This window comes from Amborella trichopoda, chromosome 12 (genome assembly GCF_054954075.1).
Source record: "Amborella trichopoda isolate Santa Cruz 75 chromosome 12, AtrichopodaSantaCruz75HAP2 v2.0, whole genome shotgun sequence".
NCBI classification, from domain to species: Eukaryota; Viridiplantae; Streptophyta; class Magnoliopsida; order Amborellales; family Amborellaceae; genus Amborella; species Amborella trichopoda.
Genome location: NC_142347.1, coordinates 47,105,941 through 47,223,498, shown reverse-complemented (window position 1 = coordinate 47,223,498; position 117,558 = coordinate 47,105,941). Strand labels below are relative to the sequence as shown.

General features: G+C 34.7%; 5 protein-coding genes across 11 annotated transcripts; 3 read left to right on the top strand and 2 right to left on the bottom strand.

Moving 5' to 3' along the window:
• Positions 1-4,559: 4,559 nt before the first annotated feature.
• On the top strand, positions 4,560-9,918 carry LOC18425501 (E3 ubiquitin-protein ligase, putative (DUF1644)). 2 transcript variants are annotated; one of them, XM_088852961.1, is made up of 3 exons: positions 4,560-4,825; positions 6,996-7,914; positions 9,530-9,918. In XM_088852961.1, exons 2-3 carry the CDS (start codon positions 7,064-7,066, stop codon positions 9,564-9,566), a joined length of 888 nt encoding a protein of 295 aa, XP_088709087.1. In that variant the 5' UTR covers positions 4,560-4,825; positions 6,996-7,063; the 3' UTR covers positions 9,567-9,918. The 2 variants fall into 2 exon arrangements, with proteins under 2 accessions (XP_088709087.1, XP_088709086.1); XM_088852960.1 differs by having other exon boundaries at positions 4,592-4,905.
• Positions 9,919-16,421: 6,503 nt separating this feature from the next.
• On the top strand, positions 16,422-31,823 carry LOC18425502 (Protein kinase superfamily protein). Of its 4 annotated transcripts, none has more exons than XM_088852959.1 (10): positions 16,422-16,568; positions 23,604-23,715; positions 27,932-28,058; positions 28,432-28,712; positions 28,881-29,135; positions 29,374-29,531; positions 29,643-29,722; positions 29,820-29,955; positions 30,137-30,286; positions 31,447-31,823. In XM_088852959.1, exons 4-10 carry the CDS (start codon positions 28,481-28,483, stop codon positions 31,588-31,590), a joined length of 1,155 nt encoding a protein of 384 aa, XP_088709085.1. In that variant the 5' UTR covers positions 16,422-16,568; positions 23,604-23,715; positions 27,932-28,058; positions 28,432-28,480; the 3' UTR covers positions 31,591-31,823. The 4 variants fall into 4 exon arrangements, with proteins under 4 accessions (XP_088709085.1, XP_020517710.1, XP_011629345.1 ...); XM_020662051.2 differs by having other exon boundaries at positions 23,463-23,715; XM_011631043.3 differs by lacking the exons at positions 16,422-16,568; positions 23,604-23,715 and having other exon boundaries at positions 27,640-28,058.
• Positions 31,824-42,168: 10,345 nt separating this feature from the next.
• LOC148779629 (U4/U6.U5 small nuclear ribonucleoprotein) lies at positions 42,169-53,297 on the top strand. Its single transcript, XM_088852958.1, has 2 exons — positions 42,169-42,984; positions 52,987-53,297. The coding sequence occupies exon 1, from the start codon at positions 42,348-42,350 to the stop codon at positions 42,975-42,977; it is 630 nt and encodes a 209-aa protein (XP_088709084.1). The 5' UTR covers positions 42,169-42,347; the 3' UTR covers positions 42,978-42,984; positions 52,987-53,297.
• Positions 53,298-55,760: 2,463 nt separating this feature from the next.
• Positions 55,761-67,377, bottom strand: LOC18435544 (VIN3-like protein 2). 2 transcript variants are annotated; one of them, XM_011625538.3, is made up of 5 exons: positions 67,238-67,377; positions 65,512-66,193; positions 57,814-58,136; positions 55,938-57,337; positions 55,761-55,820 (listed from the first exon to the last, which is right to left on the bottom strand). In XM_011625538.3, exons 1-4 carry the CDS (start codon positions 67,290-67,292, stop codon positions 55,968-55,970), a joined length of 2,430 nt encoding a protein of 809 aa, XP_011623840.1. In that variant the 5' UTR covers positions 67,293-67,377; the 3' UTR covers positions 55,761-55,820; positions 55,938-55,967. The 2 variants fall into 2 exon arrangements, with proteins under 2 accessions (XP_011623840.1, XP_006845650.2); XM_006845587.4 differs by having other exon boundaries at positions 55,761-57,337.
• A 42,028-nt stretch (positions 67,378-109,405) lies between these two features.
• On the bottom strand, positions 109,406-113,769 carry AIL5 (AINTEGUMENTA-like 5). 2 transcript variants are annotated; one of them, XM_020667865.2, is made up of 8 exons: positions 113,071-113,769; positions 112,648-112,972; positions 112,379-112,461; positions 111,897-111,985; positions 111,003-111,076; positions 110,825-110,875; positions 110,431-110,507; positions 109,406-110,204 (listed from the first exon to the last, which is right to left on the bottom strand). In XM_020667865.2, exons 1-8 carry the CDS (start codon positions 113,180-113,182, stop codon positions 109,546-109,548), a joined length of 1,470 nt encoding a protein of 489 aa, XP_020523524.1. In that variant the 5' UTR covers positions 113,183-113,769; the 3' UTR covers positions 109,406-109,545. The 2 variants fall into 2 exon arrangements, with proteins under 2 accessions (XP_020523524.1, XP_088709083.1); XM_088852957.1 differs by having other exon boundaries at positions 112,103-112,461; positions 113,071-113,550.
• Between the last annotated feature and the right edge of the window lie 3,789 nt (positions 113,770-117,558).

The following is a 117,558-nucleotide window of genomic DNA, read 5'->3' as shown; positions in this document are numbered from 1 at the left end:
CAAATTTCAAATAGCCCCATTAAATGACACGTGAAAATGGGTTTGGCAATTTATCAAAACATATTTAAGGTAAAATATTAAATAGTTCCCATGTTAGGAGGATTTGGATAAATGACCCATTTTTTTATAAATTTCCACCAAAAACAGTACGACTTTATAATGCCAAAAAGACTCTTAATTTTGGACCAGATGAGACAAGGATGAGAGAGGTACACCCAAGTCACAAAAGAAGGGCTCTTTAGTCTAAAGGGAATCCCCACCCCGACTTATGCAGGAAATTTTTTTGAAACTATATTTAAAATTTGGACTATTTAATATCTTATTCATATTTTTGTATCTGATTTCAAATCGCGTATCATACTTTCGATAGTCAAATACATTGTGTCATTCTTCGAATTGAAATTCAAATAGCCCGTCAAATGACACATCAAAATGAGTTTTGAAATTTTGTTACGCTTGAGATAAACTGTTGAGGGGAAATGATTTTATTACACTTTGAGATGAAGTGTTAAGGGGAAATGATTTCATGCAATCGTTGTATAGTAATATGATGCAATGATCTTAAAAAATCATCTTATGGCCATTTGTTTGATCCAAATTTTGAAATATACACTCTTTTTATTCTAATGAACAATCACAAAAAAAGAAAAAATTGAAAACACAACATAGAAAGTATTTTTTAAGCCCAATTAGCATAGGCTGTTCATTTTGGTGAGATGCTTAGTTCTAGGCCTTAGAAAGAGCTTTTCATTTCCAATTTTTTTATATGGCTTTATTGTCTTTAGATGAACAATGTTAAAAAAAGAAAAAATGATTTTGAGTTCATAAAGGTTAAGATCTTGATATTCACAAAATGAATAGTCTAGATTCGTTTTTGGAGGGGATTCATTTTGACCATATCTAAGGTTCAAATTGAACTTTTTTCTTTTTTTGGACTGATTATTGAGATGAAGAGTGTGTGTGTGTAAAATTTGGGATCATACAAATACCACAAACATGGTTTTTTAGATGTGTATTCCCATTATATTATAATACAACCGTTGCATTGGATCATTGCTCAGTGTTAAGTAGGTAAACTGTTTAAGGATATTAGGATAAATTTCCCTGGACTTAATGGTTCCTCTTGTATTTAGAAAAAGAATTAATCTTTCCTCTCTCTTTTAATGATTGTGATTGTCGAGTTTTACATTCAATGATTAGAAGTGATTGTAATCTCCTTGTACCAAAAATAAATAGTTTTACAATATACAATCCTAAACAATAATTTATACCAAAGATTTCAATTACGTTTAAGCGAATATACTTCTACAACATATATTACCAGAGAGGAACTTAATTCAGAGAGCGAAGGGGGGGTAGCGGTGGTAACCATAGTTAGCAATTCGGCAACTAATCACTGAATTTTTCAAAAAATCGGTGAATTTTTTGAAAACGTTTTAAATGCCGTTTTTTTTTTCAAAGTTCGTCAAAATTTTTTTTTTTTTCATAATACATTAAAAATGCTTTTTTTATGAGGAACGAAAAAAACAGGACCAAAACAAATGTTTTTTTTTTTTTTTACTTGTAATTTTTTTTAGAAAGAGAAACAATTTTTTTCCTAATCTGTGTAATTTCTAAAATAACATATTATTTCCACACAAAATCCGAAAATAGAAAATTTTATTCCCAATAGATTCATGTAGTGTTAAGATTTCAGGTTTATTATCTTAAGGTTTATGCTATGTTCTTCTTCTTCTTGACAGCCACATTTTCAACTTGAAGGTATGAATTTTTTTTTTCTTTTTTCGACTTCGGCATGATGCATATTTCAGTAGTGTTATTGTGCAAAGAAAGTACTGTTTACATGCAAATCATTTGTATAAAGAAAATTATTGTGTAAAGAAAATCATATAGATATAGAGTAAAGAAAGTCATATAAAATCAGATTTTTGTGAGCAGATGTTCTTGTGGGAGCCATTGGATAACTAGGTTGCCTCATTTGAGATGCATAAGTAACTGGAGCCTCTAAATTTTGTTGTTGAGTGTTCTTATTTACAGGTGAGCATTTCTTCTGCCCTTTCAAATTTTGTTGTTAAGTGTTTCTTTTGCCTTGCAAAAACCTTTGTGCAGCATGATTTCAATGCTTTTACTGCCTCATCCTCAACAGCCGTCATTGTATGAATTGAGTGGAGAGAAAGTGAGAGCGAGAATATCTACTCAATGAAAACTATAAGCAGTAAATGGAAGGGTTGGAACCACATTGAATATGCTTTTGCCTTTGTTTGAATTTGTGTAGCACATGTAGGAGAGAGAAAGAGAGAAAGGAGATTCAGCAATGAACAAATAGGGCATTTACAAATACATAAAACAGGTTTAGAGAAGAGTTGGGAATGATGGAAAATCGACTTTTATAGTTAAATTGGCTCAAAATTATAGACATTTTATGGAGAAATGGAGCAGAACTAGGGTTTTAGCCGACTTTTCATATGAACCCAAATCAACTCCAGAAAACTAGAAAGAGAGAGAGAGAGCAGCGTCTAGCAGTGAAATAAAATAGAGTGAAAGGGGAGAGAGAAATAGAAGGTTATTGTAGTTGGTTTGGTGGAACACAAAACCTCGTATATAAACCCTCTCCCGAAATTTTTCTTCACTTTCTTTGGACTTAATCTCTTTTTTGACCATGCAATAGTTATTTCTGATATGTATTCAAGTAGGTTTGATATTTGTAGAAGTATTTAATGTGAAAATTTATATGGATTAGTTATTGATTGCTTTGACATAATTTTTATTTTTTAGAATTTAAAAATTTCTAACATTTTAACTTATCTGATTTTTTTACTCCAATTTTTTGAGCCTAGTCCGATATGCTGGTGATATTTTTACATGAAGTATTTTTGCCGATCCGTATTTTTTATTCGATTTTTTCATTCGAATTTTTAAAATAAAAACGATTTTTTCTCGATTTTAAGGTAAGCCGATTTATTGAAAGTTCCCGACTTGCTAACTATGGTGGTAACAACTTGAGCCTGGTCGAGCCTGGGAAAAGATGGGACTAGCCCACAAGCTCATATGAACATATGAGCCCAATCTGGGCCGATCTGACTATCATGGATGTATGGAAGTGCTTGAATTTTATTTATTTTTCTACAAATCCAAATTACTTGAAATTTTAGGCGTGTAGTTTTCTCATCAAGGTGCACCTAATAAAAATGTAAAAAAATTTCTTTTGCAAAAAATAAAATTACCAAAATACACTCCGAAATATTTCGGGGGTATTTTGATCAATTTTTTTCATGTAAAATATTTTTTTGATATTTTTCCCCTATTTTTTATGAACACACGCCTAAAATTTCAAATGATTTGGATTTGCAGACAAAAAACTAAAATTCAAACACTATCTGACATCCATGATCGTCAGATCGGTCCAGATTCAATCTAGGACGTTGGGCTCATATGTTCATATGAGTTAGTGGGCAAGTCACATCTTTTCCCTATATATATATATATATATATATATTCTCAAAAATAAAGAATTTGATTTGTAATACATTTTTAAATATTCTTTACATTATGGTAAAGATTAAAAATTGTTTGGTCATTAATACTCACTATTATATTTTCCTATATTTTTCAAAAAATTTTAAAAGTAGCCCTAGGAAAATATAAAATAGGTTAAAATCTATTTTTTTCAGTAATTTTCAACTTCATTTGAATATGTTTTGTTTTAATCATTATTTATATGTTTTTTATATTTTAATAGATTTTTTTTTTGTATCTTTTTTAGTTTTTTCAACACTTTTTTGACCGCCCAAGACTTGCCTCGATTAGAGCAGTTGAATCGGTTGGTTTACCGGCTAGGCCGATTAAACTGCTTCCAGGCTCATGTCCGGTTAAACATTTCGGTTCGATTTTGTGAACACTGGCTCTGGCCCAACATCTTAAGTTCGATCTAGACTAGGGCAACGGGATCCTGGCCGATAGGGTTGGCAACTTGCCAGGCGTAAGCTAGCCAGACATGGCCCTAGGCCACTATAGTGCCTATAGGCTTGCTCAAGCCCTGGCCCTGGTCTTTAACAGGGTCAGGGGCCAGCCCTATCACAGTCCTGACCCAAGCCCAGCTTCACCTGGGGTTAGGCCATGGTGGCCTAGCCCTCCGGCCATAATTTATGGCCAAGGTTTTTCTGGGACGACTGGCCAGCCCATTGTCAGCTCTGGTACCTAGGTTCGGGTAGGGTTGGACTTAGTGGATTCCTTAAAATAAAAGGAAAGGGGAAATACTGGGATTGAGCCCATCCGCCCACAGCCGGCCCGCGGGTCTAGGTGCTGCGCCCAACCGTGAGGCCCTAGTTTTTCAAGGCAATCAAATTGGATTCAAGGTCATTTTGTCGCACATTTTGAATGCTCTCTTCGACAGCCATTGAATTATTCGAAGGACGGTGATGAGGTGACAAGGGACCCACCGCATCTTTCCTCATCGTCGTCCATCAATTAATTTCTACGGTGATAACACCTGTTATTTGTCAGTATTTTCTATACTTTCCTCTTTTGACAAAAGATGATACACGTCGAACTTTTTACACGTATTTCGTTGACAAATATATCTAAAAAATTTATCCATTTTTTCACCTACCCATAAGCAACGAATATTACGTCCCCAACGCCTCGATATTCTCCCTTTCTCTCTAAAAAAGTCCGGTCCTTTTGCTCATCAGTTCAGTACTTGAAAGAAGATAACGCTCCTTAAATACAGTGAAAATCTTGTATTTTTGAGCTGGTTTTGCCTTCAAAATTGGCTGGAACTGGGGTTTGTCACGCTGGTTTTCCAGGGAGAAACTGCAAAGGAAAGGTTTGGGCTTTTGATCCTGGGTTTTTCGCGCCCTAGTTTTGCGTAAATGGTTGGAATTAGGGCTAGCTGGGATCAAAATGGTATTTTTTTCTCATTTTCTGGAGTTGTATGAGAAATTCTTTTTTGGTCTTCGTTCATTGTTTGATTTGTTTATTGCTGCTATTTTTTAAACTTTTTCTTGAATATCTGTTCATTGATTCTTATCTATTGTTCTTCTTTCTGTGTTATGCTTATATACAACTCTTGATGGATCATATGGGTTCTTAATATGGGTAAATGCGCATCTTTTCTTCTTTTGAATGCTTCATTTGATCTTATATTGGGGACCATGAAAATCTCTTGATTATGATGTTTTCTGTTAGATTTAGGGTTTCATTTCAATGTTTCCTATTGATATAGCGCTGATTTACGGGGGAATTTTACTTGGGTTTCTTCTCTTATATGCAATGGATTTTGGTGCACAATGAACTAAGTTATTTTAAGTGATGATTCTGATATGTTTGGTTTTTTTTTTTAAGGTTGTATGCCATTTATTTATTGTGTATTGCATGATTATGGTGTTTCTGTTAGGGTTTCATTTCAATGTTTTTTATTGATATAGAGCTGATATATGGTGGAATTTTACTTGGGTTTCTTCTCAAATATGCAATGGATGGATTTTGGTGCACAGTGAACTAAGTTATTTTAAGCGATAATTCTGACATGTTTGGGGTTTTTTTTTAAGGTTGTATTCCATTTATTTGTTGTGTATGTTGTGTGATTATGTCGTTAGGAAGTTTATGGGGAGATATATGACTCTTTGCAAAAGTTTTGCCTTTTATTGATAGAATGCCTTGGTTAGGTACAGATAAAGGAGATGATTTTTCATATTGAAATTGCCTTTGAATACCATTGCAGTATTAGTATTGTGATTAGAAAACCAACCCAGGTACGCGGTTCCTTCATCTGATGCTAAAATTGGAAGTCATAAAGTCGTACACAAAAAAAGGGTTGGATGGGTTTACATATAAAATGTTTACCTTAGTAATAATATTTAATGGGTGAGGTTTGTATAAGGTGTCAACCTTAAAACAATCATGGTAAGGTGCATCTCAAAATCTCATTAAAAGATGTATTTTTGGTGCCAAACTCTTATCATGGCCTAAAGTCTATTTTTCACCACTATGATGAAATTGAAAGTTCCGAAAGTGGTGAAAATCTTGCAGATCTATGAGCACTCAGAAATCTTGAAAATGGACGGTCTAGATAATGTGTTATAAGATGGACTAATTTTAGGACTTGAAATTGATTTTTTCCTTCATATTCATATATATTGAGATCAAGATGATCAATTGGAGAATTTTCTAGTGATTAAACAACCTTTTTCAATGGGTTTTCGAGGTGCACCTTACTTCTACAGTATGAGGTTGACACCTTATATAAACTTTTTCCATATTTAATAGGTGTTCAGAATTTTGGTATTTAAGTGGAACTTTCACTGGTTTGAGAGGACATATTTATTCCATTCATTCAAATTTTCAAGAAAATGCAAAAAGTTATGTGTTCCTTCTTGTATTGGACAAAGTTTATTATTTCTTAGATTGTGTATATTTTGAGGATTGAATTTGTATCTTAGATTTTATATTTGATGACGAATACATGTTCTTTTTCTCAAAAAATTTTAGCAATTGCAAGCAATCGCTTTGAGATTGTGCTCTTCTCAATGAAAGAGAAGCAATTATTTTGTTTATTTAATGCGGTTTGGCATGAAGGGGTGTATATAACATGATCCTTGGATTATATTTGGGGTGTTTCCTTTTCATTCTGAAGTGCTTCTGATTTCATCTTGAATCTCCTTATTTGCAGGTTCATGAATTTATCTTGTGAATGCATTTACCTTGTTATGTTACGTAGATTGATGTAGGTGTAGTTATGCTTTCTTCAGTTTGGTTTACCCAACAAGTTTTTAACAAATTTTCTATTGAATTTTGTTCAAAACAAGAAACTGTTACCAAGTCTATAATTGAGCTTTGCATGGTAACCTCCAAATATAAAAAATAAAAATAAAAATAAAAAGCACTTTGCATGAGTGTTTGTAGCTTCTGCTTAGACACCTATAGACATATTCATCAGCAACTTGACAAGTTGCCATTATTTACTGTTGCTTATTCGAAATGATTCTTGTTGGCAGCTATGTTCCAGCATTGATGCCCTCTTCCATTTCTCTCCTATGAAAAACACAATTTAGAGATAAACCCTATGGCCTCTTCCTTGCATGAAGTGGCCCCTCACCCCAACTTCTCCCACATTTTATCAAACACCAATTGGGAAGAAGTGACCTGTCCCATCTGCCTTGATTTCCCTCACAATGGAGTACTCTTTCAATGCTCCTCCTACGAAAAGGGGTGCCGCCCCTTTGTTTGCGACACCAATTATACACACTCAAACTGTTTCAACCGATTCATGAATGCATACCAGGTATCCTCAAACCCCACTCAATCTGAAAACGTTAGTGGGACCCTCAACTTGATATCTCCAGGTTCTGAGGAACACCCAGTTTGCCCACTATGTAGAGGACAAGTTTCAGGTTGGGTTGTTATTGATTCAGCTCGGGCTGAGCTTAATGCTAGAAAAAGGCGTTGTGAAGAGGAGAAATGCTTGTTTCTTGGGAATTATACTGAACTTTCGGAGCATATGAAGCTTGAGCACCCTCATGCTCGACCATTAGAGATAGACCCTGCTCGCCGTCTCGATTGGGAAAATTTGCAACAAAGTTCAGAGATCATTGATGTATTGAACACCATACACTCAGAGGTTCCACATGGGGTGGTTCTCGGAGACTATGTTATCGAATATGCAAGTGTTGAGGCTGGTGATGATTATGATGATTATCATGGAGAAGAGGGGCATTGGTGGATATCTTGCATTTTTGACCCAATTTTGAATTTAAGGGCGACGAGAAATAGGAGGAGGGGGCGCAGGCATTCAGACCCTGGTGATGCTTCAAGTGTTGCAGGGGGTTCTAGTGACATTGGTGGGTATGGATTGGATGAAACAGATGATGAATACATGGCTTCTTTTAGTTCTAGGAGGTATAACAGTTCTCGAAGGTCAGTTGCCAGACTCCTTTTCCTTTGTTTCTTCTTCTTTTGTATTTTTTTGGAGCACAATTCTATATTATTGGGAAGTAAACTATGGTCTAGTAGACTGTGGAAACCATGGTCCATTGGATCATGAGTATTTGACGGCATGGGTGGCAATGGAGAAAGTGGAACCGACTGGAATTGTACAACCCCGTTAGTGGGTCCCACTTTCTCTCCATCACCACCATTATTTCACTTGAGAGTGATGATGGTTTTCTATACTATTCTGGAATATGGTATAATTTTTTATTTCTGTGTTAATTTCTTTGTTTCTTCTTCTTTTGTATCTTTTCGGTAGAACACAATTCTATATTATTGGGAAGGATACTATGGTCTAGTAGACTGTGGAAACCATGGTCCATTGGATCATGACTATTTGAAGGCATGGGCTGCAATGGAGAAAGTGGAACCAACTGGAATTGTACAACCCCATTAGTGGGTGCCACTTTCTCTCCATCAACACCATTATTTCACTTGACAATGATGATGGTTTTCTATGCTCCACTTGAATTTGGTATACTTTTTTATGTGAGTCACACCCCACGTTATGCCACTCGATGCTGGCAAGACAAGCTCTCCTTGCCAACTGTGCAAGCAAGCAATGAAGCTATAGCGAACCGAGCCTATACTATCAACATGCCGTCGAGAAATCCCTGGACTCGGGCAAATACCCTGAGTTTAGAAACCGTATGGACAAAGAATCGTACTAGTTGGCCCTTTCAATCTTCAACTGAAAAAGCTGTCATTTACGCCTTCGGAACGTCGATTTTAACATGTTTGCATTGGTTATACATCAGAATGTTTTGTTTTCCTTCCTTTTTTAAGGTGAATTTGAGAACCTTGTTTGGATGCTAAAAAGTGTAGACGCAAAGGCTTTTGAGATATTTCATGTTATTATAACCAGTGAAACATACCAAACCATTAGGAAGAGGCTTATAGTTTTTAACTTTTTGAGATCCAACTGCTTGATCACTCCATTGTATTTAAAGATTCGGCTCCCATTCTAACATATCTCCCACTGTTTTCTCCTTTGAACTCTCAGCTTTACGCTTTTGAAGCTTCTAATGCTTTGAGAAATCCATCCTGTCTCCCTCGTAGAGATCTTTACCTCTGACAACTCCTCCAGTGCAACCTCTCTTTGGATCACCATTTTTCTTCTATATCAGCTCTCTTAATTTCCTTATAACTTAAAAGTCAATCCAATGTATATTCTTCTGTCAGTAATATTTATTTCCTTTCTCCACTAGAATGTGGAAAATAAATGATAATTATAATGCTTTGATGGCAGAGACATCGTTACCGTATTTTATTTTTTCCTATTCTCTTCTTCTTTTCTCATGCTATCAAAGTCATTCCTCATTATATTCATACACTAGTTTTATTGGTGACTGCAGCTTATAGTTTGATTCACAAGGTACTTGAGCCAAAAAAATGTTTTAATTTCGAAGTCCCCCACCTTTTCCACCCAACAACCCCCCCCCCCCCCCGGGACCTCTCTCTCTCATATATATTTTGCACTCTCTCATATTTATTTATGCAAAATCTCAATTTTAGTGCATGCTGATTTTGCCTTGTTATCCAGCACTGGAAGGCGGCGTTCTCGCTTTTACGACCACTAGCATATCCCATGCATGTCATGTACAGGAGTTCTAAATGACGCATCACACTGGCGACATGATGGGTGCTGGAATTTGCATGCATATTGAGCTCATTTTAGTTTTGGATGGACTTATATTGAGGATGCACATTTGCTTCCATCGTAGGTAAACCATCCACTAGGAAACTTGTCTGTTTGTTTCTGATGATTCTACGTATATCTTTATTTCTTGGAAATGTAAATCCCCTCTTTCATTTTTTCCCTTGTCATTTCATTTACTCCTTTCATTTGATATGTGCTTTTTCTTCTTTGCTTGACTATAATTGTAATGGTTAATCTATTATTGCATTATTGCTATCAATATGTTCTTTGTATATATCTTCTTGGGTCATATACAAAGGAGACCACAACTATAATGTGGATATTCTTCAATAGTGAAATCTCTCTTGGTTATGAGCAGATTGGTGTTGTTTCTGCTTTAAGCTTTAACAGATTAACCAACCAGTTAAGTATTTTAAATTGTCATTATAAATTATGTATCTCTAGCATGCCCTAATAAGATGAGCCAATTCTGGTAGGGTATATAATACCATTTAAGGTTGTCAATAAAAAAATGATTTCTTTATTGGAAATGGCATAATTCTTATGCTTCCTAGACCTGTTTGGAAGGCTCCGCAGGGATAATTGGCTTTAGTTGACAATTGTTGATAAATGAAGTGGGGGTTCCCCCTTTCTGCAACTAGTCACATATAGTTTACATGTGGGTAGTGCCGTGTAGAAAATGTTTCTGATTCTTAAATTGGCGAGATTGTTTACCTTTCGTACGAAAAGGAACGGCATCGCCCTTAGCTGTTAGATGATATTTGGTAGTTGGGAAGGCAAGAACTCTTGTTTAAAGGATAATTTTCTCGATGATTGTTTATGAATGAGATGCGGTTTCTCTTTTTTACCACAATCGGTCACATGTTTTATACGTGGGTGTCGCTATAGAGAGTGGTTTTTATTTTTGAAATGGGGCAACTCTTTACATTTTGTGACAAAAGAATCACTCGTTAAAGTAAAATTTCTTCAATTGATACACTTTAGCCATCAATTTTATGTTTTACAGCTTCGGGTATTTGTGACCTTTGTCTCTTAAAGGCACTCATCTTCTGGAATACAATCCCCTGAAAATACTCCAAGAGAGCAAATAGACAGCGTACTCCTGTATCTTAAGATACTGAAAAAACATCCAATAAATTGAACAAAACTCAGTGATGAATGGACCATGACCATGGCACATTTTATATTTCTTAAGATACTGAAAAAACATCCAATAATTTGAACAAAACTCAGTGATGAATGGACCATGACCATGGCACATTTTATATTTTTTAAGATACTGAAAAAACATCCAATAAATTGAACGAAACTCAGTGATGAATGGACCATGACCATGGCACAATTGATATCGGCCTGGTTTTTATCTATAGATCTCTTTTGAACCTTCCCTAGGATTAATCAATGTTTAAGTACTCCAATCGAGATAGAACGACTTCGAGTTGGTTTTTACCTGACCCTTTGCCACGAGTTGTCAATGGCCTTTGAGAAAATGAAATCACAAAATGATGCAAGCAAATTCAGGTAGAGCAAATGGTCTTCATCTCTGGTTAGAGAGGAAAAATATATTTTTCAGAGCCAACACGTCTCAGCACTCTTGCTATTATCGCTTGCCCAATCCTCGAAAACATTTTCGGACTTCAATGTTGCATATTCTCAAATGATTTTCAAAGTAACTTCATAGAGGTTGTAAATATGTCCTCATTGAACAATATCAGGCATCATAGATGGAGTTTTGAAACTTAAACTTTGATAGTAGTTTAAAAAGAAACTTATCCAATGGAGTAGTTGCAGAGATCCATGTCCTGAGCAGGTAGAAATCTGGGATTTTCTTTTCAACGTGGATATGCAAATCATTTACTCTTTGCGGCTCATTTGAATCCTTGTGAGTTAATTTCCAGGATACTTTTCCATCCCCAATGATTTCCAACAATTGACCCCCAAATTGGGGTGAGTCCTTGTGAGTTAATTTCCAGGCATCCCCAATGATTTCCAGCAATTCAGCACCAAGTTGGGGTGACATCTTTCTATCATCCTCTTTTGTACCTCATTTTTTTTGTGAGAAAGATCTTAGATAGAAAATTTATTCTCTAAAAATGAGTATGTTTTAACCCTAGTCATTTCTCTCCTCCTAAGGATCATGCTTCTTTCCCCTGGGAAATCCTCTATTAAATCTCTCTTTGGACTTTTTAAGATTTTTTTTTTTCAAAATGGTCCCTGTAAACATGAACATGGAGGAAACCCTGAAGGTGTTTTCATTTTTTTTGGGTAATTCAGTGGAGATGACGAATCCCTACCCCTTTTTTTTTTTTCTTTAAATCGTTAACAGTTTTTTAATGCTATGGGTAAGAATAGAAGACTAGACCTTGGCTAAGACACAAATGGTACTATCTCCACAACCCCAACCCCATTCTCAAAAGTGGTAAGTTAATGGAGATTTGATCCCCTACCTTTTGTTGAGAATGGAGTCCGAGACCTCACCATGAGGATATTTGAGCATAAAAACCACCTCTTCTAGTGAAATTTTTGAGGGGCACTTTAATTTAATTGTTTAGAGCTTTACACTTATATAAACTTTTTCCAAAAATATAAAATTGAATACCCTTTTTTAGGAAAATAATAAAGGTGAAAATCAACATTCACGAAAAAAGATAAACAAAAATGGTCGTTTTTAATGGATACATAGCATGCATAAGATGGTTTTTCCATCATGAGATCTGGTCATAGTTTAAATAAATAGAACAGTACTTAAAAAGCAAAATACCATAAAGTCAATAACAATGTGTGTGATGATGATGTTTTTTAATTAAAAGATCTCCTTTTAAACAGTGTGAGAAAACTGAATGTTCTATATTATTTCTATTTATTTTCCCACTTTTCTTTTTATTAAATCCATTTTTGGTTCTTGGGAGGTAATACACGAATTTTTGTGTTTTTATAGCCGTTACCGTTATAATCGTTCTATTATACTCGTTTTTGGACCCGTGTTATTGTAGTACTCTGCAGAGGCTACAACACTATGAAACTTATCTTTCTTACAAGGAGGTCACAATGTCAATAACTAATAGATGTCAAATTGGATGGCTTGGGCTGTATCACAAAGTTTGATAATTTTTTTTTAACTTTGAAACTAGTCAACATCACACTCACAACCACCCAATTGAAATCTAGCAGACAAAAGTGATCATAACCTACTTATATTAAAAATAAATTTTCTATATATATACTTTCTTTGTTCAAATATGAGAAATTTATCAAAACACAACTAAAATACAAACTATTTAATGGTTCACATATTTATCAAAAGCCATCTATAATGTCAACTATTCTAACTCATTGTGAGTCCCTTGACAAGCTTTTTGAAATTAACTCAAATAAATGAGTGAAATGTTTCTCTTGGGGACGTTTTTGATAAATTTTCTTTCAAATGTTTGTAGAGATGATGGGCAGAATCCAAAATTCAAGTCATTATCATATTTACTTCTCTTCTAAATAAGTATGATATGAGTCTCTTTTCCATTTTTACAAGGAAAAAATTTACATATGGTTTGAAGAAAGGTGCACCTCAAAAATTTACCCAAAAAAAAAAGGTGTACCTCAAAAATCCCTTTGAAGAGATAATTGACATTGAACAACCCTCCAATTGATCTTCTCAACCTCGAGATGTGTTGATACGAGGGAAACAAATAATTTCAAGTCTTAAGACACTACATCTCGTAACAAATTATCTGGACTGTCTATTTTCAAGATTTTCAAATGTTTATAGATTTACTTGATTTATACCATTTTTAAAATTTTAAATTTTAAAACTAAGGATAAAAATAAATTTTCAAGCCATCATAAGATTTTTGACACCAGAAGGGCACCTAATACAAATCTCCCCTGATTGTTGCCTATGTACATGAAAATCACAAGCGTCAAATATAAAATTCAATAATTAGGGTAGGTCATTTTTTACAGATAATCTGAATAAAATTTTCTCAACTTAGAGAATGGTACATCCAACTTCACATGTGATAGCTAAAAGACAGTACAATTGAACAAAATTTTACACTTGCTCAACTCTCGATAAACAGTGGGTTCTAAATATATTTTTTTTGTACATCCACAGTTTGGGTAAGAATCATTTATTGATTCAATAAGGGATTCTATTACAACTACCCGTTACAAAAATAAACAGATTACAATCAAATAATTTGGGAATCCTTTTTTATTGAAAGTAAACAATATTATTATGTGCTTTCCTTTTTATAGAATGATAAAATATGTTATTTTTTGTATATAACTTTTGTCTACATTCATAGTTGGGGTAAAAATCCTTGATTGATTCAATTAATAATTTTATTTATAACTCTCCTTTACTAAAATAGATAGATTACAGTCAAATAATTTTAGAATCTTTTTGTATTGAAAGTAAACAATCTTATTGTGTACTTTCTTTTTTATAAAATGATCAAATACATTATTTCTTAAAAGTATAGTATACGGGCACTTTTGTCCAATATTCATAGTCCATAAATTCAGTTAAGTAATAATTCCATTTGAAAAAGTTAGAGGCTTTGTGGGATTGTATATTAGAAGACCATCTATTTTTGGTACAAGTACTTCAAATTCACGTTTAACTATTGAATGTGAAGTCTGATACATGGAAATGCATCATAACATTTGCTAAATTTTATTTTGGATTTTGTGTCTAAATAATAACACATCTTCAACCATTTGATTTAAAATCTAACGGTTAAATATAAATTTCCTGCTATAAAAAGTGGGATTCAATTATTATCTTCTGGACAAACATAAATGATGGATATTGGGTCTAAGTACCCAATATATATATGCACCAAATATGTAAATAATTTCCCTTTTATAAATCAAAGGGAAAATACAGTGGGATCTCAATTTCTTAACAAACTCAAGATACAAATCTCATTAAAAAAAATCCAATTATGGCATCAGAAAAATACAGTTCCGGGTCGTTTATTTCGAATTTTCTCCAATCCGTCAAATTGACACAAATTTTTAAGGTTCATTTTTTACACTCAGAGAAAAAATTATTTTTACAGACCATATTCTCACATCGAAACTGGATTTTCTGGTGAGCTTTAGAGTACAAGTGGGTTAGGGATGGGTCGACCCCAACCTGGACCGACCTAATTAGGTCTAACTTGGATCCAAAACCGATCGAGTCCCAGGTCGATCTATGTCATTTGGAACTGGTTTTGGACCTTTGGGGTCAGGGGTCAAGAAATAAAAATAAAAGATTAATTATTTTATATATAAAATATATAGTAAATAATATTTAAGGGGTGCAGTTTCTATAAGATTGCAACCTTAAACAATCTAATTACGGCACACCTTCAAATTTTGTCGTAACATATAATTTTGGTGTAAAACATTATTAGGATTGTCTAAAAATCTATTTCCATATCTAATTATAAAATTTTAAACTCCAAAAATAGTTAAAATCAAGTAGATCTATAAAAATAAGAAAATCTTGGAAATGGACGGTCTAGATAATGTGTTGCAAGATGCACTATATTTAGGACTCAAAATCTTTTTTATATATATATTCATACATCTTGATGTCGAGAAGATCAATTAGAAGGTCTTTCAACATTGAAACAACTTTTTTAGATGGATTTTTGAGGTGCATCTATGATTCTACATTTTAAAGTTGCAACCTTATATAAACTTTTCCCATATTTTTAAATTGTATAATCATATATTTTATACTTATATGTACCAGATCAGGCTAACCCCAACCCAGACCTAAACCCAGACCCTACTCGACCCGATAAGGTCCAAGCCAGATCAGGACCTGGTCCTATCTCGAATAAGGTTCAAATCATTTGAACCCAGGCCCAACCCACCAAGTCCAACACCCATACACAATCTTAGTGGGTGGGTCAGCCCGACTCAATTGCCACCCCTAGTTTAGAGTTGCGACTTGACCAAGTGCAATAAAGTTGCAGCCCCACATAGGCTACACATCCATCATCCAATTTCAGTGGTTCGTGCATAGGAAATAATATTAATAATAATAAAATAAATATTCTAAAAAGAAACAATTTATATAAGGGTGAGGTCCTAAACGATCAAATTAACGTGCGCATCAAATATTCACTAGAATTTGTTTGATGCTGAAAAGCCTTCAATTTGATCATCTCATCCCCAAAATCTATGGATCTGAGAAAATATATATTTCAAGTAATGAAAATAATGCATCTTGTAATGTTAATTTTCAAAAAAATTAATCTTTAATTTTTAAAATTTTCAAGTACTCATACATCTATTTGATGTGCACTATTTTTTAATCTTTAAATTTAATAATTAGAGATGAAAATAAATATTTATGCCATCACAAATATTTTTTTTTACTGAAATTACATGTTTGGATACCTTTTAAAAGTTAGGGCATCGGCCTTATACAAACCACACCCCTAAAAACAACCAAGGAAAAAAAAGAGAGGAGAGAGAGTGTACCCTAGAGAACGATACATCACTTGTGTACAGTATCTCACCGACGCAGCCGCTGGCCCGTCTATTCGACGCGTTCGGTGCGAGTCTCCGATCTGCAAATGGGTTTTTGTTTATTAATATGTGTTAATTTCGTCGTGATTTGTGCTTTTGTTTATTATTTTCCCTTAATTTGTCTTAAATTTTTATCATTTTTGCATCCGCCTCTTCAGGGCACGAAACCATATGACTGGTAACAAAGAAACTATATAAGAACATGAGAATGTCAGAAATTTTAGTAAACCGAAATGATTTCCTGCTCCCGCGGGAGCAGGAAAAGCCTGTACTTTCGGTCACTTGTATAAAAAGCCTATTTCCCCGCCATCCAAAGTCTAAAAAGCAAAGTAGGAATTTTATGACACTATTCGAGGTGTGCCTGCTCGTCCTTTTTTTGGGGTCGACAAAAGTGGTGAGTAATAACTCAACCTTAAAAGTAAAATTTATTTCATTTGTGGCCCACTTTGTCCTTCGATGCCCCTCAATAAATTTTTTTTTTTTTTGGGGCGTTAAGAATATTTTTATTGAAAATATGAAAAAGATACAAATACGGATATATCTTATTGTTGTCGTGTGAAATTGTTTTCAGCTAACTTTATGCATGTTTTATGTTTATCTTGTTGTAATTATGTATAAATTTGTTTTCAATTTACTCCAATTGTTGGAATAAGATCCGATAGTTTGTTATCTCTAAATACATGCAAATTGTATATTTGTAGAGGCAAAAAAACTCATCCTTAACAGGAGAAATCTTTAAGTGTCTCGATGTACATTAGCCTATGTTTGGAGATTCGCGATCGTTTGATTCTAAATGGAGAATTGATAACCCGAAAAAAAATGCCGTAAGTTGACACCAATTGTGTTTGGTAAGTTGTAAACAGTGTGCAATATTATTGTCAACTCACTCTCAAACTGTTCGATTAATAGATTGTTTAATATTTCTTAACACTCGAGGAAGCTCACCCTACCGCTTCCCTTCTTTGTGATACAATACAAATTATTTCAATTTCTTCACATCGCATCACATATTCTTCTTGGGGTTTTGGTTACCTCCTGAGCATACACCTAGTTCAAAGTTACAAAATCTAGTTACGTGTGTATACTGTTTGAATCAATCTTACCTCAAATTCGACTTTGGTTAACTCAGCTAAATCCGGATGGATTTGGGCAACTAGTGAATGGGCCCTAATAGGCCCTAAGAATAAAATCTTTTGTTAAAAAAATGTAAGGGATTGTATACAATGAGACTATTTACCTTTTGTACAGAGAGATCACAATTACTTACAATCATCCCAATATGAAATGTAGTAGCTTAGGTGTATCACAAAGTTTGAAAAAATTTCTTTTGGACTTTGAACTTGATCAATGAAATAAATGCAGCCACTCTGTCAAGATTAATTGTGATCACTTTGTATCAAAGGTAAATGGTCTCATTATATATTTTTCCAAAATAGAAAAATAATATCAAAGACAAGATTTACAGTTGAAGACTTTATTTGAAACAAAATTTAAAAAGAAGAAGATATAAAAAAAGGCACAAAGGAAAATTCACAAGCCGTAAAATCTAAATTGTGGCATAATTTTTATATATTGATTTCATATTTTTACTTAATTCTTATGAGATTTCATTTAAATGGCTTGAGTTGCAGCCTTGTACTCAGCTTGGCAAGGAGCCAAGTTCGGGTGGATGCAGCTGAGTTTTCAATCACTAATTTGAACTGGACACCCACTAGTTCACAACTACATTGGAAATGCTGTAACAGGCTAACCATTCTTTCGAGGTTTTTGGGGCCTTTTTATAAAAAAGCGATGATCTAATGCAACAGTTGTATCATAGTATAATGCAACGACACTTCTAGAAAATCATGTTTGTGGTATTTGTATGACCTCAAATTTTACACACACACTCTCTTCATCTCAAGAATCAATCCCTCTAAAAAAAACAATTCAATTTGTAGCCTAGATATGGTCAAAATGAGTTTCCTCCAAAAATAAATATAAACCATTCATTTTGTGTTTTTCAAGATCTTAGCCTTTATAACCTCAAATTAAATTTTTTTCATTTTTAACATTGTTCATCTAATGATAATAAAGCCATCCAAAAAAATTGAAAATGAAAAAATCCTTCTAAGGCCTAGATCTAAGCATCTTACTAAAATGAACGACCTATGTTAATTGGGCTAAAAAAATACATTCAAGATTGCATTTTCAATTTTTTATTTTTTGTGATTGTTCATTAGAATGAAAAGAGTGTATATTTCAAAATTTGGATCAAACAAATGGCTATAAGATGGTTTTTAAGGTTGTTGCATCATATTACTATACAACGGTTGCATGAAATCACTGCTCTTATTAAAATAATAAATCCTTGAAAATAGTGAGAGTCTGGCAAAACCAAGGTGTCCTAGGCCCGGACCTCTAACGTATCAGTTCGGAGTCGGCCACATGACTTTTAAGACACTTAGTAAGTAAATAAATACCTACTCCGCCTTTGCCGCTCGCATGCCCAAATGAAAAAGAGAAGAGTTGTGTTAAGTTGGGAGTCAAAATAAACTTTTGTCATATCTCTATCATGAATTATGATCCAATTTTATATGACGGAACATGATTCATATAACCAAGCCAAATAATTGAGATAAATGATAATGATGATGATTCAAAAACTAAATACTACAATAACATCTTCCTAAAAAGATAAATTCCATTATAAGATGTTCGGTTGAAGTACTTTCCCTTTTAGTTGAACCCAAGCGTGGGAACTCAAGCTCAATTAATATTAGTAACCTCATGTAGGGCTGGGAATTTATACGGACCCAACTCGAGACCCGACTATTCATCGGGTTCGGGTCAAGATATTCTAGACCCAGTCGGGTTTGGGTTTGGGTTTGGGTTTGGGTCCGGGTCCGGGTCCGGGTCCGGGTCCACATTCCCACCCCCTACCTCACGTAGGGGTATCATACGAATAATAGCATAAGCAACCTTTAATAAGCTGGCGTGCTTTCTCATCTTCTTCATGTCCTTTTCCTCGAGTCAATGAACCATGCAGTAACGTGATGGATCACGAAACATTTATTTAATAAATACTTGTAGTCCCAATAAACTCATTTGGTGTTGCAAAAGGTAGAATCAATCGTTTCCCTTTAACAGTGTGTACTATATATGGTTATGGGGTGTTTGATAGAGCACATCCCCATAAACTCATTTGGTGTTGCAAAAAGTAGAATCAATCGTTTCTCTTTAACAGCAACAGTGTGTACTATATATGGTTATGGGGCGTTTGATAGAGCACACCCCATAAAAAAATAAAATTCGTGCTTAACTTTCCAAAAAAAATAAACTAACATGTATTGTATGACGTACGGTCCGCTGTGCACATCTACAACACAGTCTTGACCATATATGGTGCATATTGACCATGCTCATCTAGATTCAGTTTCTTTCAACTGTTTGTGTCGAGATTTGTTTTACTGCTATCATTTAGGTAATATACATGTGAGCACTTCCTTTTCTCACTGATTTTATATGTCTATAATTTATTGGGAAAATATAATTTAAGGGGTCAAAACTTCTTACAAAATTATTGAGGGGCAAAATATCCCAATCCGTATCAGTAGGTTTATCTTTTAACTTTTATTTTATTCAAGTACCTCTTTAAAAAATATATCTGAAAATAAATCAATGGATCAATGCATGAGTCTCGTGGTGAACATTTTCTCAAAGGAAGAGTACACTATTTTCTTAAGACCTACATTTGAATAAATCAAGATCGACAGCAATAGTGATCATGGATTATTAATAGTCCCAAGAGTCATAGTCCTACTGCCCTTTTCGAGAATCGTTTCTCCTAGTCTTGGTTAAATGAACTCCAAAATAAACCTAGCCCTATTACATTTTGTCAAATAGTTTTAAAATTAGGCAACAGATGGCCCACAAACCACTTTTGAGTGTTCTAAAAGTAATAATAATAAATAAATAAAACTAAGTGTCAGCAATGCCATCTTTGACAACATAGAAAATTTACATTCAGAACCAAAATTTATTGGTTCGGTCCTTCAAAAGACAAGTAGTCAGATTTCATCACATAAATCATAATAATTTTGTAGGTCAAATGCGATTAGATTGATACTAAATTGAGTTAAATCTCTGGGGAGAACAAGGCAAAAAAAATTGAAGACTATGGAAGATGTTAGGGGCTTACTTTTTTAATGCTATTTCAATGCAATTCATTGAGAAAATGATTGCGTGGTCCCCATGGATCACATGTTTGTTGTAGGGCAAGCACCTAATCAGGGGGATTTGATGGACACTAGAACTCCCTAATTGTGTTCATGACACAATCATCGATTGAGAATAATGGACTTGGATATCAAAAAGTGCCCCATATCAAAATTTGCTCGAAGACTGATTCTAGACCATCCATTAAAATACAGGGAAAAGGATCCCGAAATCTTTTTTCTCTTTTTTGTGGTTTGATCTTGAGATGCTTCAAATGTATTTTCGAAAATTGTTTCAGTCCCCCCTAACTAGGTGTTTTGGCAGCAGGATTTTGCCCCACTTAACCAACATAAACACCCAAAACTTAGAGCTTAATTTTTAATGGACAATATATATGTCAGATTTGCACCATTGAGGAGCTCCAAATCTACTATGAAGGGGTGAAATTGGATTTTGTACCTTTTAGGAGCTTCAAATCTGGTTTTTTTTTTTTAGGGCTAATAGGTTTTGTAGGTGCTTTGGAGAGGCATGAGTTCTTAATCCCTCAAAAATGTGTTATATGTATTATTTTTAGGACTTGGGACTTTCTTCTTTTTCATACCTATATATCTTGTACCTATATACCTATATATCTTGTACCTATATATCTCGAGGTTGAGACGATCAATTAGAGGATTTTTCAGCATCAAAATCATATTTCACATTGGGTTTTTAAGATGCCTTTTACTTTTATAGTATAAGGTTGATGCCCTATATAAAATTTTTCCTTAGAAGTAATTGTACTTCTTTTTTTATATTTTCTTTTAAAAATTAATAGCCTGCATATCTAGACATAAAAATTCTATCTCTCGGACAAATCTTTGAAAGGGGTGGGAGCTATATTGTACACTTACACCCTCAGGTGGAACACTTACTTGGGAAGATTTATTTGATCCAAAATTTTGGAAACCCCTTAAAATTCACATAATGATTATGTTTAGAATAAAAAAATGAATTTTGAGTTTTTTAACACTTAAATAGCGCACTTCAAAAAATGGATTTTCTATTCAATCTTAAATAATTATTTTATTCAAGCTCATAGAGAATGTGATTTGGAAATTTTTTGATATTGAGTGCATCATACGGGTTGAGAACATCCCCAAAGTTTGGGCTCCAAATCATACTCTAAAGTTCTGTTTTTCCCGAGGGAGTAAATCGACAGTCTCCCTTGAGAGTGCGAGATCTTTTGGCTCTTTGAAATATGGGAACCGGAAAAAAAAAACACATTAACAATTTAAGAGATGAGCATTAAATCAGTATATTACACTCTAAAATTAAAATAAAATACAACAAAGAGCAAAAAAACCTAGACCTTACAGACATATAGCATGGTTATTGGGACTAGATTGGACCAATTGGTCTAACCAATTAGATAGCTGATTTGCTCCTTAGCCAATTTGGTCCAACGTAAAAAAATGGGTTTAATCTAAAACTAACCAAAACTAACCAAAACTAATGTTTAATCAATCCTGGCTTGTCCGATCAACTGAGAGGGCTCATTATATTGAATAAATAAAGTTGGGCAAATTTTCATAATCATTATCATCGAGTCTTTTCTCAATTATTAAAGGTCGGCTGCATGAATCCTATTTTATTATTCTACCATGTCAAAGGTCATATCATAACCCTCAATCAGACCATATGTCACCATATCTTTTATCACTACTTCTATTCATGTTTTTTTTAACATTCTCATTGTTTTTTTAGAACCTTTCACTTAAACCAATTCGTCTCTCCTAACCATTATTGTATTTGGTCTGCATTACATATGGCTAGCCTACTTAAGTTCCCTCTTATGTATTCATTTTGAATTCGGTCCTTTATTGTCTTGCCACTCATGCATATTAACATATTGATCTTAATCACACTCAACCTATAGATATGTTGTTTCGTAACTGTCCAACATTTCGTCTATAAAGTATGGCCAGTATTGCAGTCGTCTCGTAAAACTTTCCTTTTAATTTTATTGGTATATGCAACATTCACATAAAACTTCGGATGCACATCTCCACTTTGTCCACCTAGCTCACCCAGCTCTAATTCTATGTACAATATCATCTTCAATCTCTCCATTATCTTAGATTATTATTGTAAGATATTGAAAATAATATCTTTCAAGTAATTTTTTTTTTATCAATCTTAACTAACTCGTTTTACGGTTATTATTGAAATTACATTCCATATATTCTTAATCCCGCTTATTTTAAAATCTTTATCCTTCCGATGTTCTAACTTTATGTTGACATGGACTCTAGTCTCATCAATCAAAACCATATTATCTGTGAATAACATGCAACGTCGTACCTCATCATGTTTTATAATATATTCAATATTTTTAAACTATCACTCACCTTCTGAACCAACTATTTCAATCGAATAGCTAAACCAATTTTTATTAGACCAATCGACTCACTGGTTAGGTGGTTGTTCCGATCTTGATACCACTAATTTGGAGAGCCATACATATGAGTTGATTCTTGACATCAAAAAACTCGGACACGCTCAATCGAGTCTTCCTTTTGGGCCGTTGATTATGACTCGGAAAATCCTCCATCTAGTCGATTCCACATTATGTCCATCTCGTTATGCCTTTTGGAGAAATGACAGTTACACCTGATTCTTTTCCCCAAATGACATATTCCACTCTCCTTTTTATGAAATGACACCAATTGCCTTTATTGTCACCCATGTAAAAAGTTCCTCGATATAAAATGCCAATTGGAGCAGTTTAACAGTAACAACAGGCCTTAAAGTGGTTTTAGTGGGGCCCACCCCTCTATCACTATTTATTTTCCTTTTTTTTAATTATTAATTTTCATTGCTGTGTATTTTTCTCTGCTATGATGAAAAAAACCTTATCTTAGGTTTTAATGGAGCAGTTGCTTGAGAAATGGCGTTTTTATCAATAAAACAAGCTTTTAAAAAAAGCGAGGGTGCCCACTTTCCTAGCTTAAAGCTGCTACATCTGAGCTCCATTTCTTGCCCTACCTATGAACTTTCATGAAAATCTCTGTGACTCAAGGTCTATTTTGCATGTGATTTTGATTTCTAGGAGTTTTTACCAATCTGGGTTTATTGGGTTTGAGCCATCAAACCTTTTATTCTTCTTTGAAGAGATGGAGTGAAGGCATCTGGGTCTGTGGAATTGGACAAGGGGATTGCAGGGTTTTTAATGGATGGTTTTGAGTTGCAGATGCATTGCAACAGAGAAGAGTTACGTTTGAACAGTGGTGTGGACAAATAAGTTAAAAAATTTGCAGAGATACAGAGGAGGCAGGCCTAGAAGAAGGCTTATTTACAGAAAGGTATGAAAATTCAGTTTCAATTTTTATGTCAATTTCGCTGTCTCATTTCTAGAAAAGGAAAGGAAACTGTGAGTGCTTTAATGGAGTTTGGTTTGGGAGGGGGGATGGTTTTTACTCTCTTTAATGACTAGAGTACCCAAGATCTTAGGAAATAAAATTACCAAAATGCCCAAATTTTTGCAATGGGTTTTCTACTTTATTTGAAAAGTAGGGTGGAGAATAGTTATCCTAGACATGAAGGATATTTTTGATAATTTTTAATTTTTAATATTTTTTATTTTTAAAAAGTGTGTAGGGCCATTTGGTAATTTTTGCGGTGAAAAATGAAATTGAAGGCTATCTTTTATGAAAGAACCGATACATCCAATTTTTTTATTTTTTTATTTTGTTTTGGAGGGCAACTAATTTTATCTATATTTATAATATTTTATCTAAAATTAATTTATTTTAGAGTGATATTATTTTGTTAATTGTTTGATTCAAACTTTGTATTATGTATGATATTGTTTAACCATTTAATTTTTGAAAAATTGTTTCATGAGTCAACGGCGCAAGAACCCCCTGACTTACAAATGTCCTTCCTAAAGATGGACTTTATCTAAATTGTATTGTCAATAAATAAGATATGGACGATGCATAAAAAATATTAAAAAATGATATTTTTAATTTTAAAAGTTTATTTTTTATTTCATATTTATGATCATCTCGGCCAAGATGATGAAAAGAAAATTAGAAAAAAAATCATCTAAAATAAATTTTAGTGGGGGCTGCATATGTACATATGAGTCGGCAACTCATAGAAACCCGTCCTTAAATTTTTGGTGATTTCCAACAATTTTTCACTGTTTCTTTTTAAAAACATGTGATTTTGGCAAATTACTAACTTTTGAAATATGTAAACATCTATGTAAAATTGCTTGTAATTCATATGAAATAAGTTATGATGAACTGCCAAACTACATCAGAATTAAGTTCATCTAAACTGTGAATTATTACTGTGATAACGAGGACACCCAAACAAACGCTTAAAATACATCCAAAACTTGTTAATTATGTAGCTAGAGGATGAATACATATTTTACTGTAACAAAAATGACTTTTATAAGTGTCTACCACCATCCAAGCAATTGATGGACTGTAATGGAGAGAGTGGTGGAGCCACCATTCATTTGAAGGTCATGTGGATCGTTATATTGGACCATCTATACAAAACTGTAGTGAAACATGCCTTGGTACTGTAAGCAGTCGTTTAGAAATTACTGAGCCGCATTAGAATCGCCCAAGTGAGTTTGGATATGGTAGCCTACTAGAGGGATCTATCCTTTGGGCAAGACTTTCGAGCTTAGGATTCTTACTGTAATTTTCCTGAAAGAAATTAGTGGAGGCGGGCCTCAGACTCACTATCTGACTCGGCCATTTCTCTTGTTCACTTGGGCTCAAAATTCTTGAGAGTCGAATCCCCAATCTGCATTTTCAAACACTGGTTGTGGACTATGAAACGTATTTGGTATGTCACTTATGCTCCAATTTGAGCAATATTTTAAAAGTAAGGAGTATGCTTAGAAGTTAGAATCTCCTAATCTGATTAGTAAGCGAGCCATGGTAGTAAGCGAGCCAAGAATGTAGGCCCATGTAAACCCTTTGTCTACGACACTAGGAACCCCAGATATTAGGATCTTATTCGATATCGTTTACATAGTTGAGTAAATATATAATAAATGAATACAATCATAAATCAATGCAAGAAAAAAAAAATTAAAAGCACATTACATTAGTGATAAGATTTTACATGGTTCACCCCGTAGGGTTATGTCTACAGTCTCAACAAGTCGCAATTTATTATTTTAGTAAAGATTATAGCTTTGGGTTACAAGAGGTATACTTTTATCTAAACATTGGTAAAAACTTCATTGATTTTATCTTCTAGATCCGCTCTCCCTACCGAGCAACATCATCCATCAACCTCATATTTCCCAACGCTTGACACTATTGGAGGGAGAACCTTGTGAGCAACAGGACACTTTCACTCGAGTAGTTGAAACTATCAACCCAAAACTTCATGGGAAGTAGGCTATATCTCTCTCTTTTAGATTCCTTGTCATGAACCCAAAAGGTAGCCCAAAGGTGGTGCGTAATATCATATCCTTGACATCCTTATATGGAGACCACTAGGGTCTTTTCGTCCAGCCCGTTAACTCTCTTTTTTTTTTTTGTATGAAAGAAATACAAAAAAAAACTCCAAGACTATACTTTCTATACAACTTATTCCAACCTATCATTGTTTTCCCCAAAATATACTTTCTATACAAATACCCCCCAACCTAAAAATAATAATAATAAAAGACCTAAACTACCCTCTTCCTCCTTTATTTTTACCTTACTCACGCCTCTCTCTCATCTATCCCACCACAATAGGGCTATGGCGCTATGTAAGTATGGTCCGGCAGTAGAATGCTCTGGAGTCACAAGGCTCCGACATTGTGAAAGTGCGGTCCTACAGTAGAACACTCTGGAGTCACAGGGCTTTGGCACTATGTAATTGCGGCCTGGCAGAAAAACTTCTGGAGTCATAAGGCTCCGCCAATTGTAAAGGGCGATCTGGCATTAGATATTTCTGGAGTTACATGGCTCCGACACTATGTAAGTGCAGTCCGACATTAGATATTTTTGGAGTTACAGGGCTCTAACACTATGTAAGTGCAGTCCAATAGTAAAAATTCTGGAGTTACAGCAATTCGGCAGTTACAAAGGGTGGTCCGGCAGTAGATGTTACTGGATTGTAGGGTCTCTAACACTATGTAAAGGTGGTCCAGCAGTACTCAGTTTCGGTCCTGTAGTTGTCTTTGGGCATCAGCACTTAAGTTTATGGAATAATAGGTCTCGGAATTCAATGGTGTGCTCGGACAATGTGCTACTAGGTCCAAAAGTCAATCTGGCCAAAATGAATTTTGTGTATGGGAAACATTTCGGCCTAAAAAAATGAACTTTTTTTCCTTGGGGGGTTATTTGCATAGAAAGTTTGTTTTTGGAAAAAAAAGTAAAAGAAAAAAGTTAGGTTAGGGGTAAGTTCCATAGAAAGTATGGTCTTGGGGTTTTGTTTTGTTTATTTTTTTTTTTTTTTTTTTTTGCTAAAATTTTTTATAATTTTTTCAGTAGAAAATTTCATAAATTTTCTACAATTTTTTTTATAATTAGGTATTCTAAAACATAAATTCATGGAGTGAAGGGAAATTGCACATGAATAAAATATACATTAAAAAATAACCCAAAGACTTATGCCACCTGCTCTTCACATCTCTTGCTAAGCAAACTTGCATTTGCCTTCCAATAATAAATGGGTTTGTATTTTTAGAGGTGGGTTAGTCAATGAGAAGGTTTTTCAGGGTTATGTAAGGTTGCAATTTTATATAGGAACTTTTGTACAAGTGATTACAATTAATCTTGGTCATCAGATGTGAAATTGGGTGGTAGCATTTATTTCATTAATCACGTTCAAAGTTTTTTTTTTTTTTTCGAACTTTATGACACACCCAAGCTATCAGATTGTACATCGGATGGTTGTAAATAATTGTGACATCTATATATTAAAGATAAATGGTCTCATTGTATATAATTCTATTTTATATTATAGTCGTAAGATTAAGCTAAAAAATATACTAGAAAAAAGTGTTATAAAGTTAGAAAATTTTTAATTAATTATCTCAGCCTCAAGATGTATAGATATTTTTTTAGAAAAAAGTTGAATCTTAAAGATATTGCATCTTAAAATTTTCAAGTATTTATAGATCTGCCGATTTGAGATCTTTTATGAACAGTATAAGGAAACAAAAGGTACGATTCTAGAGCTACTTCTTCCGAAATATAGGGACACGCCTTGTTTATACAGTATAAGTAGGCACCTTATTGAAACCTCCCCTTTGGGAAATTAATATTAATGGCATTATGGCAAATATGAAATAGTAGAGGTCTTCTTCATGGAATTATAAAAAGCATGTGGATGCATTTGTCATTTGAAGAAAGAGTGAGGCTGGCACGTTATCACTTTCTCTTTCCTCATTTGTGTGCTTACGCGGTGGTTGCTTCTATCTCTAGATTTATGAGGAATCACTTTCTCTCTCCTCTATTTGGGTTACACATATCTGGTTGTTGCTTCTCTCTCTAAGATTATGATTCGGGTTAACGGGGCCTCATTTAATGTGAACGCGCGGGTGAACAGAGACGAGAGACCACAAACGTCTTCGAGTTCAATTAGGCATTTGCCGGCAGGATATCGGAAAACTCAAAATCAACAACCCATCATCTTGTTTCCATCGAAATCTCTGTCTCCAGTTTCTCTCTCTAAGGTGTGCTACTTTTTTTTCCAAATCTCATGCACCACCTGAACATTTTGTCCTTTTTCTCTCCTACCTTCTCTCCTACCTTCTTTATCAACACGCCAACACGTAAAACTTGAATGAATGCGCCTCTCTCTCTCTCTCTTTTGCTTTCCATTGCCTAAGTAATTGGAGCTCTCTCTATTGCTTTCCATTGCTTAAGTAATTGGAGCTCTCTCTCTCTCTCTCTCTCTCTCTCTCACATTGCTTAAGTAACTGGATCTCTCTCTCTCCATTAGTTTCCATAACTTTAATGTCTTATCTCCCCTTCTCTAACCAGTGAATAGAGGCCTCTCTTCTCTAAACCAGTGAATAAAGGCCCCTCTCTCTCTGTGGCTAACAGAATCAGGTCGTAAGGGAGGAATGCAAGTGAAGCAAAACAAAGAAGCCCCATGAAAATGAGACACCTTTATCTGAGGAAAAATAGCTTTAAGCGCCTCTTCTCTGTTTCTATAGGCCGTAAAAGCACAGAGGAAGAAAACCCAACTGAAAATGGCTACTCCCCTGAAGCTGAGCAACCCAAATCCTTGGCCATTTCTTCCGTCACAGAGACTCCTAGTAAACCCACATGGAGATGCTTCTCTTATGAAGAAATTTCTGAAGCCAGCAATTTTTTTCATCCTGGTTAGTTCATGAATCCACATTTCATTAGGTTTGAATCTTTTGGGATTTAAGCTCTGTGGGTTATTTGGTTGAAGCCTTACTTTGCTTTTATTGGTGAAAATGTAGTCTATCTCTCTCTCTCTCTCTCTGATTGTTGATTCAAGCTCAATGTGGGTTTTGGATTATCAGATAACTTGGTGGGGAAGGGGGGGTATGCAGAGGTCTACAAAGGAGTTCTAAAAGATGGGCAAGTGATTGCTGTGAAAAGATTGACCAAAGCTTCGAGTGATGAACAAAAAGAGAAAGAGTTCTTAACAGAGCTTGGAACAATCGGCCACGTTCGCCACCCCAACGTTTCCTCTCTTATCGGTTGCTGCATCGACAATGGTCTCCATTTGATCTTTGAGTTCTCAGCTCATGGTTGTGTCTCTACTCTTCTCCATGGTAATTCAATTAAAACCCAAATTTTTCTTTTCATTTAAATGTCCTAATTAATAAATATTTTTGGGATCTTTTCTCTTTTTTTGAATATCAAATTCTTGGAATTTAATGTTTTTCCTTTGTATGGAAATGTCCTCATTACCAGATTTTTTATTTTTATTTTCCTTTCTCTGGTCAAGTACTTTAGACTCTGGACTGTCCAGTTGATAAAGAGTTAAAATGTGTGTGTTTTGGATCTTAGATGAAAATTTACCTGTGATGGAATGGAGGATAAGGTATAAGGTGGCTATAGGAACAGCGAGAGGCCTCCACTACTTGCACAAAGGTTGTCAGAGAAGAATAATACACAGAGATATCAAGGCTTCGAATGTTCTTCTCACAGCCGATTTTGAGCCACAAGTAATTGTTCATGTTCTTTTTGCTTTCCTTTTCCATAAATGAAGGCCCTGATTAAATCCAGATTAAGTCCAGTTTACTCATATTTCCTGTAAATGTTTTTGTGTATATTAGATTTCAGACTTCGGATTAGCGAAATGGCTCCCCTCTCAGTGGACCCATCATTCTGTTACTCCCATAGAAGGCACTTTTGGGTGAGATTTCAGTCTCAATTCCTCTGTTTTTCTGCAATTTTCTAAAGCTAAAAATGTTATGAGGTATATGACCAAGGCCCTCATGAACAATGTGCAGGTACTTAGCACCCGAGTATTTCATGCAAGGGATTGTGGATGAAAAGACCGATGTCTTTGCATACGGTGTGTTTCTATTGGAAGTCATCTCTGGTCGAAAACCTGTCAATGGGTCTCAGCTTAATTTACTTAACTGGGTAAATTTCTGTAACTTTTTCTCGTTTGCTGGACATTTTGGGGTACTCCAATTCTTGAGCTTTGAGTTTTACTGGTACAACCCTGTTTTGAAATTGGATAGATTCTATACTTTGCCCTTCTCTGTGAGAGGCTATTTCCCATTTTTTGGGTTTTTCTGAACTTTTAAATATTTTTTTACAGGCCAAGCCTTATTTGGAAGCTGGGGATATTCATAGTTTGGCAGATCCAAGGCTTCAAGGTCAATATGATGTTCAGCAATTGGAAATTGTGGTTCTAACTGCATCCTTGTGCATTAGGCCTTCTGCCATCTGGAGGCCATCCATGAGTGAGGTAATGATCTCCTTTTCTTCCTCTCCTTTGGTCATGCTATAGATATGAAATTGGGGTTTCCCATTATATTATTGAAATTAAAAAAATGCAAACTTTTGGCTAATTAAAGTACTAAACATTTTCATATTCACTAAACAGGTATTACTTTGTTTTATTTCAAGTCTGACTATAGTTTTTTCTAATGCTCTTATTTTATGTAGCATGAGTGTTATACATTTGATTTTAGAACATAACTGGTCTAGTCTGATATTTTATAAGGCTGATGAGGAAACAAGAAAATTCAACAAAAGAAAAAGGGTTTCTGGCTCTTGGGTTGGTGATTAAGTTGGCCCATATAACTCGAATCACAGCTACACTTCCAAACAAAAGAATAAAAGAATGATTAAAAAGGATTCTCATGACTTTCCATGTTTTTGATTGAGAGGTGGCATTTTCTTCTTAAAGGTGACCCTAGATATATGGTTCACAAAGTTTTGCCCATTGTTATACTCATTATTGATGTTCAAATCATATTGTTCCTTTGATGACTAACTCTCTTCTTTTTTTTTCTGAGGGAACTCTCCAAATTTTATTGTCTCAAAATCAATATGACTGTCCATTTTGAGACAACTCCTTGATTTTATCTTGGTCATTTTGGTTCTGTATGATTTCTATGTCTCATAGAATTTGGGGCATCATTATATTCAGAGCACAATAGTTCAATAGATCCACAGTGAATTTTGGGAAAATGAAGAACCTTTTGTTAATCGATATAGTATATATGAATTCAAAATGAATACAAGGCATGGTAGTTGACTTGTATGTGCTGTAGTTGAACCACCATCAGCAAGGAAAAGAGAAATAAAAAAGAGGAAATGATGCAACAGTTTCTGTTATTTAAATATAATCTCCATTGCACCTAACCAAAAATGTAGAATCTACAAACTATTTGATTATATATAAATTTATATAACTTACCTGTATATATATATATATATATATATATTAGTATTTGTATATGCAAGTTTTGTGTGTATCTTTGTATTAATGGGGGAGTGTGTTTGCATGCATATATATGTTCACCTGCTTTTGTGTGTGTGTGGGAGAGAGAGAGAGAGAGAGAGAGAGTTTGGATGGCTTCTAAGGACTTAATCGATCGTTTAAATCATTTCTCATTACAGGTATTGCAATTGTTGTTGGAAGGTGAGATTCATGAAAGTTGGAAGATGCCTGAGCCAGAGCAAGAGGATGACTTTTGGGGATTTGACGATCTCGAATGTGACAGTCCCTTCTTGACTCCACCTCGCACTCCAACAAGTAGCTGAGAGAAAATTTACCTTATATCAATTTCTCACCTGTGTATAAAATAGTCCTGTCTCTTTCATTCCCCCTTGTTCTCCCATTGTTTTTTGTCATTTACAATGGGACTGTTTGGATCTCCCCTACATTGGTCCAACTTAAAGCCTCAAACCTAATATTTTCTAAAATTTCAGTCCCAAAACACTATTATACCATGTATCTGTACATAGAATGAATGTGATTCCATCACCTTAATCAACCCGCGCTTCTTTTCTTTTTGCACTAAGACTACTTTTTTTAATCTGTTGAGATGGACAAGTATTGATTTATTTGAGTAGGTAGATATAGGAATATGTATGAGAGAGATGAGTTGTATGGAGTTGCTTATCTAGTTTTTTGGTTCTATCTATTTGTTCATTTATTTCTTCTTTTTGGAGTTGGTGGTTAGAAGTGGTTGTGTTGAGTCCAAGTGTGCATATATATGGACGGATAAGTTTAAGAACTCTAGTGTACAAGGTATAACTCCTGGACAAGAAGAATTAAAGATGTTTAGGAGTGGTTGCATTAACTTTTTTTGTGTGGAAACGTATACAATGAGAAGGTATACAATTAGACCATTTATCTTTTTGCAAGGTGGTCACAATTAATCTTCACCAAACTCAAAGTTCAAAATAAATTTTTTGAACTTTTCGACACACCCAAGCTATTAGATGTCACATTAGATGGCTATAAGTAATTGTGAAACTTTCTTGTACCAAAAGTAAATACAACCCCCTTTCTTACACTAATAGGAAATAACCAGAGCTGCGCATCACCTGCCCTATGAGAGAGAGAGAGAGAGAGAGAGAGAGAGAGATTTTCTATTGCACAGAGAACTTGGTCAATGGGTTGTTTTTTATTTTGCTAGTTGAGAGAGATTTGCTATTGCAATGGGGACTTGCTTAGTGGCTGGTTTCTTATTTTGCTTTTTGAGAGAGAGAGAGAGAGGTGCTATCGCAAGAGAAGGGACTTAGGCAAAGGGATTGTTTTTTCCTTTTTATTTTGCTGTTCTCATTTTTTAGGGGGTTGGTTTTGGTTAATGCGATGAATAGGGACTTTTAACAAAGGGTGCGGTTTTTATCAGGTTGTAACCTTAAACAATCCAATTAAAGCGCACCCTAAAATTTTGTCATAACATGTAATTTTGTTGTAAAATTTTTTTAGTATTATCTTAAAACCTATTTTCATATCTAATTAGAAAATTTTAAATTTAAAAAATAATTAAAATTAAGTATATCTATAAATATATAAAATCTTGAAAATAGATGGTTTAGATAATGTGTTGCAAGATACATTATTTTCAAAACTCAAAAACTTTTTTTTTATGTTCATACATTTTGATGTCGAGATGATCGATTAGAGTATTTTTTTAACATTAAAACAACATTTTCAATAGATTTTTGAGGTGCTCTGTGATTCTACATCGTAAGGTTGCAACCTCATATAAACTTTTCCCTTTAACAAAAGGGAATTATTATCTCTATCAAAAAACAAAAGGGATTTATTAATCTTATCCTTGGCAGTAAAATGTTATATCCTTCTCCAAAGCTACTTTGATGTAGAGTGCTGTCGCCTTCTTATTATGGATGAGGGTTACTTTTTGTCATGTAATATACATAATGACACTTCTTAGCATAAAAAAAGTGCTAATATTTTATTGTGGAAATATTTGTTATTATACACAAATTGCATGTGTATATGTTTAAAATTGGATGAAGCAAATGAGTTAAAACATAAACAGTTCAAATAAGGGGGTAGGTAAGGTGTTAATTCACAAATCTTAGTATTTTAGGGTTTACTCTAGTGGAGCATCTCCTTCTCAATTCTCATGCATGTCTTATAATTAAGGGAAAATATTTTTCCTGCGCATGGGCTGACCACTACAAAAGCAAATTAAGGGAAGGTTTATCAAAACTTAGTGAGAGATTAACTATTTAATATTTCACCAATTGAATAATCGTCAGCATTTTTCAACTATTTCATTTAACCAATTGAATAATCTTCAATATTTTTCAACAATTTATGACCTTCCATGATGTGTTCTTTGAAGGGTTTGGTGAAATCGGACCAAAAGAACTGTTGTGGTATTAAATAATTCAACTCTTGGGTGTAATTTGATGAAAAAAAAATTAATTTAATGGAAAATATTTGGCTTGGCTACGGGCTGACCACTGCAGTGGTTTGCGTGCCACTGATTTGAAGGTCTTAGGGGCATTTGTTTTGGGTGGCACATTTTTTTCTTCTAACTTTTACAATATCATTAAATTAGTCAAAAGATTATAAATTACATTCGTCGGTATGCTTTTAAATTTTTACATCAATTAGGCATACCTTTAACAAAAAAAAAAAAGTTAAAAAAATCATAAATTACCCTAATGTTGGAAAGTAAAAAAAGTTAGAGATACTTTGATAATTTTACTCTCAAAGAGGTACTTCTATCATTCGGTTAAAGCCTCTTAAGGGGTAAATTTAACAAAGTAACCTTAATTGTCCTTGCATTCCAACACCGAACATGGGGAATTTGGAAATTTTTCAACATTTTGCTTGAAGATATATCTAATTAATATAAAAATTTAAAAGCATATCCTTAAGTGTAATTTGTAACCTTTTGACTTTTTACTAATATTGTAAGGGTTTCAACTCCTCTTTTAATATTTTCTCTAATTGTAAATGTACATTCCCTTATTATACATTTTCTTTATTACAAAATGAAAATTAGCACCCAAAAAATATATTTTTTTAGAGTCTCTTTCACTGGAGGAGAAAAATGTGTATGCCAAATTTGAGGTAAAATAATGTTTGTTAGGCCCCTAAAATGGAGAGGGCGGATTCTATTTTCTAGCCCACCAAATGTTTTCCCATTATAATTAATAAGAGGAACCATCATACACCTTGGTGCTCAATGATAAGGTGCCACAATGCATAAGGCTATGCATTTTGTTTAGCTATAAAATAATGTTTGTTAGGCCCCTAAAATGGAGAGGGCGGATTCTATTTTCTAGCCCACCAAATGTTTTCCCATTATAATTAATAAGAGGAACCATCATACACCTTGGTGCTCAATGATAAGGTGCCACAATGCATAAGGCTATGCATTTTGTTTAGCTATGTGAATCACAATGCATAAGGCTATGCATTTTGTTTAGCTATGTGAATCACAATGCATAAGGCTATTCATTTTGTTTAGCTATGTGAATAATTCAACTGGTTAAACCCACCTGGTGTCTAATCACTTCTTATTAAAAAGGAAATACTCTGCACCTAGGATACTATAGCAACATGTAAGGAAGGAGCATTTAGCCTCCAACCAATATTGAATGGTGGAGATTGGATTATTTATTTTAAGTTCTATGCATATTTTGATGGTACCTTAATCTGTTTAATTGCCACCATCCAGTGATGATTTGACAATAGATCCATAGAGGAGCATGTTGAAGCATGTTCCCTTGGTAGAGAACACTTCAAAATTCAAGATTCAGATTGGGAATCACCGACAAAGATAGAGAATCAGTAGGAACTGATCCGCTTCCAAGTCGAAACCATGAATTGGTCTGGTTCTGACGGACTTGCTAGGTCAAGGAACCGAGCAATCCATATCTTTTGCCAAGTTCATTTTATTTTTTATTTTTTAAAATTTGAAACTATTATTCAACTTTTTTTGGGATCACACCAGAGAATCGGTACTACAACCAATCAAGATCACCGGCTTACCAATCCGTACCGAATTTATGGAAGCCCAGTTTACCCAACCAATCTAGTTTTGAAATCAGTGGTAGGGAGTATATCATATGCTCTTTGGATACAAAAATGTTATTTGTGTACTGGAGTTTGTTTTACACATCAATCTCACGTATAAGACTGTTGATGCTGTGCAGGCTTTTTATTTTTTCTTTAGATCCTCGCAATATTGTTAGTGAAGTACAATATCGCTATACAACTATGAGGTTCCATGTTGATTTGTGCAAATTGAGTCTATGTACAAGACTTTACAATTTAGACCAAATATTCGAAGTTTAATAATAAAACAATATACAATGAGACTATTTATCTTTGGTATAAGAAGCTCACAATTAATGTAGACTTTGATATGAAATTGGGTGGTTACATTTATTCCATTGACCAACTCAAAGTTCAAAAGAAATTTCTCGAACTTTATAACGCACGCAAACTATTAGATTTCACATCGGATGATTATAAGTAATTGTGACCTCTTTGTATCAAAGGTAAATAGTTTTATTGTATACAATCTTTTGATAAAAGCTTCATTGTAACTTTAGGAAAAAGTTATATAAAGTTGCAACTTTATACTATAGAAGTACGTTGCACATTAAAAATCCAGTAGCAAAGAGTGTTTAGAAGTTGGTAAACTTTCCAATTGATCATCTGGATTTTGAGATGCATGGATATAAAGAAAAAAAAAAAACGAATTTCAAGTTTTAAAAAATGGTACATCTTGTAATAAGTTATCTTGACCATCATCATCATCATCAAAATCTTTTCCCAGCTAATTGGGGTGAGTTACATAAATCTTGAACCGTCATTCTGCTCTATTAAGGACCATACCCTCAATGAGGCTGTAAGTCCCCATATCTTTTTCACTACTTCCAACCATGTCCTTTTAGGCCTACCCTTTGTCATTTTTTAGCTTTCCACTTGAACTAACACACACCTCCTAACAAGTGTTGTACTGGGTTTGCACCAAATATGGTCAGTCTACCTAAGTCTACTTTATCTCATCTATCGCTTATTGGTGCATCTAAAATCTCTTGAATGTATTCATTTTGAATCTTATCTCTTATTGCTTTGCCACTCATCTCTCTCAACATTATTATCTTAGCTATACTCATTCTATGGAGTATATTATTCATGACCGCCCAACATTCCGCCCATCTATTTCAATTGTTTAAATTATTTACAGATCAACTTGATCTACATTGTTTTTTAAATTTTAAATTTCATATCTAGCATTGAACATGGATTCTCAAGCTATTATAAGGTTTATGACAACCGACATACATCATCCAACAAAATTTCGAGCTGCGTCTTACTTGTATGGCATAAGATGGACACCTTATAAGCAACATCACCTTAAACTTTAAAGTAAGCAATAATAATGGTCGATGCTCATATGAACTAATCAAAGAAAGGAAGTGGATCAAATTCTGCTTTTTCCAACCAAATAATGCGTGTTGCTTCAAATGAGTGGTCCATTAAAAGACTTGTGCTCTTAGGTTCATACTTGCTTTTGCTAAAAAAAAGCCACAATGTTTACTAAGTTGATAGGTAGTGACCAATTTCATCTAGAAGCCTCTCTATTACTAGAATCACCATGAAACCTATTTATCTTTTGACTTTTTGGAATATTACACCATGAAGCATTTGTTAATCCCACATTTAAATTTCAAGAGTTAAATTATCAGTAGCATGCTCACTTGGTAGTGAATGTTTCCTTAAATTTGAGGTATGGTTGATTGCAATAATCAATCCCCAACCAATTTGCTGAGGAAAGTGTTCTAGAGCTTGGGCTTTTAATTAATTCTTCGCCACAATTTGATGAGCAAGGGACAAATTGATTAACTTCTATGTCATGATCACAAGATCCCCTTTGACATGTCAGACCACATCCCAACTCAACTCACCAGGTGATATTTATTATTACTCTCCCCACATAATACTTCTCATGATATTTTCCTCACACACTTGGGAAGGTATCTGGAGTAGCATCATGAAATATATTGGAACGTTTGAATAGGGTGCGTTTGCAGAGTGTTATGCTACCTCCTAGGGTGAGGATTTTGGCTTTCTAATATTATGCTGCCTCCTAGGGTGAGGATTTTAGCTTTCTAATATTATGCTGCCTCCTAGGGTGAGGATTTTAGCTTTCTAAAGATCCATCTTTCTCAAATCTTCCAACAGTTGGATCCCATTTTGCAAGAAGGGAAGACAGGTACTCATATAGGAAGTACTCCATATCTTACAAAACGTAGCCTCTCAACTTCTTGTGTCTCACAAGCCACTCTAACTAATTCAGTTTGTATTGTATCTTTAATCCGGAGACTGCAACAAAGCACTTTCGAAAACAAACCAAATATTTTGCATGTGATCTTCATTTGCTTCGCAAAACATAAAAACATCGTTTGTATATTGTGAAGGGGAGATTGGTGGGCCATGACTCGAGGCTTGAAACCTAGTTAACATGCCGGCCTCATTGTTACTGACATGAACATCTTACTAAAAGCCCCCCAATCACAATGGATAATGGATAGGGTGAAAGGGGTGGTGAATTCCTTTAGTGGCTTTAACAAATTATTTGGGTTCGACATTAAATTGTATTGAAAAGTTACTTGAAGAGAGGCACCCAACACTCCAAATCCTCCAACCAGCACTAAACCCCAATATGTCAATTATTATTGACAAAAAGTCCTAATCTACCCTGTTATAAGCCTTTCGGATTCTAGTTTACATATGATCCTCGGCCTCCCTTTAATACTTTTGGAATGAATGCATTTTTTTTTTATATTAGAATGATGTATTAGAATAACGTCCATCATTTGACAAAAGCAAACTGAAATCCATCATGTTTAGAACCACGTACATACAATTAGCAAGGATTTTAGCAATAATGTAATAGAGACTATCTAGTAAGGTTTGATGTAATTCAATGTTTCAATATCGCTCCTCGGTACAAGGGCTATAATTATGGATTCATAGCCTTGTTTGACTTCTTCTTGGAACTCTATAAACAATTGCATGACTTCCCTTGATTTCTCTCAATGGTGCTGGAGCAAATCCAGCGGGGTACTTTGCCACTCTTAACCCAAAAACGGTGTTCATGAACTCTTCTGATTAAAATGGTCTGTCAAGTCATTTAGCCTTCTCAACTGGGAGTCGAACTCCCTTGAAGGGAGCTCTATCAATTGAATCATGTGATCTCCTTTCACAGCCTGGGCCCTCCTGAAATTGTAAGCAATATACAAACCTCTTCCATTTATGTCGGAAATGTTTATGTTTCCGATACTATTGGTCCTTCTCCTTCCATTTGCTATTGCAATCAAATTCTTAACATAAATTCAACCAAGTCTCAGTTGTCAAAATGGTTCTCTTCAGTGTGCATCAGGACGTTAAAGTGTGATTAGGTCACTGGGAATGGGGGTGGGGCACGGGTGGTTAGGGCACGCAAATGGCTCAACACTCAAGGACCTACGGGTTAGGATATTTTTCTGGGTCGTTTTAAAAAGGATGACGTTTCCATTAAGCATAGGCTTTACGAAAACAAAACAAAGCCTCACGTCAAATCTTCGTTAGGGAAACACTTTCGATAATGGAAATCTCCATAATAGCTCTAAAATCGATTTTCAACATCGAAAAAAAAATTTGAAATTAAAAAAATGATACCGATCTTGTGGATTATTGAACAATTATTTTTAAGGCGAAATAAATGGTCTAGATAATTTGTTATAATATACATCACTTTTAAAGCCTGAAATCCTAATAGAGAGGATCACTATCAAGGTTTTTCCAGTGTTTTAAAAAACGCCGAGTCGAACCGGACTCGCCCGGTTCGACTCGGAAATCGTAAAAAGGGGATCGTATCGGCTAAAAAATCGGAAATCGTCCGGTTCTAGAGAGAACCGGACGATTCTGCACAGTGACTCGCCGAGTCACTGTACGGAATCGGCGAGTCCGTGAAGAACACGGGTTGCACAGTGTTCTTCACAAGATTCTTTGAAATTTGCCATTTTTTGATCATTTTTCTTGTTTTTTTTGGCATGTGATCTAATTTACAGGCTGTAAACAGCTTTATTCAGCTTTTTCAAGGATTAAATGGTTGAAAATTTTGGTGTTTTTGGATCACCAAAAATTTGGTGTTTAGGGTTTCCGACTTTTCTGAAAGTTTCATGCCAAATAGGGCATGAATCTTTCAAAATTTGTAGGCATTTTGATCGTAAAGCTGTGAATCAAAACCTTTTGTTACTAATTTGTGATAATCGTTGAGAAAAACAGAGTTTTTTGGAGATTGAAGGCTTCGGTTCACAAAATCAAGTAAGAAGTTTGACTCTTTTTTTTTTTCCGCCATTTGATTTATTTCACGGCATATTTTGAACATTATGGGTTCAATAATTAGGGTTTTTAATCTTTATTGTGTCTAGTATGATTTAAAATTTTCAATTTTACGTAATCTGGTCAATTACAACATGAAATTTGAGATGAACACTGAGATATCTGCGGAACCAAAATTCCGCTGTTTTTTTTTTTTTTTTCGCCTTTTGATTTTGTTTTCATGATATATTAGAAATAATATGTTAAAAATTTAGGGTTTTGATTCCTTATATTGCTGTTTATTAGAAAATATACTCAATTGGATGTAATTTATTCACTTAGAGGTGGATTTTTTAGTTAAAATCGCTTATGTAAAATGGCTCTGTGAAGAACAGATTTTATTTATTTATTTATTTATTTATTTTTTGTTTTGTAATCCATGATCTAATGTTTTGTAATACTTGATCGATTTTTTTGTAATCCATGATCGAATTGTTTTTTTTTTTTTTTTGTAATCCATGATTGAATTTTTTGTTTTTTTTTTGTTTGTAACGCATGATAGAATTTTTTGTAATCCATGATTGAATTTTTTGTAATCCATGATCGAAATGTTTGTTTTTTTTTCTTGTAATCCATGATCGAATTTTATTTTTTATTTTTTATTTTTGTAACCCATGATAGAATTTTTTGTAATCCATGATCGAATGTTTTGTAATCCATTATCGAAATGTTTGTTTTTTTTTTTTGTAATCCATGATCGAAATGTTTGTTTTTTTTTTTGTAATCCATGATCGAATATTTTGTTTTTTGTTTTTTATGTAACCCATGATAGAGTTTTTTGTAATCCATGATTGAATTTTTTGTAATCCATGATCTAATTGTTTTTTTCTTTTTTGTAATCCACGATTGAATTGTTTGTTTTTTTGTTTTGTAATCCATGATCGAATTTTATGTAATCCATGATCGAATTTTTTGTAATCCATGATAGAATTTTCTGTAATCCATGATCGACTTTTTTGTAATCCATGATCGAAATGTTTGTTTTTTTTTCTTGCAATCCATGATCAAATTTTTTGTTTTTTTTTTTGTTTTTGTAACCCATGATTGAATTTTTTGTAATCCATGATCTAATTGTTTTTTTCTGTTCTTGTAATCCACGATCGAATTTTTTGTTTTTTTATGTTTTTTTTTTTTTTGTAATCCATGATCGAATTTTATGTAATCCATGATCGAATTTTATGTAATCCATGATCGAATTTTTTGTAATCCATGATCGAATTTTTTGTAATCCATGATCGAATTTTTTGTAATCCATGATGAAATTTTTTGAAAATTTGTGATTTTTTTTTTAATCCATGATCGAATTTTTTTTTGTAATCCATGATCGAATTTTTTGAAAATTTGTGATTTTTTTTTTTTAATCCATGATCGAACTTTTTGAAAATTTGTTAATTTTTTTTTTTAATCCATGATCGAATTTTTTTTGTAATCCATGATCGAATTTTTTGAAAATTTGTTGTATTTTTTTTTTTAATTTCTTTTTTATACATGATCGAATTTTTTGAAAAATGATGATTTTCCGAAAAGATGTGAAAATCGTGATAAAGTTTTGATTATCATGATGTATTAAACCCAATTTTTAATTTTTATTTTTTGAGTTTGCTGTAATTTTTTTTTTTTTTTTTCCATGATCAAATTTTTTGAAAAATGATGATTTTTCGAAAAGATGTGAAAATCGTGACAAGCTTTTAATTATCATGAGGTATTAAACCATATTTTAAATTTTTATTGTTAAAGTTTTTGTTGAAAAAATTGTATGTTGATGGATTATTTATGTAAAAAAATGCATGTTATAATATTTTTAATGCAAAACTGTATTTTTTTTATCTGTTGTTCATGGATTTTTTAGTTGGAATGACTGATGTTAGCTGGCTCTTTGAATAGTCAGACGCCCGCTAATATCGATGATTCGTTTTTAGATCGAATCAATGAATTGTCAAACGAATTCAATCAATGGCACTAGCGTGACCAAGAAGAACAACAACGTCGTCTATCATTTTATTTTTAGCTCGTATGTTACTAATTTTATGCTTTATTGTAGTCCATGTATGTTGATATACTTATTCTATGATAATTCTATGTTTATCCTTTTGTGTGATGTAAATTAAATGCTGAATAGCGGTTCATGCAAGGAAAGAACATATCAATATTCGTATATTTATTCAAAAACATGAAAATTCTTAATGGAATACCCTCATTTTTTTTTGAATTCTTAAAAAACAATATTTATAATGAATTTTAATAATTTTTTTAGATTTTTTTGAAGTTTTATTATGACCGATTCACCCGATTCCCGATCCGGATCGCCGATTCGTCGAATCGAATCGGTTCTTTGATAATCCGATCCGAGTAACTGATCCATTTTTTAAATCATTAGGTTTTTCTATAAGCTTGAATTATAATACTCGATGAGTTATGATGTGATGTTTTACTTATTTCAATAAGGCTGCAGCCCTATCAAACCATTTTCTTTTTCATAATGGAAAAAGCTCTATCAAACAATTTGACTTAAACCATGCTTCGACCGCCAAGGGGTTTAGGACTTTAGGGTCGAGTCCGAGGCTAGGGTTTATAATCCCCAAATTTCAAAACCTTAAAATTAGGGCAACAAAAGCTCTCAAATGGTTCGGTTTCAAAATCAGTAATGGGAGAGAGAGAGAGGGATCGAAGAAGGGAACCAGAGGCCGCTGATAGAGAGAGAAGAAGGGATAGAGAGAGGGATAAAGAGAGGGAGAGGGAGAAAGATGATAGAGAAAAGGATTTGAGGCATAGGGATCGAGGAAAAGAGAGAGAAAGGCGAAGATCTTACTCTCCTGATCGCAAAACCAAGCGACCCAGGTCTCGTTCTCGCTCTAGATCTCCGGCCAAAGTCCGGCACCATCACCGCTCAGTTTCACCGGAAAACCGCCATAGATCTCCGGACAATCGCCGCAGGTCGCCAGATAACCGGCATAAGAAGCGGAGGAAAGATGAGGACGAGACTGAGAGGAAGAGGGCAAAGGACGCATCTTTTGCTGATGGAGCTGTAAAGGAGGAGAAGAAGAAACTCTCAGATTCAGGAAATTGTGAGATCGATGGTGGTGATGGCGTTGATGAGGAGATTGAGGCCATGAAGAAGCTTGGGATTCCAGTAGGGTTTGATTCAACTAAAGGGAAGCCGGTGCCTGGTGCGGATGTGAGTGGAGTTAGGGCTGTGACGAAGAGGCAGCCTCGCCAGTATATGAACAGGAGGGGAGGGTTTAATCGGCCATTGCCACCTGAGAGGAACCGCTAGCTTGAAGGTACTCTCTCTCTCTCTCTCTCTCTCTCTCTCTCTCTCTTTCTCTATGTAACTGATGGCTGCTTCTCGTTCTTTCTTCTAAGTGTATCTCTTTCTAGCCAATCCTAAAGTACCGTTGTTCTGTTATCTTATTTCTCCCTATCTGGCCAATAAATGGCTCTCTACCTCTATTGCTAAAAGCCTCTCTCTCTCTCTCTCTCTCTCTCTCTCTCTCTCTCTTGCTCGCTCTTAAGTGTTTCTCGTTCTTGTTTATGTGCCCAAGTAACTGATAATCCGAAGTAATCCTAGTTCTGTTACCTTGTTGCTCTCTATCTGTCTCTCATTTTTATAGGCTTGTTCCCTGTTTTATATTGGCTCAAACAAACGAATTGTAGGCATGCAAATGCACTCACTCTGTTTGGATTTTTTGTGATATCTCATTATGGTTTTATGTTAGAGAAGATGCTAATGCATACTGGGTCAGTTATCTCTATCTTTATGCCTCGCTCTCTCTAATTACCATTAGTGGCACTTTCTCACCTTCTTTTGTTCCCAGCTTGTTGTTCTGCTGCCTTGTTTCATCATGGACTGACTGCTTATGTATTCACTATGCGCAACGGCCAATGTGTCCGCTTTTCTTTGATATTTTTCTGTTATCCTAATTTAGTTTCCTTTTTTGCTACTTTTCCTGATGCTTAAGTTGTATTGATGGAATCATTGTTATATCATTTGGCTTGGGCTCAGGAGCCCGAGCTGACTAACTCGGGGAGAGTCTGAATGAACTTGCCCGAGTGGTTTACCAGCTTAAAAATGGCTACAAGTAAAAAATAAAAGTATATAAAAAATAAAACAAACAATACAGAGCAAACTAAACTATAAACAACATTAAAAGCCCGAAAGATGGAAAAAAATATAAAAGATGGAATTTGGAAAATTTGATTTATAGCTGGAAACAATTCAGAAAAATCCAAAAAAGGGGGAAATTGAAAAATACAGTATTTGATAAGAAAAACTTACAAATCATCATCAAAGGCATCAAAATTGTTTATAAAGTATTTCTACATTGACTTAGTAAATAAAACAAACTGTTATTTTTATTTTTAACATATAACGAAATTTGTATTCCGAGTCTGAGCACCTCTGTAGGGTCCGAGTAACTCAGCCGAATCTGAGTCTGCTCGGCCAAGTTGTAAAACCTTGGATGGAATTATTGGTTTATTTAAATTGGCATTAGGTTAAGATTCAAGGTACTGCTTGGTACGTTATGGAGTATAAATTAAATACTTTGAGAACCAAATAGCACAATTAAGGGTAATGTAGAACTACAATTTTTACTGAGGAAGTTTAATGAGAAATATGGGTGTCAGACTATGGCTTTCCTTGAGGTCACCCATCCTAGGCACTGGTTTTGTGAAGTGATGCTTAACCACGAGAGTTCTTGTTTTGCCCAATGCGCTATTTCTTATGGACATTATTATTTGCATTGTTTTGATAGTAATATTCTAGTTAGATGCTTGTCTGACTGTTGCTTTGTCGATCCAAATGAAGCACACAATTTAGTTACCAAAAACATAGTGATAATACAAATACTCCACGACTAACTGATAATCTATTGAGACTGGGGACTAGAAATAACACAAGACTAGCCAATAGACATAATTACCTACGACTTTTAGGAGAATGACTTCTTGAAATGGAATATGAGATGCACGACATACCCATCAATATTTTACATTTGGATGGGAGCTGCATATCCTGATGAAATTATTGGAGTAACTGTAAGGATTTCTAGAAATTTGTAATGGACATCTAAAATTAATATTCAAAGTGCATAAAAAACGTGTGGGCTCCGCCCTAAAATCCTCTATAATCTGAAATACTCTATAAATGTTCTAGAAGAAAAACTAGTACATAATGGATTCAATATTCAAGAGTGCATGCAATTATGTTGACAACAATCAATGTTAAAAAAAAAGGATTCGCGTGCCTAGGCGGTTTGGGTGCTTGGCTGCCTAGGCAGGCGTCCAGGGACGGGGTGCCCTCACCAAAATCAAAAACTTCCCCCACCCCAAACATAAAAAACAGGGGAGTTCTTAGGGCATGGTTTAAAGCCTTAGGGAGTTTTTAGGGCAATTTTAGAGCCCCAAACTCTTCGTGATCATGAATAGACGAAAACATAATAGTACAACAATACAATACTACAATGAGTACAATCACATAGCATATTTACAAATGAGACAATCATACAAGTCTCAAAGAGATTGTAAGTTGTAAGACATTAAAATACTTAAATCCCAAATGTCATTGTAGGAAACTAGAACAAAAAAAAAAGAATATCAAGATACGACACATTGTGCAAAAAAAGAATAAATTATTCATAAAAGAATACGATATATGCTCAATTTCATCGTCCAAGTGAGAAAAAATCAATAAATCAGAAAAAAATCAATCTTTTAATTACAAACATGTAAATATATCATAAAGAACAAAAGTAAAAGAAAAAACACATGATTCATAATATAATATGTTGTAGGAAAAGAAAATCAAAACCCTCTTTCAAATTTGATAATAATAAAAATATCAAAATCAAATCGATGTCGGTGCAAACCTTGTCTATTAGGTCGTCAAAAGTTCTCAAAATCAACTATTACAAGCTCCAAATCCACCCACAAACTATTGCCTTTGTTTTGGGGAAAAATTGAAAAAGTAAAAAATTTATCGATCTTTCGATAAAAAATCACAGAAGAGTGGTTTTTGAGGTGTTTTTCTCATGCTAAAGGCCACGGATTTTCTATTGGGGGTTTAGAATACCCCCTAAAACCCTTTCCCCCCCTTTTTAGGGGAAAAAATTACATTTTTTACCCACACCCGAGGGTTTTTTTCCGCCGTCTGCATGTTGTCACGTGGCGGGCCTAGGCAAGCGCCCAGACAATAGCGCTTAGGCGGCTCCTTGACCACCTAGGCGGGCTCCTAGAAGCAAAACGCATAATGCCCCCACGCAGATTGTGCCTAGGCATTTTTTACGCATAGGCGGTCGAGCGGCCGAATTTTCGAACATTGACAACAATATGTGCCCAGTTATGTTGATAGTGTTGTGTGCCCTTATAGCACTACAAATAACCATGCCCCAGGGATTTTGTAACTTTTCATATTCATTCATTGAAACCGGTGTTTAAAAAATCATCGATCCTAATTGGAAATCGCGGATCCAGATCAGGAATTACCTAATAACATTATAGTTCTTGGGCTGACTCGGCGATTCACTTAGTTTTTTTAATATATATTAGTTAAAATTATAAAATATACTATATTGTATAGTTTGCTAGACATATATAATAGGCATTATCCTAAGTGTTAAAATTTAAAAGAAACGAGAGGAATCAATCCTCCATCCTCGCAGTTGTTGACTACAAGACCTAACAGATAATACAATGAAGTGTTTTCTTTTCTTGAAGTTTGTATGTTATGTATATCATTTTCTTATTTCTTTTATCTTTTTGCTTTTTTAATTTCCTGGATCGCTGATCCTACTGATCTGGATCGAGATCGATGGATGGACAATCCACCCCATCGATGCGTCATTTATAGAACTATTGAAATTGTTATATCTTCCTAACAGTGAGTCAGATTTGAGTGCTTCTTGAACTATTTTGCTTATTTAATCCCCTTATAAGTTAGTTTAAGGTATGCTCTAATTTTGGTAGGCTTTTTAAAGGGATCAAATTCTAAGGCATTTAGAGATGTTGGTTTTAGGGATTTAAGGATAGACAATGGCATTTGGGTTTGCCTCTGAGGGTATATGACTAAATTGGTTTGAGGGTAAATCTGATAGGTTGTTTACCTTGGTTTGGGTGCTATAGGTGGGTTCTGGTGTTTATACTACTGAGCGGATCAAAATTTGGGTGTCTCTAAAGTCAGGATGATGGTTTTTTCATAAGCCATAGACTGCTATGCGCATGGCAGGGAGGTCATAAACCATCATACAAAAGACTTATACATGTTAGGGATGGAGAAGGCCTATCACTAGTAGAAACAATCTTGGCCACGCGAATCAGTCATAACTTGGCCCAATAAGCCTCCATATTAGAAAAGTCCAAAACATCCTTACAAAAAATAAAAATTTTCAAGGCATTTGGTCTTTTGCTAGGGAAAATGGAGCCCTATATTGAATTTAGTGACCATCTAGGCCACATCTTGGGTCTTATTTAAAATAGGACTAGAATGATATGTATTAACTAGTTTCTGTTTCTTTAAAGAGAAACCTGTCTGCTGTGGTGTTCAATCTTGGCAAAAATTAACCCTATATTGAATGTAGTAATATCAAGGCCACCATTTGGCGAATGCTTATGTCTAAACTATTATATCATAAAAAGATATCAGATTGTAATTGGAAAAATCTACCCATTGTACGGTTCAAAGTTTATTTTCAAGGGTTTTTTTCTTCGGAGTAGTTTTTTTTAGCGCCACATCAAACCTTTTTATTTTTTAATGGAATGTATCTTGGGTCTTGATGGTGAGTATAGATGATCTATATATTTTTCCAACCAAAAAGATCTTCCAAGGCATGGTTGCATTGGTGTTTTCTTTCTTTTCATTTTTCTTTCCTTTTTTTTTTTTTTTGTGGTTGGGGGATGGTGATGGTAGATCTCCTAATTTGTGGTCAGTGTAGACAACTTAATGCACCCTATATAAAGTCACTTTAAGAGAGAGAGAGAGAGAGACCAAAGTCCAAGGGGGACTAGAGGGATGATTGTGAGGGACGCTCTTAGAGAGAGACACCTTCATTTTGAGAGAGAGAGAGTGAGAGAGAGGAGCCATAAAACAACGAAGTTGATAAGAAGTTAACCATTACTTAGAGAGAGCTACTGCAAGTCCAAGTAAGATAGGTGAATCAAAGGTGATCCAAAAATTTTCAGATTGGTAAAACCCTTCCAATTGTGTTTTTTTTTTTTTTTGTGGTAATTCTATTTATTTATTGGTGGGCTGGGTATCTTTTCCTATATATATATATATATATATATATATATATATATGTATATATATATATATATATATATTTAAAACTAGGTATTTCTGTCTATATCTCATATAATTGTCATATCTTAAGCACCAAGTGGTGGCTTAGATGGTTAGGGCATGCAAGAGACGTTTCAGTTTTGCCCATGATTGAAACCCAACCATTGGCGTTTCATTGAAAAATGAAAATTCCTCCACAAAGACTTGAATGGGCCGGGCCTAGCTTGGTCCAATTTACATTATCATGTTGGGTTTGGGCCTTATCTCATCCTGATAACTAATTGAGCTTGGCTTGATTAAGTGTTGGGTCAGGCCTTTGTTGAGGTCAACCCAGCTTGAGCCCAACCCTACTAGCTGCCAATTTCCAAAGTACCCAGAGTTTCCCATCTTCCATACTTGTTTATGAGTTGTCTATGTCTTTGATACTCATCTTACTTCCAATGGGCAGAAATAGTGCTGAAGAGGGGCAATCATAGACACTAAAATTTTGATGGGAAACGAATATATGGGTTCCCATATACATAATTTTTTTTGTCTTGGTATAGACAACCGTTTGGTATGATGGGAGAGTTAAGAGCGAGGCAATAACAATTTCATGGACTAGCTCCAACTGTTTTTGTTAAGCTGCAATTAATGTGTGACATTGTTGTCGGCTCACTACTAGTTATTCGATGTATATGGGGACTAACATCCTTCCTATCTTAATTAGACAATTGGCAGTGAGCTGACAATAATGTCACACATTAATTATGGCCTAACAAGAACAATTGGTGCTAGTCTTTGACATTGTCGTCTGATTACCATGGACATGCATATGGGACCCCATAAAAAGCTCGCCCAATATTGATTAAGTAGAAGAGACGTCAAAACCTATCCATAGCACCCAAATCTACAGAAATAAGCTACCATAGGTACCCTAGTTCCAAAACAAGTCTCCCATGCCAACCTATGCGCTTGATAACCTATAAGCCAACACCTCTAGGTTTAGAATTCAATCGTTTCAAAACTCATCCAAACTTGTGTGTACCCTACGCCACCTTGCAGGGAATTCAATGAGCTTTTCAACTGTCCAAAAGGCACTCATATGGCTGTTTTACTAAACCAATTTGTAAAAGACACAAGAGTCCTTGGTCATGGCTACTTCGCCGTGTTGGTGGGGCAAATACCAGTGTAGTTCTGACTACATGTACCTTAGAGGAATTTTGACTCCATATCATGCTAGCTTTTCTCCTGAAGACTTTAGAAGATTCCAGGATGGGCCCTTTTGCTCTATGGTTCATTTTGAGTCTAGACACCCGAGCAACTACAAAACCTTACCCTATTATTCAAATTTGTGATTCTATGGAACCCTAACCTTAATGTCTCTAAAAACACAAGGGGCCTCTGCATCCTATATGCAAAACTCTTGTTTTCTTCAACAAAAATATCAAAACATCAAAACGACTTTGACTGATCAAGGTTGTAGTCTCTATTGTTACAACCTTGATCAGACAAAGAACCTAAACAAATTTCTATTTGCTCTAATATAGCTTCCATGACTTTGAGGTCTAGGCCCACAGTGGCCCATGTTCATTTCTGCCATTTTCTTGTTTATTCTTGCGGTTTATGGTTGAATTAGCTTTATCTTGTGTAGATCTAGCAGTACCTTACCATTTCTTTTATTTTTAAAACCTTTCCTTTAATGTGTCTAAGACCTAGAGCAGCAAAACATATCTATTCGAGTTTGGAGTAGAATGATAAATCCAGTAAAATGATAGATCAACTCGTAGGTGACAACTCCAAAGGGACGGGATATATTTTGGCATTGTTCCAAATTGACCCTCATTCTTGAAACACCCTATTTAGGGACTGAGTATCTTTTATATCCTTCAGTCAAGTTCTATATGGGTTTGAGTCAAGAAACCTTATGGTTCTCTTGCCCAGATTTGCCTGTAACACATGTATAGGCTAATTTCTTGTTGGTTTTTTAGTACATAGAGGCAGTTGTGGGTCAGATGATTTGTGCACATAATGAATGCCTAAGCTTTGTGCAAATACCCTGTGGTTGTTGAAAGTGCAATGGCAAGTTAGGGGCCTAAATATAATATGTTATCTAATAAGGATATTTGTGAGTTGTTATTTAAATAAGGGTATATATGACCTTTAATTTTACTTAACATTGAAAAGGTTTCAAATGCTATGATCCTGTTAATAAAGTTCGCCATGTCTTTATGGATGTTACCTTCTTTGAATGCATTTCATATTTCTTCTATGTTGGAAAACAATGCTTTCTTCAGGGTGAGAACAATAGATAGGAAGCAAGCAATCCAAACGCCATTGCCCAAAATGAAGATGGAAATGCATTGGTTGCACCCAAGGAAAAGGAGTTCAAGATGTATATTGGGTGATAGCTCATCAGGCATTAAAGATTTAAAATGCTATCTGAGTAAGGTGTTTGAAAAAAGATTTTGTTCCAGTTCCCCTCAGATACTTTTTGGGTATTGAAGTGGCAATTTCTCAGAGGAAATATGCGTTGGTAGATGCTCCTATGGAAATCAATCATAGACTCCATGCCCCGATGGGAGAGTTGGTAAAGGATCCTAGTCAATATTAGAGGTTTTTGGGCAAACTTATGTATCTTAAAACTGCAAAACTAGATATATCTTATGCAGTTAGTGTAGTTAGTCAATTCATGCTTGCCCCATGAACCTTACTTAGATGTTTCCTATCTCATCCTTAAGTATCTGAAGTCATCTCTAGGGAAGGGTTTGTTGTTCACTTATCATGGCCATTGAAAACTTCAGAAATGTAGAGAGAGAAAGAAACAGAGCAAGAGAGAGAGAGAGAGAGGTTTAGAGATTGGGAGGGGATAAATCTGAGACTGAGAGATAGAAATAGAGAGTTAGGGGGAAGAGAGAGAAGGATGACTGAAAATTGGGGGGTTGGTTGAGGTGGAATGAAGGTAAGTAATGGATGGTGGGATGTGAGAATCATGAAGAGATGGACAAGGGTTTGAAGCAAAGACAAAGCCATGAAAGAGAGATGATTTACATCGGCTGTCTTTTGAGAGATGTTATAGAGAGCTCTTGCTCTGTCTTTTGAGAGAGAGCAAAATGTTATAGTGAGTTCCTGCTGTCTTTTAAGAGAGAGAGAGAGAACAAAATGTTATAGTGAGTTCCTGTTGTCTTTTAAGAGAGAGAGAGAGAGAGAGAGAGAGAGAGAGAGAGAGAGAGACGTTAAGAGAGAGAGGGATGTTTAGATAGAAGGGGAAATAGGTGCCATTTCATGTTTTGTTTGGGTAAAAAATGTGTGGTCAAAGGGGCGTATTTGGGTCCAGGGGATTAGAAGATACAAAAGATTGAAACCTTATGTTACAAGGAAGGTTTTGAAATCTTGGGTCTCTTGAAAAATGATTTTTCAAAACAGGGTGTACGGAGAAGTTTACCCTTATTGATTATATTCTGTTGGAATTGTGATCCCGTAGTCCTTCATTGTAAAATATTTAAATGGGTTGCAATGCCTTAGATACTCTTGGGAACATCACTACTACTGGTGGATGAAGCCATGTACGTAATTTTAGTCATTTAAGCTATTGTAGGTCTTTTCATGAGAAACAGTCTTTATTCATACTGATACACTAACATAATGCCCTTTAAAATAGATTGCATTGTCAGTGGTTCCGAAAACTATTTATCCAATCACCTAGCAAGACAGACTCTTATTCTGCCTAATAGGCTATTTATATTTTTATTGTTGATACTTGATAGAACCATTTTTTATATTGTTTTCCTGGTTTACTCTTACTGGCATTGTTATTTCCCTTTAATTGCAGATTTTCGTATGGGGTTTATTAATATTCACCATATATAGTGAAGGCCCTTATCCTTCACCATAAAGAATAAACATTTATTTCCCATACATTTGTAATTATGTCTTAGTAGGGGTATTTTGGTAATTAGGAAGGGTTAATTGAAAAATGCTAAATTCAATGGCAATATGTTTTGGATTTGGCACTAAATCCTGAAACCCGTCCATAATTAATACTTTTTTTAATTTTTTGCTCGATTAAATGATCAAAATAACGTTATACCTCAACCATTTTTATTAAAAATTAGGGTAATTTAGGTTATAATATTATGGTGAAGTCTTCACCATGAATGGTTATTTTGTTTGATAGGATTTGATTAACCTTTAGTCTACAGGGTGAAGGCTCCTATCATTCACAATAATATTATGGAAAATATTACCTTTCTTTATTATTAAAATTAATGTGGTGCAATGGTATTTTGTTATTTAATATAACAAAAATTTCAGAATAGTATTATTATGCAACGGTTTCCAGATTTAGTGCCGCATTAATTATACATTAAGTGTTGGGTAACAATTCAATAGAGACGACCACATTTAAATGTTATTAAGAACCCTTTTTTATATGGAAAAAGTTTATATAAGGTGTAAGTAGAAATAATGTGCACCTCAAAAATCTATGTTGTTCGGATGTTGAAAAAGTTCATATAAGTATTGTAGAAATAATGTGCACCTCAAAACTCTATGTTGTTTCGATGTTAAAAAACCTTACAATTGATCATTTGAACTTCGAGATATATGTATATGAAAAAAGAAACAAGGATTTTAAATCATATAAATATTGCATCTTGTAACATATTATCTAGGCAGTCAATTTTCAAAAAATTTGAGTGTCTATAGGTCTGCTCGTTTTGCATAATTTTTAGAGCTTTAAATTTCATAATTAGGTGTGAAGACCACTGTTTAAGTGTTTCGGCACCCGAACTACATCTAGCAAGATTTAGGTGGGTGCCTTACTTTGATCGTTTAAGGTTGACACCTTATACAAACTTCACCCTTTCTATATTGCTGGTTGGTAATTTATTTGTTTCATCATTGAGTATAATGTTTGTGAATGTAGTGATTATCTATTGCTCTTTGAAGGCTTGAAGTTACTTGGGTTCTTATTTAACCCCCTCCAAAGAAAAAGTGACTTGGTTTCTGCAATTTTTCTGTTTTTCAGGTGTGAAACGTTTCATGTCAACTTCCAAAATGTCAAGCTCCAAAAGGGGATGTTCCAATTTAGTCGATTCCTGCATGTATCAAAGCCGAAATTTTGATAAAAAAGACGAAAAAAATGACAGGAAATCAGCAAGATTTATTTTTGCTGATGTTTTCAGTGGCACCCAATTGCGTGTAACTGAAATGACAGGAAATCAGCAAGATTTCATTTTGCTGATGCTTTCAGTAGCACCCAATTGCCTGTAACTGCATTACTGCTCCCATATTGTTTTCATTTTCTATGGATGGAAAGATAATTTTAGGTTGCGGACATGGATTTTTCTTTTCTCTGATTTTTGTTGGTTGCTATTCTCTTGTTCTTGGAAGATCATGTGAAACCATATTACTGTGTTCACCCCCTTTCTCATTTTGCAAGGTTATGCTATAGGATATTACTAATGAAGTAGTGCCTTTGTCTTTCTTAATTGAAAAAGTACTTGGTAAGACTTTTTATTTTTGACACAAGGAGCTCACCAACGACTATGGCTGTTTGATGTAAAATTGAGTGGCTAAGGGTGTGTAATTGACTTAGCTCGAAGTCTAAACAGAAAATTTTTTGACTTTTGGATATGTTCGAAGTTATTGGTTTCTACATCTGATGGTTAGGAGTGATTGTGGCCATCTACATTTTTGTTTAGTAAAGCATGATAAGGTCGGGAAACACCACCTGATTCCACCATGCATGCATGCAAGAAAATGCACACACAAAACAAGAGCAACGGGAAGAAGCCCTAAGCCAAGCCAAATGAAGTGAATGCCTGTTAAGCTTACATGATCAAAGCACGCAAAGTGGACACGCTTGGCACCACTGTAGAGGATGAGAGATCTAACCAATCAACAAAAAAAGAAACTACCAGTGTCTTGATCGGGTTGCAATGGAAAATTCACCTAGGGGTGGCAATGGACTTGGATTTGGACTTACCTAGGTCCCGATCTGAATGATGGTATTATTTAAAATAATATTTAATATATAATATTTTTATAATATTTAACTAAAGATGACTAGATAGTTTTAGTTATGGGAAAGCTTTTTATGTTGCACTTACAGCATAGAAGTTATATGTTCTTTTTTATCCAACCCTTTTTTTTTTAATAGAGGGTTAAGATTGTCCCAATCACAATGTCATGTCTCTACACCGTTTTATTTTTAATTTTTTTCTGTAAACTGTTTTGACACCAAATTTTGGATGTCTATTTCTATATTAAACTCGCATTAACGAAAAATATAAAAAAAATATTTTCAATAAAATAAAATGATTAAAATACCCTTGAAAGTTACAAAAGATAATTTGGTCATTATTTTTTATCGAAAAATTATTGTTAATATTTTTTATAGGTGTGCCCCAATGAGAAGATGACATGTACCAAATTTTATATTAAAAAAAATTGTATTAAAAAAAACTAAAAATAAAATAGTTCTAGATGTCGGATCTAAGATCAAACGATGATGGCTCTCTTGATAAAAAATGGACGGCTGGATGGTAGGGGGAATATAGAACTATATTGTAGGGGGAACATAGAAAGCTTTCCTTTTAGTTATAAAAAAACCTTTTTTTGGTTATGTTAGGATGTTCAAACTGTCACTTTAGATTAATTAATCATTATATTTAACAAATTTTGGACACTTTTATACTTTTGATTTGTACATAGAGCATTTTTTTAATAAAGGTATTTTTGGTTATTAGGAGGGGTATGATGCCACCTACATGAAGCACTAATGACATTTAATGCTCTATGTGAGTGATATCTCATGTACGTGACTTCACACCTTTCTTAGTGACCAAAACATATCTTTATTAAAAAAACTCCATGACAAAACAATGGTATCTGTGTTCAAATTTTGTTGAGTATAATGATAAATTACTCTACAGTGTAAGCATCTTAATATAACCATTTTTATGGATAACAAAAACAAACCAAATAGCTCAAAACTAGTACTCATTGCTCTTTTTATTTCTTGATATTCAACCGGCAACTCTGGAAGGTGAGAATTAGGGGGTGATAATAGGTCGTGTATCGGTCTGGCCAGACTTGGACCTAATCTAATATAGAAGTACTAGGGTTTATGTTAGGGATGCTCAGTTACGGCTGGAATAACAGGAAAAAAAAGAAGCAATGAGTAGTAGTTTCGAGCCATTTGGTTTGCTTTGTTAATGAAATTGTAACTTTTGAGGGTGAGTTTGGACAGACCAGGTGCCGTCTTGTTTACTTAATGTCAAGAGCTAAGACGTGACAGCGTTCTTTGTTGTGATTATGGTGGTGCTTGGAGCCACTATCCAAATTAAGCAGATCCAGAAATGGAGTGAATTGAACGTATTGCTGGAGTTGATTGAACATATTGCACAAGCGTTCTATAACTGGTATATTAAGAAAAGGGACTGTGTTCTATAGGGTGTATCTTTGGCACAAGATCATAATTGCCTCTATCCGTCAGATGCATTGTCCCAGAGCGTGAAGTATGTCACAAAGTTCATAATACTTCCTTTTGGATACTTAACAAAGTTCATAATACTTCCTTTTGGATACTTCACAAAGTTCATAATACTTCCTTTTGGACTTGGTAAAAGACACATCTTCATCCACCCAATTTGACATATAATGGTGATTGTGACCTCCATTTACCAAAATACATAATTTTGTACTTCAAATAATATTTATTTTTTGTCCAAACTTATCCTAGAAATATGGTTAGTGTTTTCCATGATAAGTGGAGCCTGATTAGTTCAACCATGCGCATTTTACAATGTCTTCCCCATTTTTCCCTTCAAAATCCAATGTCTAGTGACCATTTTCAATCTGTAGAGAAAAAAAAATAACAATGAAAATACTGATACAGACCACTGCCTCGCCGAAATATCAATAATGAGGCAAATAGAAAAGCTCCATTTTGGCAGTGGCAGAAAAATCAATCACCTGTAATGAAAAGAATATGAATCCCCCTCTTCAATGCCAAAGCTTTGTGCAAAATCCATTTGGTATTCCAGGCAATCTCTTGTTGCATATCCCCTCTGAAAATGTATCGACAAGCTGCCCAGCCAAACTAGGCGGATCATCGATCAAAGTATCAACAAATACACTGACTATTCTTCTCTCTTGAGGTGTTGCCTTTAAACTGAACCATGTCAAGAACTTCACTCTAAAGTCCTTTCTTATATGGCCTTCACATTCTAACCACCTGATCACTTTCACACAATATTCATAGTTTTTCTCTAGAGATCCTGGTGATCCATTAGGTGAAATCCTGTTTCCATTTGAGAAGTTGGGTTCTCTTATCCCCATCTCCTCCAACCTTCCTAAGCTTCTCTTCTTTGAGGAGCTACCAGTTTCAGGGTTATTTAAGGGGACATCTTTCACAGGCATAACAGCCCAGTTCTCACAGTTCCCTACTGGTTTTGCTCTACCACTTGCTCTAACAGTCCCCTCTTTTGTACTATCTGATTTAGAGGGAGTAACAGGTAAAACAGACTCTAAAGTTATGGCCTCTATCTCCATTCCATGAACCCCATTTGGCCCATTTTCATTGCTTGCTTCCTCTAGTAAATGGGTTCCAGTCATGGTATTGTGCTCTTTGCATTTAGGGGCTTCCATGTCCTGGTTTTCATCACAGGAGTTTGTGGAATCTCTCTGAGACTCATCCTGAACTGTTACATCTTGCACCGTTCTTCTCTCACTAGATCCATTTTCATCATCCAAAACTGAGTCTTCCTGCTCAGTAATGGCTTCTTGCATCCCGCAACATGTGGTGCCTGTGCTTGTGTTTGGTGAGCCGCTTGTTCCATTGGCCATAGGATCCAAAAGCTCACTAGAACACGGCTTTTCAAGTTTCTCACAGTGAGAATACATGTTATGGGGTGAGCTCTTATGGTCTCCAAATTCAACCTTGGACTCATACATCTCTGAAGAAGGACCGGAAAGAGTAACACTGTTTTTTTCATCATTTAAATCGAAATGTTCACCTGAATCTGAGGCCTGCTCTTCTACTCTCATTGCTGATGAGCTCTTTTTGACATCTTCAGCTTCATTCTTAGTAGAAACTTTAGCTTCCCACCTTCCCAATTCTTTTGTATTGCTGAAGGAAATGACTTTACATAGATACTCAGTGTTTGGGCTTAGGTCTGATATCACAAACCTTTTCTCTTGTTTCAACAAAACACTGGTGGGTTTTTTAGGATAGTCATTCCTTTCAGCCTCCCGATGCCATAGAGTGTAACCCATGGCTTCTTCTGATAATTTGTCCCCAGGGGCCAACACTACAGAAATTGAAGTTGAAGAGACATCTTCGAATTTGATGATACCAGGAGCCACAACAGTAGCTGAAAATGCCAAAAGAATAAAGGTTCATGAGACAAGAATCACGAGATGCTGAACTGGAAGTGCTTCCACGAATCCACGTTGGCGATCAATTGGATACTATTGGAAGCGATTAATGTCATATTTTGCCTTATTGTTTTTGGAAATAAATCATTGAAATCATGAACTGTGCCAAATGTGATTGGATTTGTTTCAAGAGTTGGCAATTAAAACAAGTGATTTCTTTCGAGAGTTGGCAATTAAAACAAGCGAAAGCAGACCATGATCCATTGGAGTGTAAAAGAACCATAGTAGGGTTATAACTGTCCTTGGAAACGTGTGTGTGTGTGTCAGAGAGAGAGAGAGAGAGAGAAATTGGGGTCCAATATACCATAACTACTCGCTTAAAATCAATTTTCAGAAAAAATGTGATTATGATCTTAGTAATGCAAGAGGAAGTCTCTATAAGGTTTTCTAAAGTTTGATGTGAAATACTTACCTTGGATCTTGGAACTCGCATCAGGGGATGGTTGTGACTCAATAGATAGCAAAGAATCAGCTAGCTCTATTGCATGAGCACACAGCTTTTGCACCTCTGCACCAGAAGAGAGCCTATTGACAATACCTCTTGCCATCTTAATGGGCACCCCATTAAGAGGCCCGACTTCAGCTTCAAGCTTCTTTGCTGCTGTATCCACAAGCGCATGGAGTTCTCTGTATTGCTCTGTTCCATTGAGAATTCTGAGGCAGAGGGAAACCCGATAACATAGTACGTCCACTCGTCTAGCCTCCTTAGAAACCACAAGTTGCTTCCTCCAACATCTACACAAAAACAGCAATACTCATTTGCAAATGGAGCTGGAACTCTGATTATGAAATTTATTTTATCATTGTGTGTAGGGTCAATATCTTATGACGATAGGAAGTTTCAGGGCCAGATTGATGAAAACCCACAACAAAGAGATGGCAGCATTATACTTCTAACGTTTCGGACATTCCCATGAGCTGAAAAACATTGAAGAATGAGTTAAACATATTTTGATTTCACTATTTGAAAACTGCATTAATTAAACCAGGTTAAGAAAACCTTGATGGGGCATTATAAAAAGAACATCAAACATCATGACATAGATTGGAACTTGCTGACAATTTGCATAGGCGTGACTCATGCATACATGCAATTATGCACATTGAGAAGGTTAAGGAGAAAAAAAAGTACCTCCACATGACCTTTATTGATATAGAGAAAGTACATGATAGGGTACCTAGAGAGTTAATTTGGTGAGTGTAGGAAATAATGGAGTTTCTAAAGGATATATGAAGATAGATAGGGAGAACTAACTAGTGTGAGGACAACTATTGGAGAAACAAATGAGATTTTGGAGACAGACGGCCTACATCAGAGGTCAATGTTGAGCCCATATCTCTTTGCTTTGATTATGGACGAGTTAACTAGACATCTAAAGGATGAGGTATCGTGGTATTGTTTACGGATGCCATAGCTTTGATTGATGATATTAGAGATGATGTCAACCATATTTGCGGGAACCTTGGGGGTAAGCCACGGTCCCACCTTAGGAACCCGATCCTGTGGTTCCTCTAGGGGTTCTTAGAAGGAGCTAGGTTTAGAGAAATAGGTATCTTGCTCCCTATAAAATGGGATCTCAGTCTACATGCTTGTGGGATCCTTTGAAGGAGAGAAACTATACTATTAATTGAACTGGTCCTCGCCTTGATGTTATAAATTTATTTCTTTAGAATATGTTCAAATTTGGTGCAAATCACATCGTGGTATACTAGAACTATGGCATTAAAAAACTGCAGGTTAATAACATAGTAAACCAATTTATGATATTATTAAAAAATGTTATTGTAGTAGTAGTACTATAGCTATAGCATTGATAATAAGCTAAGGTATATGATAATGGACTGAGCAAGCATTGGCTGGATCCTAATTTTATTATATATTGTTAATTGATCTTGTTTTATGTATAGTGGAGCTTAAATCCCTCCAAGTGAAAACCTCAATCCAAGTGACATGGAATCTCGCTTCCAAGTATGCTAAAATCTAGCTCTTTAACTTGTTGACTATATAGACATCGATCATAACCCTAAGGAGCTTCCACCCCATATGGCGGTTCTGCGTTCCCCGAACCGATCGCATTTTGAACCTTCTCTGACCTCCAGCAACTATGATGTCAATATTAAAGTTAGAACTTTGGAGGGATGCTTTAGAATCTAAATGTTTTAAAATTAACCGTACTAGGACAAAAAATATGGAGTACAAATTTAATAATAATAGGAGTAGAAACGAGGAATTAGTTAATATTGATGGCCAATAAGTGCTCCTAAAAGAGATTATTTTCGATATCTTCGGTTGATAATCCACAAGAATAGAGAGATTGAAGAATATGTCATGCATAGAGTTAGAGCTAGGTAGACTACGTAGAGATGTGCTTCTAGAGTCTTATGTGATCGGCGCAAAACAATAAAACTGAAGGGGAAGTTCTAACGGGCGGCTAGAAGACCAACTATACTTTATGGGGTAGAATGTTGGGCGGACATTAAATAGATGATAATAAGATGAGGAAGCTGAGATGAGGACGTTGAAATGGACGAGTGGCAAGACAAAAAAGGATACGAATCAAAATGAATACATCCGAGGGAACTTAAGGGTGGCTCCAGTTGGTGATAAGATGAGGGAAATTAGATTTACCAATAAGTGATAAGATGAGGGAAAGTAGACTTAGGTGGTTTGGCTATGTGCAGCATCGACTTAAAACAATAATGGTTAGAGGGAGTGATTTAGTTCCAGTGGAAGACTCTAAAAAGGTAAGGAGAAGGCTCAAATGGACATGAGTGGAAGTAGTGAGAATAGATATGGTAACCAATAGTCTGACCGAAGTTATGGCCCTCGATAGAACTGGATGGCAGGACATAATTTGTGTAGTGGACCCCAAATAGTTGGGATAAGGCTCGTACGAAGATGATAAGAATGCAAACTGCACACATATTGCTCATCTGATAAATCACTGGCTTCATTATTGATTATTCAGGTGGCCCAAATACAAATGAATGAGAAATCATGCATACTCATTAGGGTTAGGATAAGGTGAGAAAATAACAAACCAGTTGTGAGCATGAAGCGTGGCAAGAAAGGCATCGCCTTCAGTTTTGGAGGCCTAGGCATCATTAAAAGTGTATGCCTTCAGCTGGCACCAACCAATAAAAAAGTATATCGATCAATGTTTCCTTTAACCTTGATGAAAATTGATCAGATTTCGGAGAAAGAAAATTTGACTTAAGGTGAAGAATCTTACATCCACATTAATTACAATGTTTTGAGATAGTCCACCAATTTTCAAAATCTAAAGGCCACATTCAATTATCAAATTGCAACAGGTGACAAAGAAAAAGGATTAAATAAATTTGAAACATTAGGAGGCTAAGAAATATGGGTTAAGATAAAAATACCTAATTCATCAAACTATAAAGTCAGCTCTGAAAAAATTGGGATAACCAGAAATTTCTAATCCCAATATCTCCACTTCAGAAACCAAATCACTGCCATTTGAGTTGCAACATAAGGAAACAAAAAATTTAGAGATGAGCAAGGGTTTGAGCCTATTATCTCATCAAGAAACAGCAACATGCTAGCCATATATAATCAATCATAAAGATACTTATGATTGGAATATATAATAATACTTTGAGTATTATTATAATAATATGTTGGAAATAGAACAAAATAAAATGACTTATTTTGCAAAAAACGTTATGGTTAAAATTGCCAAAAATTATATGTTTTGCTTATGTTTCTAACACTTTAGTTATGACTAGGAATATATTGAACATTCTATAATTAGGGAAACATTATATACTTGCTAGTACGTAATGCGATAAAAGCATTCAAGATTAAACCAGCAGTGTAGATACACAAATACCCATGACAACTCAAGGCTATAACTCCAACTCAAGGCTATAACTCCAGGCCACTGGCCAACACTTATAATTATGCCTCAAAAGGGCTTCTAATATACAACCTCATACAAATCATTGTGTAAGAACCTCATAACATGCAATATCCACTTAATCTAGTTGCTTCGTTACCCAAGGTTGATCAGATCCAAACTTGGTCACTCAAAGCTTGCAATTTCTATAAAGCCAAGAGCTACATTGTGGATAAGTGATTTACCAATATTATACAAAATGTTCGAGAAGGGTTGGGAGGCTGAAAATGCTCCTGATTGACAATTATGGAATCCAAACTGTATGGAGGAATAAAGGATAAAGAAGATATACAAGCCACTTGTGAAGAAATAACGTCCCCAATGAATATTCGTTAGCATCCTTCCAGACTGCAGAAACAAGATGGATAACATGCAGTCTTCTTAGTGCTGACCTAGGTCATTTAAAAAGGCTCCACAATTAGGTAAAAATCAACTATGTCTATGATGTGGCAGATATACATGAAAGATGTCTATGATTATACTGTACGTCTCTTACTTGTGAGGATGTTTTACTAATTTCGAGACATTGGATTAGTTTTGGGATTTATGCCGAAGTACATACATCAGATTAAAAACCTCAGTTGAAAATATGAAGCTTAATTGACTAATTGAATATTTATTTTTTGAAACATAAATACCTCCTGTCCCAATTTTAGCAGATGTTTCAGAAATGTGTGCACAAAAGGAATCTAGGGGTGTCAAACACCCCTAGATTCTATATATAATCATCTACCATATATATTCGCAATTCCTTCTCTATTGCAGAGGGGCACTTCAGTCCAGTCATCATAGACATAGTTCAAGGACCCAAAAATTCAACTTGAATTGATGAGCTCCAAGGATTGGATTGACCAGTACTATGACCAAATCGACTTCACCAGGTCAAGCAAAAGGGTAAAAAGTGAAAAACGAAAAAGCATGTCACAAACAGAAAAAGGAAAATTTCAATACATATCAGAGCAAGAATTGATGGACTTCAAAAAAAGTAAAAATTGATGGACTTCAAAAAAAGAAATAAAATCCAAGGTTTGGTTATTCATTATGTACTAATTTAAGGACTGAAAATTTATTTCCTAATTCATTTGTATGAAACCCAACAGAGAAAGAGAAAAAAGAAAAAACGAAACTTTCACAAGTAATTGATAATGAATAAAACAAAAACATGATTAATTGGTCCAGAGATTGAATACTCTTTCATTGTGCATTTCAAAGACTAAAAAGGTGGTCCATAATTTCCATAAGGACCTAAAAGCAACGACAAAGGATGAGATACACTTATCATTGAAGGATGCCAAATGGGAGAACCAAAAAAATGGAAAGTGTGAAACCAGCCGGGTAAGCACAAATTGCCACTACTACTCCTAGGAGAGATGGCGACAGGATTTAACAGGTATCCCTGAGGCAAAGAGGAGACATAAGGACTTAACAGGTATCCCTTGAGGCATGACGCTCTAAATTGTTTTCCAAGGTCTAAGTTTTTGATGGTGTAGAAAGAACACTCACTAGTAAAGTAACAATTTACATGGCATCCATGTTGTATGAGGTCGACCAAGGATAGTATTAAGGGGTGAAACATTGAGGTTGGTGCAGGATGCACATCACCCGGGAGTCGGAAGTGTGTACCAAGATGTCGTGGGCCCAGATCCTACAACGATGAGTCAAAAGCTAAAAGCAATGGAGTGCCTCCACCATTGGAAAAGACGTTTAATCGATCGTCTCTTACGGAGGAGATGACCAAACAAAGATGGGTGGTTGTCAAATTTGTGAGTAATGAAAATTTTCAATGACCAAGTTGGGTAAAGGAGGGACCAAGAAAAAAGCTGATCAAAGTACCTAGGAACAGGGTAGGAATCAATTAATTCCCAAAAAAATTGGCTAGAAAAGCCAGTATGCACTGATTCTCAGATTTTTTTCATTATAGGCACAGAATAGACCAACCAATGGACTGGCTTGACCTTGCAAAATTACCCTCATTTTTTCTTAAATTGTGTATTTCAGTTATATTACCCGCAAACTTTCTTCAACTAATGTTGTTTAGGCTATATTTATCTTAAAAACCTTCTAGAGCTTGACCTCATGATATTTTCAGAGGGATCAAACTTAAAAAATATGAAGAGGGTGAGTTGTAAAATTCTAAGAGCAATCATTTGTCGAGACAAGATAAGGTATATTAAATAATGTAACAAATTGACGGATGGATCTTATGATATTGTTCTCTAGGATTTGAATGTTTCTACTAGAAGATGAGTACAGCAACAAAATAAAAATTGATGGAAATGCATCATAGGTTTCGTGCATCAAAATGACATGCACCATAGTTTTTTGTACTATCAATTGCAACCAAATTATAAGCTAAGAGGCTTAAATACCTATTTCATAGAAAGCAGATGACTCAAAAGAGCACATGGTCAAACAACAAACTCCATAAGGAATTAATGGGCCATTGGGAAATGGCAAAACAATGGCTTACCAATGAAATCAGGAATCATGAATTGTACAACAGAAAACAACTATTGTCATAAATTATTTTCCGGGCTTATGGTGTTTGAATGAAATTGTCAACTATGCACCAAAATAAATTCTTAATTCATATACCAACCATTGTTTTAGGATATGAGGCGAACTGACTTAAAGCTTGTGCTTGAGGTAACTAGGTTCACCAAGCTATTGAGTCAGGAGGAACCCTACCTTATAAGACTAGCCCATCAACTTACCCATATTAAGGCTTTCGACAAAGTCTTTGTCAAGTATTGGTAGCTTAGGTTTCCAATGAGAGAGACAGAGCACTTCCTCCAAGAATCATAATAAAAAATATGCAGTATGTACCGGTAAAATGCCATAATCCTCACCAAGTCATCATAGAGAACGACAACATCTATTATTTTCCACATGATGCCCCTTAAGCACAAATACCATGGAAAAGTTTTCATCATGCTACTGTTTCCTAAGAAAAACATCCAAGTCATTTTCTAAGTATTTCAAAGCCAAAATTACCCCACACCACACCAAAGGAAACTTGGGGTCTTATATCTTGCCGATCATTCTATAAGAAAAAACCTTAAAACTCCAAAGCGCTAACACCCCCTGTTGGTAATGAATATAGATGAAGACTCAGTTTGAATTTTCATTCAAGACTATATTCTACTGATTCTAAGTCAAGCTCAGTATGATGCATAGATCAGATCTAGTGAAGTTGAACATGCAAGTGCACAGAATCTTTGAAAGTGACATGTGAAGCCAATTTACTAGAAAACATCCAAGAATGAGATGAGAGCTAAAGCTTCGTCCATCAAAGCCTTCAAGAAAACAAATTAGCAATCCACAAATTGATAAACTAAGAAGTACTGGGAATCACAAGCACATGATCTATACTTTCAAGAATCATCCCATTGCAAGAACTACAAGTCCTAATTAGGAACAAGTTCACATTTTACCAAATAATTTTGAGGAAAGGCAAAAAACGATATCAGACTAATATGTCAATAAAGTCACAGAACAAGGGTCAGGATTCACAGGGCCAGAGTCCTCCCCTATCTAAATTCCACTATTGAATTTGACTTCCACAAAGTTATATTTCCTTGGCAAATTAAATTTCTAATAATATATTTATCATGTAGATCTGATTTGACTCTAATTGTAGATTCCTGTCAAAGTTTAGGCACAACTGAGAGAGTAAGTCCTCAACACATGCTACACCACATTTCTTGAAACTCATTTAGAAGTTCATCTCATTTAGACTCTATCAAAATGAAGATCGACAAGTGCATCAAGTGTTAGATAACTCAGTGTGCTCTTCCATTAAATAAAAAAAAAATAGAAAACCAAGAATATGGTGTTGGTTTCAGCTCTTGTACAATAAGTTTACAATGTTTATGCTCTATAAATTTAATTAAAGACTAAGAAACCAAACCACAATACTCTAAATACAAAGGTATTTGTCAAATCCTATATTAATAAAACCAAAATAAAGTAAAAGATAACCCTCATACCTAGCTTGTATACAACTTGAACTTTCAACTTAGCAAGAAGTTTCTCTAGTAGTGCAATGGACATAATATAAACCATGTTCCTCAAAATTTCATTTAGAATTCTCTCCCATTCTCAAAAGGCCATCTTATCATCCTAAAGTCAAATGTGAAATTATAGTCTATGAAAAATCAAAAACAATAATAAGAAGTAGCATTTACCCAATCAGACCATTTACTTTTTTGCAAGATATGCAATAGAAGCTTCCATCCAACCACGTACACTGCCCCTTTTTCACAATGCCGGCCTCTTCATGTTTAAGAGCACATTCAAGATGGCAGGACATACCACAAGGCTCACCTTGATGAGGAGGCTCAGAGCTACAAACCAACCAAAGGCTTGGGTCCTTGTTATCATCATAAAGATAACAAATACAACAAGAGCACCTCTTGCAAAATAAGTCTCCAGTGCTTAATATAGCTCTACAAGCTAAATTTTGGCAATATACAGTATTATCAAAATCTTCTCCATTGTTGGGTTGTGAATGGCTTGTGTCAATGGCTAGCCGAGACGGGTTCTCTGTTTTCCTCTGTCTTTTCAAAGAACTCTGTGGGTTTGGGCTTGGTAATGGTGACACTGATGCATAGTTTTCCCCATCAACATTTTTTACTGATTTATTCTCAGAGACCACACGAAGAAGGTGCTCGATCATTTTGCATTTGGTTATGCCTGTGTATTTCCTCTCTTTTCCCATCTCTAAACAGAGCACCTGAAGAAGTTCTTTCCGGCTCCATGACTGTAAAATTTCAGGTGCAACTTCCGACCACTTTGAAATTTCATATACCAAGTCCCGCTTTTCTTGCATGCTTAGCTTACTGCACTGCGAAGGATCCAGCACAAAACCTGGAAAAAGGAGGGTATCTTAATTTTTCAGTACCTAAAAATAACTAAAAATAAAAACCAAAACTATATTTACTACAAATAGAATTAAAATTTTGGATTTGACCTCAATGTCCTTCTAACTCAATATAGATCTACATGTCAATCCTATGTCTCTTCCTTTTTCATAATTTCTAGAGGAGACTACAAGATGACTTACGTTAGAAATTGAAGGCAATGTTGAATGCAATATTCTGGTCACTCATCATCAAGCCAGACATAAAGAGGCCCAATGCATGATAACATTTCCAATAAATCAAGAAATTATAAGAGGATTCAAGGAATCCAAACAGGATTTTCAAAGCAGCAGAAGCCAGCAAGAGGGTGAAGCAACAAAAGGAAGATACCCAAAGCCTTAACAACTGGTTATCTACCATTGATGAATTTGTTCAATGGTAAGCAATTCGCAGAGGGTGAAGCAACAAAAAGGAAGATACCCAAAGCCTTAACTACTGGTTATCTGCAATTCTCTTCTAGGTAAAAGAGCTGAATATGCTGCTTTCTAACCAATAAAGGCACAAAAATTTGGGACTCATCCCCTTCATTCCTTAATCAAAGGGAGAGAGAGCAGAAAGCACAAAGCACAGAGCAAACACAATCAACAATCCATCAAGCCGCAACCAACCAGTATGGAAAAAAAGAAAAAAGGGCCATCTTTCGCAAAGAACAATGTCTCTCTCTCTTTTGCGCAAAACCCATGATTCAGAAGAGACTCACACCAAAGTAACAGCAAAGTTCACAAGAGAGTACCAGCATTCAACCATGCAAAGGCACCAAAATAAAACACAAACAAAACTTAACAAAACAAATCCAATATTGCATTAAAATAGCCAATCTTCTTGCTAAAAACACACAAACCACCACAAAATCTGTATACCAGCCAGAGAGAGGCCACGCAAATCCATTGAGTTAAAAGGAACAAAAAGAGCCACCTGCAAAAGAAGAGAGAGAGAGAGAGAGAGAGAGAGAGAGAGAGAGATTTTCCATGAAAACCCGAAAAGGACCCACCTGCAAGAGAGGAGTCCATGGCTGAAAACCTCACCCCGGATCTCGGCATTACCATCGAAAGAAAACGACTCCCCTTTGCACAAAGACTTCACCGCTCCCCTTCGTCCATGGTTGAACCAATCAAGGACCAGCAGTTTAGACAGAGAGACTCATACACCAAGGACCACATATGCCCATATCCTATACATATAATCACAACCATCATCAATACACATGTGATCGCCCCCTCATACACCGCATGCACTCAATGCCTTGTTTATGAAGAGGAATACGAGGAAGAGAGAGAGAGAGAGGGGTAGAGAGAGAAAGGACTTCGCCTCGAATTCCTGCCCCAATAAAAGGGCATCCGTGATCCGACGGTAATGGCTAGGTGGGTTTTAAGATAACCAATGAAAGATAGAGAGAGAGGGACCCCTTAGGTCGTTTTATAATAGGGATTTTAGAGAGAGAGAGAGACCCATTCTGTGGCTGGCTTCTAATGGGATTTGATGGGAGATGAGAGAGAAAGCTAAAAGACAGATGAGGGGGAGAGATGAGAGATGAGAGAGTTAAGAGAGAGATAGGAGAGAGAGAGTTGGATAGAGGAGATAGCATTAGAGAGAGAAAGTAAAAAACAGAGTTAGAGAGAGAGAGAGAGAGTAAAACGGCCCAAAAGCGCCTGCATGTCATGTTCTTTTCCCCTGCCAACGTCCTTTTCTATGTTTGCACCTGCATGCTGTTATCCACATCCCATCCATGCACATGCACATGAATCATATGTTACAAATAATCATGTATCATCATGGTCATACATTCACCTGATGCCTTATATTCATGCTTTTAACATGTACATACTTGTATTTACATGCACCCATATCAGGTCTGTTGCACATTTGTTTTTACAAACAATTATGTCAAGGTTGTTTATATGTGCTAAATGTCCAAAAGGAAAAAAAATTAGTTAGGGTTGAGGCTACAAACAATCAAATTAAGGCACACCTCAAAAATTTTCTAGAAGAAGTTGTTTAGAAGCTGAAACACCCTCAAATCTGATCCTTTTTTTTAATGTTGAAGAACGGTAGATGTAAAAAATCCTGACTTGCAACACCCTCAAATTTGATCATCCGAACCTTGAGATACATGGAAGTTAAAACAAAAAGACTTACTGTATCTTGTAATGTATTAACTAGACCGTCAATTTTCAAGTGTTCATAGATCTCTTTGATCTAATTACTTTTGAAGCTTTTAAATTTTATAATTAGAGGTAAAAATAAATTTTTAGGCCATCATAAAGAATTTTGGTACTAAAAAATACATCTTTCGACACTATTTGATGGTACAGCTTACTTTGATTGTTTAGGGCCTCACCCATGTCCACACACATAAACAAACACAAACAAATGCACACACATAATGTCCATGAGAAAAATACACAAAGAGACTATTTAATTTTAATGTATATAATATGTACCTATATAAATAAATAAATAATCTTGTGAGTTTGCTAACTCTATGTGTGACCAAGTTTTTAATAATTTTTTAACCTAGAGTACATCCTAAATGATTGGTAATCTATATCTGCTCAAATCAATGAATTTAGAGCTCTCTAACGAGTGCAGATCTGATGATATTGGAAGAATTAAATGCAGCACCCAAAAAAGAAGGTACGGGATAAAGCTATTTTAAATGCATATAAATTACTGGTTTTATTTCCTAGACTCATGAACATGGTGATCGAGATGATGGGAGTGAACTGTTAAATTGTCTATGTACCAAAGTATATATAGGGATGCACTTGAACCATAGAATAAATGACAAAGTATATGATACAACCATTCCCTATAGTATAAGAAGATCATAATTAATTTTCCTTAGTATTTAAAACCCAACAATTTCTGATCAGATGGGAAACGGTCAGAACCAAACTTGTTTTGGCATGATATGAGTCCCATTCAAGTTCCCTCCCAAAGTACCTTTTTTTTTTTTTAGTATCTAATCTTTTTTTTAGATCTACTTAAATCCCCGCCCCATAAATCCCTATTATTTTTTTTATATATATATTTTTATTGTCAATTTAGACTAATCTAAACAAACGATATGGATCATTGATCTAGTTGTTAGATTTGTGGGTGAACGAGTCAACCCATTGATCTAGGTTTTAAAACATTGATTTTATCTGCTAAATGTGAAATAGAGCAAGTGACTGATTGGTAGAAGAAAAAACAAAAAAAAATCAATCAAAATCTGACGTATCTTTTGAATTTAAGTTTCATACATGACAAATTATAAGATAATTGTACTAAAAGTAAAGGCCATTGCATTATAGTCCTAAATATATCCAAAATTAAATATGTCCTAAATATACCAACAATTAAATATGTAACAAACAAATGGATGTACATACCATATACATGCATATGTATAATACACATATATCAATATGCATACATGCATTTGGGACTTTGTGCCACGAGCTTCACGCATATGGTTCATGGCAGGTTAGGGTCGTAACATGACCCATTATTTTTTCAATTATTCTATGCATAACATTTTGATTATTATGAGGAATAAATAAATAAACATTACCATGTGTTTACTTTATTTTATTTTATAACGACAAAACTGCCAAAGTTTCACTCCCTCTATTATGAATTGGAGACCTAGCTGGGCCCTTGATATCTTTCGATGACCAAAATACCCTTTTTCTCTTGTGCTCCCGTAGAAGAATTGCCATCCATTTACTCCCTCACTTAAAAGACCTATTTGGAAGGACTTTTTCAGTCTGAAATTTCGGAAACCATTAAAAATCACTAGATGATTACTTTCAAAAGAAAAAAAATTTGAATTTGAGTTTTTTGATACTTAGTTCTCGCCTTTCAAAACTTGGACTGTCCTTATTCAACATTGCGACATTATTTTTTCTACTTTTTTTTTTCTTTAAGTGAAGTTTGTCTATGGGTAGAATAGGTTACATTCCCAAAATTAGGGTTTTAAAACTACCCTCGTATTATGTTCTACGCAAGGGAGTAAATAGACAGTATACTCCTGCGGGGGTATAAAATCTTTTGGCTTCTCTTTTCTTTAGTGTACTAACCAACTTACCCTATCCTAGGGCTTTTAGCTTGGTTGGTGCCTTTATTTTTGGTTTGTTTATAATTGGGTCTTTATCTAAGCCAACTTTATATAACTTGGACCACCAAATTCACAATTATTGTACTTGTTTACTTATGTAAGCATTTGTTTATTAAAAATCAAAGCATAGGTAACCAAACCTCAATGCCATTGGCTAGCTCACTTGGGTCAAAGCAATACAAGTGTGTAAGGGCAGATAATTTGTGCAGTTGTAAAACACACAGTTCTTGATTCAACTTTGGATTTCCCAGTTCTTGATTCAACTTTGAATTTGTCAAGCAATCAGGAAATGGAAGTAGAGAGAGAGAGAGAGATTGGCCTTTGATTTAAAAGTCATGAATCGGCGGCCATTTACTTACCAGAGAGAGAGAGAGTCTCACACCCAGGACTAGAGAGAGAAACACCCATATTTTGGAAAACTAGAGAGAGAGAGAGTCACACCTATATTTTGGAGAGAGAGAGAGTCACCTAAATTTAAGAGAACCACATAATGTGATGATAAGTGAGACAAACTCAAAATAAATAAAAGGGAGCATCTTAATGATATGTGAGTGGGCAACACATGGATGCCTCGGAAATATCATATCACCTCACCTCAACATCCCTTCACATGCTCCCTTGCTGCATAACAAGTAGCATTCCTAAGTATTCACAAACAAATAACTTTTCATGCTTTTCTATAATTTATTGTACACCGGATCTCTCACTATGATTCAACATAAACAAGCATGCAGCCTAAGCACAAAGCAAACCAAATGAGGAGCTCAAACTGCATAACTCCCAACAAAAGTTCTGCAAGGAATTGACACTGTGATATAACATGAACATGTGTTGGGGGCTCAACATATGGTATTGGAAAATAAGAGAAGATTTAAAATGCGGCACATTTGGAAATATTTAGACGTGGCATGATAAGATGAAAGATAGTGGACTTCGTGGACTGGCCATTTGTGTCGCAGATGCAGTACAACACTTGTTAAAAGATACAAGGCTAAAAAAGACCAAGAGGTAGGCCTGAAAGGACATGGTTGGAAGTAGCGAGAAAAGATATGGGAACTTATGACCTCACTGAAGGTATGTCTCTTAATAGAGCATAATGACAAATTAGGATTCATGTAGCCGACCCTAATTAATTGAGAATAAGTTTTGACAATGATAATGATTTGCAGTGGGGCGCATCTTAATTTTTCTAATATATTGGTTGAAAGAAGCATGGCCTTTTTATTATGTTTCTAACTTTATTGTGAAGAAGCATGGTCTTTGACAACTTTATTCTTTGGCACTCTTTACGTGTGAGGCAATGCATGTTCATATGCTTGGAAGCTTATCCTTGAAGAAAGCAATGTCCAGTCAAATTTGGTGCACTCACATGTAAACCGTGAGAGCAGTGTTTTAAACCCCGGATCGGCTAGGTGGATTTGTGATCCAAATTGGCTGAATTGGTTAAGAGTAATTAAAAAATTAATATTAGGTGATTCCTGGGTGGGGGTTAGGGGGTGGAGAGAAGCTGAGATTGCCCACCATTGATTCCGGTCTGAGTAGATGTTTCTTAATCAGGATCGATTGGTTTAAAACACTGCAAAAGAGTGAAGAAAATAGGTCGTGTAGAATGAAACCGTTATCTTTTGCACAAAAGATCACAAACACCCCAGGTTATCTGATGTAAACTTGCACGATTGCTACAAGTTTTTTGCACTTTACGTGCGGTTAGAAGTAATAATTTTGGCCATTCAATTTCACATTTGACAACTAAGAATGATCGTCACCTTTCCTTGCCGAAGATAAACCATCTTATTTTATACTCCCCGAAATATGATTGTACCCATGAACGGAACTTTAGAACAGAGAAGAGTTATCCCTCTATAGGAGGGAGAAGTGATTGATAAGGGAGGGAGCTAAAAGTGAGAATGAACAATGTGTAGCAAATTTTTTCGGTGCATCGTGTTCTTATAAACTAGGATAACGTTTTATGGAACACAGAACAACCACTATAACGGTAACGATAATTGATGAGGCCGCCACAACAGCTACATAAACTAATTATTTCAAAGGAAAATGGTTTTGTTTAGTATTATATTGTATAAGCCAAAGTCGTTTGTATTAGGGGTCGTACATGTTACTCTGTTTTTGGTATCAGCATTGTCAAAATGTACTAGATGGTGTACCAAAAAATACATTAGATGTTTTTCAAAGCAATCATCATCATCATTAACCGTCAATAAGATCATAAATCTTAATATATTTTCTCACTACTTCTAATGTTTTTTTATGTGATCGATACCTATTAGCTTCTTGGATTCTTCAAAATCCCTTGTACCCCCTCAAATTTAAAAATTCGAGGCTGTTAGCCTTTTAATTGTGTTTTTTTCTGTTCTTTTGACAAATTTGATTTTTTAATTTTACAAAATGCTTCCCACTCTATAAATTTAGACATGAAAAAAAAAATGAATTTTTTTAATATTATAACCTATTTTACAATTACATCAATAACTTTTGTAGCTTGAAAAATGATTGATCAAGATCTTTGTTACTATTGTTAATGGATTATTATTATTTATCAATTTTTTTTATCAAAATACCTGTAAGAGATGAAATATTTAACAATTAATATATTATTGTTGTTATTATTATAATTATTAATTAATTATAATAATTATTATTGTCATCAATTAAATTTTTTATATCAAGTCACAAAAATAATATGGATGATTAATGTATGGGTTTAACATTTTGTAAAACAAAAAAAATCAAATTTGAAAAAAAAACAAAAAAAAACATAATTAAGGGACTAATGGCCCCAAAATTTTCAACTGGACATGTTACGAGGGATTTTGATGAACCTATGCAGCCAATAGGTTATTTTCCCTAAAGATTATAAGTCCTGTAACATTTGGTACCTTAGGGCTAGCGCCAAAATCGGATCCATTAGTAAATGAGAAATTTCTCTAAACTTCAAAGCAACGAATGACAAATCGGCTGAGTCAGCTTGAACTCAGCCAAGTTACTCAAGCTCGAGCAATGGTCGAGCCTGAGTTGTCTTGAGTAGGGGTCTAACTAGAGGATAAAAAGAAAATTCAAAAAATCCTCAAAAATAAGAAGTCTATTTGTAATACGTTTTGTTATGTTTACTATCATTTTGGCTAAGATTCAAAAGTATTTTGGCCTTAAATACTTATTTTTATATTTTTATTCAACTTTTTAATTTTTTTTTAAAATACCCCAAGTCACAAACTAATTTTCAAAATGTAATTTCCATATATATATATTGTTTACGATATTTAGATGTGTTTTGTTTAATTTTATTTTAAATATAATATACCTATTTTTTATATATTTTTTGTTTCTACAGTACTCGGCCCTACCCGTGCCAAGTTATTCAGACTCGGGTCAAGTACTCGGGTTGGCTTGAGTCAAAGGCCGAGCACTGGCCTCGGGGATAGCCCGGGTGGTCGACCCGAGTAGTGTTTTGGAACACTGTTTCAAAGAATGGTCTTTAGAGGGTAAAGTACAATCTTCGATGTTATATGAACGGTGAAAATGGCTCTTTAATGATTGTGATGACGGGGTTAAGCCACATGTCAAGGTCTAATTAACCCAAGTTGCTTAAGTAGATGAGACGGAGGGCTCAATCGTTATTTATGGAATGTAAAGGGTGGGTTTGAGAACCCACATGGGAAACATGCTTCAAGTTGTCCCACAAGGGGATGGATGGATGGATGGATGGATGAAATGTAGGTTGAAATAGGAGGCCCAGGTTGAGTAGTTAATTAGTTGTGTTGCCCATGTACCAATGCAATCACGCCTCCCCTTTTGCTTTATTAAACATGGACCCTTTTAAACTTTTCTTTCCATTAATTGCGACTGGCGTGCCTCAGACTTAACCGTGTTTTCCAACACGCAACAGTGGGGTGGATCATTTACTGTCCGTCCAGATTGATAGATTGCTGGTCACGGATAATCCGACAAATCAATAAAAGTATGACTAAAATACGGATTTTTACGATGGTGATATAGAGGAGATTTAAAAAATATTAAATATACTATAGTAAAAAAGAAAAAAATAAAATAAAATTAGGCCAGACCGTTGCCATCCTAGAACCGGTACAATCTCCCATCAAGATCGACTATTTGGATCCGAAATCGCTGGGTTTTAAATCATTGATGTGTAATAAGCATTGTTACGATCGCTATTGAATTCAAGAGGGGGTTGATCAAGCTAAAATTTGTTCGGTCATCAATTAAAACTCAAACTTTGTTAAATTCAACCAACTGAAGTACTAGTTTACGGTCCGGTTTAGTAATTATAACCATGGTAACAACGCTGGTCATATGAGTTAAAGCGATAGGATTCTTTCACTAGCATTTAAATATCCTTATAGGCGTATATATAATTTTGGGATTGTACCCTATAACACTATTTATCTCATTATAAGAAAGTCACAATTGTTATTAGTTGTCAAGCATGAATGTTGGCAGCTAGGGGTTACCACAAAGTTCTTGTTTTCTTTTGTTTTGCTTTTGGTTTTTGAGATTTCAATAGCACGTTCCCAAGCCGCCCAATTTCTAGTACTTTGGTTGAAAGAAAGTTGTAAACAAGAATGATTATTTTGATTACAAGAAGGTTGCAATCACCCTACTCACTAGGTCCGGCCCATCGACAGTGCTCAATATCTGAAAATATATCTCCAAATTATGTATAGAAGAATGACTCAATCTTATTTGCCTGGTTTCACATCTGACACCTCTAGATTGGAACTTGCTTGTGTGAAAGAAAAGTGCATATTGTATATCTGGTTAATATAGATGGTGTATATTGGAACCAGTAAATATAGGAAGGGTAGGCTATTATGTCGTGTATTTTATGGTAAGTATGGGTATAGTTTAGGTGTCTATGATTTAGTTTCTATTAGTGTCATCTGTAATTTGTCTATAAAAGACAAGTCTGTATAATCATATAAATTTTCAATACGAGTCTGTTGCTCACCCAATTGGTGCAACTTCTGGTGAGTCGTGTTTTGACTCTCTGATCTGTCTCTCTGCGGAGTCATGTTTCGAATCTCTGATCTGTCTCTCTGCCAAGTCGTGTTTTGAATCTCTGATATGTCTCTCTACCAAGTCGTGTTTCAACTATCTGATATGTCTATATGCCGAGTTGTGTTTCGACCTTTTGATCTGTTGATCTCCTCCGCTTCGACTCACTGATCTGTTTGATCAGAGAGCAATCTAAGCATGACAACCACTGTTTTGTATTTATTTTGCTATCCACCTAAAAAGCCTGCTCGTTTTCTGCAATTAGTGTTCAAACTCTAGCTCATCTCTCTCATAGCATCTTGAGTTTGAAAGGGAGTGTGAAAGGAAAGTATATATTGCCTATCAAGTTAATATAGAAGCTGTATATGGTAATCTATATATTTGGAAAGGTGTATATTGTAATCAGTATATATGAGAACGGTAGGTACAATATCTTGTATATTATGGTAAGTTTGGGTAGAGTACATGTGTTTGTCGTTTATTTCAATTTTTTTCATATGTATTTGTCTATATATGACAAGTTTGTATATCCATAATCGTCAATAGACATTGAGTCTCTTCAGAGAAACTCAAGACTCTTCACACGTTATTAGAGCTAAATTCATATTTTCCATGTCTATTCCTCGTCCCTGAAGTATTGACGCCGATTTTCAATATGAGTTCGTTGCTCACCCAGTCGGTGCAAGCTCTGTCGAGTCGTGTTTCGACTCTCTGCTGAGTCATTTTCGACTATCTAATTTGTCCTCTCTGCTGAGTTGTGTTTTGATTATCTAATCTATCTCTTAGTCGAGTTGTGTTTTGACTCTCTGATCTGTCTCTATGCCGAGTCGTATTTCGAATCTCTAATCTGTTTGATATTTTCCAAAAGTTTTTGAAGCCATATGTTCTTGAGGCTTGTTGATTCTCCACTGCTTTCTGTGCATGTTGATCAAGCAATCTGAGTATGCACCTGAAGATCCAACTGCTCGTTTCTGCGACTTGGTGATCAAACTCCAGCTGCTCCCTTTCATAGCATTTTGAGTTTTAGGGGGAGTGTGAAAACGCGTATATTGTAACAAGTAAATATGAGAAGGGTATGATATTGTGTCGTATATTTTATGGTAAGTTTGTGTATGGTTTTGGTGTCTATGATTTAGTTTCTATTAGTGTCATTTGTAATTTGTCTATGAAAGATAAGTCTATATATTCATATCAATCCATGGACACTGAGTCTCTTCAAAGAAACCTAAAACTCTTCACAGCTTGTATAATTGTACTAAAAGTAGATGATCTTATACCATACAATCATTTGTTGAGGGAAGCATAAGATTCGACTCACTTATATTTGGTATAAGAAGACCACAATCACCTCTAGCCATGAGAAGTAAATTCAAGAAGCTAGATGTGCTACTAACTGTGCTCAAATTCTAGATGCACTCGAAGCATCTGAATTTTACCTCGAGGGCAAGTGGTGGTTGGAACTTTCATTTACCAAAAGTAAATAATATATAATCTTTTTTATCATAAATACAGTAAAATTAAAAAAGACAGAGGTGTGATTTTCATGAAAATGCCGTGTTGAGAGAGAGATGATTTTAGAGGAAATGAATTGGAGAGAGATGTCCAATTCTAATGGAAATGAATTAGAAAGTCAATATCTTGGTACTATAACTATCAACACTTGCTATGATTTGGAGGAAGAATTTAGGAATGAAATATAAAGTCAATATCTTGTTGCTACAAGCATCAACACATGCCATGAATTGGAGGAAGAATTTAGGAATCAAAGTCCAATTTCAAGGTCGAAGCTCATGCTTTGACTAGCTAATGGCTAGTACGTGGCCAACAATTTTACTTACCAAGCATTGGAAAAATAATTTGTAAGAATTTCAAGGGCTTGAAACAAAAGAGAGACACAAAAATAACTTGAATATATATGATAGGGTGTGGTTTGCAACTTTAAACAATCCAATTAAGGCGCAACTCTAAATTTTATCATAAATATATTTTTGATATAAAAAATTCTCAGTATGGCTTGAGAATCAATTTTCATCTCTAATTGTAAAATTTTAAACTATAAAAATGGTTCAAATCAAGTAGATCTATAAACACATGAAAATCTTGAAAATGGACGGTCCAGATAATGTGTTGCAAGATACACTATTTCACAGACACAAATTTTATTTTCATTTTTCATATTCATACATCTCGATGTCGATATGATAAATTAGAGGATTTTCCAACATCAAAACAATCTTTTATGATGGATTATTTAGGTGCATATTTAATTCTACATTTTAAGAAAGCAACCTTATATAAACTTTTTCCTATATTAAATCCTGTTTAGAACGATAAAAAATAAACCAATGGTTTATATTTATGATTTACGTAAGATATTATAGCTTATTGCTAGTGCATCTCATAAAGAATGAGAATATAACCATAAAATAATAAACTTTGGAATCCAGTAAAAGAAAATAAAGAACAAAAAAAGTAACAACTTGTAAATAGCAAATTGGCATAGAATTATTCTGTGAGAACATCCCAAAAAGAAGGAATATTTCTGCAACTAGGATTTTTGACGCTGAGAGGCCTTTCAAGTAACCTAAGCCTGACCCATTGCTCATTCTCAGAAGGACATATATATAAAAATCTTCAAAAGAAAGCACAAATCTTTAAAGGGAAAAGGCAGAAAGCACAAATCATTTGCATAATCCAATTAAACAAAACAAAACTGGGCCCTTAACTGATGGAAGCAATAAATTAATTCTGAAAACTTAAATGCATTAAATTAAATAATTCCACAATTTCATATTAAATCATTAGCATAATCCGATTATTCCTAACCAAATAGTTGGAAAGGAGACTTGGAGAGAACGATATTCACCCCTAATAACTTCAAAATATTATGAGTGAGAGAGAGAGAGATCTTCCAGTCCGTTGGAATCTGGATTATTTATAGATATTTTCCATATTGCAAGATATGCATATTCTCCTCTAATGCTTGCTTCTTCTTTCTTTTCTTTTCTTCTATTTTTTTTTTTTTCCAAAGTTAAAAACCTTTTTATGTTGAGGTCTTTAAGGTTAGGGTGCAAAATTAAGAGTATTTCTCTTTGCTAGTGATCTCAAAAGACAGGATGCTTAATGTGGGCCGCCCAGGGGCCCAACCCAATGTCCCATGGACTATAATCTGGCACAATATTAGGGCCCACTTATAATATGATCGGGCCTTTGCTTGAAAGTGAAGCCAAATCTTCTTTTCTGGAATTCATCACTGTATTACATTAAATAATAAGATCCGTTCTAAAAATAATAATAGGATAATTACAAAAGCCATCAATCGATCATCTTCTCTTCCGCCTTCTTGTCCTATATAAGAAAAATCTAAAGCATAACTTTCTCATAATAAACTCTAACCACAATTAATCTTAGCCCTTTATTTATTAAACTCAAACTTCCAATTCCATCTCTCAATTATCTATAATTATAAAAATAAATATCTTAATTAAATAAATAAAGGACCATATAAATAAACTTAATTTCAATATCTTGAAAAAGGCAAATAAAAAATGAAAAATCTACAATATGCCTGTATTATAGCAGTATTAGATCCCCACTCTTAGGATTGGTCCATAGGCTTTCTCCCTTCCAGCTGTATCCTCCTTTCAAGCTCACCCTCTCTCTCATCCAAATTACGTTTCTATAACGAAAGGTGGTTTCATGTTTATTTTGAGGGGTAGAAAATGCTTATCGTTACAAAATAAGACTGAATTAAGTGTTCATTTGGTTGAGAATAACTCTTATTAGGAGTCGACTATCTTATTTAAATTTAATATACTATATGCCTAAAATTTAAAATTAATATTTTTTAGGCAAGTTTCGACATTTTTAGCTATATCTAGCGAAAAATATGACTTGCAATAAATTACTCTAAATAAAATAAAGACAAATTTCCAAAAGCGTAAATTTACCGATATTGTTTATAAGTTTATTTTAGATAACTGTAGGATGGATATTTCCAAACAACATATATTTAATTTATCGAGATTAATTTATCAGCATCTTGTAATGCATTATTAGGACCATCCATTTTCAAATGTTGTAATTGTTTATAGATCTGCGTTATGCATTACTATAAAGCTTTAAATTTGATAATTAAGGCGACAATAGATTATTATGCCATCGTAAGGCTTTCTAGCACTAAGACTGCATCATTCAGCACATTTTTTAGGTGAGCCTTTCTTTAATAGTATGAGGTTTACACCATATACACACCTCACCCAAAGAAAAGAAGGTTGATTTTGAACTCCTAAAATCAAGATCTTATCATCTATCTAAAGAGATGGCCTAGAGGCAATCCGGAAGGAGAAGTTCTTTGGGGCTTTATTGAGCTCCAAGTCATTTTATTTTTTGAGTTCATCTTAATGATTAAAATTCAACAATTTGAGGGCTATGCGGGTCGAACAAAATTCCCTGCTTGTTTTTGGAAGGGAAAAAGTATACTACGCGGTTTTGCGGGACTACCAAATCTTTTACCTTCAAGTAATTAAATTTCATATTTTACTTCCAAATATGAAGAAAAAGAGGATTTTGAGTCCCAAAAATAGCGTATCTTACAACCTATCATCCGGACTCTATATTTTCAAGATTTTCATGCATTTATAGATCTACTCGATTTGAATAATTTTAAAGGTTTATAATTTTATAATTAGAGATTAAACAATATTTTTAGGCTATCCTAGGAATTTTTTACCCCAAAATTACATCACAAGATAAATTTTTGAGGTGCACCTTAATTTGATTATTTAAGGTTGCAACTTTATATAAACCACAACCATTAAAAATTATTAATATCATAGGTTAACGTTTACAAAATTTGGGATACATGGGGATTACTTTTGAAAATTACACTATTATGTTCAAATTAGTGGGGCATGATTAGCTCTTTGCTTCAAGGGCTGAAAATGAAAGCTTTGACCAATTTAGTCGAAGCGAAGTGAATATGACAACACTAGTTTTACCTCTGTATTGGAACTCAAGGTACCGTTTGGAGGGACGCAATTTTGGCAATAAAATTAATTGTTTTCTCATGCCCCCTTAAAAAGTCAGCTGGTTTTACCACACTTCATGTTCAAGCTTATTTTTTGAACCCCACTTATTTCTGAATATGGCAGAAGGACCCATAATAGCAACATAGAGAAACCTAGTCACCCCTAATTAAGAAAAATAAAAAGTAACTATTTTGAAATGATTTTGATGGTTCAAAACTATTCTTTTTCCAAGTTTCATATACAAATCACTACGGTTATTTCTTTGATGTGACCACTAACGTATCCAAACAGGATATTAAATGGATAAAAGTGGTTGTTGGTGGGAGAGGGGTCTATTTATTTCGATGAGATTGCCAAAACATCAAAATCAATATGAAAACGAAGGGAGAATTATCAAGGAAAAATTGTTTAAATATACTTAAATTTAAACTATTTAACATTTTTGTCAGGTGTATTTTGATAAATTTCAGAATCATGTGATCTATCATTTTGTGGGCTATTTGGAATTTGATCAAAAGAATGATGGATTATTCGAAGTTAGATAAAAAATATAGATAACATGTTAAATATTAACCAAAATGCACCTAAAAGAGGTAAATAACTTATTTTTTACTTATTTTTTATTTAATTTAAAAATCCTATCAAAATACAGAAGATCATGAATGGGAATAGACAAAAGAGAGTATTCAGTATGTGGAATGTGGCAAACATTGTGATCGAGGAAAGTATACATAGCACGAGAATTATTTCCCAAGTGTTTGAACATTTGTTATGTTTTAATATATGGAATGGGACAAATTATTGTGATAAGAAACTATAGATAGCACTCTTTTAAAAAAAGAAAAGAAAAAAAACAATAGATAGGACGAGAATTATCTGCCGAATGTTTAAATAGGTGAGTCGGCCGACTCATAAAAACCTTGCCCAATTTAAATATGCTTCTATTGAAAGTCAAAGTATTAGGAGTATTATAGGGGTTACATTTACCAAAGTTGAAATACAACGGGATTTCTTTTGAAAATACACCAGTAAAACCCAAAAGTTGGCCGAACCCAATGTTTGAAAAGTCGGCCGAGTCATTTTGAGGTGACTAGTCACCACTATTTCACCAAAAAATGATATGTCATGGGATATGATTTTGATGGTTTAAAACTACTCTTTTTCAAATTTTCGCATACAAACCCCTAGGGTTATTTCTTTGATGTGCCTACTAATATATCCAAACGGGATATATAGTGGTTGATGATGTGATTACTACAACATCCAAATGCCAATTCAAGAGAAGGAAAAATTATCAAGGAAAATTTTCCAAAATACCCCTAAATTTGAACTACTCGATAATTTTCATATGTAAATTTTGATAAATTTCAAAACCCATTTTAATGTGTTATTTATAGGCTAGTTTGGAATATAATTGGAAAAATGATGTCCTATTTAAAATAAGATCTAAAAAGATGTTAAATGTTGGTATAGTTTGATTTTTTTTTTTTTATTATCTAAATGCACCTAAGAGGTGAACAATTTAACATTTATCTATTTTTTATTTAACTTAACAGTCCCATTAAAATATAGAAGTTCATGAATTGGAATCGTTGAAACAAAGTCAAGTGTTAAATAGTTGATAAGAAAGCTTTTGATAAGTGTTATTTAAATGAATATAGTGGTTGTTGGGAGGAGAGAGAGTAGGAGGAGGAGAGAGATTTCTCTCTTTAGTTTGTGGTTTGATTTTTATCAAATTATATATATATATATATATATATATGGGAAAATATGGGTTTAGTTCACTAGCTCATATGAATATATGAGACCAACGGCTCAAATTGAATTTAGGTCGATCTGATGATCATAGATTTCTGGTAGTGTTTAAATTTTTTTTTTTCTACACATCCAAATCACTTGAAATTTTAGGTATGTATTCATCAAAAATAGGTGAATCTTTAAAAAATATCAAAAAAATATTTTACATGAAATAAACTTATCAAAATACCCCCCAAAAGTTTTAGGGGTATTTTGATCATTTTATTTTTAGAGATAATTTTTTTATATTTTTTATGAAGTGTGCCTTGATGAGAAAAACACACACCTAAAATTTCAAATCATTTGGAATTGTATATAAAAATAAAAAAAAATTAAAATTCAAATACTATCAGATATATGTGATCTTCAGATCGGCCCAGATTCAATCTGGGCCGTTGGGCTCATATATTCATATGAGTTAGTGGGTTAATCCCAGATTTTATATATATATATATATATATGAAAAAAATTTGAGGCTAACCCACTAGCTCATATAAACATATTTATTTATTTATTTGACAAGAGTACTTAATATTATTAATCAAAAGTCAATTTCAATTGTTTATCAAGATATATATCATGGAGCTCCTCTTATTTTCTAATAGATTATGAATATGATCTTCATACCAACAAATTTTGATATCAATACCCAATGTGCTAGAGGGTGATTACAAAAGCAAAACGCCTTCTTCTACAGGAAAGTGGTTGGGTCGTGGTGGTAGCAGCCCTATACCTAGTTACCACGTTGTGGTTTTTAATCTTGCTCGCACCACTTATTGACACCTTCAAAAAGCTAACTCCCTAATCTATATGAAAAAACGAGTAGGAACGTATCTTCCCCACTAAATTATTCAAAAAAAAAGAAGAAAGATTTTGGCTTTGATGTTGCAACGCACTCTCAAACTATTCTGGCTTGATGCTGCAGAATTAAACATGTTTGAATCAAGAGTTGCGATTACTAGCGATTCCAATTTCATGTTCTCGAGTTGCAGATAACAATCCAAATTAAAGCAATCTTTTCGTCCCTTCCCATGAAAGATCATGCCACCTATTTGTTAACCGTTTGGTTTCTCCATGCCCTTAGGGGTAGTTTTGGAATATAGATTAATTGTTTTATTTATTTATCTTAATTATCAAAATACCCCATTTTTCACTTGGCCCATATTTGTTGCACATTTTCAAAAGCTCATCTTTTTCCATTTTCTAACCGTTGAAACAAGAGGCCCATATATATTGAGGAAGGGTTTGGGGAGAGTGGTGTGATGCACTTCTCATTCTCTCTTAATGTCCTTATTCTCTCTCTCTATCACTAAGCATTTAGAGGTGCCTTAAGCTCAAGGGTGCATCCGTAGCTTTGCAAGGGATACCCTAATCATCTATTGTGAAGCTAACTTGGTCCATCACCTCTCCATTGTTTTGCCTTTCTACAAGGCTATTAATACCTTTTTTAACCAGATTTTCAACAAGGTCGGGGTTGTTTGTGATGTTCTAAAAAGTAGATACACTTGTTCTCTACAAGCCCCTAACTTGAGTACTTTCGTAAATTCGTTCCATGCTTTATATTTGATATGATTATTGACTAAAATAAAGTATGAAATTGATGGTAACATATTGAGGATTCAAGTTGATGATTTGAGCACCTCTTATTGTAGATAAATGCTTATGTTTATCATGTGATTGATGTCATATGCATGTGAAGTGTTTGATGATATATTCATTGTAAATACATGTTTATGTTTATTATATGATTGATGTCATGTGCATGTGAAGTGTTTGATGATATATATATGCTTATGCTTATTATGTGATTAATGTCATATGCATGTGAAGTGAAGTGTTTGATGATATATTCAAGTAAAGTTTAAAATGAGATCTTAATCTAAATTTAATTGCATGATAATTCATAAAATTTAATTGCATAATAATTCATATTTGTAACCACATTAAATCGATCCTAACACTATGGGATGAGATCTTGATCTAAATTTACTTGCATATCGATCCTAACACTATGGGGATGGATCTATGGACAAGATCATACTGTGGGAGAGAGAGAGAGAGTTGGGCACGCTGAACGTGACAAATATTGTAGTTAAGGAAGTGTATATAGCACGAGAGTTATTTCTCAAATGTTCGATGTGGCAAATTATTGTGACAGGAAACTGTGCATAGGAGGAGATTTATGTGTGGCAAATTATTGTGACAGGAAACTGTACATAAGAGGAAATTTGTCTGCCCAGTGTTTAAATACTTGTTATTGTGTGCTTTCTCGTCAAAGGTTCAAAGACAAATAGCTCATAAAAAAAGATTCAGTTTTAGATAATCTCCAGAGTAAATCGCATCTTCACCAACGATTAGGCCTATAAAAGGGAAATTATCAAAATACACATAATATATCAATTATTTAATAGTTTACCCATATTTTTGGGGTCAATTTAGAACTCCCATCAAAATACACATAATCATGAGTTGGAATTTGATAGTAAACTATAATGTGTATTCTAAAATTGAATCTTGAATGGAATATTCAAATGTAGTTTCTTATTTTGTTATGCCAAATTATATGAGATTGTGGATTATGTTGTTTAGAAAACATTTTTTTTGTCATATGCTGAAGTTGTCACTTCTCAACCGTCACGATAGAAAGTGCTCATTGCTGGATTGAGCTTTTACCCGATTTCTTGGTTGTTGGCTTTGTTTTCAAAGGAAGATAATGAGTCTCGAAGTGCTTGGGTCTATGCCTAAAATTTCAACAACATCAAAAAATCTTTTTTTCAATTATTTGGGGTCGCCTGTTTATGCTTAAATTTGATGTGGCTTAAAATAAATTCTTAGCTCCTAAAAATCTAGCCCCAAAATTGGTATTATCCATGATAATCCTAGAAACTGACACTCTAGCTCTAATATATAAAGACGTTATATGTGTTAGCGTCTGACATGAACATAAGTGTCAAAAATATCAACCCCAAAATTGGCTTCTACAATATGACTTTTTTTTAAAAAAAAGAAAGGTAGGATTTTGGGTAATATTAAACTAAAAGAGGTTGTACTAAGAAAGTTAATAAAAATTGTTTGAGCTTCATGAGATAAAAATGTTGTGTCCTTGGTGTATTTGACACCCGCCAAAAATTATAAACACTCATGTGCAAGCGACATAAGTTTAGCCATATGCTTATTATAGACCTTATTGGGTTTTCAGTAAAGCCAGTCTCAAATTAATATGGTCATTGATTTTGGGCTGAAGTGATCTTAGAATTAGGATGTTACTTAGGGGCCTCAATGGAGGATTGTCCATTGTGGTATTGTTTGCCCTAGTGGAACTCAAAACATTTTTTTGGTCTAGATTGGATATCCCAACTTGTATTTAAAGTGAAACTAGACCATTATAGGGATCATATTGGATACAAATTGTTATACCTATTTTTTTCATTAGATATTCTCTTTTTATTTTTCACAATTATTGTCTCCTAATTTTGTAGTGAAGCCTAATATCTCCCAAGTTTCCATTGTATTCTAAAGGTTTAACTACTTCATCCCCATGTTGCATGATATTTAAGCTATGTAGATATCCCTTTAAGTTGAATGAGGTTATACAAAATCAAATGAAAGACATATTCAAAATATGCTACTCCCATAGGAGCATACAATCTATTTGCTCTTTTCGGTAAAACCTAAGCTGGAAATACTTTTAGAGTACTAAATTTTAGGGAATGTAACCTCTTGACCTAGCAACCAACCTCAAAAATAAATTCAAATCGCACTTTGTGTGGTTGACAAAGATGTCCCAAGGTTGAATAAGGACTATCCAATTTTTGAAAACAAGATCCAAGTGTTGAAGAAATAAAAATCTGATTTTTTTTCCAAAACAAATAATCATGCGGTGATTCTTAGGTGGAAATCAAAATTTCAGATCAAGATAATCCTCCCAAATCTCTTTTGGCCTAGGGTGTTAATGTGAAATATATTCTGCAGGAACATGCCATGCGCGCTAAAAGAAAATATCGTTACCATCATACGATGGGTGTGGTTTGTATAAGGTTTCAACCTTATGCAATTAAAGTACGGTGTGCCTCCAAAATTCATGAAAAATTCTTCGGATGGTCTGAGAATAACTTTCATCTCCAATTATAAAGTTTTAAACTCCAAAATTGGTTTAAAATTCAAATCAAGTAGATCTATAAACATATGTAAGTACTGAAAATGGACGGTCCAGACAATGTGTTGCAAGATGCACTATTTTTGAGACTCAAAATATCTATTTTTTCCATATCCATACATCTCGATTTCGAGATGATCAATTAACCATCCAAACAATCTTTTCCAATAGATTTTTTAGGTGCACCTTAATTCTGCAATTTAAGATTGCAACCTTATATAGGAATTTTACCCTTGAATTAGTACAAATTTAACTATAAGATTAGTCGCATTCCTATTTCTTTTTGCTGCATGGATCAGTTTTCCCTTTAATTAGCACAAATCTCACTATAGGATTAGTCTCATTCCCATTTCTTTCTGCCGTATTAATACATTTACACCCCATAGAGACGAGTGGTGATCCAGTGCCTTCAGATATTCTAAGGTTTTCTTTGTATTTGTAAGCTTAGTCCAAATGATAACTCGGAGATAGAATAATTTCTTCGCTTTTTTTAAGTCAATGTGTGTGTGTTTTAGGAGATTCTTGTTGCTTTTTTTGTGTGCTACTTTTAAACTAAATAGTGCTTTAAAACCAAGCACACCATTTCGGGAATCGCCGATTCGACCAAAAATTGGCTGGGCCTAAACCAGTTCCTAGAAGGTATAGTTCCTGCCTTAAGTTCCCCTAAAAATCCCTCTTCCATATTTCCCCCTAAATCACCACAAGATAAAATCCTATATTAATTTTAATTTATTTCATCGTAACATTTTTCTAGATTGCTGATTCTAACAGGTCCTGACCGATCTAGATTGTCCATCCAACAATCCGACATAGATATGTGGCATGGATGATCCGTCCCACCGATCCAGATTTTAAAACTCTACTTTAAATATATTCTTGGACAAATAACTAAATGCTTTATATGTAATTTAGAATCGAATTGTAGCTTTCGTATTTTGGAACCAATTGGTTGCATAATTTTTAATTTTGAATATTTTCAGTCTATAATTGGAGTTAGAAACTTTGGAATCGAATTCATGAGAGAGTTAAGGAACAAAAGTTTTTAAAAATACTAAAGATTGTCGTTGTATATTTAACAGAAATTAGAAAGCTATGCTGAGATACCAGGTACGCAGGTGTCAGATCTTCGAATTGTTTTGAAGAATAAACTTGGACCATTTGAACTTCTTGGGACTAAGACTGAAAATATTTTAATGTAACAATAGGAAATCTGTAATTGAAAAATCGCTGACTCGGGCTCAAACCATAGTTACCGGGAGCGGGAGCAGGAACGGCTCCAGTTTCAGGAGCGGGAGCATTGGATCAAGGGCTTCTTAAAGCTCCGGAACTCGGGGAGCAAGTTCCGGTAAGGGTAAAAGTTGCGGACCGAGATCCTATAGGAACAGGGAACGTGTTCCCGATACATTAGGATTGATGCCTTATTTAATGGAAACACGTTCCATGTAAAATGAGATCGTGTTCCCATGCTCATTAGGAGCGCGATCCCATAGGCAACATGAACGGGATCCCATTTAAAGTTGAGTCGCGCCCCCATCTAAGAAAAATGTGTTCCTTTTTGGACTCGATCAAGCTCCATTCAAGGTTGGATCGCGTTCCGCTTAACTTGGAGCCAATCTCTACTTGCCCTCTCCCTATCTGACTCTCTTTACCAGACATTCACCACCTCTTCAACCTCCGCACCCCTAATCCAATGGACCCATCTGCCAAAACGTGCCTTTCTCTCTCTAACTTCATGAACACATTCTTCTAACTTTATAGTGAGTGGACTCGTTCTCTCTCCTCTCAACCTCGCTTGCTAGCCGTTGGGGACTTCCATGGCGATCTCTATAAGGCCAAACAAACTCTGAAATGTCTAAAATCTTCGATGAAAAATTATTCATTAGATTGCTGTTAACTCCATGGTTGTCAAGCTTGGTGATATCCTTGACAAAGGAGGAGAAGAGTTGAAACTCCTCTATTTTTTATAAAAACTCAAACGAGACGCAAAGAAATCAAATGGGAAGTTGTTAGTTTTATAGGGAAACCATGAAAGCCTAAATATATAAGGAAATTTCAGGTATGTTATGAAAGTTGGCATTGACGAATTCAAGAATTGGGGTTACTGATTGTCTAGAAGAATTCAAATGAAAATCCTTTGTAAAGGATTGGAAAAGCAAATTAACATTTTTAATGAAGTACCAAAAAATTACCCATCTGGAATTAGGGATAGAATAGCTGCTTTACGTCCTAGAGGCCCAATTTCTTCACGTTTTTTAGTTGATAAACCTAATATTTTAATAGTGGGTGACTCTGTTTCTATTCATGGTGGGGTCCTCCTTATGAATAGAGTTCTGGGAACGTAAGGATCGCGATCCTAAAATTCTGAGAGCGGGGATCTAATTTGTCGGGGCACGCGTTCTGTGGGACAGTGGGAGCGAGATCCGTGTGGTAGCGGGAGCGAGCTCCGTTATGAATGGGATCGAGAATCCTAAAAATTGAAGTGAGCTCCCAAAAACTTGGGAACGGGTTCCGGACGAGATCCAAGCCACGGAGCGCCGGAGATCCGGGAGAGGGAGCGCCACCCTAGTTGGGCGCTCCAGGTAAATATGTCTCAAACTAGCCCAAATCCCTCAACTTGGCAAGATGTCGGGGTTGGATGAGTAACCTAAATTTTTTTGAGTCTGATCCAAATCCTATAAGATATAAGATTGTTTGCAAAGAGATCATTTATCTTTTGTACATGGCGGTCACAATCATTCTTGTCTCTTAAAGTTTAAAATGGGTGGTTGTAAGAAAATCATTGAATAGACATAAAGTTTCAAAAAAATTATTTCTCGAACTTTATGACTCACCCCAAGCCATCCAATTTAACATCTATTGAGTAGGAATAATTATGACCTTCATGTACTATAAAAGGCTCTTAATAGACAATCTCATGAGATGTGGTAATTGGAATTGTGATTTTTTGGCTTCATGTACGATAAAAGGCTCTTAATAGACAATCTCATGAGATATGGTAATTGGAATTGTGATTTTTTGGCTGTGGTTCAACACAGCCAAGTCAACCTTCCATCGGGTTTGGGACCTGATGAATTAGAGCCCAAGCCCCTGCTTTTAATCACTTGGGAAAGTATACAATGAGTGCACCGTTCTTTTTCTAATGTCGAAAGTACAGGCTAGGATTGCCCTCTGGCATTCCATTGATTAAAGTCTTCTAAAACATTTGGTAGACTTTGGGCAAATGAAACACACCATTTAACCAAAAGGGTGTAGATCAATGCAAAAGAGTACATAGTGCTCTTATTGTATAAAATCTAAAGGGAAGCCCTCAGTCCTTCTAAGCCACGTAGTTCGGTCATGTTCGGGCATCGAAAACCTATTTCTGAACCTTCTGCAAGTTCTGCTCCCATGTTAGCGAATGAGTCACCACTCTATTTGCTTCCCGAAACACATGATGAATATCCCAGGTTCAGCCCTCAAACAAAGCAAACAAATCTACGAGTTTATCCACTTCTTTTGAAAAACACATGCTCAATCCCCTTTCTTTATCTCCACGTGAATCAACGTCTAGCATTCCCTCACTCAAGTGCACTAAGGGAGGTGTGTTTTTCACTTTTCCATATAATTTTCAATGACCGAGTCACATTTATTTCAAGCAAAAATAAAGAAAGAGACAGATAAGTGTGTTTGATGTACTGGGAAATATTTCAAATGTTCGAATCTTTTACTTCTTCACTCGAACTGAGATATCTACCACTAAGCTGAAGCTCAAGAGAGGTCAGCATATATTTTCTGCACCGCTTTGCACTTCTTTGGTCCTTCTGTTGTGATCTTGGAAATTATTTTTGTCAATGTTATTGACCAAAATTCATCTCCAAAGCCTATACTTGAACACAACACTTTAGATACAAAAAATAAATATTTTGAGCAGGTAATTGATGAAAGAACAAAATCTAATTTTCGCTTTGGCAGTCTAGACTCGAAAGAATCCATAATGAGATCATACGTTTGCAAACATTGAACGACTCTAAAAGAAACCAATGCCGTTTAATGTTTGTTCAATGTTTGCTATGCTCACTGTTCAAAAAAAGAAAAAAAACTTTGCTATTCTCTTTTGACAAGTATCCAAAAAGGATATGTATACAGTCGAGGAAAAATATACAATTAATTGTTGTGTATGGTATGTGGGAACTATGTACACAAATGATCCATGCCTTTTAATGGACGGTGGAGATTAATCATAGTTTTTTAAGGTTAATGATGAATGCATTTTCGGTGTTTCCCGTTAGTACCAAGGTGGGTACCTAGTCAGCTTGGTTGTTGCCTTGGAGTGGTTGTTGCTTTATGCACGAGACTTTATTTTGCATATATTGAAAAGGGAAAGGTTTTTATACTTTCCCTACTATGTAGAAAATATATATTTCCCCTCATCCAGCAGTCTAATCTAGATCAAGTGAGTCATTAATCGTTTGATCTAATTCCGATGCTTTAGAGTATTTTTTAAGAAAAACATTTAATACAAATTTTATGAATATAAAATTTGATAAGTGCTATCATTGGCTCTCTAGGGGTGTTAGATTGTCTAAATTAACATGGCAATGTGTTATTTTGTGGTAAAATGTTGGTGATGATGGGCTACTAGTCGTAGTAGTGGTGGTAGAGTCGGTGTGATAATGGTGGTAGTCGTAGTAGTGGAGCAAACGGAGTCGTGGTAGTGTTGTTGCATCGTGGTGGCAATGTCGGTGGAGTGTTCGTGGTTGTACCATGGTGATTGTCCTAGAAGTGGTGGGGGTGGCTAGGCAGTGGTAGCAGTGTTGGTGGCTCAATGGTGGTGGAGGAGCAGGTGGTGGAGTACGGTGGGTAGGCAATGCTGGGGGAACGGGTGGAGAAGTAAGTTGACTAGGTGGTGGTGGTGGTGGGAAATAAAGATGGAGCTGGAGTGAAAACCAATTTGAATATTTTGCAAAATAAGTAAGATTGCTTAAATAATAAAAATAATTTTAAGGGTTTTGTTAAAAAGTTTTAAAATTTTGATTACAATTAAAAAATGAATTCAACTTTGAAAATAAAACACTGCTTGAGATCAAATTGCGCAGGAAATTGCAAATGGACCGAATTACAATTTGGACATTCAAGCAGTGGATTCATGGAGAATGCTATGTCCACATGGACTTAACCTGATCCTTGCTCTCCCAAGCTTAGAATTTTGCCCATCTGCAATTTCAGAGATAGGTACGTTACACCATTCATGATGTATATGATATGTTGTACACAGCGTTTTAAAAAACGCCGAGTCGAACCGGACTCGCCCGGTTCGACTCGGAAATAGTGAAAAAGGAATCGGATCGCCCAAAAACTCGGAAATCGTCCGGTTCTAGAGAGAACCGGACGATTCTGTACAGTGAATCGCCGATTCACTGTACGATCGGCGAGTCCGAACAGTGAATCGCCGATTCACTGTACGGAATCGGCGAGTCCGAACAGTGAATCGGCGATTCCGTACGGATTTATTTATTTATTTATTTATTTATTTATTTATTTATTTATTTATTTATTTATTTTTATTTTTATTTTTTTTTTTTTGGTAATCCATGATAGATTTTTTTGTAATCCATGATCGAATTTTTTGGTTTTTTGTAACCCATAATAGAATTTTTTGTAATCCATGATCGAAATGTTTATTTTCTTTTCTTGTAATCTATGATCGATTTTTTTGTTTTTTTTTTTTTTTTTGTAACCCATGATAGAATTTTTTGTAATCCATGATCGAATGTTTTGTAATATATGATCGAAATGTTTGTTTTTTTTTTGTAATCCATGATCGAAATGTTTGTTTGTTTTTTTTTAATCCATGATTGAATTTTTTGTTTTTTGCTTTTTTTGTAACCCATGATAGAGTTTTTTGTAATCCATGATTGAATTTTTTGTAATCCATGATCGAACTATTTTTTTCTTTTTTTGTAATCCACGATTGAATTTTTTGTTTTTTTTGTTTGTTTTTTTTTGTAATCCATGATCGAATTTTATGTAATCCATGATCGAATTTTATGTAATCCATGATCGAATTTTATGTAATCCATGATTGAATTTTTTGAAAATTTGTGATTTTTTTTGTTTAATCCATGATCAAATTTTTTTTTGTAATCCATGATAGAATTTTTTGAAAATTTGTGATTTTTTTTTTTAATCCATGATCGATTTTTTTGAAAATTTGTTTTTTTTTTTTTTTTAATCCATATTATTCAAAGAGAAAACGAGAGAGATGATGATTATGAGGCCACCCTATCCCAGCCATATTATTCACATATCGAGTCCAACAACAACAGTGTAGGGATGAGCACGAAATACTGTAAATTAAATGCTGAATGGCGGTTCATGCAGGGAAAGAACATATCAATATTCGCATATTCATTCAAAAACATGAAAATTCTTAATGGAGTACCCTCATTTTTTATTGAATTCCTAAAACCAATATTTATAATGAATTTTAATAATTTTTTCGGATTTTTTTGAAGCTTTATTCTGACCGATTCACCAGATTCCGATCCGGATCGCCGATTCGCCGATCCGGATCGGTTTTTGAAAAGCCCGATCCGGGTCATCGATCCGGTTTTTAAACCATTGGTTGTACACTTCTAAGAACATTCACATCACCCTTGTGGCTAACAAATGAATGATATGTTGTACGCTTCTAAGAGCATTCACATCACCCTTGTGGATAACAAATGACAGGATTGAGAGTTTCTAAAATCCTAAAATAACACTAAAAACTTGACAGGAATCAATTTGTTAGGGAACAAAATTGCTCTCATTTAGGGGAAATTATATTTTAAACCTCTTATAAAATAATTAGTGGTCGAAGGATCCCATTTAACATGAAATGGTTTATTATTTCCGTGTGCATTTTCACTAAGTGCCTCCTCAATAGATATTTTCAATAATGTTCAAAACTAAGTGCCTCCTCAATTGATATTTTCAAAAATGTGCAAAACTAAGTGCCTCCTCAATCAATATTATCAAAAGTGTGCAAATTGCCGTTGTGTACGGTTTGGAACCCAGAAGATCTAGGGTCCACAGAAGCTCTTATTTGCATAACTAGAAACCCCAAGTGTCAGGATCCCACCCAAGATCGTATATATAGTTGGCTAAATGCAAAATAACTGAATACAATAACAAAAGAAGTGCAAGAAATGAAACAAATATAAAAGGGCACACCAACAACGATACATCATTTATGTGGTTCAACCCTAAAAACTACGTCCACTTCTTCGGTAATTAAAAATCCATTATGAAAATGAAGATTACATATTTGGTTATAAGAGATAGACCTCTATCTTAACATCAACAAAAGCCACCAATGATCTTTGCTTCTAAATATGCTTTGTTATCTAAAAAACACCATCTACCAACATCATCTTCCTTACCGTTATACTGTTATCTAAAAGATAACCTTGAGAGCAACCAAGAGATTTTCTTTCTCTGGTAGTGGAAACTATCAACTTAAAACCTATGGAAGCAATGCTCCTCTCTAGGAGGCTATGTCTCTTTCTCTTTTGGAGATCCATTTCTATGATCCCAAAAACGTCACTCGAAAATGGTGAGTTATGTCTTCTTTAAGTCCCTTACATAGAGATCACTAGAGTTTCTTTGTTGTTCATCTTTTTTCCTTCTTTTTTTTTAACTTTTATCCTAATACCCTTAATCTTTTGAGCATAATATACATGTGATGAGTTTGCTATCACCAAACTTAAAAGATGGAGCATTTCAACAATTCAGCTCTTACTAACCGTACAAGGTGCTCTTATCTATTTAGTTGGAAATACTAAGGAGAGACAGATCACTCAAATATCCTTGCTAATTCAAAATTCCAAATGCAAAGTTGACAACTAAGTAATCTCTTTTCTGAAAACAATTAACAGAGAAGAATCCATTGATTAAAAACCGCAAACCCCTCTTACCTGCCCAAACATTTGCTTACACTAAAAGGCAACAGTTGCAACCACTTGGAAATATATAACAGAGCTTACTTTAGCCTTTTAACCACTTTCATCCAGTCTTGATTCTTAGTTTTTAATCCCTCAAATCCAGTAATACAAAGTAATAAAGATTAGCCACTAGGGATTTCTAAATTTTTAATGGTTTTCTGCTGTCATTTTCAATTTTTTTTTACTATGGCCCCGACATCTTTGCATTGAAGCATAGGCACATGCACCTCTCAACTCCTTTCCTATTGTTTTAGAGGACACGGCATCGATAAGATTCCTAGTCCCTTTAGAAGGGGACAATTTGGAGGTTGTCTACTCGTGTCAGTATTCAAGATATGAGACTGGAATGAACCGTGTACAGAAAGATAAAGTAGAGAGAGAAAGGATAAGAAGGAAGTCACATGCGATACAGGCCAAATAATCTAGAAAGAGAAAGGATAAGAGAGAAATCACACGTAAACTAACAGTCAAGAAAGAGATACTAGAGAGAGAAGGAAATCACATATGATACAAATCGCCAATATTCTATAAAGATAAATTAAGGGATACATAATTTTGAAGGGAAAATTTACAAAACTCTCCCAAAATCACTTCCGTTCCCAACCAAGTTTTTTTAAGAAATTTTTATCTCAAATTTAACTTTTTTAGTAAATACCCCCAAGTGAAAAAAAAAAAAAGGTAGAATGAAGATCAAAATACCCTCCGAAAAACATAGGGTCCAGTACAAAATGGGGCAGTCCGACACTTTGGGCTTCTGAAAAGCATGCGGTCCGGCACAAAATGGGGGTGGTCCGGCACATTGGGCTTCTGGAAAACAAGCGGTCCGACACTTTGAGCATGCGGTCCAGCACAAAATGAGGGCGGTTCGGCAATATGGACATTTCTTTCAAAAAAAAAATTGACGTTTCGAGTTGGGGGTGTTTGCTAGGAAAGTTCAATTTGGGATAAAAATCGCTCAAAAAAAAACTTAGTTGGAAGTAGATTATCTAGAAAGTCTCATTTTAGAAAGTTTTTGTAATTTTCTCAATTTTGAATGGCGTTGAGGAATCGGGCCAGGGCTGCGCCCCTGGCCAGCCCAGGGCCTAGTTTTTAGGGTTGGCCGGGAATGAGGGCCCATTGCCAGGTCTACATAGAAATACAAAGTAAAGGGAGAGAAGCCCAAAAAAAAAAACTGAGAGAGAGAGAGAGAGCAAATCATAGGGAAGATGTGCTGGAATGGATAAGAAAGAAGGAAATCACATCCAATACAATTGAGGAATAATCTAGAAAGAGAAACTAGAGTGAGAATATCGGAATCTAGAGAGAGAGAGAGGGAGATGATTCGAGAGGATAAGACATCCCAATGAACGACTATATGTGATATTTTTGGGAAACTTACACGTGATTTTACTTCGTAAAATAATAAACATGTGTGCCCCCTTTTTGGATGGCACAAGTAGTTGTCCGCCAAGACCTCTCCATGCTAATCCCACTAGTTGGATCTCTCTCACTTTCCTCATTTTTAAAGTTCTTGGTTTTCGCGTTTTTCATATTATTTTTTCGGTCAATTTGCATTCATCAATCTTGTGGTTTTTTGTACAAACACATTTATATTATTGTGGGATAAGAAATGGAGTCCAATCCGTTCAAACAAAGAAAAACATAAGAGCATGATATTTGACTTCTTCAAGGGCGTGTTTGATTTGTGGAAAGGTATTATTTTAGAAAGCGCATCTTTTAGCTGGAAGTGGATTCTTAAGTTTTATGGTCCCTAATGGCACTGGTAATTTCATACTTTTTAGCCTTAAGTATAACACAAATAGATATTGTGGTATCTACTTTAGCGTAAAATTTCTCCGCAATAAAAAGCGGGAAGTGCCAAAAGATGCAGTTTCTAAGACCGTGTCTTCCGAAAAATCAAACAAGCCCTAAGTGACTTTAGAAGTCTTAGTTCTGTCCAGACAGGATCAAGGTCCGACTCATCAAATTCGCAATCAATGTCTTAGCCGATAGTCAAATCAATTTTGATTTATTAGATTGGCCAAACAAAATTGAACAATGTTTTAAAGAAAATTGTTTCATACGGGCTGGACCACATTTTTACATATGCAGTCCACAAAGTATAAAGCATACATCTTAAAGATAGACGCAAGTAGCCGCTCCATCTAAAAACAATGGAAACTAACGGTCCAAATTTTTTCTTATAAGAATTATTATTTTTAGTTTTTAAAAGTTGTTTTTTTTTTTAAAATATTCAATATCTCTATATTAGAGATTACATGTCCTTAAAAGTTAAGTCTTAAAATCCATCACAAAAAATAGATTTATTAAAAGACCCACATTTCTATATATGCGGGCTTGGTCTTATAGAAACCCGGTCCATTTTTAAAAAGAAAACATTATTGTAAGTGTTAACCTTGTATTATTGAAGTAATGTGCACATCAAAAGTCTTAAAATCCATCTCAAAAATAAATTTATTAAAAGATCCACATTTCTATATATGCGGGCATGGCCTTATAGAAACCTGGTCCATTTTTTAAAGGAAAAAGTTCTTGTAAGTGTTAACCTTGTATTATTGAAGTAAAGTGCACATCAAAAATCCTCTAAAAGAGAGTGTTTCCAATTGAAAAACCATTGAATTGAGCATCTCGACCTTGGGATCTGCTTGATCTATCTTTTCAAATTTTAAGTCTCATAACTAGAGATGAAAATAAATTTTCATGTCATCAAAAGGTCTATGACACCATATCTCTAGATAAAATTTAAAGGTGTGCCTTAATTCTATAACATAAGGAAGAGACCTCACTCTTCTTAAAATATTTTGATTATGGCTGATATTTATCTCTGCTTTTAAAATCCGATCCAAGAATCGGACTAATAATGACGGAACCACAACCCTCACGGGCTCAATAGGTATTTGATCCTTAAAACTATGGAGTCTAAACCTATTCCTTCTCTAGTTCTAACAAGCTCCTCCATTCTTTCTGTCCTAAAGAGTAGAACATCCAATTCAAGTCTTCTACTAAAAAAATTACTATTATTTTGTAACAAAATAGTATATACAATTTAAAATCTGGAAATACTTTATAAATATGTAAATTCAGTTTTATTTTAAAAATAAAAAATATTTATTTAATATGAGTATAATTTCAAAGGAAATAGTGAAAAATAAAATGGGGAGTAGAGAATTAACTCGTTCAGAAGTGCCAGTCCACGCGATATACTTTTTCTTCATTACAAAACAAGTATTAAGGAGCTAATTTGTGCCACCTCCCCTTCCCTAGAGAGAGAGAAGAAAGGGGAGATCTCCCTTCTCTCTCTAGCTCTAAGCCTTTTTTGGATTAGGATGTTTTTAAATGAGAACATACAAAATGCCTTTTAAAATGAGCCCTTTTATAAGATTGTGAAGTTTCAAAGGCAATGAAGGAAGATGGGTGCATGCAAAGCACAAACGAGGACGTTTATTCTTTAATGAACTCCATATGCATGCAAAACCCAATAACCTCTTGCATTCGTGTGCATCTTACTTTAGTCTTGTGCATTTTTATAAGGGCAAGCTTTTTTATGCATCCCTGCAACATAAAATTGTATAGTTCCCTTTATCCAACCGTCCATTTTGAATGGAGGGCTGATATTGCTTTAATCACAATGTCACGTTTCTACACTATTTTATTTTTAATTTTTTTTCTATAAACTATTTTAAGACGTCCAATCTTTTATTAAACTCGCACTAGCGAAAAATATATATATAAAAAATATTTTCAATAAAATAAAATGACCAAAATAGCCCTAAAAGCTTCAAGGGATATTTTGATCGTTATATTTTATCGAAAATTTATTTTTAATATTTTTTATTGGTGCGCCCCAATGAGAAGATGACACGTACCAAATTTGATATTCATACAATTTGTATAAAAAAACTAAAAAGAAAATACTTTGAGACGTCAGATCTAAGATCAAATAGTGAGTAGCTCTCTTGATCAAAATTGGATGACTGGATGATAGGGAAAGCATAGATGTTCTATGCTGTAGGGCAAATTTAGAAACCTTTCCCTTTTTATAATTGTATGCTCTAAGGGGGATAGGAGGAAATTAGGAATCTTAGAGATTTGAAATCCAAGAAAATCTATGGATTTTCAATATCAAGGATTTTTATCATGGATTCTTCAAATCTCTAGTTTGGATAAACCATACAAAATTTATGGATTCCTTGCAATCACTTCCATGTCTTTTGTTTGGTAACAAAACTTGATACAATCTCTCTCTAAAAATTTTATATGCTTTCTCTCTCTAAAACCAAAATTTGGAGTAGTGTATCTATAAAAATTTTGAGATAGTTTCTCTCTTTAAAATGATATGGTTTATCTCTCTAAAATTTAATATACTTTCTATCCAAAATTTTAAATTTAAAATTTGAAATTGTCTATCTAAAAGCTTTTAGATAATTTCTCTCTCTAAAATTTTTAGGTGCTTTACTCTCTCTAAAATTTAATATAGTTTCTCTTTCTAAAATTTTAAGATACTCTCTCTCTCTCTCTCTCTCTCTCTCTCTAAAAGTTAAAACTTGAGATTGTTCCCCCTTTTCAATAATTTTGAGATTATTTTTCTCTCTAAACGTTTTTAAGTAGTTTCACTTTCTAAAATATGATATAGTTGTTCTCTCACATTTTAAGATACTTTCTCTTTCTAAAAGCTAAAATTTACGATAATTTCTCTTTAAATTTTTTGCGAGTTTTTTTTTTAAAATTTTTTTATGTACTTTCTCTCTCCAAAATTTGATATACTTACTATATTAAATTTTAAAATGCTTTCTCTCTCTAAAACTTCAAGTTTGAGATAGTTTCTCTCTCTAAAATTTTGAAATAGTTTCTCTCTTTAAAATTAGATATAGTATCTTTCTAAAATTTGATGTACTTTATCTCTCTAAAGTTTAAAATTTGAGATACTTTCTCGCTCTAAAACTTAAATTTTGAGATAGTTTCTCTCTCTAAAAATTTCATGTACTTTCTCTATATAGTTTCTCTCTCTAAAAATTTCATGTACTTTCTCTATACAAACTTTGATGTAGTTTATCTCTCCAAAATTTTAAAATACTTTTTCTCTCTAAAACATAAATTTTGCGATAGGTTCTATCTCTAAAATTTTTAGGTAGTTTCTCTCTCTAAAATTTGATATAATTTTTCTTTAAATTTTAATATATTTTCTCTTTCTAAAATTCCAAATTCAAGATAGTTTCTCTCTAAAACTCAAAATTCGAGATAGTTTATCTATCTAAAAAATGAGATATTTCTCTCTCTAAATTTTTTTGGCTGTTTCTCTTTCTAGAATTTATAATAATTTTTCTCTAAAAGTTTAATAATGCTTTCTCTCTCTACAATTTTAAAAATATTTTCTCTCTCTAAAACTTAAGATTTGATATAGTTTCTCTCTCTAAAAATTTGCATGTACTTTTTCTCACTAAAATATGATAGTTTCTCTCTAAAACTTAAATTTTGTGATAATTTCTCTCTCTAAAATTTTGTGATAGTTTATCTCTCTAAAAACAATTATACTTTCTCTCTTTAAAATTTTAACATACTTTTTTTCTCTAAAAGTTAAAATTTGAGATAGTTTCTCTCTCTAAATTTTTGAGATAGATCATTTCTCTAAAAAATTGGTACTTTCTCTCTTTAAAATTTTAACATACTTTCTCTCTCTAAAAGTTAAATTTTGAAATAGTTTCTTTCTCTAAAATTTCCCTATGAGGAGTGAACAAGTGACGGAGTAAAAAGTTGTATTGAACATAATGACTTATCGGTGGCTCGAGTCACGAGCCCAGAGGCCCTCTCCTCCCAGCTTGGGGGACTGGTGGCGAGCCCACCGGCATCTAGAAAACCCGTTTGGGGGACTTGGAGGCCAATGTCGTTGCCCTCACAGATGCCTTCACGGTGACTGACGACCTTGCTTTGGTCAAGAGGGCGCTAACCAAGTTATTTTTAGTTGTCCAGACTTTAAACCTGAGAATTTGGGGTGTGTCACATTTTCAAATTTTTATTTTTAGATTTTGGCCCTCTAATGGCATGTTTTCAGCCACTTAATTTCACATTTAATAACTAAAAGAAAATTGTTTCATGTAAGCTGGACCGCATTTTTATATATGCAGTCCAGAAAGTGTAAAACATCCCTCTTAAATATGGATGCAAGTTGGTGTTCCATCTAAAAACAATGAAAAAGTAGGTGTTCCATCTAAAAACAATGGAAACTAACAATCTCAATGTTTTCTTACTAGAATTATTATTTTTAATTTTTGAAATTTAAAACATCCCTCTTAAATATGGATGCAAGTTGGTGTTCCATCTAAAAACAATGAAAAAGTAGGTGTTCCATCTAAAAACAATGGAAACTAACAATCTCAATGTTTTCTTACTAGAATTATTATTTTTAATTTTTGAAATTTATTTATTTATCCATAGTCATGACTTCCATGTTAGAGATTATATGTCTTTAAAAATTACAGCTTAAAATCCATCTCAAAAATAGATTTATTAAGAGGCCCACATTTTTATATATGTCGGCTTGGCCGGGTCCATAACTAAAAATGGTTATAACCTCCAGAAACTGAAGATAAATGGCCTTATTGTACACTTGTCCTATGTATGATTCCCTCGTAGAGTAAATATGTGGGATCAAAGGTCAAACTATCCCACTTAACTAAAAAGAAAAAAGATAATAACCACCAATTTTTGACAAAGTATTTTTTTTTTTTTTTTAGACAATGCAGACAATAACTAACTAAAATAAAAAAAAAACAAAAATATTTTTTTAAAAGTATAGGAAGCACTATGTTTCCTCATCCTCGCCCTTTAAGAAGTCCCGAAATCTTATTTTTTTGTGTAGTTCAAAGTTCAAGAATGAAAAATTCTTATTTTTCAAATGTAGCATGAGGAGTATTATTCATACACCAACGGAATATGGCCTACGTAAAGGGGCTAATCTCCAACGGAAAGAGTTTATATAAGGATGCTACCTTATAATGCAGAACTACGGATGTGCCTTAAAAATCCATCCGAAAAGGTAGTTTTAATGTTGAAAACCTTTTTGATTGATCATCTCAACATCAAGATATATGACTATGAAAAATAAAAAGATTTTAAGTCTAAACAATAGTGCATTTTACAACATATTATCTGCACTGTTCATTTTCAAGATTTTCATATGTTTATAGATCTACTTGATTTTAACCGTTTTTGAAATTTAAAATTTTATCATTAGATATAAAAATAGATTTTGAAATAATCTTAATAACATTTTACATCAAAACTATATGCAAAATTTGAAGGGCACGTTACCTCTACACCTACGGAGGCGATCGTATGCCAAGTGCACCCATCTCCAACATTTGTGATCTATTACCCACGGTGGGAGGAGGAAACACGGTGCATGGTATACTTATGAAAGGGATAAGGTATCAACCTTACACTAATGAAGGACGTCGCACTTCAAAACTATGCTAAAAGATGTTGTTATGGCACTGAAACGCTTTACAATGGCATGAAAAATTTATTGTTACTCGTAAGTTTGAAATTTGAAGCTCCAAACTCATGTGGATTGAACATATCTATCAACAATAAAAATTGTTGAAAAATAGATAATCTAAATAAGCATTACAAGATGTACAACTTTTATGTGTTGAAATCTCTTTTTCTTCGTATCTTTACATCTGATAGATGAGATGATCAATATGAGGGTTTTCTAACATCAAAAAAATTTCTCATATGGATTTTTAAGGTGCAACTTACTTCAACAGTATAAGGTTGACACATTATTTAAACTTTTTCATGGGACCCTCGCCATGTATTTAAGGACTAACAGTTGTATGATCTTCATTATATAGTTTACAAGAGAGGACGATAATAACGCGACATGCTACCACCAATTGTTCTTGTCAAGTCGCAATTAATATCTGACAATGTAATTAGCTCACTACTAACCTTCTAATAATAAAGGAATTTCTCCAATCCACGAATGGATAGGACCATTGCTCAAAAAATGCTTAAAAAGAATACTAAAAAATAAGGCATATTTTTCTAGCATTATATACAATGAGATAATTTATCTATGCACAAGGAATTGATAATTACTTATAGCCATCCAATATGAAATTTGATAACTTGGGTATCTGATCAGGTTTGATAAAGTTTTGTTCGAACTTTGAGCTTGGTCAATAGAATAAATGCAATCCGCAATTCTACATCCAATAGTCACGATTAACAGTGACCACCTTCTACAAAGGGAAATGGTCTCATAATATACTTTTCCATCTTTTTTTTGAAATAGAAACTAAAATAATAAAATTTACCCACGCATGAAAAAAAAAAAGAAAAGAAAAGGTGGCCATGTCAACCGACCTCAACAACAGGAGGTGAAGACGAACGAACCATTGTTACGATCCAAAGTCCGTCACTGTTTTACCAATGGAACAACGGCACATTTCTACCGCACGTTGTTGAGGATGGACGGTCCCATGCGTTTGTTATGCTCTACGAACTATGCTATGAAATACGCAACATAATATTCTAGCGAATATAAAATGTGATTTTTAAGAAATTTCTCATCATTTTGAAAAAAAATTTAAAACTCCCAATTTTTCAAAAGATTTTCAAAAAATCACATTTTTTAATAAAACAATATAAATGTGTATTTAAATCTTGAGTAATGACACTATGAGACCCTCCCACACCCATGTGAGTAGGACCTTAAAAGATCACTATTAAATTTTAACATAGATCTCTAAAAAAGTTATCACATGGGTGTGTGGCTTGGTGAATGGTTTATTGATAACATTTTTAGAGATCTGTGTCAAAATTTAATGGTTATCCTTTGAGGTCCTACTCGCATAGGTGTGGAAGGGTCTCATCGTATCTTTACTCTTAAATTTTTATCCAAAATATTTAAAAAATGACTTCTTACATTCTTTAATGTATTTATTTTTCAAACTCCCGTAAATATTCCTTCTCTTTTGAAATATTTGAATTTTAAAATTTGACATGAATACTAAAACCAATATTAAATCAAGTTACTGTATACTGGGTTCCCATGCTTGTTAATTGTTAATGTGTTGTGTTTAGTACTATCATTGGTTTTTCACTATAAGCTCCCAATATAAAATTATTTTATGTTTTATATTCCGACGACAAAGGATGTCTGCTATGTTAGTCGTGTTTGATAAAAGCTTAGGGAAAAATTTGTCAAGAAAGACTCTAAATTCTACCTAATCTCGACTTGAAAAATATTTTTCGACACTTTTATTGTATCCTCAATTGCAGTCATAATTTATTTTTATGTCATCTATACAGATCCAATTGTTACACACCATTTTTTTGATAAAATATGCAATGATGCCCGTTTTTTATGCAACCAAATTTAAAATTTTCATGACTCATGTTTCTGGTCTAACTTTTAAACCCTCAAATTTATGAATAAAAACCAATTTATCAAAAAACATTTCGGTCCACAGATATGTGATTATTCCCCGATTAGCTAACTAACAAGTGACAACCGTTCCTTCTAACGCCAATAGATTTCTAGAAAGACTTGCATCTCTTCTAAAAAAAAAAGTGAAAAACTAAAAAAAAAAAAAAAAGGAGGTACAATCAGTATTGTCAAATTCGTTTCGTTTCGGCCGAGGCCTACAGATTGTAGACTTAGACCAAAGCGAAACGAAGCTTAGTGTTGCCGCTTCGATTAGATTCGAACCGTTTTGGGCCGCTTCATTCACATCCGGGTCTGTTTTGGGTAGATTCGGCTGAAGCTGCGACCTCTTTGGCCTAAGCAAAGAAATACCCACATAAAAGTATTTTGATTTTTATTTAGTCATTATTTTTATACTTTTATATATAAATATTTAATTTATTTATTTTAAATTTAAAAAAAAAATCCAAAGTCTTTCTCCCGAATCGCCCAAAGCACCAAACTGCTTCATTTTTCTCATCAAACCGAAAAAAGCTCCGAAACGAATTTCACAACATTGGATATTGTAGCACTCATTTTCTTCAATCCTTGATAAGCCACTCCTTTTTTATAGTAATAAACAAAACCAAAAAAAACACATACTTTATCTCTCTCTAGTTAGAGGTGGGAATGGGTCCTGTCCGGCTGAACCCATACCTAAATAGTATTTGGATCTAGGTTTTGAGCTGTAACTTACCTTTCGAGTCTAAAATTTAAATTCATATCTAGACGAGTTTCACCCATCGGATCCCGGGTCTAGTCGGCTCCATTGCCACCCCAATCTCTAAAGGAGTAAACCCCTGCTCTCTCTCTCTTTTTCTCTCTCTAGAGATAAGATGAAATATACTTTATACTTAGAGTGAACAGGATCTTCATGGCCGACATGATTTCCACATCAAGAACTAAAGCAGGGACAATTCCAGGCCCTAACCTCAAATCAAGGGGGTCCCCACAAACCCTAAAAATTTAATAAAACCCAAAAAAGCAAAGAGAGGCCCCTTTCCCTGTCTCCATTTGACTAATATAAAAACCATGTGGCGCAGCTTATGATCCCCTGTCATCAACCCTAAAACCCCTTTTCAGAATATCTGATCTTAGAGAGAGAGAGAAAGTAATGGAAAAATTGGTTAATAAACAGCTAAGTATTTTACTAGTTAAACTAATTGATTAATGTTATTTTGTGCTTGTTCAAAGGCATAGGTTTTGGTCAAAGCTAGGGTTTCTGAGATGCGCCGAAAGGCATGAGACAACCATCATCTAGGCCTAGACGAGTAAGGGGACAGAGCAGAGAGAAGAAGACCTAAGTTTGAAATTGTTGAATCTTACTGAATCAGACATAAGGAAAAAAATAGGTGTTTTAGTGCTGGGCAGATGAATGCTTCTAATAATTAATGGGGTAAATGCTCGTTTTTTCTAGCATTTTAGACTTTAGGGGATTGCCACCAGTTTGCAAACTTTTAACAATAACTCCCTCTCTCTCTCTCTCTCTCTCTCTCTCTCTGAAAACTGAAGCTCTATGTTTAAAGAGTATATCTCTCGCACAAACTTCAAAATGCAAGCTGCTCTCTCTCTCTCTCTGTCGTGACGCACATAGTTCAAAACGCAAGCTGTTCTCTCTCTCTCTCTCTCTCACATAGTTCAAAACGCAAGCTGTTCTCTCTCTCTCTCTCTCTCTCCCAAAGTGTATAATTATTTCTCACACACCCTTAATATTAAAAAGCTTTGCTCTGGGTCTGCCCGAGTCGATTACCTCAACTGGACTCGCCCGAGTCATGATACTTCAAAAAAGGCAAAAGGTTGTACAATAAATACAAATAAAGATCATTAGAAACAAAAAGAAAAAGTAAAGATGACCAAAAAGTATATGGAAAACAGAACATGAGGAAAAATCGACACGTAGTTTTTAAAGTAAAAAAAAAAAGAGAAAATAGAATAAGTAAAAAAATCATAAAATATCATAACAAACATAAAAATATTTGAGAAATATTTTTATAGGGCTGCAGTCTTATCAAAATAAGTAACTTCTTAACTTTAATCTCACTCCAATATGCAGTTAGTGTTGGAAAACCTTCGAATGGATCCTCTCAACTTCGACCATGTGGTTGTAGAAAAAAAAAAAAAAAAATTGTATCCAATGATATCATTTATTTTTTATATAAGGTGGTCACAATTCCTTACAACTTTTGATGTGAAATTTGATAGCTTTGATGTGTTACAAAATTCGAAAAAATTTCTTTTGAAATTTGAGCTTGGTCAATAGACTAATTGCAGCCACCCAACTTTCTATCACATGATCAAGATTATTGTGGCGAATATAAAAAGCAAATGGTTTCATTCTATATTTTCCCAACAAAAAAAAAAAAAAATGATTTGAAATTGATTGACAACTATTATTGTGATTTTTGATGTCCAAAGTGGTATGTGGATGAGGATTCGAGGTGAGGTTTTACTTTGTTTTCACAAAGCCTATATAAAAACTGCATTTAAAATAATATACCAATATAATTAGTGGCTAAATATTCAAAAGTGTGTACACAACCAATATCTTAAAAAACATCCAAATTGAAATCTCCCTATCTGTGTCAGTTTTGAGAGGGACCCAGGTGGCTACTTCAATATATCAGGATTCGAGCAATTCTAGCTAGAGGCCAAATTGTTCGAGGCACTAGCAGATTTGGCCCTACTTTTATTTTAAGATTTTATTTTTTTTTAATTTTGTGTATTTTTTATTTTTTGACTGATTTTCGAAGCTGGGTCATCGATCCGAATGGGCGATTCACCAACCTCTACCGATTTCCCAAATGGCCAGTTTACCTTGCAGATCCGGATCCGAAATAAACCCAGGTTTTTGAGATGGTTTGAGGAGAGAGAGAAAAAGACATTAGCTTAAGTATAAAAAAAAGAAAAGAAAAAGAACGAGAATAAAAACGCTTTAAACATCATCAAAATCACCAGTGAAAGGGACAACTGCTAAAACTCTTGAAATTGTAGAGACGACGAGTTGCAACTTTTGACAACTTTTCAATAAAACGTGAAAACATTATGTAGAAATAACAACTTTATTTTTGAAATTCAGTTTAATCCCTGGAAATGCAGTTAGCTTTTTGGGGTCCAATCCAGTCTTTTATCTTTTGACAACTACTGTTTCCCAGCTTTTGCCAACTCTTTTTCAGATATAATCTCAATTTATGGCACACTCTCTCCATTTATAATTAGGTTGCAACTAAGTAACTGGTCCATGACTAAGTCAGGTCAAATACTGCGGAAAACAAACAACACTTTAATCATCACTTCTGTCTAAAGTGGTCTCTCTCACGGCCTTGCTCTGTGTGTGTTACCCAGCTCATAGTTTCTAAGGATGGGTACTACGGAGTTATCATCTACTATGGTCTGATTTAGAGTTATCATCTACTATGGTTTATCATCTACTATGCTCTCTCTCTCTCTATTTTATCCAACTATGGTCTCTCTAGCTCAATTTTTTCTTGAATGTAAATATAGGCAGTATTGCAAGGCTTCTTACAAAAATATAAGCACTCACTCACTCCCCCTTCACTCTTTCACTCTACTTTTTGTTGAAATGTGTCTCTCATCATAGAAAGTGACTTCAAGCTTCTTACTGATCAATGAGTTATCTTTGCAGGCTTTTTTGGATATTGCTTTTAATTTTGTCAGATAGTATATCTAAGCTTGTATCTTTCGCTCATAAAAAGTCCAACACGTTTATTGGGAGGCCAATATAGATACAGATACTTTGGCCAAAGCTACAGTTTTATGAATGAAGTGACGGTGTGGCATGTTCGCCTCCCTGGTTTTGTAATGCGTTTCATTCTATCTAATGTTGTTAGTGTTCCCTTGCTATGAGCGGTTTAAAAACTCTTGATGCAATATTTATTTTGATTCTTTAATAAAACAGGGCTCAATATCCGAGTGATTCAAAAAAAAAAAAAATACAAGCGCTATTGCTAGGCTTCAAAGTTCAAACAAAAATATATGCAGTTTCTCTCTCTAAAATATAAGCAGTCTCTCTCTCTTGAAAATAAATGTGCACTACTATACAAACTACGGGTAACTTTGTAATTTCTAAGAAATGAATGGCGAAAGAATCGAATCGCATATAAAATATTATTTCTTGCTCTATTTGCACTAACGAATCCTTACCCAGACAGGTTTTCATAACTTAATAATTATTAAAATCTAGCACCATTCTACTATGTGCACGTGCATAGTCGCCCCGGTTCAGTACCACGTGCGCCTGCATGCATGCAGATCTTGACCGCACGTGTGCCCTCACGGAGGATCCACGTGGGCGTTACTGCTTATCCATCTCCAATCTGGACGGTTCAGGTTGATCCCTCATGGCAATGACAATGTGGGGCCTTGGATTCCTTCACTTTAAACGTAAATAATGAGTTTGTGGACATCTCATTTAAGAGTGTAAAACGAGCTCACGTGCCTCGGTCAATGGGCGGTCAGATATTCGGAAGGAGATAACGTACGGCATGGATTAGATGATTAGTGGTTGCGGATCTAGACCGTCCGTGTATTTAGATGGGAGATGCAGATCACGTGTAATCATGAAAAGGAATGTTATACCCCTCTCTCTCTACTTCGTGGATCATGATGAGATCGAATGTTTTCTCTCTCTCTCTCTCTCTCTCTCTCTTTTTTGAACATTTCTCGGTATCTCTCGATTTTGTCTGTTTAAGTTTTTAACGTTTTGTGACTCTCCATATTTCTCTTGATTTTGGTGGTTCAGCGTTTCCTGACTCTCTCTTGAGTCTCAACAGATTTGGCCAAGTTGTTAAATATCATGACTCTCTCTCTCTCTCATTTTTTGTAACATGACTCTTGAATTTCGTCGATTTCTTAAGATACCGTGAGAACAGTGCCATTATAAAACCTGGCCGAGGCAAACGGACTCGGCAAACCAACTCGATATAAAGCTTTGGGTGAGTTTATGTACGGAATGTTTTTTAAATTTAAGTATAATATTACTGCATATTCATACCAGAGTTCAAAACAAATTACAAAGAGGCGCACCAATCGACACAAACTTTTCTACTTTGTTGATAAAATAAACACTTATACTATATAAAACTATTAATTTATTTCTTGTTAAAAAAAAAAAATCTAAACTCCGATGAGATACTGAGACTCACTTAAATAACTCGTTTCGACCACTTCCTGAGACTCACTTAAATAACTCGTCTCGACCACTTCCTGAGTTCTTTGACCGCGTTGATTTTTTTTAATACTGCATCAAACTCTCTCATAACTTGTTATTCTTCACAATACTTAGAATTTTGTAAAATTCTTCATGTATCGTAAAATTCTCCCTGTCTCTTATCTCTGAATAAATTAACCAAATTTTGTTTTCTTAATCTTATTTCTCTCTTTTCCTAAAGATGTCATGAAGAATGCCTCTCTTAAACATATGATGTCTCTCTTTACAAAGGTTTTGTCACGTTCTTAACATATAATTGCATGAGAAAAAGTAGGCCCCCGTCTGTGTGTGTGTGAAGAGTAAGTCCCCGTCTCTCTCTCTCTCTAGAATGATATCAAAATTCAGTGACCGAGAAAAAAAAAAAGGAAGAACAACTCAACATCTGGTGAAAGTTAAACGTTTCATTTGTGATAAACAAAAAACATTTCGTCAGCAGAAGAGTGAATCAGCTAGGAAACAAGCCTGTAAGATGGATATTTCTTGTTAACAAAGATCGGTAGAACCCTCGAAACTCACATTCCCCCTACTCCATTCCGAAAATGGGGGTTTGGCAAAGAGCAAGGCCCGGCGTCTTCGAGCTCGGAAAAGCCGGCAACGGCGGTGCAACCCATGCTCCATAACCAGCATTCTCGCACGCGCTTGATCTATACAAACTTGACGGATTTTGATACAAATAATACAGAGCCTTCCCATTCTCGGAATCGATCGAAGTCACGCTTGGCAAGCTCTGTTGGGCCGTGAACCCGCCATTGATGAAGCAGTTGTTGCTCTGATAAGTCGAGGAATTCGTGGAGAAATCCATTGTCAAGGGAGCCTCATTAATGGCGGAGGAAGTCATAGAAGAGACGTTATGGAAAGGCTCTATTCTGCTAGGGTTTTGATAGCCCATGAGAGACCAGTCGTGGTCGAGTTTGATGGGAATGGCGAAGCTTATCGGCTCAGATTGTGGGCTCAGAGAGCTCAGCTCCTGCTCGTCTGTGAGCTTGGTTTCAAGGGTTTTGATGTCTGAAGAACTTGATTCAGAGGAAGCCTTGGTTTTGTTAGTGATTCCACCGATGGGGAGATTACTGTTTGCTATGCTCTTTACATCGTATCGGCTCATGTCGAAGTTGGTTACAGCGTTGAGGCCTCTGAATTTTATGGCTGCTATGTCGTAGGCTTCGGCTGCTTCCTCTTGTGTACCTATTCAAAAGAACCCAACATTTGAAAAAGAGTTTAGAGAGAGAGAGCACCCAGACAGAGACAACAGTTCAAAATGAGTTAAGAGAGAGAATCCAACAGTTGAAAATTGGTTAATAGAGAGAGGAAGAGAGTTGAAAATGGGCTATTGGGTGCGTGGAGAGAGAGAAGACAATAACCCAAGAAAAAGGAGAGAGAGAGAGAGAGAGAGTACAGGAAATTAGCTTACTGAAAGTTCCCAAGTAAAGATCTTTGTTCCCTGCAACTCTCCCTATTCTTGCTTGCCATCGCCCATGCTGATGGTGCCTGAAAGTTTTATGTACTAAATAATGAGTTAATGCAAATATTAAGAGGGAGAGACAAGAAATACATACACAAACTTTTTTTTTCTTGTCTTAATTTCTTGAAAAACATGATAATTTCTCGAAAACTTGTTTTTATGATCTCCTTATTATTTCAAAATACCTTACAAAACCAAATATAACAATGACAATAACCAACTATTATTATCATTGCACTATTACAATTATTATTATTATTATTACCAACAATAATGATGATAATTACTTAGGTAATAATAATGAATTAATCATTTTACTCACAATAATAACAAAGGATCTTACCTTGTAACCCCTCTGTAAATTGAAGCACCTCTCGAAAACCCACTGCTTTTCCTGTCAATAAATAAATAAATTTCTCAGAAAAATCCATCTAAATATTACATCTTGAATAGAAATTTTCTGCTTCTCCCCAAAAATAAGAAAAAGCAATAAGGAGCCACAATATTCTCTTTAAATTTACCTTCTTAGAGACGCAACAAATTCTTGTCTGGTCATATTCTTCATCTCCTCCAGCTCTTTCTCATAGTTGGACACCTGAACAAAATTAGAGCAACATTTAGTCAGTGTACTTTTCCAATATTTTTATAGTACAAAAGTATCAAGGCAATAAATAAACTGAAAATAAGTACCAGACACTAAACTAGCCCGATTCCGGAATAAATTTTCAGTCCAAATACTTTAGAATATTTAGTTAAAATAATAAGGAAAATTTTCACTAATACCCTTTATAGTTACAGTTATTTGGAAATTTTCCATATTTCTATATGGAAAATGGTTTCATGCATGCTGGACCCCATTTCTACATATTAGCTCCAGAAAGTGTAAAGCATCCATCCTAGAGATGGATGCAAGCCGTGGAAACTAAGGGTCTAAATGTTTTTTTACTAAAATTATTATTTTTAGTTTTTAAAATTTTTTTTTTTTTTCATATTCATGATCTCTATATTGGAGATTACATTTCGTTAAAAATTAAGTATTAAAATCCATCTCAAAAATAGATTTATTTAAAAGCCCACATTTCTACATATGTGCGCTTGGCCGCATAGAAACCGGGTCCTTTGCATATTCTAAGCTTATATTTTTAAAAAATATTTTTCATTTTTTTCAAAATACCTGAGTTCTGGACTAAGTTAAAGAATCAAAGCGGTCTGGAACTAATAATAGATAATCCGTCCCAAAATTAAGAGTTCTTAACTGATCAATGCAAGGAGTCAAAAACAGCCTAGAGCTGATTGTAAGGAATCAAAGTGATCATGACTCTCAGTCTCGATCCGAGGTATTCCAGAAAATATAAAAAAAATTTCCCTTATGTGAAAGTTTTATTTTCTTATTTTTATCTATAAATAATATTTACCGGAAAATTGGTTGTGGTGCTTGGACCCCAGTATTTTAGAGCAGCTAGATCATAGGCTCTTGCTGCTTTCTCTTCCTTGTCGTAACCCCCTGAAAATTTGAAACAAAACCATGTTTGATAAATTAAACATTGGTTTTATTTTTTTGAGATGAATGAGCAAAAGAGTAAATAAAACAACAATAAGAAAAAATAAGAACGAAACTAACCTAAATACACTGCAAAAATGATGGGTTTTTCCAGTCAAAGCCAATCATTTCATTCAACCCCAGTCCGTGCAGCACAAATAACAGAAACCATTAGAAGCCAATCTAGGTGCTTGATTACCAATCTTGTGTGAGAGAGAGAGAGAGAGATAGAAAGAGAAGGAATGGTTTAGATCTAGAAAGCTAGAGAGAGAAAAACGTGTGGTCATGTAATGATAATGTCAAGACTGTGCTGAAACCATTTGAATGGATTTTCTCAGATCGGAGGCCTTATGATACCTTGTCTCCCCTTCCGTGATTGTCCTTCTCTTCTGCAACTGTTATCCCATAGATGTGCTTCATATCTCCCAGTCCATCTATGCCTAAATCAATTTTTTTTTAAAGGAAGACAAAAAAAATCATCAGAAAAATAACAAAAAAAAAATTCCTCCAACCCAATCATAGCACCAATAATAATAATAATAATAACAAAAACTTAGAAAAAAACCCAACAAAAAATGGCAAGAAAAAAACCAATCAAATCAATTACGATTTTTTAGTTATGAAACCTTGTAACTCCTCTGTAGATCGAAGTTCTTTGGCCAAATGTGTCGATTGATTTCTTTGTAGAAGAATCAGAAGCCAAAATGGACTTTTCAACTTCCGATTGACTGGTGGGAAATACTTGGAGGACACCTTGAGCTATGGATTTCAGATCGGAATCGTAGTTGGTGTTCGGTTTTCTGGCGTGGTTGCCGGAGAAGTCGCCAGAATAATGGCCTGAGAAAGCGCCACCGAGGAAGTCCTCCAGTTTTGGTGGTGCAGCTGATGCTATCATGGATAGATCACCACCACCGCTCCCTTCTTCTCTGTGTGTATTATCTTTCGGCCAACCTGCAAAAGAACTCCATTAAAATCCTTTTCCTTTTATTCTCCTGGGATAAACTTGAAAGTGGATACGATAGAGAAAAGTAGAGAGTGAGAGGTGTTACCGCTTGTGTTGAAGGCTTCAAGGAGGCAGAGTTGAGGGGAAGGTTCGGGAGGGGTCTGATGAGGGGGATTCGAAGAGAGAGAAAATGCCAGCCAATTATTTGAGCAATCCATTTTGGGGTGTGCTTTTGGTTCTCCTTCTTTATTTTAGAGAGAGAAAGAGAGACTTGAGCTGAACCCAAGTTGGTAGAGAGAGAGAGAGGAGCTAAAACCGAAGTGGAAGGCAGTGAAAGTTCGAGCTCAGTGAAAAAAACCAAGTAGAGAGAGAAGAATGGAACAACTGCCCAAGCTCGTTAGCGAGAGAAAGCGATAGAGAGTGAGAGAGATTGAGCTGAGTACGGGAGCGTAAGAGCTCAGATTCCTAAGCAACAAGAGATGGATCTGAACTGAAACCCTGATACTCCATAATCTAGAGAGAGAGAGAGATGAGAACTGTAGAGAGAGATTAGTTCAGATTCCTTAGCAAAACCCAAGAATGAACTGAGAGAGACAGGAGCTAAGCTATGTATAAGGCGAAGATCACCGTAACAGAGAAAGAAAGGGCCTCAGTCATGCTAGAGAGAGAGAGAAACCTTGTTTTAGAGAGAGAAAAAGGCCAGTGGGGTTTGAGCTAGGAGTCCAAAATCCGTATTTAGAGTGCAGAAATAGAAAAAAGGGCGCCGAGGCATAAGGAGACGGACTTGCACTACACCCAACACCCTTATAAAACAATAACACCAATAATAAAGTAAAGGGCCACAAGTAGAGATAGAGAGAGCATGGAAAACTAGAGAGAGAGAGAGAGTGAAAAAGTAGAGAGAGAGAGAGAGAGTGAAAAAGCAGAGAGAGAGAGAGGGGGAGAGAATAATGAGCAAGTGGAAGCTTTTTACGGGACGACCGGGGCGGCCCTTTGACCGCGCGCGTTGTGTATGCGGTGGGGGAAGCAGGGGCGGACTAGGGGACACCGGGACCCAGCAAATAAGGGTCCCGATGATCGCCACGTGTACAATTGGTGCCACGTAAGACGTCTATTTGTCTGATTCATCGCCTACACGTGGGCCCATCCCTCCTCTAGCTTCATGGCTCTCTTATCGAGGGGTTTTAAGGGGCATTAAGCTTTCTTAGATGCATAGGCTCCGAATTAGTGGCCCTCCATTTTTATTTTTTTTTGGATGAAGATAAGAGAGAAAAACCGTATACTTAGAAAATGGAGAAATAGAAAATGAATTGTATACTTTATGACCGGTTTATTTTTTTATACACAAAGCGTGACACCAATAAGCGACCAAGTAAAAGAAAGTTGATTTACATGAACCGATAATGTGTATAACATTTGTGAAGAGGTAAGTTGGTTCAAATAAAAAGTTTGAAAATGACAAAAAACCCAAAAGACATATTTGAAAGTAACGAAAAAAAACTATAAGGTTTTATAACTTTATTGAAAGTATGTTCATTCACAAAACAAAAATAGCATACCAGAATTCGAAAAATTAAAAAAATCATTTTGGACTTTGTGCCCAACTAATGATACATCCTCAATTATCAAATTTAACATCTTAACAATAGTTAATCATCTTTAACCTCCTTATAGCAAAAGCAAATAGTCTCATCACATACATTTTCAATAGAAAATTTGTTGAATAAAAATCTTGGAAATTTACTAAAAATCTCTTCATATCTAGATATTAAAAAAAATTCAAGTACTTTTCATATTCCATGCAAGTCCTATTTTTTCAACTTTTTATTTTGTCCAATTACTTACGCATCTAACTCCAAGTTTCGATCCAAATTTTGTTTAAATTTTCATATGTGGAACAATCTTTGAGTGAAACATGAGTTCCAAACTTAGACAGTGCGACATAGATTCATTTAAAACGTAGGTGTGCCAATTTTGGGCATTGGAGTGCTCAACCAGGACTTGTATTCCTTTTTCTGAAATTGTAGGTTCAGGGCTCAAAGTTCTGAATAGTCTCTACCATGCTTTCCTTTTGGGTGAACTGGTGGGTTTGGAAATTTAAACCGATGTTTCGCTCAAAACTTAAACTTCCATACAGCTTTTTTCATCTTAAAGTACAAGAAAAAATTATGGATCTGAACTTGAAATTCGAAGTTGGATGCAATTTGGAAATACAAAAGAATAGGAAGGGACTTGGGTATAAAATAAAAAGGTAAACAATTTATAAAAAGGTGAGGCCCTTCAAAAATTCACTACAAGAGGTCGTTTTGATGCCCAAAAATCCTCAAATCCATCGTCTAAACCTCAAAATGTATGAGCATGAAATAAAATAGATTTCGAATTTTGAATATAGTGTATCTTGTAATGTTATTTCTGGAACATCAATTTTCAAGATTAATAAGCATTCATAGATTTGCTTGATCTACACTATTTTTAAAGCTTTCAATTTTATTGTTGGGGCTGAAAACAAATATTCAGGCCATCATAAAGATTCCCAATACTGAAAGAACATCTTTCAACAGTATTTCAAAATGAGATGCGCTTTACTTTGATTGTTTAGGGCCTCGGCCTATGCAAACCGCACCCATATTTATAAACATTTGAGTGTATGGGAACCAAATAGAAATGTGGTCGCCGTAGTAGCTTGAATGGAGAAGAACAAAAAGAGAGAGAGGGGATAAATATTTGGTGTGATTTAATCAAATATGAGCAGAGAGAGAGAGAGAGTAAATATTTGGTGTGATCTAATCGAATATGAGCAAGTCCAAGATAATCTGACCACCATTGTTTCAATGAAAAAAGAAAACAATTAAGACAACTAAAAGCAATGGTGTTTGAAGCAAGTTTGAGTTCTCAAAAAAGGCTACATGCTTCTTAATAGACTCCCATTGGATTAGCTGCTACATTCTCAGGTTATTATTCTTAAATCTGAATCAGAATAAATTTAGCAAAGAAGTTTCTGGACAATCCCTACTCCCTCTCTCTCTCTCTCTCTCTCTCTCTCTTACTGGTTTGAGAAGGGCATGTCTCTCTCTCTCATGTGGTTTAAGAAGGGTTTGAGAAGGGAATCTCTCTCACTCTCTCTCATGAGGCAAGTTACTGTGTCACACATGAGGTTTGAGAAGAGGCAAGTCTCTCTCTCTACAATGTCATTTTCCTTGGAAACAAGTGCAAAATATTGGCATTACAACATCACACTAACAATGGTTGGTTTTGACTCCCGAGTTTTCCGCAAAATCCAAGGGACTTGTTTTAATCCCGACAATTCTGGGCCACTTTTCGTGTTTCTTCAGTGAACTGCTCACACAGCGTAGCATTCTAGAACCTATAAAAATCGGGTTTTCCTTGTGTGGGGACTATAGCATGCTCCCACGGGAGCACACAGTACAATAACTCCATCAGGCAAATAGTTACTTTTTCTTGAATGGAAGTTCTTTGGATCTTTTTAAGCAGTACTAGACTTTTTTCACCAAGGAAATTACATATAAAAAGAAAAAAAAGAAGGAAAATATTGCTTAAAGATTTATACCTCGTTACATAATCAAAGGGATCGAAATGCTCCTATTAATATTAGATGGTTTAGTTTTAAAACTTTTACTTTCTCATACGTATCTTGAGCACGCTGATTAGGGTTGATAACATTGAACAAGTAGAAATACTTTTTTTTTGTAATATGACTCACTTAAGAGGGCCCAACAAAATGAGAAGGTGCACTCCTGCTTGTTCAAGATGGGTCGAATACTAAACTGCCTCTACTTAGTCAAGGTTTAAATATTGAACGAGGATAGTTGGTTTAAACTTTTTATATATTTTTAGAATGAAAGTTAAAACGTAGAAAACGAAATCGTAAATCATCAAATGTTGGTTTCGAATTTCTTGTATTTTTTTTAACAAGAAATTTGAAAGTCACTTAAGTCCCCAACAGTGGACCGCCGGATTCTCAACAACCTTTACTCTTCCTCAATTCAGACCGGTGCGCCTCAACTCACCCATTTTTCAATCACTCTTCAGCTGTCACGTTGTCCTCGTAAACTAGTGTTTTAAAACCAAGTTACTTCAGATATGAAAAGTCGTGTGGTTAGAACCGAACCAGTTTCAAGATAGTATTGGTCCCTATTCCCACTAAAACTCTTGTTATATTTTTTTTTATCTTTTTTTTAAAATTTATCTAATTTTTTTTAAGTCCAACTGAATCCCCACCTCTATTTAGAATTTTATTTTATTTTTAATATTTTTCAGATTGCTAATTTGAGCTTACCCCAACCTAAACGATCTAGCGATGCAACACAAAGTAAACCTGAATCACCCGAATAACCGAAGGACAACTTCTTGTTTTTTAAAAAAAACAAAAACAAAAAACAAAACAACCGAAGGGCAGCTGAAATTTCTTTGACCGAATCGAATTCACCCGAAATCGAAGTTTCCAACCGAAATTTCGTCAAGAGGAATACGAAACCTGATGATATTTCGGCACGATGTTTCGGTTCTAAAGTACAAGGGAAAACAGCCACGTGCTAGCCGTACGTTTCGCCTCTTCTTTCACGGCGGTCACAGC

Coding starts and splice junctions, on each gene's coding strand:
- LOC18425501 (XM_088852961.1), top strand. CDS start 7,064: ATGGCCTCTTCCTTGCATGAAGTGGCCCCTCACCCCAACTTCTCCCAC. Junction 7,915..9,529: donor AGGTATAACAGTTCTCGAAG/GTCAGTTGCCAG, acceptor CTTGTTATCCAG/CACTGGAAGGCGGCGTTCTC.
- LOC18425502 (XM_088852959.1), top strand. CDS start 28,481: ATGAAAATGAGACACCTTTATCTGAGGAAAAATAGCTTTAAGCGCCTC. Junction 28,713..28,880: donor CAGCAATTTTTTTCATCCTG/GTTAGTTCATGA, acceptor TTGGATTATCAG/ATAACTTGGTGGGGAAGGGG. Junction 29,532..29,642: donor CAGCCGATTTTGAGCCACAA/GTAATTGTTCAT, acceptor TGTGTATATTAG/ATTTCAGACTTCGGATTAGC.
- LOC148779629 (XM_088852958.1), top strand. CDS start 42,348: ATGGGAGAGAGAGAGAGGGATCGAAGAAGGGAACCAGAGGCCGCTGAT.
- LOC18435544 (XM_006845587.4), bottom strand. CDS start 67,292: ATGGTAATGCCGAGATCCGGGGTGAGGTTTTCAGCCATGGACTCCTCT. Junction 66,194..67,237: donor CATGGACTCCTCTCTTGCAG/GTGGGTCCTTTT, acceptor TCCTTTTTCCAG/GTTTTGTGCTGGATCCTTCG. Junction 58,137..65,511: donor AAAGTAAATGGTCTGATTGG/GTAAATGCTACT, acceptor GTTTTTGTGTAG/ATGTTGGAGGAAGCAACTTG.
- AIL5 (XM_020667865.2), bottom strand. CDS start 113,182: ATGGATTGCTCAAATAATTGGCTGGCATTTTCTCTCTCTTCGAATCCC. Junction 112,462..112,647: donor ATCTACAGAGGAGTTACAAG/GTTTCATAACTA, acceptor AAATTGATTTAG/GCATAGATGGACTGGGAGAT. Junction 111,986..112,378: donor ATCACGGAAGGGGAGACAAG/GTATCATAAGGC, acceptor TCAAATTTTCAG/GGGGTTACGACAAGGAAGAG.